General features: G+C 41.0%; 2 protein-coding genes across 3 annotated transcripts; both read left to right on the top strand.

Moving 5' to 3' along the window:
• The first annotated feature begins 36,333 nt into the window (after nucleotides 1-36,333).
• Nucleotides 36,334-39,212, top strand: LOC147463257 (uncharacterized). Its single transcript, XM_086495976.1, has 5 exons — nucleotides 36,334-36,370; nucleotides 36,777-36,868; nucleotides 37,065-37,393; nucleotides 37,530-37,673; nucleotides 38,318-39,212. Exons 1-5 carry the CDS (start codon nucleotides 36,334-36,336, stop codon nucleotides 39,210-39,212), a joined length of 1,497 nt encoding a protein of 498 aa, XP_086352102.1.
• An 8,937-nt stretch (nucleotides 39,213-48,149) lies between these two features.
• Nucleotides 48,150-138,227, top strand: LOC147463256 (cytochrome P450 704B1-like). 2 transcript variants are annotated; one of them, XM_086487830.1, is made up of 6 exons: nucleotides 48,150-48,623; nucleotides 48,742-48,960; nucleotides 79,464-79,760; nucleotides 136,579-136,944; nucleotides 137,531-137,731; nucleotides 137,911-138,227. In XM_086487830.1, the coding sequence occupies exons 1-6, from the start codon at nucleotides 48,264-48,266 to the stop codon at nucleotides 138,088-138,090; spliced, it is 1,623 nt and encodes a 540-aa protein (XP_086343956.1). In that variant the 5' UTR covers nucleotides 48,150-48,263; the 3' UTR covers nucleotides 138,091-138,227. The 2 variants fall into 2 exon arrangements, with proteins under 2 accessions (XP_086343956.1, XP_086343961.1); XM_086487835.1 differs by lacking the exon at nucleotides 79,464-79,760.
• Nucleotides 138,228-144,179: the final 5,952 nt, after the last annotated feature.

The following is a 144,179-nucleotide window of genomic DNA, read 5'->3' as shown; positions in this document are numbered from 1 at the left end:
AAGTGTTTGGAAAGAGAGGCTTTAGCTTAACGAGGCACAGGGAGACTATCTTGGACAGCCCTTTCATATTAAAGCAACTTACAGTGGCCATGGAGCAAACATGGCATATGATGAGTTCAATAATATTTTTATGGACCTGCAGATGTTACAGAAGAGAATGGTGGAGTTTTACAACATCACATTTGAAGAGTCACAAGGGGTATTACATTTTGTGTTAAAACTGGATGAGTGTGAGCTTGTTAAAGAGAAAAAGCTAGAGCGTGTTACGATTACTTTAATGAATAGAGCCCTCTCAAAGTGTCCCAGTGATGATCCTTTGTACTTTAGTGTTCAATCAAAATCTAACATATGGTGGCTTGGTGCGTTTGAGGTAAGCGAGATTCTTAGGTAAGCTCAAATGTTCACATCTACTTAAGTCTCATTTATTTTGTGTTGCAGGTAAATAAAGAAGATCATGATATTCTTTATTGGGTGTTCCATCGAACTAATATTCCAGAGGTGATTGATAGACAGACTAACCAGGGAGAGGTACTACGTCTAGATGGAAGGGGAGACTTTCAAGTTCAGTGGCATCTTGTAGGTGACCTCAAAACATTAAAATGCATGTATAATTGTGGAATGGGTGCAATGGCAAAGTCGCCGTGTTTGTTCTGCATGGAGACTACAAGGTCATGGACCCAAAGTGGTGGAGAAAAGCTCCAACACGTCACATTGAGGACCTTGCTTTTCGACCGGTTTTGAAAATACCACTTGTGAATGTCCACATCTGTACAATGCATGCCCTTTGTAGAATTGTGGAGAAATTGGTCTACTTATATATCGGGTTTGCTTGGAAGATTAATAACTCAGCAGAGCGACAAGTAGCCCTGCAATGCTTAGAATTGGTACTGTCGGATATGGGGCTTCATGGTGGCAATGTGAAAATCCAACGGGATGAAAAGAGATCAACTGCTGAGAAGAATGTCCCATGCAAACCATCCATTGGTGGGGTGAAGGCACGGAGGTTTTTATCTAAACCCCAAGGTACAAGAGATCCGAAGCTAACAAAACATGGAAAAATATATAACACATCTTATGTTAGCAAGGTAGAGTATCAGAGCTGGTAAAAGCTACATATTGCAGTCAAAGACCAAGAACCAACTACTCGTAACGCAAAGGTTGAGGTTTGGCGATCAATAGACATCCTATTTTTGATGTGCAACAAAGATGACTGGTCACAAGGTGATATGAACAAGTTCAAGGAGAATCTCTACCTTCTCAAAAAATCATTCAAGACAGCATGGACAGACACCCAAATTACTCACTACATGGTATTATCGTGTATTTGATTCTATTTTATGTGCAACTATGTGAGTGTAAAACATTCTAACTAATCTGTTTTCATATCCAGCACATCATCTTCAATCATTTACCATATTTTATACAAAAGTATGGGAACCCGGCAATATGGAATACCCAAGGGATGGAAAAGTCTCATTACATGGTGAGAAATGCTTATTTCAGGCACACACGACATGGTGGCTCTCGAATCAAGGCTAACAGTTTGAGAGAACTATTTGAATGGTTCTATCGTAGAATCATTCATCGAATGCAAGCAAAAGAAGTCTTGGCCTCTTCAGCAACAACACAAGCCATCAGACATTTACAACAACAAAAAGTTAAAAGATCAATGGCATACAACAACTCCGGTGCTCGTGAAAGTCAACGAAGGTGGAGAGAGACAATGGTGTATGTGAACCACAAGTGGAGAAAGATACTCTGAGTGGATGACATTGTACAAAATTTATGTAATACATGATCTTATACAATTGCTACTTGAAGTGTATCAAGATTTTGAAGGTTCAATTTTGTTTTTTGGCACATCACCCTTGTAATGAATCATGAGATGTTTGCCATACTCTAAAAGTTCATCTGGGTTTTGTTTACCAAGAGCTAGTGCCATTGCTATGTAAGTGTAGTAATACGCTGCCCGACCACCTGTATAGCCCAGGCAGTAACCAAAACAATCTCTAGCAAAAACTTTGTCCACAAGAATGGCTTTATCTGCACTTTTGGGCAGCACAGGTCCACCCAAGAAGCGTGATAGTGTCTTGAATGTGTAAGTTGCTATTGAACCGTCTTGTGACATGGAATTGTGAAAAACTACTATCGGCGACTCGCAAAGCTTTGAAAGGTACTGCGCTAGGGCCGCATCCCTTCCACGATACTCTTGAGTCCGCCGCCGAAGGAAGTCATCCTTGTCAGCAATCCAAGACTGCACATATCATGGCAGAGTAAGTGACACACACACACACACACAGAGAGAAAGAGAGAGACAGAGAGAGAGAGAGAGAGAGAGAGAGAGAGAGAGAGAGAGAGAGAAAGAGAAGAGAGAGAGAGTTACCATGAATCTCTCATCTTGTAGAAATAGGTTTTCTTGCCACAGGTCTACAGATGTAGTTGGCCCCTGACCTGAATGGTTAAACCAATCCTCCACTTCTTTGTTACTTGTTGATGGTCTTAGGCTTTTTCTTATTGCTTGGAAGGTGGCTTCATCAGGTAGTGTCTCCTTGTATTTTTCAGCTTTCTCAAAGCATCTTTGAAGGCATTCCATTGGATTGCTGGATGTTTCCATTGCCTCATCATCACTACTATGATCTGAAACAAATCCACTCCTCTCCTCTTGGACTCTGGAAATGATATCCAGGGAGAAGTCCTCCCTTAAATAAAAGATGCTTTGCACCTCATGTAAAAAGATATAGGTCCTGTCTCCAATCCTTAAGTCAGACACAACAGGCAGCATCATCTGAGCATGCTTCTTAGTGAAGTTACTGACATCCAAAGGTATTTTGGTTTCTGTGGTTTTCACAGAGAGCATCTTACTTCTTTGTACTTCAATTGCCTCAACCTCAAGGTCGACTGTATCTTCAACCTCCTCGACTTCTTGTATATGTGTTTTCTCCTCGCATTCTTCATCTGGTGCTGCATCCTGCTCCTCTACCACCTCATCAGGCTTCTGCATGAGGAATCCAAACAGGCTGTTCAGGTAAATCATAAAGCCAAAGGATTCCTGAATAAGTTTTCACTCTTTTTGGTGCAAAGGGAAGGATGAATGTCGGCAAGCAGCTGGTAATTCCCTATACTTCTTCAGTCCCTGTCCCTTTCCACCACAGTCATTTAACACTAGATTGGTAACCTAGCAGGACATAAAAGTGTCCTTTCAGGGTTTTGAAAAAAACCTCCAAAACCATAGTAGATCCACTCATTTTGTAAAATCCTTTCATGAGGTTATAGTTCAAGGCCTACTAAACATGGAAAAAATAAAAAACTTGTACAATTTCTCATCTTTTGGTCACACCAAGCCTCCAAAGTTGATGGACCAGAGAATTTTCATCAAAACAGTCATTTCTTACGTTTTGTTGTATAAAAATAAGATTAGGGATTTTTGTAGGACTTGAGATAAATTCCCTAGTTAACTTCAATGGGTTGGTGATCAGAACATATGATTGCTTCTCACTCACTATTTTTTGTTTTGCCAAAATAAATAGGTACAAAAAGTTGAATTTTTACCATTCTGCAAACCTATCATCAAAGTTTCTATTGCCACGCTCAATACAAATAATATATGCATGTTTTCTTAGTTCCCTATGGTCCTTTATGTTCATAAGGAGCCATGGAGCATGTCAAAAGAATAATACATCTCTTACCAAGGGGAATCTTGGGGACAAAGATGAAGTGTTAAATACAGCAAACATGAAAAAACTGGGTTGAACATTATAAGTTGTAGAATCCCATAGAAACTATTCAATATCTAGCCAAATTTGATCCTTATGACTAGATATGATTATTTCCTACAAAATGCATGTAGTTGTCACAAGAAACTAACAATATTGAAAAAGCTATACTTGATATACTAGAATGTTTCGTTTTCTTCCATAATTGAAAAAATCAACCATCGTTGTGTACTATGCAAAATAGGGTATTAGGTGCCCCAAAACTCAAGGAATGTTAGCTTTATGTTACAATATGAGACATAGAAAATCAAAAATGAATTTGGATATCATGAAATCCACCAAAAAAATCATAGAAGAGCTAAAATTGGCTAAAAAACAGGATTTGACAATTTTTGTAATTTGGTGATAACTTACAACTTTAATATTTATTTCTCCCTAGAAGCATCAGGACATGTTGAGGACCACTAAAGATAGTTCTCTAGCATTATAGAACTCACAAACATGAATTCTAGAGTGGTATAGTTGCAAAAAGTTGAAAAAAGCCAAAAACAGGACCCATTTTTTCACACAGTTTAGGTTGTGAAATGTTGTGCAAGGACAATGTTAAAGATGGAATTGATATTTCAAAAAAATGTCGAGTTTTTTTCAGCTCATGAGACAACTTTCTAGATAGATAGCACCTCAAAATCCATTTTGAAACTCTTGACATAATTCAAGGAAAATGGTCACTTCACAGGACATAAAAGTGTCCCAAGACATAAAAGTGTCCCATTACCAACCTAGTGTTAAATGCACAACAGTCATAGTGGGCAGAACAACCCTCCCTACCTGCACCATCACTTCAAATTTATCTCTGTAGGACTGCAAGAATTCACTGTGCTGAGCTAACAGGTCTTCAATGTCAAACTTTGGGTTAAACATAGAATGAGCTAGATCAAATTTGTCCCCAACACCACAAGATGCTGCAAAATCGAACAACCTCTCATCAGTTGCAGCTGGATCTTCCAGAGAAGACACATCCTCTTTGGCTTTACCTTTAGTTGCACATGGACTGCTTTCTGGCACATCTGCATCATCTGAGAAGTCTATATTCCTCTTTCTTGTATTTTTCTTGACAAGTACTGTAGAGGGTGAGGGACCCTTGTAGGGTGATGGATCCTCTTGGCCTGGTGACCTCTCTAATTGATCTTCACCAATTGACTCTTCTTCAGATATGTCCTGACAAAAGTCAACAGTTCTTTTGGCAGAAACATTAAGCAAGTGAGCCTGCAAAGGCTGAAATCCTGGCACAAGCTCTGGGTCTGGTTTCAGCCTCTTCTGCCTATTGGACCTTAATCCTATTTATCAGGAAACATAACAAGTCTCTCTCTCTCTCTCTCTCTCTCTCTCTCTCTCTCTCTCTCTCTCTCTCTCTCTCTCTCTCTCCTCTCTCTCTCCCCTGTGTGTGTGTGTGTGTGTGTGTGTGTGTGTGTGTGTGTGTGTGTGTGTGTGTCTCTTTGTACTAAAGGCACGCATAGACAAAAACATACTTTTTACAACTCTCTACGCGTGCCTTAAGTACAATTGAGAGAGAGAGAGAGAGAGAGAGAGAGAGAGAGAGAGAGAGAGAGAGAGAGAGTCATAAATTTACTATAGGCGCGCGGAGAGAGCTGCAGCCAGTGTTTCGTTGGCTCTGCGCGTCGTTAGTACACGGAGAGAGAGAGAGAGAGAGAGAGAGAGAGAGAGAGAGAGAGAGAGAGAGAGAGAGAGTCTTTGTGTATGTGTTGAGGTGTGTGTGTGTGTGTCTGTGTGTCTGTGTTTGTGTGTGGGTGTGTGTTGAACAACAGTATGGGTTCTTCTTTGTTTACACACACACACACAATTTGCTACCAACTGTTGGAAATACAGAGAGACAGAGTGAGAGATCACCTTTTGTTGGTGGAGTTTGCAGAAACTCCATGGGAGGTGTCTCCTCCATTGCTTTTTGTCTGTCAATCTCTCTCTCTCTCTCTCTCTCTCTCTCTCTATGGTTCTCTCTCTCTCTCTCTCTCACACAAAATCACACTTATAACGGATACACACGGCGGCGCCCAACGTGTTACTATAAAATAGAATATAATTGCATGATGTTGCACGTGCAGTCATTATTGAGCCTGTATACTTTTGTACGTCACATATAAAGGTCATGAGAGAGAAAAACCACACCGCGTCAAAGAGAGTGAGAGAAAGAGAGAGAGAGAGAGAGAGAGAGAGAGAGAGAGAGAGAGAGAGAGAGTTGTCGTCTGCGTATTCGACAGAAAGCCGACCCATCTTCGACATAACGCAGGTCTGCGTCCTTAGAAGGTTTGGCCCTCTCCCTCTCTCTTTCTCTCTCTCCCTCTGCATCTGAAATGTCCCTCTATATGTCCCTCTACCTTTCCCTCTATCTCTCTCTCTGTTTTTGTCAGAGTATATTCCATATCTAGCTTTGTCTTAACAAACAACACACACATACACTCACAAACACACACAAATACAACACACACATACACTCACAAACACACACAAATACAACACACACACACACACACACACACACACACAAACACATAGACACACAAATATAACATACACACACACACATGCAAATATAACATACACACAAACACACACACACACACAGACAAATATAACATACACACAAACACACAGCGACACAAATATACCATACACACACAGAGACAAATATAACATACACACACATACACACAAATACAACACACACACACACACACAGAGCCCCCCCCCCCCTCTCTCTCTCTTTTTCTCTCTCTCTCTCTCTCTCTCTCTCTATCTCTCTCTATACTAAAGGCGCGCGTAGAGAGGCACATCCGGTTTGCATGTCTCTTTGCGCGCCTTTAGTACTGTGCATCCACGAGTGAGAGAGATGGAGTGTATCCACGAGTGTGTGTGTTTGTCTGTGTGTGTGTGTGTGTGTTATAGAGAGAGGAAGAAAGTGTAGAGACTAGGGAAGGAGAGAGAGAGAGTCTTTCTGTACCCTTATACTAACGGCGCATGGAGGTGTTTTTTGGAGTCAAAACATGCTCCACGCGCGCCGTTAGTAATGGGAGTCTCTCACTCTCTCTCTTTAAATATGCTAAGCTATAGAAAGGAGAGAGAGAGAGAGAGAGAGAGAGAGAGAGAGAGAGAGAGAGAGAGAGAGAGAGAGAGAGAGACTCCTCTATTTTTATACAGTGAAATGGCTAGAACAAAAGCAACTGCAAGGAAGGCAGGCAAGGGACCAGGATTAACAGCTAAGGCAAGTAGCAGATCTGCAACCCCAAAGAAGAGACCTGGAAATCTAAATAAAATTTTGAAAGGTCCAAGGGTGAAGAAGTTACAAAGCTGCATGGGACTTTTCAGAGAAATCAGAAAGGCACAGAAATGTGTAGATTTGTGCATACCAAAGCTGCCTTTTCAGAGGATGGTGAGGTCCATATGTGAAGAAGCTACCTGGGGCACTAAAAGGTGGAAGGTGGTGGCTTTGATGGCTCTACAAGAAGCAGCAGAGGACTTCCTACTCGAGTACTTCAGTGACATCACCATTGTAGCAGCCCATGCCCACAGGGTTACTGTAATGGACAAAGATAGTGAGACACTAAAAAGAATAAGGTGGAGGTATGACAAACTACCGGTCCCCAATGTCTGCAAGGATAAGAAAATGAGGGAAATTTTGTTATACCCCCCTGAGCTATTGCCACAACTCACAGTTGTAGATGTCACACATGATGTGAATACAAGGGCAAGGGCAGAGACTATTGCTCGCCAAACAGAGGACATGAGGGAAGCAGAGTTTAAGGAGAAAGAAAAAGTAGCAGTGGAATCCCATAGGCAAACAGAATGCAATGTGACCCTGTCCATAGAGGCAAGCAATCAAGAAACTCTACTTTCAATGAAGGATGGTTTGCTTGCAGAGATACCATTTGTAGATGGAGCCAGCAAGCTAGCTCTGGAAAAAGTGGACATTAATTTATTGCTGAATCCAGATGCTCAGATCTCAGACACAATTATCTATGCTTGTCTTAAGTAAGTGTTACTATCTTCTAACTTTGAAAACTCAGATAATAGGTTTACTAACTCAGGTATACTCTCTGCAGCTTGATCAAAAGTCAACTCCCACCGCACACCCACACGGAGGTGTTTCTTCTTGATCCACAAATGTCAGTGATTATTAGACAGAAGAACATTCCATCTGGGACCTTTGAGAGTTGGTTTCTCCACTGTGATATGCTGGAAGTAACTGTCATCATCTTTCCATATGAGAACAACCATCACTAGAGTCTCATATGCCTTGATGTTGACCAACCAGCAATGTGGGTGTTCACTTCAATAAAAGGAACCCACCCTCAAATTAGGTTGTAGGTCTTATGTATCACAAAGTGTTTCTTATAGATATCCATGTAAATTTGAAGCCTCATGCTTACATCTTGATACTGCTTTGTGCAGTTGTATAAAGAGGTTGTTGCTTGCCTATGGCAAGCTATGTGGAAGGTATGAACTATACAAGGCCCCAATCAAAGATGTACCTGTCCCAAATCAAACCGATGGAAATTCTTGCGGCTGGAGATGTCTTCTCCATGCAGAATATGTCCTGCAAAGCTACTTTGCCTTAAAACCTTTCATGACTAGGGTAACCATTTAGCAATGCATTCAGCCGGTTTTGGTTTAGTTTATACAAGAATTCTCACCATGTGGTCTTTCAATTTTCCAGAGTGCTTTAAAAAACTACACATATGATTATTTGCAAAGATACCAGGTAATTTTAATACAACACCTACTTACTATGTCGAGCCCCAGAGAACCTGAAGATAGCGGCTTGGACGACCACACATTTGATATGACAATACATGACGTGCCACCACGACAAACCCTTGCATCCGATACAGTGGAATCACAACGGGCCGAGGGGGTCATATCAGCTGAAGATGAAAGAGCTGAGGATGAGGAAAGGTCAAATGAGCATATGGAAGGTGCTAGTGTACAACCAGAGGGGCTTATGGAGGAGACAATGAAAGAGCCAAGTCAGCCAGTGGAGGAGCCAAAAGAGCCTATGGATGAAACCCAAGATGAGGGAAGCAGGCCAATGGATGAGCAAAAGGATATGGATGAGGAAAGCAAGCCTAGGGATGAGCAAACTGATATGGGTGAGGTGAGGATGGATGAGGCAAGGATAGATGAGGCAAGGATGGATGATGCAAGCCGGTCAACCAATGCAGAGGAAAATACCTTGGAGGAAACCTTGAATGAGGTAGAAAGAGCCATGGGGGAGACCCTTGATAAAGATGTGAATGATGACTATGAAGATGTGAATGATGAAGCTAAAGCAGAGGAGAGCAACAACGACAACAACACTACAGAGACCTAGTATGGACCCTTGCTACCTGTAGATACGGTTGTTCCGGTAATGTCTATTCAAGTATGGAAAAATATGTTCAGCATCTAACTACTTATATGTACTTGTCAACTTTTACAGAGGTTGATTATCTTGGACCTCAATGGATTGCTGCTGATGCGCGTGCCTCTTGGTGAAACATAACCCTTTGAGGATTTGCAAACATTTCGGATGGGAACATGTCGAGTCGTGGTTTGTCCGGGAACCAAGGAATTTATTCAGCTTCTTCTTCCGCGCTTCAGAGTTGCCATATGGTCTTCAATGCAAAGGCAAAACTTGTCGCCACTAGTTACAATAGTTTGCGGTGTATGCGGCGCTCACACGTCAGATTTTTCCTTTTTGTATGATCAAAGAAAATGTGTTACCGTGGAGGGCCACTACCACCCTAAAAAACCACATTGACCTCTTTTGTACAAACCATTTAGCCGAATCGGTGTACCCTTTGATGCAACTAATACACTACTAATTGATGATACTCCTGAAAAGGGAGAACTAAATCCACCGGGAACAACTATCTCACCACCTTCTTTCGAGGGGCATTCCTTTGATTTTTACCTTGAAGACATTCTGATTCCATACTTACAGAAATTGTATCTCAGTCCATTGTTCACGGACGAGTTTGTACTTTCTAATGAATTAAGATGACTCTTCTATCATGCCTTTGTCTTGACTAACATTGAGAGAGAGAGAGAGAGAGAGAGAGAGAGAGAGAGAGAGAGAGAGAGAGATAGACACACACACACACACAGAGAGAGAGAGAGAGAGAGAGATTTGACATGCTAAAGAAATGTATTTTAAGCACACTTATATTCACAGGGCACAATTGACAAATGAGCTCAAAAAACTTCATGTATTGAAAGTCATTCGTATACACTTGGGTTCACAAGAATCTCTGTTACATTGACACTATTTCAACACGACCATCCAACTCTTTGCACAAAATATCTTTTTCCCTTCGCCGCATCACCTTACGGCCAGCTAGGAAAAAGGAAAAATCTGATAGGTCCCTGTCCATTGACTCTTCAATTATGTCATTCCGCAACTGCAGAAGACTGCATAGCTCCCTTATTGTAACCACCAACATTAGGCCATGCTCTTTATCAATCACTTCCACATCCACAGCAGGATTATCTTCCAAACCTACAGAAACCTGGTCCATAGGAATGTACTTACCATTGAGCATTTGTGATCGCATATACCAAAAGGAGAGTAACAGTGATTGGCTTGCAATCATGTACTTGACAACTAGAGTATCAAGCGCGACCTCGCACCGTAAGCCAATCTCTTCCTTTACATACCATCCTTTGTCAAGAAGTTTGTCACAAGATGACTGCTGAAATGACTTGCACATGAACATAGTTTTTGTGGCACGGATATTGTAGCTATGAAACAACTCTATGAAGAGTGCAACAGGACAAAAGTTTGCAATTCTAACTAGTTTGGTGGGAATAGAGCTACGTAGAGACCTCTATATATCCTTGTAGATCTTACTTCGCATTGCCTCCACCATTGTTTCCTCGGGAACTGGCCAGTCCACAGTGTTCCAATCTGTTGGTAGAGGCAGTTTTACCAACATGCCATTCTTATTCCCTGAGTTGAGTTGGTAGAAGTGGTCATTAAAAAATATTCCTTCATCAGCCAGGCTTTTTCTCCTCCTCCCTGAGTACTGCTGTAGAGAACCAATGTGGTCATGAACAACAAGGAAGAGGCCTATTATGCACTCCACAAGCTCCCATTGCTCATAAGAAGAGGAATAAACATCTCCAATATATATAAGAAGAGTTAAACTAAGAGTATCAATAAGTAAAAATGACAAATCTAATGTAGTTGAGCTGTGAAGAATGGAGACATTGCTCATAAGAAGAGGGATAAACATTGCAAAATAAATAAGAAAAGTTATAATGAGAGTATCAGTAAGTGAAATGACAAATCAAACGAAGTTCAGATGTCAAGAGTACTTACAATTGCAACGTGGTTGATGTATATCTGATACATTTCCACCGTTTGCTATCACGTTTGGATGGGTAAACACATGCTGAACAAGAACTTCCTTTACAGATCTTTTGCCGATTTCAACTTTGAAATCCAACACTCTGGCCTTCCATGCTGAGCGGTAAACATTGATACCACTAGACTTCTTGGGTCTTCTTGGTTGCATGAGGACCTATGAACCTTTGTTTATCCTTTGTCCAACCCATTGGTTCTATGCACTTATTGAAGTTGATATTGTAATTGAGGATATGCTACTACTTGTCCTTCTAGGCAAAGTGCAGTTGTTGGTTGTTGGTGTGAGAGACAGTAAACACCTAGAGCTTCTTGGGCGAGAAGACGTGGAAGCCATAGCTCTCAGAGAAAAGCTTTAGTGGAGGGAGATTCACTTTGAAAGCATTCTAATGGAGGGAAAGTGTTTTAGAATTCCAATATCTTGTGCGGGCTTAATGGTCACCCTCCAGTACGTTAATGACCATAAGAGAATATCAGCAGTGGGACCACTAGCAAGCACCTAATCGCTCGGTAAAAGCAAGGAAATTACGATTCTCTCTCTCCCTCTCTCCCTCTCTCTCTCTCTCTCACACACACACACACACACACACACACACACGCATCCATCTAGCATGGTGCACCTCTCTCTCTCTTTCGCTCTCTCTCTCTCTCTCTCTCTCTCTCTCTCTCTCTCTCTCTCTCTCTCTCTCTTCTCTCTCTCTCTCTCTCTCTCTCTCTCTCTCTCTCATCTTGGCACAAAGTAACATGCAAGAGGACTCCAGAAAAACGCGCGCTCGCTGTCTTTAATGAATGGAAACCTGAGATTGAACACTGTGTGTGTGTGTGTGTGTGTGTGTGTGTGTGTGTGTGTGTAAAAAACACAGGTCCATACTCAAAAAATGAAGGCGCAGTTGGCTACATTGCTAAGGGCTACTAAAAATGCGGGGACCCGGAACCGCACGCTGCACTGCAGGCTACAAGGCTGGAGCAGGGCCGCTCTCTCTCTCTCTCTCTCTCTCTCTCTCTCTCTCTCTCTCTCTCTCTCTCTCTCTCTCTCTCTCTCTCTCTCTCTCTTTGTGAAAAGCACAGGTCCATACTCAGAAAATGGAGGCCCAGCTGGCTGCATTGCTGAGGGCTGCTAAAAAGCAGGGACCCCAAACTGCACGCTACACTGCAGCCTGCAAGGCTAAAGCAGGACCGTGCTCTCTCTCTCTCTCTCTCTCTCTCTCTCTCTCTCTCTCTCTCTCTCTCTCTCTCTCTCTCTCTCTCTCTCTCTCTCTCTCTCTCTCTCTCTCTCTCTCTCTCTCCCTCTTTGTGAAAAGCACAGGTCCATACTTAGAAAACGGAGACCCAACTGGTTGCGTTGCTCAGGGCTGCTAAAAACGCGGGGACCCCGAATTGCACGTTGCATTGCAAGCTGCGCGCGCGAGAGAGAGAGAGAGAGAGAGAGAGAGAGAGAGAGAGAGAGAGAGAGAGAGAGAGAGAGAGAGAGAGAGAGAGAGAGAGAGAGAGAGAGAGAGAGAGAGAGAAGACTGCAATGTCCTACTTCATGCTTGAGGACTGCTAAAAATGTGCGCACTGCGCTCTGACTGCATTAATGAAGTTCTGCACGCCACGTGGGTTGCGCTTCACCACGTCGACTGCCAGCGTCTGTCAGTTCAGCTCACTGCGCCCAGCCCATGCGATAGTTAGCTCCTCGAGCAGCAAGCACTCACGCAGACCACGTCGACTCGACTGTGCCATTGAGCCCCTCGAACAGCGAGCAAAGTTGGAAAACCCAACCAACTTAGTGAACTTTATTTTTGTTATTCACCTCTAGCTGCGGGCAATAAAGACAAATTAAGTGGAAACCTCAATATTTTAAGAGGTGCACCCCTCAATGCCATCCGCAAATCAGTCCTCGCGTGTCGGTAGCAATTCATCTGGAGCAGCACCGACCCTCTTCCTCTCTTTTCTTTATCCAACACTGCCTTTTTTTTTCTGTCGAGTGCTATCAGCCTTGACCTTTCTCTTCTCCTCTTTGCATCCTCCTATTGATATTGGCTCCCCCGTTGACATTAGCGCATTTTCCCAGCGCTGAGAATGGTTATGAATTCATTTCACAACTGTAGGCTGTCGACACATGTTTGGACTATGGACCTTTTTAGTTTATGCTTTTGTTGTGTGCAGACACTGCAACCTCTCTCTCTCTCTCTCTCTAGAATGCCTTAAAAAAAGTATCTATTAGTCGTGTACTTTTAAGGATTGAACCAATAGATGACCATTTTAGTGTACAAATTGCAAAAAAATGAAATTAAACTCGATGCAAAAATAAAGAAAGAATGGGATAAATAGAGAAAAATGATAGTGTAGTATTAGATAGAAAAAGAGGTAGTAAAAAGAAAAAAAAAGTCTATGATATATATAAATGTTCCTTTTTCAAATAACTCATGTTCATATGTCGGTGTAGTGATGGGTAGCCCTTCCAGTGGTTCTCCAATTTCTGCTATAGGAGGACATGGTTTTCATGAGGTTATCATGCCTACACCTACAGATCGTAATAACCTACAAGCTATAAAGCAACTTGCTAGATCAAGAGGTTATGGGAATGATGAAGGTGCTGCGTTTACACATTATTCAAGGATTTTGTGAACGTAATGAAGCTAACCAACAAGAGTCCAATGAATATTTATGTAAAATTTGGAAAGAAGTTCAAGCACCCTGCAAGTGAAAGTGACCAAGAGACTTTTCCAGAAGAGTTCTTCTCAACAATGAGGCGTTTGGAGCTCAATCAACATGAGCTCTATAGGTTTACTGAAGCCTTTCAGTATGAGGTCATGGAGATACTCTCTTTACTGTTAAAGAGCACAAGGAGCAAGTTGAAGACTTGAAAGACAAGTAGCCAAACTAGGGAATGAAGTTCGATCCTTAAAAGTATCTATTAGTCGTTTGAATGCTATTGACAAAAAGATTGGTCATATAGTTATGTTGTAAGATCCCCAATTTTTGGGTCTCTTCTAAAAATAAGAAAAATAACTTTCAATATCTATTTCATAGAATTTTGATTGACAGCACTGGAAATTCATAATTATGTCAGGATGTTAAGGTGTGGCGTAGTTTGGCTACGGTTTTTATTAGGTGGTTAGATACTATTCGGATGGTCAAATTTAATGTAAAAATTTGAATGGTAAGGGGGAGAGTTGACCACCAAAAAAGCAAAGGCTTGTTTTTAGGAAAGAAAGAGTCTTTTAAAAAAGAGAGGAGGAGTTTAGTTTAGAACTCCTTTCTTGGAAGCCAAGCTTCTTCTAAGAATCTCTAAATCGCGCGCCGAAATCCGTGTCCTCACAAAATTAAAAAATTAAAAACATAAAAAAATGAAAAGCTACAAACGTGCGTGAACTTGTCTCTCCTTGCTCATTCTATTCTTAGCTAGTGCTTTTGGCCTTGAGAGCCTATATAAAGACCTCTCTTCTTTCACTTGAGGAAGAGAGAAACACTCTCAGACGCGGAAGCTCTTTTGCCTTGACGTAAGAACTACTTATCTATTATACGGAGTGGTGCAAGCTCTTCATCACCATCTCCATAAACTCTTCTCTCGCGTGAAGAAGAAGAAGAAGAAGGATACTCTCTCTCTATTTGCTTATTATCTTCTCTCTCGTTTCACGGTGTACGCGCTCTCCGGAAGTTTTCGTGGTGGATACCTCTACGTAGCTCTCATCACCGCTCTCTTGCGGCAAATCAAGAAGCCTTTTGACAACCCCTAATCGTTTCTAAAGCACGGTGAGAAACCATAAAGTCCATAGTTATCATCTCTCTCTCTCTATGTCGTTTTTCTACGTAGTCACCCTCTCGGTGACTGTTTTTTCGCATATGAGTGCATGTATGGATTAACTAAGTACATACGAGGTTGTCTCATGATTGTTTCATCATGTTTTACACGTTGTTTTATGCACATGATGCATTATGGTCATGCACGTGCATAAAGAAGCGCTTTTCGTTTCACGTCCTAGAAGCGGTAGGAATACTGTTTTGGTCATAAATCACAAACCGTTATGAATTAGTCCGAACCTTTTACACCATAGATAAAGCACATCATTTAGAACATTTTATCTCTTATGTGTCATGTAAAAAACATGCACGAGCTAAGAGATATGGTCAAAAAAACAGATTGCTGCCCACTACACAACCAAATTTTTTGACTCCAGGCTCCTTGGAGAACTACTATATAGATTCACTGGATGGGCAAACCCACTTAACCAATTGAAAAGCTTGATGAAACTTGATGATAAATGAGATTAGTTCTCATTTGTCACTTCGGGAATGCGAGTTATTAATCACTCTATTATGAGTTTTACCTACACGCGTAGTACTACTATCAAAGGGGGATACAATATGACATCGTGAGTTAACCGAGCTGTTTTGATATGTTTTATGGTTTGTTTTGGTGAGTTAATTTCAATCATTAGATGGCCCTAAAATTACATGAGAGTATAAGGTTAAACATTCCAAACTGCATAAGCAGATATAAATAAAGTGACTTCCTTTTGGGGTTACCCTTTGTTGTGAGTATCATATGGTCAAAGTGACGTGATAGAGTGATAGTCTACATTATATAGCTTAGCTTGATGCATTGGGTTGAGGTTAAACACTTTCATTTGCATCTTTTGCATGCTCCCAAAAATATCAGAAAGTTGTTTTTGCACATGTGTGAAGTTATGGTTATGATTGCTTTCCACCTTTATAGGTTAAGAATAGCTCTATGTGCTAGAGTGGTGGAGTGTAGATGTGATGCATCAACTTTGCATGGTTGGATGTTGTCAAAAATTGGATTTTTTAATCATGATTAGTCGCTGGTCAGACTCTTTTTATGTATGAAAGAATCACATCTTAAGGGTCATATGTGTGTAGACTCCGATTGATTGCAGGGGATATGTCAAACTCCAAGTGTGAGGATCACCTACATCGCTTAGCCTTAGACTAAAGGGTCGCTAACTTGGGGCTTTGCTGGATTGGGGTGTTGCCTAGGTCTTCTTCTTTTTGTTAGGCTCATCTACACGGTTAGTGCGTCGGAGGTTGAATGCCTACACGGATAACGCGTCGGGGATCTTGCCTTGCCTTTGCCTAAACACCCGGTGTTAGGCATCGAAGATGCGGGGCACCTAAATTGGTATGGTTGGTGTTGATACCCTACCACCTGCTGGTATTTGGGATCCTTTAAGAGATCGGGTTCATGGAGGGAGGCAAAGCGGCCTCACCTGTGTCTGGCTCAGGTAGGATGGAGGTGTTCTGGCTCCCTCATGACGAAGTGAAATTATTTTTGTCTTTAGTAGAGCGAAAGTGGATGGGTGGACTGGTCGATCCCTACACAAGGTCTGGTGCTCTGCTAGTTATTTTGTCGTAAACTTTTTTGATGTTATGGTATACCGAGATTTGGTCATTGTATTAATATATAGTTGCCTGTTCCATTTAGATGGGCATTTAGGGATTCTCTGTTGTCATCTTCTCATGTCTATGTGTACTCTATTTCACCTTCCACTATATTATCTCTCTCTCTCTCTCTCTCTCTCTCTCTCTCTCTCTCTCTCTCTCTCTCTCTCTCTCTCTCTCTCTCCGCAACGCGATGTACACATATATTCACCATCCACAATGTTATATTTTTTCTTGAGTACGCTTTCATTCATAACATCCATTTAGGGGAAGCACTAGTCGCTAGGTACCTCTGGATGGAGTCCGGATCATGGCCTAAACTCCATGCTTGGTCGGGTGCTGAGAACTCCTTCCCTATGCAAATGCTTCCGCAACTCTGATGTATATTGAAATTGTATAAAAGTGTAAATTGTATATTTTGTGGATAGACCCTTGGGGAGGAGTATCTCTCACCTGGTATTAGAGCCAATGCTTAAGGTTATAGGGATAGCCTAAAGCTTGATACTAGTCGGGTTAGTTATGCATCATGCACGCATTCATGCATGCTGTTTAAGAAAAAATATTGTATTCCTGATGCATCTATAAGTGACATTGGTTGGTGGCACTTGTTTGAGTTGTCTTCTGGAGTGGGAGTATTTGGTTTGAGTTATGATAAAATTATTGAAGTTTTCAACAACGATGATGTAATTTTATTTGAATGTTTGTTTTGTAGTAACCAATGGCTCCCAGAGTGACGTCTGAATACTTTAGCCAAGGGAATGAGGTTTTAGCTATAGTGTTCAACAACATGGCGTACCTGATGGATTCGTGACCAACCCACAACTTTGGGTGAAGGAAAAGATCCAAGAAGGCGATGTAAAAGTACAAGGATATGTTCTTCACCTTAACTTATGCTCTCTTTTGGACATACCGAGTCGTGAACTCATACTTACTAAAAAGGTCCTTATGCTAAACCAAAGATACAACTTTTGTGAGAAGATCATAATTAGAGTATGGAAGAAGTCCAATGGCGGAATTATGTACCCGAGGATTGGTTCAATAGAGTCTATGGACCCATTCTCAAGTACAACCCTCACAATGTTACCATTACCTTTGATGACTATGAGAAACCAAGGTGCATTAGTGTTAACCCTCAAGCACATTCCTATCACCTAAGATGGACACCGTATTACTTATTTGGTAGAGTCAGGTACCGGGCTTGTCGGTCCAATAGAAAAAGGGTAAGAGTGATCGTCGATGAGAGGCGCACTCTAACTGGAATATTCAAGGGGTTAGTTAGCTAAGTATGGGCGCCCAAGTGTGAATGGGGCGAGCTCATATAAAAGTCACCTAAACCTAAAATTCGTTCTCTCATTTGTGCAATTGAAGAGTGCTCTCGCTCCATCTCCATATTCTTCTTCTTCATCTCCTCTCTGTGTGTGTGTGTGTGTGTGTGTGTGTGTATGCGTGAGAGAGAGAGAGAGAGAGAGAGAGAGTGATCAAGCATTGCGACGACGACGCGGTGATGGCAAAGCAGTTGAGCGCGACGCAGCGGCAGCTCCTTCTTCTTCGTGGCGAGGAATTCTCCACGACAGCAAGCATAGGGCGGTGAGTGACACACCATCGCCATCTTTGTAGGATAGTTGCATGCTTGGAGCCATTGTGTCTCACACACAGTGTATCAGCAAGTCCCTTGCATTGACATGTGCAACAAGACGCGCACATTTTTTGGCGTCGCTATCGGGGAAATTCCATACACTCTGTGCTTGAATGGCACTCTGTGCTTCTTTGTGGTGCAATGTCAATTGTAGGAAAGGTAGAGAAGGAAGGTGTGTGTTTTGAGAAGAAGTTTGTTTTGCTGATGTGTATTGTTTTGTTAATAAGGAATTGAAAGGTACTGTGTTTTTCTGTGATAAGGTGTTAGGATTAAGGTAGTAGATCCATAATACTAGTTATGTGTAAAGTACAGTAAGTAGTAAGTAGATTTGTTAGAGCTAATAAGTTACTGTAGTAGTGTGTTAGTGTGTAGCAGTAGTTGTAAGTAGGTAGGTTAGGTGTGTGTGTGCTCGCGCGCACAGCACGGCTGCGGCAACCTAAGCCCAAAAAAAAAAATAAAAAAAATTTAAAGGTAGGATTGGGATCGGGAATATCGCCCAGACCCAAGCCCAAGCTCACGCTCAGGCTCAGGCCTCAATTGCCCTTTAAAATTACATATTTTAGCCTCACATGTAGCTAAAAATTGACCTTTTTGAGGACCAACGGAGCTTCAAGTGATCGATCGTAGACCCTATGCCCTTAAAGACTGTGCACGTGAATACTCCATTCACTGCACCCCCTGACTCTTTAGAGCTTTTCCCCTCCCAGGTCGTATTACCTGATGGTAGAAGCCTTGCCAAAGTGCAAGAGGTTAAGCAATACATCATCACGGCTAGGGAAAAGGAAATTGAGAGTTTACGCAAGGCGGAGCAACGAAGAGAGTTAAAAGAGAAAGATCCTATGCCAATATCCTTGCTAGGAGAGCAATCGAGTGCGCCTAACTTAGCAACCACTAAGGGCAAACCCATAGAGAGCAACATTGCATCTAGCTCAAAGGACACCCCTAGCACCTCAAGCCTAGATGGAGTCTTCTTAAATGAGAACTGGGAGTACGAACTACAAACGGAAACTCTAACCGACCTATACACAGGTCACACCTATCACGTGGGTTGGTTAGATGTCCTACAATCCACAACGGAAGCTACTAGTGTGGAGGATCAACAACAAAGAGTAATTGTGAGGTCATCCATAGGGTTATTTAACTAGAGAGACAGAACAAGGGGATCCACATGCCTTCAACGGGTCTCACGAGATTCTTGGATATAGGAAAGGCTAAACAACCAACCTTATTGCCAGGGATTTAAAATTCAACGTAATCACTCAAAATGACATTAGAGTGAACATCTAGTTGGTAAGGTGAATCTTTTGTTAACGTTGACAAAGTCATGCATTTATACTATTGGATGAAAGGGGAAGAAACCAATTTTGAAAAACTCCAATTTATATAGTTGTTAATGTTAATTGACACTTTGTGATCACGTAAATATTAAATCCTTGCTTATTGCAAATGGACACTCCCTTGGTAAGTTCAATTGATCCTCCATATGTGGTTTAGTCAGGGGTCTCAGTGAAATCTGAGCCCACAAGCGATAGCTTTACCTTTCCAAGTCTAGCTCATCTTTCCCTTGATGAAACCACGGCTACCATGCCTACCCCAATGATGGGCATGCCAAGAAACACACCATGGACCTCATTTGTTAGTAAAGCACCACTACATGGTAGCTCAATGCCTGCAACAATACCTACAAGTGTGTACCAATCGTATACACCCATGGGTCCTCGTACTCATGTAGTCCCTACCCCTCCCATTGTTTCAACTACCTATGCTCCACAACCACCCAAGCTCTTAATTTCCATGGGACCATAACGGCTAGCATTAACATGTCACATCCGATGTCTGCTATGCCTAGGGCCACACATATGAAGTTTGGACCGGCACAACACCATTCCAAATGTGGAACCCAAGGGCTTTCTATGCGCCAAGCCCAATGCCAATACCTACTCCACATGTAGTCTTTGGAGCATCTCCACCCATAGTTCTTGCTCACTTACGTGACTTGGATACATTTGCTCAAGCTGTCGGTCGATCTATTGTTGAGAATATGTGTAATATGCCTGATAGAGAACCTAGAAGTAAGGCAGTACAAATATAGCCAAGCTCACACAAAAATTTAGTGGAGACAGGGATGTGAGAAAGCATATCGAAGTGTTTGAACAAATATGCGGTTCTCTAGGAGAACACAATGACCTACATAAGAGTAATGCTTTAAGCCTAACCTTAAGTGGGAAGGCTGGGGATTGGTATAGAATCCCGAGGGTGGAAGAAAAAACGAGTTACCCTACTCTTAGGAGATTCTTCTTAAAAGAATACATACAAGAGGGAGTGCTTTGGGGTGTAGCCTCTCAGCTCCAGAAAGCCCAACAAGAGGAAGGAGAGTCGGTGAGAGACTTTATTAGTCACTTAAAGCATTTGAATTCTTGTTGTAATCAAAATGAGCGCTTCAATAATAATCAATTTCTTGATAGATTTATTAGGGGATTATGACATGAGGATATCTACAATGGCCTAGTCATTAGAGGTGTCACCACTTGTGAAGCAGTCACCACCAATGCGATCCAATTGGAGGATAATTTAATGATTCAAGGAGAAAGAGTGTCTGTTGAGCCTAAATCTACTAGCTCGCAAGCATTGGGGCATTAGCCAATGAACCTAAAGCCTATTTCTAAGAAGCCAAAGATATCTGAGATGACTTTAGAAAATCTCACCAAGGCCATTCAAGAGAGTCTTAGAGATAATTGTGCTCCGCAAAACAATCATATTTATCCAAGAAGGGAGCAACAATGGTTCTCAGTATGCTATGGACCGCATAATACCAGTGAATTCCCTACTTTTAGAGTAAAATTCAATGGGAACTGCAATGCTTGTGGGAGGTATGGTCATCAAGCTAAGGATTGCATAGTATTTAAGCATGTGATGGCCAATAGACCAATCTTAGCATGGACAGAAACACCTCGATTGCTTGCATTGATGCCGGCCCCACCTCTTGACCAAACATCACAACACATGGTCCTTAGGACCCAAAATGTTGTTCAAACAACACCCTTACCACCTCCAGTGCTAGGACCACAAACAACACATCCGAGAATCGCTTCAGTGAATCAAGTGGGTTGTGAGTCATCTATTGCTTGTTTGGAAGGCTATAAGGAAGATATAGACCCTAATATTGCCTATGGGATGGATGCGCTTGAAGAAAGTTCACAATACTACATGGAGGACTATTGGGGACAAGTCAAACCTCTCTATCAAGTAGCTGCTCTTGCTGTAAGAGGCCAAAATATCAATTACACTACCAAGAGACCACCTCTTCAATGCTATGAGTGTGGAGGTCCACATCGTGTGGCCGAGTGTCCTATTAGGCTACAAAAGAACGCCACACTAATGCAAACCAATCAAGTGACCATGTCTACAATGCCGATACTCATGTGTAATTGATGTGGCATAGATCATTTGATTGCCCAATGTCCAAATAATTCAAATGCACCGGTGGAGATTACGCCATTAAACTTGATTGAGGTTACGAAGGAGCCATCACAAAGTATACCTCTGGTACCAGTAAACGTACTCACACGATAGATGCTCCAAAAACAAAATTATATTCTTGAGGAAAGAGACACAACATCCATTGCCCAATCTCAGAAAAAGAACAAAACACGAAGGAAGAGATCGCAAAACGCAGTGAAGTCAGACTCCAATTCAAGGATCAACATAGGGACTGGTGACGACCCCATATATATGAATGACACTCAAGAGGATTCTAATTCATGAGAAACCATGGAGACCAAAACAACCACTAAGATAGAAACCAACAAGGAAGATCTTCATGAGACACAATGGTGGCCAAGATCCAAGAAGAAGATAGGAACTTATCCAAACCCTACAGAGGAGATTGAGCAAGTCAAGCAATTAAGGAGTTTGGAAGAAGATACCCAAACGGATCTAGAACGAGCACCTAGGCAGGTCCAGATTACAGGCACAATGTTCCCTATGCAACAACAAGATCACCAAGTCCATAGACCCTTAGCCATACCTAGTTTCATCCAAGAAGAAAGTGAATTAAAGTCATGGGAAAGTGGGCGTACGCACTTCTTGATGGAAAGAATGTTTATAGAGGGACTACCTGATCCTATAGAAGAAATGGAGATCCCATCTTCCCCACGTCAAGGGACTGAAGCCCAAAAGGTGCCGTTAAACATTGCCAAATTGATAGATTCAGAAATTAGAACAACCATCATGTCCAAACTATATAAATACCCTGAGCTAGTCTCAGCTCCTCGAGCTTTCCTCAATGGAGAACTAAAGTTTGGGCCACCACAATTTTCACAGATGGATGGAGCTGGGAGATGCCAATAGAGGAGGAACACTCATATCCACAACCCAACCTAGATGAGAGCCTTGTTATAGAAATACCTGTTAACAAGTTGGGACAATACTTTGAGGGTGATGAATCCAATGCGACCATACCAATCACTACTAAGGGATTAACTGTGAAGGGAATCCTTGATGGTGGCACTGGGGCTAGCATTGTGACTAAAAATAACCGGGAAACTATGGGAAGACCTCACCTTGCAACCACAACCATAGTAGTGAAGATGGCCAATGGGTCTATTGTTAAACCTATTGGGATGCTAGAAGATCTTGAGATGAAGGCCTTTGGACATAAAATAAGATTTGCCTTCATTGTTATGGATTTCTCCAAGCACACTATGGCATCTGAGATTATCTTAGGACGTCCTTTCATGAGGGAAGCAAAAATGGTGCATGACTGTTCTAAAAACCATGTCTACTTGCAGTTCCAAGATTCTGTCACTCGAGTGGATATTGTAATTGGTCGAGCACATCCTATAGGAAACAGGTTTATAATTGATCATAGATCTGACACCACAGTTCAATCGGCCCCATTGTAGTATTGTTACATGTGTAAAGCGGACATTGATGCTGGGAAGATTATCCTTATATGGATGTACTACACCTGGGATGACTGAGTTAGACAATGTGGATTGGGTCCACCAAGCAGCAACCATAGACACTTGGGGAAACAAGGGGACAACCTGGGTAACACCTGAGGGGGATGAAACGCCACCACTCGTACCCTTAAATATGCTAGAAGCAATGCATATAGATTCTTACAAGACCCATCCTAATATAACAAAGAAAACATACAAGTGGGTCCCTAAAGCTTCTTTAGCGACCATAGCTAGTGCTAAAAAATAGAAGCCTTGTAAGAAACGTCCCAGTCACCCCAAAAAATGTAAGGAAACGTGGCAGTGGATTCCTAAATGACTATCGGAAGCCCAAGGCTACTATCAAGACCCATGTGAGCCCAATTATGTAGCTCCAAAACAAATTAACGATCATGGAAAGAAAAAAACACAGAATGCTACACACCCGCTCTAGAGCTAGTTTGGGTACCGAAGAAAGAACAATTTGTTCCACCTAGCTCAGGAAGCGGGGAGTCCCATGAAGCTTCTAGCTCCTCATGTAATGCATCCATAGAGGTAAAATCTTCTCCACAGTCTCCACCTACAATAGTGGACCTCCATGAAGCTACAAAGGAATCAATACCTCCCAATGTTCAAGAATCATCTGATGAACCACTTCAAATTCGATCCTGGGAGAGTACCTTACCACCTTTGCAACTCGACGAGGCACCCAAGGTAATAGAAAACTATTGGCAAAAATCCTCACCTAGTACCAACTGGACAATTGGTTTCAAAGGGTGACGAGGACATTGCAAACGGTATGATCTACCCATGGAAAGTTGGAGTGTTTGCTGACAGTCACCATCATTCACTCACTCCCCTCTCAACCTTCCTCCCTGACCACTCAATCTCCCAATCTTAGGGAATGTATATATAAAGCCTTATACTCACAAAAAAGAGGAAAAGTAAAGAGCAAGAGCAATTAGCAAGTGATTATGCACAATAAAAGTCAAAACATTGACCAGACCTACACATTCACATCCGGTACACTAAAACAGAAACCTATGTCATCAAACACCTTTGATCCTCATCACTCAAGTGATGGAGCGTAGGTAAGATTAGTACGATAGGAGTGTTTCTGTTTTAGAGTTTAGTGATTAGCAAAGTTCTTTCTTCCCACTGATGTGCCTCCTAGAGGTATTCTTTGTGTTTCCTTGTGTATACAGGAACGTATTGCTGTTGTTAGTATTTGGACCTTCATGGGATCTTTCTCTCGTTCACTCTTCAAATCGAGCGCGATCATCAACACAAATAGGTGTTTCTTGTCCATTAGCATTGCCCCTTATCGTTTTTGCATCTATGTTTGTCTGCTTTAATTGTAATTGGTAGTATAATATTCAACGCATTTGCTTAGTATCAAACATTAAATTCAATGTAAATTTTTTGTCAAAGGTCTAAAAATCAAGCAGCCCGGCTAAGCTAGTTTGACCAAGCTAGGCGTTACAAATCTTCTCTTAATACTATGGGGAATGCCTTCCTAATAATCAATGGTTACTTAGGTTCTTAATCCGATTTAGGCAGTATTGTGTGCAATGTACTAGGGCTTTCTAGTGGGCTTACTCCCTATTGACCTTTAGCTGAAGTATGATAAAGGGAGCTTACTAATGTGATGAGCCTGGGGATGGTAACAGTGTTATATGACCCCCCAAAATTACAAAATTAAAAAATAATCAAAGTGCCACAATGTAAAATCTTAAGCTGGAGGAGAAATCTCAGCTTGATTTGGTACTTCACTCACATGTATTACCTATGGTACTAGAGCCCTAGAGGTTCCCAGTGTGGGAGCTTTTCCTTGAAAGAAAAAAACCCAAGGCATACAAAATAAACACACACATCAAAATTGAAACAATGTGAAAAGACTTTGGGGGGGTCAAAGACAAGGAAATAAGTCAGGCAATGATTTCATGAGCAATTCCTTTTATCGTAGCTTAACTACAAGGTCTTCTAGGTACAGCCTCTAGTTAGCCATCGGACATGAAATACTTGGCTCTTGCATTTAAAAAACTTAACTGACCAGAGAAAATTGAGAAGCTTGCCCATGGTATTAATAGTCGATCTTTAGTGCCTTTCGACCGTTAAATTAGCGACCCCAGACTTGTGTAATTTTTTACCTTTACAACTGTTTATGCGTTTGATTATATTGCAACTTAATGTTTATTGCTGATAAATGGTTTAAAATTCTGTTACCAATCAAATTGTCTGCCTACAATTGCATATGCTTTTTAATTGTATATGAGAATGCAATTACTGTGCCAATGTTGTTTGATTTTGCAGTGACTGAAGAAGGCTAAGGACATTCATCTCAAATGCTCTTCCACCTCGACGAACGATCTTCAACTCAATAGCTTTTGAGGATGCAATCTACATAAGGAAGGGGGACATGTTAACCCTCACGCACATTCCTATCACCTAAGACGGACATCATAATATTTATTTGGTAGAGTCAGATACCAGGCTTGTCGGTCCAATAGGAAAAGGGTAAGAGTGATTGCCGATGAGAGGTGCACTCTAACTAGAACATTCAAGGGGTTAGTTGTCTAAGTATGGGCACCCAATTGTGAATGGGGCGAGCTCATATAAAAGTCACCTAAACCTAAAATTCATTCATTCTCTCATTTGTGCAATTGAAGAATGCTCTTGCTCCATCTCCATCTTCTTCTTCTTCATCTCCTTGTGTGTGTGTGTGTGTATGCGTGAGAGAGAGAGAGAGAGTACGATCGAGGATTGCGACGATGGCACGACGGCGGTGAAGCGGTTGAGCGTGGCGTAGCAGCAGCTCCTTCTTCTTCGTGGCAAGGAATCCTCCATGACAGCAAGTGTAGAGCAGTGAGTGGCACACCATCGCCATCTTTAGGCTGTTGCGTGCTTGGAGCCATTTGTGGCTTGCACACAGTGTATCGGCAAGTCCCTTGCATTGACACATGCGATAGACACACACAATTAGTGACTTTGCTCGAGCATAGCCAATAGCTATGAACTCGAGTAGATATTTCTACAGAAATGATGTAAATGAACGACATGCCCATGTAAACTGTTTTAATGGATTACCACGCAAGGATGTGTCACGGGGGGAAGAATGGTATAAAGAGAAAGATACGACTTTTAGTGCACAAGTTGAAGTGCCAAACTTTGACACCCGAGATGTGAACAAATATAGGGGTAGAACCTCAGTTGTAGGAACCAAGAATTGGTTCATTGGACCCTTTTGTATTTATGTATCTCCCAAGAAACACTATATATCCTCTTGATCTTCTACAATTTTCTTTTTTTTTTGGTTTTTATATAACACATATTATTTTGAGGATATAATACTTGAATTTGAATATTGGTTTTCATCCTTCTAACTGACATAAGTGATGGGGTGCGTGTGTAGATGATTGACATCTTACCTTCAGGGATATGGGCAAATATACTCTCTCGCCTTATGGTGGAAGAGCATTTCCAAACTGGAGTGGAAGTACAAAGACTTGTCACTACCACGCATAACTGGGAAGAAAGGAAAAGGTTGATGTCTATGGATTTCATTGTACCAAATACCTTCAAAGCTTGGTATCACTATGCTACAGGGAATCCAGAGTTTAGACCACCTCAACATAAACCTTCGCCTGTTGGGTGTATCAAGTGGATATATTCTAAGTTGGGAAAGAAAATTGTTGTCACAAACCAAATATTGTATATAAATTTCATATGAGCTTACATTAAGACCAACAAAGGAAACGCGGATACCTAGAAACATATTACCCTTGGTAATGGCTACGGGATGTTTCAGCATTGTTATGTTTAATATATGGGGACGACAATGCGAGAACAATGACCAAAATTCCTATAGTCCAGTACCTTGGAAGTTATTCTTTGACTTATTTGGAAAGTCACTTATCTACAACCCTCGCAATGTAAAGATTTTATACAATGCCTACAGCAGACCTCAATGCCTTGTAGATTGTGCAAATGTTCACAACCCAGTTGGATGGGACACATCGGATGTGTTTCCAAAAGGAATCTGCTTTCTTTAATGACTACTTCGGGTATTGGAAGGCGATTATCCACACTGAAATGGGGGTACCTGTAACAAAAAAATCTCTTACTCAAGATTGGTATGACTCAAACGCCAATGAAGAGATGTTCCAGCCAAAGGTTGTAAAGGACTGTTGAAGTCAGCCATCAGACTTACTGAAGGAATGGGACAACTATGCTCCATTGGTGGAAGGATGTCACAATGGATATTACCAAGTACATTATGTTAGAGCCACTAGGATTTATTAGAAACTTCCGAAATACCTTGTAGACTTTTGAAAACCCAAAGTTTTTTGATATCAAAATTCGATTGATTTATTCATTATTCTTTCTCCTAATTGCTTGTCATCTTATCTTAAATGTCTATTCTATTTGATTTGAGGACTTCGAGTGGAATAGAATATTTTGCTAAGTATGACCTTGGTTGATATGGTGCAGTAAGTTGCCATGCCTCCTAGAGGAAATGCGGATGTTACTAACGCAAATACGCCTATTGTTCCTCAACACACAATCATCGATAGAGACATCGATGCTATGCTTCGCAAGTCTCAACCTGGCAATTTTAGCGGGGAAGGCAAATATGTAGGCAAGATTCTTGAAGATTGGATTGAGCGCATGGATGACTACTTTGATTTGGCTCACTCATCGGTAGTGAACAAGTCTATCATCGCTAAGTTCAAACTAGAGAAAATAGCTGAGCGTTGGTGGAGAGAACATTGAACAGAGGACAATGTTGATCCTAATGCTGCAACTTAGGATTATCTTAAGACCCAATTTAAGAAGAACTATCAAAACAAAGTTTATCATTGAGACCATATGAATGACTTTCTTGATTGTACTCAAGGGACCAGAGATCTAAAATCATACTACCAGCATTTCTTAACCCTTGTCAAGTATGCTCCAGCAGGGATGACTCAAGAGGTTAAGGTAGCTCGATCCTATGAAGACTAGACTCCAAAGTCTTCGCCTTGCCAATTTTGCAAATGTCCTTGATGCAAGAAAACCAATTGAAATAGAGTTATCTCCTACCGGAAAGAGGAAACCAAAACCTGTTTCTGTTTGTGAAATCAAAAGACATACCTCGTCCAGAGAAGGAACAAAGATCTGGAGTTTCACAGCAAAGAAGAAAGAACTTATCATGTATGAAAGCTAGACAGGATCATTTATGCTACACTTGTTTTGATCCTGGTCATCAATCCAGGGATTGTCCCTTTAACAACTCAAGCTTCACAGGATTGGTGGACAATTATGAACATAGAAATTTCAATCTGAATTGGAATTATGGAAACTTTAGACCCAAACCATTGGCAGTTCAGAGGAACTTCAATCAGCAGAACTTTAACCAAAACCAGAGACTGCCTCAAAACTAGGGGAATTTTAGACCAGGCAATCCGCCTTTTGTTTGTAACCGACCGCTTATCAACAATAACAACAATGGGAATGTTAATCTTCAACTTCGTCCAGGAAGAGGAGGAAATCAAAGACCTCAGGGAAGACCTCAAGCTAACAGAGATCAAGGGACTAGAGGTGAAGGGAATCAGGCAAACGCATATGTTCATGCTGTAATTAAACATCAAGGAGTGAATAAACAATTTTTAGTTATTCAAACCCCAGTGGAGTATCAAGGTAACCATTTTACCCTATTGGTTGATTCAAGAAGTACACATTCTTTCATATCTCCTAAGTGCATCAGAAACCTTATTCTGACTGAACACCCTGATACAAACCTTACAATAGAATTAGCTACGGGTAGGAAGGTTAGATCTTCTACTTCAGTGGTTGGATAATTTGAATTTTTCTTTGAATGGTCATAATACTTCTGCAAACTTCAGAGTCTTACCCATCGAAATTTACGATGGAATCCTAGGAATGGATTGGCTTAAAGCCAATGATGCTCACATACATTGTAAAGACGCTTCATTGAATTTTGAGAATGATGAGAACGCTAGAGTCATAGTTACTGGGAAATGGGGAAAGCCTAAGCTCAAACTAGTGAACTTTACCAAACTTATGAAGAGTCATAGGAAGAATGAGAGGATTTGCGCAGTAAAGCTTAATCCTAAAGAGAAGAAGATAGATTCACCTGAACTCGAATGGATAACAGAGTTTGATGATGTATATCCCAAAGAATTTTCTCATCTATCACCCAAGCGTGATGTTGATCATGCAATAGAGCTTACTCTAGGAGCTTACAAGATGTCAGTACCCGAACCTGCGGAACTCAAGGAGCAATTAACACAACTTCTTGAGCAAGGCTTCATTCGACCTAGTGTTTCTCCATGGAGTACACATGTTCTCTTTAATAGGAAGAAGGATGGTACTTTACGTCTTTGTATTGACTATCGTGGATTGAACCAGGTAACAATCAAGAATAAGTATGCAATACCAAGGATTGACAAATTGCTTGATCGACTACATGGATCTTCTATCTTCAGAAAGATTGATCTTAGTTTAGGGTATTACCAAATTCAAATCAAGGAGGAGGACATACCAAAGACCGGATCTAATACTCGTTTTGGACATTATGAGTTTACAGTTATGCCTTTTGGACTTACTAACGCTCCTGCAACTTTTAATCGTCTTATGACCGACGTGTTTCAAGAACATCTTGATGATTTTGTTCTTGTCTTCTTTGATTCTATCCTGGTTTACAACATGTGTGGCGAGTACTTGAAATTCTCCGTCAAAATCAACTTTATGCCAAGCGTAACAAATGCACCTTCTTCACTGACAAGGTGGAATATTTGGGATTTACTCTATCCAAAGATGGTGTTTCTACTAACTCAAGTAAGATCAAAGTTGTCAAAGCTTGGCCTACACCGAAATCATTACGAGAAGTACGTGGCTTTCTTGGTTTGACAGGATGGTATCACACATTTATTCAAGGTTACGCTAAGATTGCATCTCCATTGACTAATACGCTTGAGAAATAAAAAATGTTTACTCCATTGACTAATACGATTAAGAAATCCATTGAACATTCTCAAGCTAGTTTTAAGAAACTCAAAGAAGCTTTGGTGAATGCTCCAATACTACAACTTCCAGACTTCTCAAAGGCATTCACTGTTCTCACTGATGCAAGTGGACAAGCAATTAAAGGCGTTCTGTCTCAAGAAGAAAAACTAGTAGCTTATGAATCTCGTAAGTTATGTATACATGAGTTGAATTATCCTACACATGACTTGGAGTTATTGGCCATTGTGCATGCTCTTAAAGTATGGAGACATTATCTTCTTGGAAGGAGATTTGAACTACATACCGACCATAGAAGCCTGAAGTGGATCTACACCCAACCTGACCTTAATATGCGACAGAGAAGGTGGATGGAGTTGTTATGCGAGTATGATTTTGGAATCGAGTATAAACCTGGGAAGGAAAATCTGGTGGCCGATGCCTTGAGCAGGAAGAGTACAGTAGCGGCTGTCACAACCTCTACTACTTCTCTAATTGACCTTATTCGAGAAGGTATGACTAATGACCCGTATTACTTAAGAATCCAATACTTGAAAAACCTAAATAATCGCACAGAGAAGCAAGAAAGGAAAATCAACGGCTTGCATGTTGAAAGTGATGACCTTCATTTTGGTAATCGTCTTTGTATTCCAAATCAAGCTGAAATCAAACTTCAAATATTACAAGAAGCTCATGATATACCTATAGCAGGACATTTAGGATACATTAAGACTTACTCTACTGTAATAAAGAGTTTCTTTTGGCCAGGACTAAAGCACGATGTGTTAAACTATGTTACAAGATGTTTAACATGTCAACATATTAAAGCTGAACGAATTCGATATCCCGGTAATATTCAACCTATTGATGCTCCACAAATGAAGTGGGAATGCACAACACATTCTTGATGATTCTCTATTATCTACATCCACCGACGAAACTTTTGAAGTATACCTCGAAGAAATACTTCAGAGCAGAATCAAGCCTCTACGTAATCAACCATTATTGAACACCTTGTTAAATGGTCAGCGTATCCTCAAGAAGATGCCACTTGGGAACGTGATGATGTAATGAGACTAAATTATCCAGACTTCATGTTGAGGTGAGGACACCTCGAATTTTTCAAGTGTGGGAAGATGTAAGATCTTCAATTTTTGGGTCTCTTCTAAAAATAAGAAAAATAACTTTCAATGTCTATTTCGTCGAATTTTGATTGACAGCATTGGAAAGTCATAATTATGTCGGGACGTTAAGGTATGGCATAGTTTGGCTACGGTTTTTATTAGGTGATTAGATACTGTTTGGATGGTCAAATTTAATGTAAGAAATTGAATGGTAAGGGGGAGAGTTGGCCACCAAAAAAGCAAAGGCTTGTTTTTAGGAAAGAAAGAGTCTTTAATAAAAGAGAGGAGGAGCTTAGTTTATAACTCTTTTCTTGGAAGCCAAGCTTCTTCTTAGAATCTCTAAATCGCACTTCGAAATCCATGTTCTCAAAAAATAAAATAAAAAAATAAATTTTTTTTTGAAAAGCTACGAACGTGCGCGAACTTGTCTCTCCTTGCTCACTCTATTCTTAGCTAGTGCTTTTGGCCTTGAGAGCCTATATAAAGACCTCTCTTCTTTCACTTGAGGAAGATAGAAACACCCTCAGACACAGAAGCTCTCTTGCCTTCACGTCAGAATTACTTATCTATTATACGAAGCGGTGCAATCTCTTCATCACCATCTCCATAAACTCTTCTCTCTCATGAAGAAGAAGCAGAAGGATATTCTCTCTATTTGCTTATTATCTTCTCTTTCGTTTCACGGTGTATGCACTCTCCGGAAGTTTTCGTGGCAGACACCTCTACATAGCTCTCATCACCGCTCTCTTTCCGCAAAGCAAGAAGCCTTTCAACAACCCCTAATCGATTCTAAATCATGGTGACGAACCATAAACTCCATAGTCATCATCTCTCTCTATCTATGTCGTTTTTCTGCGTAGTCACCCTCTCTTGGTGATTGTTTTTCGCATACGAGTACATGTATGGATTAACTAAGTACATACGAGGTTCACTCATGATTGTTTCATCATGTTTTACACGTTTATTTATGCACATGATGCGTTATGGTCACGCATGTGCATAAAGAAGCGCTTTTCGTTTCACGTCATATAAGCAGTAGGAATACTGTTTTAGTCATAAATCACAAACTGTTATGAATCAACCCGAACCCTTTATCCCATAGATAAAACACATCCTTTAGAACATTTTCTCTCTTATTTGTCATGTGAAAAACACGTATGAGCTAAGAGATATGGTCAAAAAACAGATTGCTACCCACTAAACCAAAATTTTTGACTCTAGGCTCCTTGGAGAACTACTATATAGATTCACTGGATGGGCAAACCCACTTAACCAATTGAAAATCTTGATAAAACTTGATGATAAATGAATTTAGGTCTCAGTTATCACTTCGGAAATGCGAGTTATTAATCACTCTATTATCAGTTTTACCTACACGCGTAGGAGTACTATCAAAGGGGGATACCATATGACATCGTGAGTTAACCGAGACGTTATATATGTTTTATGGTTTATTTTGGTGATTTGATTTCAATCATTAGATGGCCCTAAACTTACATGAGAGTATAGGGTTAAACATTCCGAACCGCATAGGCAGATATGAATAAAGTGACTTTCTTTTGGGGTTACCATTTGTTGTGTGAGTATCATATGGTCAAAGTGACGTGATGGAGTGATAGTCTGAACTTGATGCATTGTGTTGAGGTCAAACACTTTCATTTACATATTTTGTATGCTCCCAAAAATATCAGAAAGTTGTTTTTGCACATGTGTGAAGTTATGGTTTATGGTTGACCTAAAGGTCGGAGTGGTTTTTCATCATGTTTATGGTGTTGGAATGTTATCATATGATGTATGGGAACTCATGGATTGATGTGGATGCCTCATATGAAGGGTTATGATTGCTTTTCATCTTTCTAGGTTAAAACTAGCTCTATGTGCTAGAGTGGTGAAATGCAGATGTGATGCATCAACTTTGCATGGTTGGATGTTGTCAAAAGTTGGATTTTTTAATCATGATTAGTCGTTGGTCGGACTCTTTTTATGCATGAAAGAATCACATCTTAAGGGTCACATGTGTGTAGACTCGATCGATTGCAGGGGATATGTCAAACTCCAAGTGTGGGAGTTGGTTCAGTGTGATTATGATTTATGGTTAAGGGCTGAAATTCGCTCATGGATTATGGTTGATATTTTATGGTGGAAGCCGGTGTGGCTTATGGTTTTTTTTTGGATGGGGTTATGCTGCCGAAATTTTCGTAGCCATGTTATGTTCTAAAGTGCTTATGCAGGATTAGTCGTGCCTCACCCAAGTAGGGTGGAGAGCTCACCCGTGTGATGTGATTGGATTATGGTTTATGGCTTTTTGGATTAGATCATGAAGTGATCAAGATGGTTTATGGTAGACGTGTAAGGGTAGAGACCCTGTACAATCTAACTGTTTGGAAAAGGATTGTTTGTGCATCTAGAAAGTGCTATTGTGATTGGACTTATATGTTATGTTTCTCATGGCAACGTCGCTACAAAACTAGGATCACCTACATCGCTTAGCCTTAGACTAAAGGGTCGTTGACCTGGGGCTTTGCTGGATCGAGGGTGTTGCCTAGGTCTTCTTCTTTTTGTTAGGCTCATCTACACGGTTAGTGCGTCAGAGGTTGAATGACCTACATGGCTAACGCGTCCGGGATCTTGCCTTGGCTTTGCCTAAAAACCCGGTGTTGGGGCATCGAAGACGTGGGGCGCCTAAATTGATATGGTTGATGTTGATACCCTACCACCTGCTGGTATTTGGGATCCTTTAAGAGCTCGGGTTCATGGAGGGAGGCGAAGTGGACTCACCTATGTCTGGCTCAGGTAGGATGGAGGTGTTCTGGCTCGCTCCCGACGAAGTGAAATTATCTATGTCTTTAGTAGAGCGGAAGTGGATAGGTGGACTAGTCGATCCCTACACAAGGTCTGGTGCTCTGCTAGTTATTTTGTCCTAATTTTTTTTGATGTGATGGTATACCGATATTTTGTCATTGCATTAATACATGGCTGCATGCTCCATTTAGATGAGCATTTAAGGATTCTTTGTTGTCATCTTCTCATGTCTTTGTGCACTCTATTTCACCCTCCACTATATTTTCTCTCTCTCTCTTCCCGCAACGCGGTGTACACATATATTCACCCTCCACAATGTTATATTTTTTCTTGAGTATGCTTTCATTCATAACACCCATTCAGGGGTAGCACTAATCGCTAGGTACCTCTGGATGCAGTCCGGCTCATGGCCTAAACTCCATGCTTGGTCGGACACTGAGAACTCCTGCCCTATGAAAACGCTTCCGCAACTCTGATGTATATTGAAATTGTTTAAAAGCGTAAATTGTATATTTTGTGCATAGACCTCTGGGGAGGGGTTTCTCTGATATGCCAAGTGGTCCAGATGCACCAAGTAATGCACCCAATATGTAAGCTCTTATTGAGTGATGAGCTATGATACTTATGATGTTTTGATGTTAAGAACAATTGATTTTTTTAAAGATGTTTTTAATCTTTCTATTTCATATCAATCTCCTCCTAAACAATGATGATGATGATGTATGTTATTCATTTGTAATGTAATGCGATCTATATAAAGTATCTATAAGTAGTCCCTTGTAATGAGAATAATTCAGCCTCTATTTGAAACAGAAACAGATGGTGTCTTCTTGACCATGTTTTTTGACTCCTAGACATGCAAGATGTAGCAGATTGTGTGATGCTACTCGAAAACCAAGACGGGAACTTGCACAATCTAGGGCTCGAAGATCTCTACACGGGGTTGATTTTTCAAATGACCCCTCTTCATCATTGGTCTATATCAATTGCCCCTCTTCATCAAGGGTTGATATTTTGAATGACCCCTATTCATTAAGGGTTTATCAATGAGCAAGGACCAACTGCTGCTAACTCCAAAAATAATCTCTACAATACTGAAACTCATAGACCCTTGTAGGATGTCCACACAAATCCTCACAATGCTCTTAGAGAGGGTGACTTCTCCAAAGTTGAGAAATATAGCCTTTCTTTTCGTACAGTGTATCCAGATTTCTTGGTCTTAAAGCATAGCTCCATGCTTTATCTTTACCATGGTAAATGCGTACTACACATCTTGCGCATCTTGGAATCTAGATGTTCTATCTGTGGTGCTTTTTCTTGGAAGGTAGAAGGGAGGTCAATACAAAAAATTGTGGGAAAGTATTGTTGCTCATCGGGTAAAGTGTCTTTTCTTGCTTTACGTGATCCACCAATGGAGCTTAAAGAATTGATGCAGGGGACTACTCCTAGAAGAAAAAGTTTCTCAAAAAACGTAAGGGCATATAATAATGCATTAGCTTTTGCATCATTGGGGGACCATGTAGATGATAAATTTTCTAGAGGGAGAGATATATACACTTTTAAAGTTCATGGATCTGTGTACCATAATATTGGGCCTATGACTCCAGGGGAAACAATAGATCAGATCCCTTGCTTTGCACAATTGTACTTTTTTGACACAAAGAATGAGTTGAATGATCGATCACACCATGTACCAAATGTGGATAGAGATGTTTTGCTAAGTTTGCAAACGATGATGCATCGTGAGAACCCATATGCAAATGCCTTTCGTCATGCCGCTACAATGATGAAAGATTCTATAATACCTGAGGTCCAGATGGTAATTACTGAAGCACGTTCCAATGGTTGGCAGTACCTAGCACCCAGGGTTCAGAAGTTGCAGCAATCATACCTTGGCATGGAGATGAAATAAATGTGGGATCGTGATATTTTATTGCAATATCGTACAGGAGGCCTTAAAATAATTTCTTCCTTGCATCGCTCATATATGCCTTTACTATATGTTTTGTTGTTTCCAAGAGGAGAAGATGGCTGGCACCCGTACATACCTCTTCTCAATATTAATAATAATGCTAACTCCGATGATGATGCCAATGGGAATAATGAAATGAGAACATGCTTTATGACTCAAAAGCAGTATTATACCTTTAGGATACAATTAAGGAGTGACACCACAAAGTGTCTATTATGAGGGGGTAGGTTATTGCAACAATACATTGTTGATGCTTACAGTACAATGGAGGAGTCTAGGCTACTATGGTTGAGAAACCATTAAAAGGAACTTCATGTTGAAGCTTATCAAGTCCTTGCAGACATGGTGGCAGCTAGGGATGTGGTGGGGGGAGTGAGAGGTATTAATGTTGGACAAAGGATTGTTTTGCCTTTGTCTTTTGTGGGTGGCTCACGACATATGTATCAACTCTATCAAGATGCCATGGCAAACGTGCGCAAGCGTGGGAAGCTAGACCTATTTATAACTTTCACATGCAATACGCGCTGGTTAATGATGGCTTATTGCCAGGGCAAAGTGATTCTGATCATCATGATTTGACAGCATGAGTCTTTTATCATAGGTTTAAAGACTTGATGCACTTGCTTATACAGGGTTCTATTTTTGGAGATGTCATTGGGCATGTCAATGTGATAGAATTCCAGAAAAGAGGGCTTCCTCATGCTCATATTTTGTTGATACTTGCATCTTAGTACAAGCCCATTGATGTTTCACACTATGATAAAATGTTTTGTGCTGAGCTACAGACAAAGACAAGTTCCTTGATTTGCACAATGTTATAACACGTTGTAACATTCACGATCCATGTGGTGTCTTGAATCAAAATGCACCATGCAAGGTAGAAGGGAGGTGCAGATTTAAATATCCACGCAAGTTTTGTTCAGAAACTTGCATTGATGGTGATGGATATCCAACATACATGCTTTGAGATGATGGAAATTATGTGCTATCAAAACAAATGAAGCTGGATATTCGATGGGTTGTGCCATAATCCACTTATCTCATTGAGATATAAAGCTCACATCAATGTCAAGATATGCTCGACTGTCACAGCTATAAAATATCTTTACAAAGATGTGAATAAGGGCCATGAGAGAGCCACAGTCTTGCTGCAAGATGGTGAAGGTGTTCTTGATGAAATTAAGAGCTATCTAGAGGCACATTATGTATCAGCATCAGGGGCAATTTGGAGGATATTTGGATTTGACCTACATGATGAGAAGCCGGTTACAATGCGATTACAAATTCATCTTCCTTTACGGAATATGGTAGCTTTTGAAGATGCTGCGGATTTGGCGGAAGTAGTCAATAATGATGCAAATAGAAAGACAACACTAATAGAGTGGTTTGTGGCAAATCAAAGGTATCTGGAAGCAAAGTATTTGCTCTACACAGACTTTCCTACTTAATGTGTTTGAAGTGCACGCAGAAAATTATGGACTCACAAACAAAAGGGCAACACCATCGAAAGAATATACAACATTGTTCCTAACAAACAGGGAGGCTTATTACCTTCGACTATTGCTTAATGAGTGCAAGGATTCATGGAACTTTGAGGACCTTCGAACTTTTAGTGGGAACACTTACCCTACCTTTAAGGAAGCTTGCAATGCTAGGCGCCTACTACAAAATGATGTTGAATGGTCAATGTGTCTACATGAGGCATCCTTGCAACGATTGGGACCACAATTGTGACAATAATTTGTAATCATTTTGGTGTTTTGTGAGCCTTTGTCTCCAGCTACTCTATGGAATAATTTCTCCAAAGATCTTTTTGAGGACTTTTTTTATGTTTTGCGCACATGTACATTTGATGAGCATGTTCTTCATGAAATAGCAAAGAACCAAGAATTATCTACCCTAAATTATATGCTTCAACACTATGAAAAACGACTTGCTAACTTTTTTGGAATGCCTAGCATAGATCAAGCACGTTTATTCCAGCGTAGTGCTGGATTGTTAAGTGAGGAGACAATATTCAATGCACATGAACAAAATAATTTGGCAAATAAAATGGAGAGTTCTTTGAATCAAGGGCAACACATTGCATATAATGAAGTCATGGAGGCAGTTGAAAAGGAAGAAGGAAGTATTATTTTCTAGATGGACCGGGTGGAACTGGAAAAATGTATCTTTATAATGCCTTGCTCTCTAGCATTCGTGGTCAACAAAAGGTTTCTTTGGCATGTGCATCATCTGGCATTGCAGCTTTACTTCTTAGCAATGGAAGGACCGCTCACTCAAGGTTTAAAATACCATTAGAGTTGCATTCGGAATAAACATGTAGTATCAAAGTGAACAGTCAGCTTGCTGAAATTTTGAAGAGAGTTGCCTTGATCATATGGGATGAATCTCCCATGACCCATCAATATGGTTATGAAGCACTAAATCGAACGTTAAGGGACGTGATGCAAAATGATGTATTGTTTGGAGGAAAAGTGCTTTTGCTTGGGGGCGATTTTAGACAAATCTTGCCTATTGTCCGCAAAGGAAGTCGTGCAGATATTGTGAGTGCATCTTTGTGTCACTCACACATATGGAAATATATAAAGGTTTTGCGGCTAACAGACAATATGCGTGTGTTTCAAGGCTCAAATAATGCACTTGCAAGAGAATTTGCAGTTTGGATACTTCGCATTGGTGATGATCATGGAGATTTGAATGACCATGTCCCATTGCCAAATAACATGCTTCTTCCAGGAAATAGTCTTGAAGGGCTCATTGATTGTATATATGGAGATATGCAACACATTCAAAATTACAAGAGGTTTTCTAAGGATAGAGGTATCTTTGCTCCTCGCAATAAGGAGGTTGATGCCATCAATGACTTGGTCATGGGTAAAATGAGAGGAATATTCAAGGAATATGTGAGTGCAAACTCAGTATGTTTATATGATTGCAACAATATTCTTTATACAATTGAATTTTTGAATTCTCTTGAGCTTGAGGGAGGTTTTCCACCACACTCTTTGCAATTGAAAGAGAATGCCCCAATTATGCTTCTTCGCAACTTGGATCCTCAACAACGTCTGTGCAATGGTACAAGGTTGATATGTAAGCCGTTTCACCACATGATTATTGATGCAGAAGTACTCACTGGGTCAGTGGGTCACATGCGAAGAAAGGGTATTCATACCCAGAATAGACTTTATTATAGGGGCTTCTCATGGACTACCTTTTGAAATGAAGCGTAGACAGTTTCCTGTGAGGCTTGCATTTGGAATGACAATCAACAAGGCACAAGGTCAAACATTCAAAGTTTTGGGTTTGTATCTAGCTACACCAGTTTTCACTCATGGTCAACTACATGTTGCAATGTCCCATGTGAGATCTTCATCTGCCATCAAAATAGTTCTTGATGATGCTCAAAGATCGAATATAAGTGAATCCGCAGAGCCACCAATGCTTTACGCTCAAAACATTGTGTGCAAAGAGGTTTTACAACTAACAAATATATAAGGTTTGATAGAAAAAAAAATCATGTTATTTTTTCCTATTGTTTTGATTCTAACCCGATATACTTGGTTGTCTGTGTTTTTCCTCAACAAAAGCTATCAATGATAATGGAAAATCGATCTATAGTTTGATATATATTGGGACGAGCAAACAGGGATAGGACATGTTTCTGAGAGAGAGGTGGGACAAGATATACCTTTAAATGCATTGTCCTCACTTAATTTTGGTTGTGACGAATGGTTACTGAAATTATATACAGTGGATGACACAACATTGGACCTTGGGTATTCCACGTGTAAGCTTGAGTTTTTTTTGGGTCTTTGTCATTCTATTTTTTGTTGTCTCTTATTGAAATACTATAATTGAAATAATTGAGGGAATTGGAAGAATTTATTGTGTTTTAATGATAGCTTTTGGGAAAGTTTTCCTTTTTGTTGCCTTGGTGGCTCCTTTGCCGGAGTCTCACTCAGCATATTATGTACATAGCACCACCGAAGGTACCGCGGTTGCACCAAAATGTGATCACAAATAATCGTCACAAACACACACACTTGATTCAAACCAAATCATGTATGGTGATGTTACTTTTGATGTTTTCTTTCTTTATGCTGCCGTAGTCAACTACTCCGTCGGAGGCGGAGTTAGTCTCACTTGTGGCCACAAAGATTTGCAGGTTACACATTGGTTCACGAGAATAAGCGACCCTAAAAGGATAGGGAAAGTGGCATTGGTATTTCTAAAGCCTATTCAAAATTGAAAAAAGGGATATCTCTTTCTATGGCCCTCTCTTTTGCTGTGGCTCCTAACTCTTCTTTGCTTATGTGTTCTAATCTCACAATTGCTATTAGGATGATGTGGTTACACATGCACTAGTTATCAATAATGTCTTAATGATATAATTATGTAGACATTGGCATCGTCACAACGAGAACTGCATAGCTACATAGAAGAAAAATAATTGGTGCATGTGTGATCATGCACGAGACATAGTTATTTCAAAAAGTAACTAGTAACTCAATATCGTGTGACCATTACCTTAGCTACAAAATTATGTGGGAAATGCATTTCCTAGTTGACAATATTTCCTTCTTGTTAGGACACAAAGTGGAAGTAATAAGAGCCGAGTCCCTCTAGAGGTGTATAATTTTAGTGGTATTTATTTAATATCATTATGTAGTGGGCACATGCTTACCTTTTTGTTTTAGTACATTCAAAGGGACACGTTTAGTAATGCTACGAGTTATTAGATTACTGGGTCTATTTCGCTTGCGTTAATTAATTAGATGGCAAGATTCGTTCTCCCATTTCCCTCAAAAGTGAAGGGTTTCTTGTTTGCCCTTGTTCTTGCGGTGCAGTCAAACTCTGTGTTATCCCTGCCCTGGCTGCTCTCCCCTCCCTAAAATGAGCTTCCATTAAACGCACCCACCATTGGCCTCCGCCCTTTGTCTTCGTCTATGCGCGCTTGCTCCCACCATCCCCTCCCACCTAGATTTCTCACTCCCCACCTTTCTCCTCCAAATCGATCAGGAACAGCACCGTAACACACATACGAGCGGCAATAATTGCAGCGCAAACCCTCTGCAGATGACCCATGCCCCCTCTCTCTCCAGCGCGTCGTTTTTGCGTCTGCATAGCTGCGCCTGGCAAAGTGGATCAGCTACCCTTATCGTGAGAACCTGTAGGCAGAGGGGAGCAAGAGAGAGAGGGAGAGAGGTGCTGGCTCAATGCTCTGCGATGCTCCCTCTGTCCTCCCCATCACCTTAGTCCTCACCTCGCATGATCCGCTCTGATCAAGTAGTTGCACTGCACGGATTCCACATGTAAATGGATACGTCAGAATCGAAACAAAGTCCCCTTTTGTCGCTTCACCATTGTGCTGACACATGACAGCTTCCCCTTCTCTCTCTCTCTCTCTCTCTACTCTTCCCTCTCTCCACGTGCCACCTTCCCTTAGGGCTAAAGCCTTAATAAACCCCCAAAGCAAAATTTTAAGATGATGAGTTTGTTTCGCCTCTATTCCCAAAACACCCCTCAAATTTCAAAATGATAACTTAAGAGATAAGCAAAAGTAAAAGGTATTCACCCTTTTTTTTCCTTTGAACTCAAAGAGTATCTTCCTTTTATTCCTCTTAAAACAAATGCAAAAAAGATTACATGCACATATTTGAGTTATTTTCCTGTAGTTTTTTTAAACTTGCAAAACTCACAATTGTGAGTGGATAGTATTAAGAACAACAGAACTATACACCAACCTCAAGCTTGGACCGAGCCTTCAGAGTCAAAGGATTACAAGTTTTCTGCTTGACAGAGAAACCACAAGTACTCCTAGGCTTTACTTATTACAAGATATCATCATGATACGTATTGTTCTAGACCAGTCCTTTGAGGCTTGTCTGCCTCTGAACCTGTGGATCGTCACTCTGCTCTCTTGTATGATATCACAAAAGCTTGCCACAACCAGATCCCCTCAAACACCCGGCGGTTCCTTGCTTGCCAAATATGGTGAAAGAAGTAGTACCTGATTATTTGATTGCAAGCAAGCAGAGCAGGACTTCCCAACTTGTTACTACCAAAGAACAAATCAATCTTGAAGAGCTTATGTCCTTTGAATCCACTTGCATATTTTCCCTGCCATGCCACTAATTGCCTGGCATCCCATGAAAAGGTGGGCTAGGTCTTCACTAGCTATTATGCACCCCGAGCAACAATCGGACCCGATTCCTCTTTCTTTTATCTTTATGCCAGCACCCCACATCACTTTCCATAGAAATATCTTTATATACTGAGGCCCCTTGGCTTCCAAATGTTCTCCATGACTCCCTCCCACCATTTTTCCGTCCAGTGCCTCTTCCATAATTTGTTGAGGGGGCTACACCAATTAGCCTCGTGCATTAATGCATGGTAAATGCCTTTAGAATGTGGTATCCAAAAGAGGCTACTCCCGGGTCATCTCCAAGCGTCCCATTCGAAGTTGGATTCACAAATTGGCATCACCACTTTATCAAGCTCTTTTAACACCCTATAGACTAGTAAGATCTCAAAGCCATTCAATTGAAATTGGATGGCTAAAGAGTCAGCAGTTTTCCAGCACTTCTTGTTGCCATCCCAGAATTGCTCTAGTCGAGCGAGCCCAATATTTTTCACATTCTGGTCATTTCTATCTAACAGGGGCTTTCAATGGCCCCAATATTCTAGAAAGCCAAGGGGACTAATGCAAAATGGAGTTCTTAAAGTATCTGGTTGCTTCCCCCCATTCCAAAACCTCAGCTGCTCTTTTGCACTTCCTCATTAGCTCCCCTGAGAGTCCACGGGATCTAAGATAAGACCACTTCGAGGCGAGAAGTTTGTCGTGCATCACAACCCCCTTCCACTTTCCCCTTTCAATCCCAGTTTTACTACATCAAGCCTTTGCTTGGTCATGATAGCCCAAGCTTGGTCCTGTTTAGCCAATGAGACCATAAATTTGGCACAAAGGGCCTCAGCATGGGATACAACGTTAAGAATGCCGAGCCCTCCTTGGTCTACCGAGTGAGCAACTACCTCCCATCTAGCCCAGTGCCATGGCCGGGAGGTTTTTGTGTTGTTCTTCCAAATAAACCTTTTCACTGGTTTTAAGAATTCTTTCCAGTTACACTTAGCCATCTTGAGCACGGGGTTGAGGAAAGGAATATACGGGATCATAAAAGCATTAATCACTCTAATCCAGCTTTGGAAGGGGAGGAGAACAAACTCCCATCTTCTCATTTTTGAGCTTATTTTTTTAAGGACCCATTGAAATCTTTGCCTTAGGGTTACGTCCACCCCTACGGGGGCTCCCAGGTGTCTGAATACACCCCCTTTTGAGATAATCTCTCCTGTCCAGACTGCAGGGTCAAAAGAGTCGTTCTCCGACAGGGAGATAAGCATTGACTTCTCTATATTGCACTTGGATCCCGAGGCCACGTCAAATGTTTGCACAATCTCCAGTGCTCTCTTGACAATTTAAGGGCACGCCTTCAAGAATAGGAGCGAATCATTTGCAAACATTTTGGCCAGTAGTAGCTGGTCATTGCCCGGTAATGCCAGACCTTGAATCTTTCCCCATGCAGCACTGGCTTCGAGCATTTTAATGAGAGGATGCGACCCGATGGCAAAAAGAAAGGGGGACATCCTTGCTTTATAGACCTTTTAACCTCAAAAGAGCCCACAATTCTATCATTAAACAGGAGCTCTGATTGGCTGCCAACGCCTAGTGAGGCGACAAAGGCGAGGCCCAAAGCCCAGAGCTCCCATGAATTCTTCTATATAGGAACATTCTATTCTATCATAGGCTTTGTCGAGGTCCAGCTGCTGAAGCAAGATGCACTCTTGCTTGGAGAAGGATGAATACTCTATTCCTACCATTGGTGCCAAGATATTGTCATATATAGATCTCCCTTTGATGAACTCATGTTTATAGGGAGAGATAATCCTACTTAGGAGGGGGGCAAGTCTGAGAGCTATCGCCTTGGAAATAATTTTGTATGCTACTGACATCATCGTAATGGGACACCAATGTTTAAGTTGAGAGCAACAAATCTGTTTGGGGATGGGCTTGATAAGCCCTCTCTTAGCACTGCATCCAATGACTCTTCGAAAACAGCTTGATTGGCCATCCATGTGACAGGGCCCTTGACATCATCCCAAAACTCCCTGAAGAATTCAACCGTTAGTCCATCCCAACCGGGGGACTTTTCATTGCCAAGAGATTTGAGTGCCACTAAACATTCCTCCTCAAAGAAGGCCTTTTCCATGCGGTTAGCTTCCTCCTAGGGAACCTTCTTTTCAACGCTCCCAAGTAAAGACGCTCGGGCTTCTTCCACTTTTTGAGATTAGGTCTCTGGTTGGCCGATAATATAGCTAAGATAATTGAGCATAAGTCTAGCCATCTCATCTTGGTTTTGAATTGTATTTCCTTTCTCATCATGGAGCACTTGCACGCGGCCTCGACTCTTTCTCACTTTCAGAGCCCTAAAAAAGTGAGCTTGGCTAGCAGGATCTGGTTGAAGAAGGTTTCCCTAGAGAGTAATCTCGCCTTCTTGATTTCCTCCAGTTGTTCGTTGGCCAGGTGAGATTTACCTCCAAGACATCGCTTGTGCTCATCCTCAGTAGCTAGTCCAGTAACCTTTCTAAAGGCTAATTGTGCTATGTCCTTTGTGAGATGTTTGATATGTGCCTCATTGGATTTTTTAACCCGAGGACCCGAAGTTTTGATAGCTTTTTGTACACTCTGAACAAATATATTCCAAGCACTAGGTTTATTCATCCCCACATCTTTCTTGAGATTTCTCAACGCTTTCTTGGTGATGCTTCTGAAGAGAGGGTCTTTGAACAGGTGTGTCCCTGTAACCAGAAGCTTTTTCTCCCCTCTCGGGGATTGACCTCCCCCTTTATCTTTCTTGGGTTTTAAGTGTAATGGCATGTGATCGGAGAGGCTTTTTGTTGAGATTACCTTCATCTCTAGCATCGATGAGATCCAGTCGGCTTGATGAGAGCAGTAGCATCTGTCCAGCCGGGAGGTAGTGCAGGCATACTGAAGGCTTGTGTAGGTGAACCCAGGCATGCTGTTCCATGGGTCCACTTCTAACAAGTCAATCATAGCCTACTTCTCACATAAGCTTAGCCATTTAGAATTTTCTGAGCCAGCCAGTATACTGGCAGAGCCTGCTCATTCCTTGCTTTTCTTGACCATATTGAAATCTCCAACCATCAACCACTCCCCTTTGATCGGAGTATCCCTGAGCTGCATCCACAATTTAGCTTTATCCTTTGCATTGCAAGGTCCGTAAACATTCACTGTCGTGATAGGTTGATTGTCCCATTTGATTCTAACCCCAAGGACTCGTCCGGAGGGGTCGTTTAGAACCATCTTTGGCTCCAAATCTCTGTAAGCAATGAACAAGAAACCACTGAAACCGTCACTTCCTTCCCCATAAAAGATAAGTTTTTTTCCTACAGCTTGTTTTCTCTTGCTACGAGCATCCAAATGGTGCTCTTGGATGGCCCAACAATTGACTGCCTTCTCTTTCTTCACTTCTTCCTAGAAGAAAGTGCCCTTCTTCCGGGTTTTAATCCCTTCACGTTCCAAGATTGAGTAGAGAGAGTATCCATCATTGGGAAAGGGGGACAAATTCTTTTGCCTCCAGGAACTCTTCAACAGAGTTCCCATTCACGTTCTCCTCTTCCATTGGCTCCTTGTCTGTTGGAACCTGCATGGTATCCAGCTTCGAAGTGAAAAGGTCCTTTTGATTTGTCTTCCCCAAAACGTCAAATATGTTGTATATAGGAAAGGAGGCTTTGGGAAATCCGGCGGGAGACCTTTGATTTGTCTCAAGGCCCTAGCCTGCACTTTGAATCATTTACATGAAATATGAGATACTTGTTGCCAGCCCTCATCTTTTGACCTAAGAGTCGGAGACATCACGATCTTCTGGATTACTGGGGTGACCGTTCTGTGCTGAGCGGTGGATGAAAAGCGGTAGCTTTGGATGGTCTTGCCCGTACCCCGGTTGCCATGATCTTGTTTCTCCACGTCATTATCCGAGTTGACTTTATTTTGACCACCCTCTGCCTTGCCAAGATTTTTAGTAGGCTTCTTTGTTGGATCTAGTGTATTTGTGCCACCCTATGGGGTAGCGTGTAATTTGCTGCTCCCAAGGCCGAAACCCCTGCTCACCTAGCTCACCATCGCTCTGTCGGGTTGGTGAAGAGCGAGTGCTCTCACTGGGAGAGGAAGGTTCATTTCGTAGGCATCGCCCTCAACTTCACTACCTGGGTTGCGCCTCCGTTCACGCTCCCCTGCTTGAGCTCATCGGCACATGTGTGTCAAACCCCAAAGCTTGAGTAGCAAGCTTGGCGTTAAAGCAAAGGACAATTGCCATCACCATCTTCATGTGCTGCACGCTCACAATTAATAATCGCTTAGAAGAGTTGCTCAGTTAATAATCGTTTAGGTGCAAGATCTAAAGTAAATATTCATTTTTTGCTAGTGCCCTTCTAAAGTAAATAATCGTTTTTTCAGTGCTTCTTCTCAGGCTTCCCATTTTATTTACTTTTTGGCAAAGCAAAGGTGTTGTTTGTGTGAGCAACCTACTTTTTGTAATTTGGGTTAAGTTTTGAATGTCGGTGAGGCCTTTCACCGTGCCATGGCGAGCTCCTCTAAGCCGTCCTACACCGAAGCAGTGGCAGGCAAAGAGTAGTCCAACGCTCTGAAAGCTATCAACTTTGCGAAACCGAGCGCTGATGATAGCGATCAAAGCTCCCTTATTAATCTGAGTAAGGAGGAACTAAAACAAAGAAAGACGCAGGTAGAAAAAGACCTAGCGTCAATCCTCTTTGCACTATCATTGAACAAAAGATAGCGTGAAGATTCGACAACACAAGAGGATGCTGCTGAAGTGTCCAAAGGGGAGAGAGCATTCCAAGCATTCAAGAAGACACTCCTGCAGCATGTTGAGGTGGAAGATGCCGTTACGGTGGTTGTTCCCCTGCCATTGTGAAAAGAAAACTTAGGGAGGTTGCAAACTCCACTCTGGTCTTGGGTTTATGGGGAGAGTTCCCTATAGAATTGAGCTCAGTAATAACTGGCTCTGTAGTCCACTGATTTTGAATCAATACGGCTCGATAATGTTCACCCAATATATAACAAAAGGATTCGTGCCAGTTCAGTTCAACGACAGTGCAATGGTTGAGAGGGTTTTGGCGAAAAGCCCATTGTATGCGTGCTCCCTTGGGACCCTCTGTTTGAATCTAACGAGGCATTCAAGGATCTTTGCCCAGTATGGGTGGAGTTTGTCAACCTCCCTGTATGGCTTCGAAAGAACTTGAAGGACCTTGCAGCATCGCTTGGTGATCCACTTTTTGTCCCATTTGCCAGAGCCTCGGGTTTAGTAGCAAACAAGGTCTGTATCTGGTGGGATCTGCAGAAGCCACAGCCAAAGAACTTGGTGGTGAATGTTGGGGTAGGACTAAAGGTCATTCCTCTGAACTTTAACACCTTCTTCAGGGCATGCTTCAAATGCAACAAATTCGAGCATTATGCGAGGGCGTGTCGATTTTCCTGTAGTTTTTTAATCAATTTTTCTTCCTCCCACCCTCATTTGGAACCCACTAATGTGAATTTTCAACTGGCTCTAGGCTAACCTGCAACAATGAGAATTTTATACTTCTTGCAATATGTACATGATAACTTCTAGTTGGCTTCTTTTTCATCTATTTGCTTGGAGTCTCAATTATTGGAATGCTAGGGCGGTAGAGGTTTTTAAGGTAGCAAAGAAAGAGCTCCACCTTGTGTACAAATTCGATGGTTAATAATTCCTTATGAGGGGGGGCAGTCTCATAAAAATGTGCTCTTAGCACCATGATCTCAAAATCTTCTGTTTTTTATCCCCCGTTCTAATGTTATTACATTGCATGTTTTTTTCCAACACGATGCATCACGTCGGGTACCTTGGACCATCCTTTGCCTTGAGATACCGCCAACGACGCTTAGTGGAGGTTGAACCCACCACCTCCAAGTCCAACCCTCTTCCAACTAAGCATAAAGATTGAAACCACACAATTTTGATGGTGTCACCTACTTTTGATCATGCTTTTGGTTGCAAAATGAACCAAAGACTTAAATTCATTGCATGACTTGAAGGTAGCTTAACGCTATTCCTTCATGACCCTTGCAAACCATGCACACTACTTTCCATTTATCACAAACATTTGAGTGATTTATTTTGCTTAATTCTGGGTTAGCTCTTAGTTTATTGAAAATGAAAAATTTTAAGGATTTTTTTTCTCATGTTATTGGGACTAGAATTCACACATGGTGCTTGGAAATCATGCACCCCCATGGCTTCACAACAGTCTGGGCTCTGTGCTTGGCTACAATCTACTTCTTTCTGTACAGATGGTCTCAAAGAAATACTGTTGGACCAAAATCTTGGCCACTTCTAGGGGCATCCATTGAGCAGCTAAGAAATTATGAAAGATTGCATGATTGGGTGTTGCAATACTTAGAGAAAGCGGACACGATACATGTCCCGATGCCCTTCGGATATAGCTATACTTATACTGCAAACCCCGACAATGTTGAATACATCCTCAAGTCCAACTTTTCTAACTTTCCAAAGGTTAGTGGCATGGTTATATGTTATGAAGAATCGTTGTTTAAGCAATGAATTGATTTATATGTGAAAAATGCAAAAAAATTGTTAGTGTAAGTTTGCTAATAGATTTCTTGCCAACTAGGGCCAAGCATTCCATGAAAACATGGAGGAACTCTTGGGAGATGGAATCTTCAACTCTGATGGGGATGTTTGGAGACAGCAAAGGAAGACCGCAAGCTTTGAATTTGCATCCAAAGTGCTTCGTGACTTTAGCACTGTGGTCTTTCGTGAATATGCTCAAAAGCTTGCCTTCATACTTGCTCATTTTGCTCAAAAGCACTGCTGCCCCATTGACATGCAGGTAAGGGTTTTATAAGAATTATAAGCACTTCACTAAGGAACATGTAAGCTTGGTTGTGTCTTAAGTATGAAGTTCTTCATGACATAAGTATAGAAAAACAATTGCAACAGATCTCTCTCTCTCTCTCTCTCTCTCTCTCTCTCACACACACACACACACACACACACAAAAACAAAGGAAGATTTCAACTAGCGATTCACATGAAAAGGTAGGTTCAATCAGTAATGGAAAAAATAACATTTCAAATGTTCAAAGGTAGACACATGGCGAAAGCACGTTGCTTCGGCGTGTGTGCCTTGCACCTCTCGGTTGCACAATGGAGTTTGGATTGAGCGTCAGAGAGAGAGAGAGAGAGAGAGAGGCGACGGAAGGTCGCCGGCCACACTAGTACTTTGTAATATGCACCCTTGCTCCCTTGTAATCCCCTTCCTTACACTCATTGTCACCATCCAATAACCCTTAGTGAACCCCTCTGACACATACAATGGGCCACATATACATCAATGCGCCACATACGGCCTAAACCGACATACCAAGCATAAAAGGTTCACATTGTGTTAGAATGATTGTGTTGCTTGCTTCACTCCTACACTGCAAAATCTTTGTTAGAACATTTGTACATTGTTTGGAACCTTTGGATCTTTGCGAGAAACTTTTTGCTAGCTCAATTCACGGGCATTTGCGAGCATTTGATTACCGTCATCGCCGTTTGGCTTTGAATTTTTGGGTGATATTGTCAGTGCCATAGGTCTCACCCATAACCGCGAGCTTGATCCGATAGGTTGTGACATAGTAGTGTACATGCGACGCTCATAAGCAGTTATACACACACACACACACACACACACACACACACACACGGACGGAGAGAGAGAGAGACACAAGATGTTTTGGACAAATTCTCACAATATTTCCCACATTGTGACTTACCTCAACATCATGAGCTTCTGTGAGGGAGGCGCGCATACCTAGCTAGGCACAATTGGGGGCAGGGACCGCCGGCCCGTTGGGGGGGCCAGTGGTCCCGTGCCCCCAATCGTACCTAGCTAGGTATATGGTGCCTCTCCATGATGTTATGCATTGTATGAAAAACACTGAGAAAGATTTCGTTTTCCTACATGAGAAAAATTCTAAATCTTCTGGAGAGAGAGAGAGAGAGGAAGAGAGAGAGAGAGAGAGAGAGAGAGAGAGAGAGAGAGAGAGAGAGAGAGAGAGAGAGAGAGAGCAACCCAACTGCTTTTGCTGTGGAGTGCAAGTGTGTGTGTGTGTGTGTTTTTGTGTGTATGTGTGTGTGTGTGTGTGTGTGTGTGTGAGAGAGAGAGAGAGAGAGAGAGTTTCAAAGGGCCACTACACATAAAGACTCTGAGCAAAGTTCGAAAGAAACCAATTTCACAAACATGTACAAAATTTCCCTTGGGGTATCTTAAAAAATCAAAGAGAAATTTTTACAAAACAGATGAATTTTTTACGATTTAACTCCATTTTCTTGGATTTTCGAAGCGGACTTTCTCCTCCTCCCCCTCCTTTCAACCGGTTGTTTTGATTGTTCAACCGGCTCAAGGCTTAGATGATGCACTTTTTTCGAACATTCACATGGAGAGAGAGAGAGAGAGAGAGAGAGAGAGAGAGAGAGAGAGAGAGAGTAAGAGTATATTGAAGGAGACAGATTTTTTACAATTTAATTCCATTTTTCTGAATTTTTCGGCCTAAGGGGTCGCTGAAGAGAGAGGCTCCACCACCACCTGCCCAACCTCGCAGTGCTCCTCTAGCTCACCACCGTGGCAAATTCGGACCCCATGCCTACAACCATACATTGCGTTTACCTTAGAGGAGGTGCTTTTCCATTGTCACTCTTATTAAGGCATCCATTCATACCTGTGCACTTATACTAGTAACCCAATTTGGAGAAGATCAATAACTAGCAAATAATTAACACTTGCGCCTTGAAGGCATGTGGCATTACACAAGATGTTGATATGGGCAAAAGAATTTGCAATCATATTGCTAGACTAGGGTTGTGCTGCTTGGCACTGCCTTGGTCAACATGTATCCCAAATGTGGTGCACTTCATAAAGCACAAAAAGTGCACGAGGAGCTTCCTATTTGGGATGTTGTTTCTTGGAATGCACTATTTGCGGGATATGGCCAACTTGGGCAGGGCCAAGAATCTCTGTGCAATTTTCGGTAGATGTGAAGAAATATTCTCTCCAAATGCAATCACATTCGCTTGCGTCTTGAAGGAAAACATGGCAAGGCGAAGGGTTGCCGATGAGACGTTTGTAGCTCCGGCTCTTGATGGGGGGAACGGAAAGCAAGGGTCAAGGTCACAAAGCTCTGGGCTATTTTCAGCAGATGCAGAGAGAGGGCATCTCTCCAAATGCAATCACGTATACTTGCACCTTGAAGGCATGTGACATTACATAAGATGTTGAAATGGGCAAAAGAATTCACGATGGTATTGTTAGAGTGGGGTTGTTTTAAAAAAACCATCATGCTTGGCATTGCCCCTTTGTCAATATGTATTGAAGGCAAACATGGCAAGGCAAAGGGCTGTGACGTGATGTCTATAGCTCGGGCTCTATATTAGGGGGAAGGGAAGGCAAGGCTAATGGTCCTCCATGAAGCTCTGTGCTATTTTCAGTAAATGTAGAGAGAGAGCATCTCTCCAAACGTAATCACGTATCCTTGCACCTTGAAGTCATGTGACATTACATAAGATGCTGGTATGGGCAAATGAATTCACGATGATATTGTTAGATTGGGGTTGTTGAAAGAAAACGTCATGCTTTGGCACTGCCTTTGTTGAGATGTATCCCAAATGTGGTGCACTTCATAAAGCAGCACAAGGAGCTTCCTAACCGGGATGTCGTCTCTTGGAATGCACTGATTGTGGGATATGTATAACTTGGACAATGCCAAGAAGTTCTATGATGTTTTGAGCAGATGCAAAGCAAGGGTGTCTTTCTAGATGAAATTACATTTTCTTGCATCTTGAAGGCAAACAAGACATTCTTGTCCAGGATGTCATCTCTTAAAATTCACTGATTGTGGGATATGTATAACTTGGACAACACCAAGAAGGTCTGTGATGTTTTGGACAGATGCAAAGTGAGGGTGTCTCTCCAAATGAAATTACATTCACTTGCATTGTCATAATAATCAATATCTAATTCTCCTAAATGATTTTCTCATGTTAAACTAATCATTTAATATGGGGAAGTGCCACGGGAGAAAAAGCTAGAATATTGGTTAAGCTAGCAGACCGGCCACAGCAGGGATCCGAAGGAGGGAAATAGGGATCCAAAGGGGGGCCATCTGTAAAAGAGCCATGTGCAAAAATGGGCTTAAAAGACCCTAAGGTTCACCCCATTAAGACTTCCAAAATGCTAAGGTTCCAAAAGTCAAAGGTTGTGTCCAAAGGTCAAACATTGGGGGAATTGGATGCTTTGTGTGTGTCCCAAAAGTCTTTAGCAATCCCTACATAGGAGGGGGCAAGCCTTGCAAGTAGGGGATGAGAGAGAAACTCACACACACACACACACACACACACACACACACACACACACACACACACATAAGCTCCCTTTACACAAAGGGAATGAGGGACACATGTCAGCTCCCTAGCCGAGATGCCCACAAGGTGTACCCAATTGCTATTGGATGGCCTTGGAGGTGGACCAATGAGAATTAGGCTAGATTAAATCTAGTTTATTTAATTTAAAAACACTTAATAAAAGAACCAATAAGAATTAAGCTCTCTAGAAGACTATTGGACAGTCTCCCAAGGGGACCAATGAGCATTCAGCAGCCCAATGGTTGCCTGATTCTTATTGGCCAGGAGGCAAAGGGGTCCAATGAGATTTTAGTTGAATTAAATAATTACCTAAAGCTCTCACAAAAGGGAAAAGGGAGACACATGTCAGAAGGCTATCACTTATGCTGCTTAATTACCATTGGCTAAGCCTGGGGAGGTCCAATAGGATGCTAGCAAGAGCAAATAGCAAGAGGGGTCAACCAAGAGAGAGAGGGGGATGGTTTTTCAAATGCATTATCACCTACACACTCACACTAGCTCATGGGTGAAGAAAAGAAGACTCTCTCTCTCCTTCTCAAGCTTTAATGGAAAGCTTATCACCTACTCCAAGCTTGTGAGAAGGGAGGCCTACACCAACAACTCTTGGCTTTGTGATGCAAATCCAACCAAGAAGGAGTATTCTTACGAGAAAGATGTACATCTCCTCTACCATGCTAATTACTAAGCTAAGCTATGCTAATATGAGTGATTATGTGAGGAGATGTACATCTTTCTCATAAGAATACTCCTTCTTCCTCTCAATCTACTCTCATACCCCGCTAGCTCTCACCATCTTCGAAGGTGTGTGAGGTCTTGGGTCTGAGATCATGAGGGAATTGATGTTGTGTTTGATAGGTGTTTTGCTTAGTGCATGAAGTTTCCATCTTCATTGCACTAGCTAGTATTGAAGGAACACAATAAATTTTATTGTAAAATGTCTCTCTTGATGGGAGAAACCATAATACGGAGCCTTTTGGAGGGGGGACCGGCTCCATGCAAATCCGGTCCTCAAATGTTGTCAATTGCTTAAGTTCTCTCTATTTTGAAGTATTGTTCATGCTATCTAACTAGCTGTGATGCTTTTTGTTGCTCTCTCCACCCAAGCACTCTTGTTAATCTCATTAGGAATCTATTCTAATGAAATGCTCACTATGTTCATGCTATTTTCTGCTACACACAAGTTACTAGGACATTAAATGTTACATTGGTATCGGAGCACAAGGTTTCTCTTTTCTTGCTCAAGAAGAGAGGTCCTCAAGCTAGCTATAAATGGTTGGTACTATTCATTGCATGTGAGTAAGTAGAATAGGGATTTTTCAGCCTTGCAGTGCGCCTGCCTTTGTGCAATTAACGGGGCATCACCGTCGAGAGCTATGGTCTTAATAGTGGAGTCCTACGGGGCTTGCCTACGGCTTAACCACTATTGAGCTATTAGAAGCTTGACAGGAGCCGGTGCTATTTTGGTGTTGAACGACCCTCTCTTCTATTCCTTGCAATTAATGGTATTTGAGCCACGGGTATAGTAGCTTGAGTGCTTTTTCTAAAAAGGTAAAGAGGAGTAGCAACTAGGACTTGAAGTGCCAAAGTACACCTAAAAGCTGTTAGAATGGCTGACAATAGTAAAGAGAGTGAAATTAATGTTGATAACTTTGATTTTGCTAATAAGCAAGCTATTAATGATGCCCTGATGCTTGTTAACTATCTTGTTTCTAGGCTTCAACAAGCCATGGGCAATCTATCCCTCCAAAGTGAAGTGCAAGGGCAGCTTCGTGCTCATGGGATCCTCCAAGCTCCCCACCATGACGAGAGAACACCTAGGAATCCTCCTTGAGAGACTTCCAAAAGAGGTCTCTCTACGATTCGGGAAGAAGAAGAGGATCCTTATGAAGGGCTAAAAAAATTTCTCCTTGATGACGCATCTCCTTCTAAAAGGAGAATTCAAGAGCCTCCACCAAAGGAATGAGAAAGAAGTGAGTCTCCCGCCACCTCGGCGGAGATGGCTCCACAAAGACGGCGGGCTAAACGCTCTCCAAAACGGAGAAGACCATCGCATACTTCTACACACCATACTTCAAAGAGGGATGACAAAAAGAAAGAGAAGAAAAAGGCGAGAAAGAGGACACCCTCTTCTCCATCTTCTTCATCATCTTCCTGTTATGAAAGTGATGGTCAAGACAACAAAGATCAAGGAAAGCAAAAGCGGAGAAAGAGGTCACCCTCTTCTCCATCTTCCTCAAATTCTTCATCTTCTGAAGAACGAAATGGTGCAACCTTTGAACCATCAAAAAGAAGAGGCCATAGGAAATCCTATGCCACGTGGAAGAGGTCGTCCAAGCTCAAGAAATTCAAAGAGGGAGGGACAAGCATCTCTTTCCTTACCTATGATGGCACTTTTGGTGCTACGGACAAAGTCTTGGCCTTTATCCAACAATTTGATGCGGCGTTCGGAGATGAGGGCTTCACGGAGTCCTCTAATGTCAGGACAAGGGTCCTATGGGGCAAGGCCCAACCTAGGGGTTCAAGGACCTAGGCCAAGGGCCTGGACTCGACTAGTGCGGACTAAGGATCCACTTAGGGCAAGAGCTAGGAGCTAGGCCTATATAAGGGGTGGTAGGGAGGAGGATCCTATGTTCAGTTACCCTAGGTCTTACATTGGTATCAAAGCCCTAGGCTATTCTGGAAAAGGAGGAGGAGGGCGTGGTGCTCATGAGCTTTGGGCATGCTTTTGCATGTTCATGCAAACAGGAAGACCGAAAGCACCTTGCAGGCGGGCATGGCCTGCAAGGTGCTTCTGCTAAGCGGGCATGGCCGCTTAGCAGAAGACATGGTCGAGGTCAAAGTCGAGGATTGCAGCCGTGGGCAAGCACCCTAGGAGGGTAAGACAAGCGTAGTCGACCATGGAGAAAATCGATGAGGCCGGGCTTGTTGGGGTCGTAGAGGACCTCTGACAGTTTTTCGTCACGCGCCCGTGGCCTGCGGAGCAACACCAACGATGTCTTCATCTCCCCATCTCCCTCACGGCACTGCCCTGCAACTTTTTACCATCGCCCTCTTCCATTTCATACAACAGGCGCCCAAGACATTTGGCCTTAGGGCCTTTTTACGGCTAGGGAAGGTACCCACAAACTTTTTCGGACCCACAATGCATGCGGGCAGCCTCTCACCCTGAACGATGCATAGTCTGAAGCACCTTCGCAGAGTGTTGGTACTGTTAATGTGGCCCGGGGCAAGACAAAAATACCTTTTGCAGCCAAAATCTCAGTATTTTTGAGATTGCAGAAACATTTTTCGGGTAAAATTCTTCCAAGTCTTTATCGTCAGCTTGAGGATTTCGACAATTGTTTGAATTTGGTGCCTTTGAACAATATTCAAAGTTGTTATTGGACAACATGATGGATCATAAGCAAGGTGGCTATTGGAAAACATCTGTGATCATCGCCTATAAGTGATTTTGGAGTGCTCAAAGATTGCCAAACCAATACGGCAAGAATGGCAACATTGTCATTATGGGTAAGCCTTTATCAGATGACATTGTTTCCACCTGCATGCATGGATACCCAAGGGATAGAGCAAGTACCGTCGACTTGGCTGTCTTCATGGAATTACCGACAAGATTTCAGGTACTCGTTTTTTTATTATGGTTCCTTGACATGTAACAAGCACGGCTTGATTGTCTTTTACAAGCACGGCTTGTATTGACTCATCAAGTGATAGTGGTAGTCGAGGTATCTCACCACCAAGTAAGGTATGCGCCTAGTATGGTGCTCTTGGCATTCATTGTTGGCATTGTCTCAAGGCTTACATTGCAAAATCAACTCAAGTATGGCTTGGTACCTGTTGCATTGATCTACTGCACGGATCATCAACATTTCATTTGTTTTTGGTGCCAATGGACTCTCAAGGCGATCGACACACCATGTGGCTTGATTTGATGAAGGGTACATAGGAGTTGGCATGGCCAACATCTTGTCACTACTTTCAGAAACCGGCAAAGATGCTAGCCACACAACACTAACCAATTTCCATTGACAAGGTCAATTTTTGTTTACCAGGATATCTGTACGTCGAGAGCAGCATCTGTTGGCTAACTAGTACTTCCTTATGTGAAACAAGGCTTCCATTTCTGCATTTTGCATTGAGCCTTCCCACTTTTGGCATATGCTATGAGCATAGACACTTGGGAAGGATTTGACAATATGCTTACAAGTTGTCTCATTACGTACAAGACAGACGTATATGATACAAAGGGGTGTATGTGTATATACAATAACTCTCTTGCAACAATCTTTCGCAAAGCAAAAATGGCTAAGAGCTAGTTTGGAATGAGTTTTTTCCTTCCCAATCTCTGGACCACATGTTACCGCAACGACCAGGTTCGCCAAGCTTAAGTTTTAATTGTTCCTTCCTGTTTGCACTTTACTTCGCAATTACTGTCATTGTGCAACGCAAAGTGCTTTGGCAATTTCATAGGAAGCACGGCTTCAGGGAAGTGGCAAAATCGGGAATATCAGCTCATAGAATCCCTACCAGTCTAAACTGTACAAGGTACTCATAGTTTTGGTTCTCATGATTGAAGCCATCACTCTCCGCAAGGGCTTACAATTCTTCATGCAAGGCATGCTAGTGAAGTGGATTCAATTCTACCACTTCATGCATTACGCTTCCGCTAGCACACTCGCACCTCTGTCAAGGACAGACTACGGATGGATGGTTTAATACGAATGTTGGTTGCTATCAACTCTCAACAACACTAAAAGAACCTAAAATTTTGACTAGATTAACCGGCAAGGTGCCCTTTTCAAGTCATCCTCATATAGTCACGACCCATACACGGTAGATGGTCAAGATGTGACTTGTGTTTTCTGTTGCCTCTTTCGATGCGAGCGTCATACAGACAGATTGTGGTATGCTTATAGGATAAGCTGAAATTCAGGCATAAGATGTCTAAGAGCACACCTTCTCAGCACACCCTCTAAAAATTTAAGGAAAGTTCCTCCGCTCAGCATACTCTTCTTCTCTCTCTTTTTCTTATTTTTCTCAAGAATAATGCAACCTTTCTAGGAATCTTGTCATACATGTTTTGTTTGGGGATCAGCATGAGCCCTGATGCTCTAGCTCTCAGCTAGAAATGGGCCAAGATGCCATTCACATTCGTTTTCATCTGTTTATCGATTGAACACTAATTTCCATGAGGACTATGAACCACGCACGCTGGCTAAGGGCCATTGCTAAATCTAGGATAAGATCCACTTGTTGGTATTCCTTGGATGATTGTTCTCAAGATCGAACAGCTCTACCCAGTGGAGTACACATTGACGTTAATTGACAAGCAAGTGTCTTGTCATTACGGATGTCATTACGGATGTTTAGGGTGTCATTTTTGCACTACATGTTTTTAGTGCGACGCTCAAGTGAGTTTTTGATAATCTTGAACTCACACCAACTGATCTCTACCACGGAGTATAGACGCAGCAATCAGTTGTGACAGCATGGTTGTCCATAAGAGATCGGTAGTTCACTTGTGTGGGTCTCCTGCTCTCTCTATAGCACTACGGAGTGTCTATGGACATACTGTTTTGGGGTAAGACCCGGTAGGTGATTGCTACATCACCCCATAGGCATTAAGGATCACAGTTTGATCCGCATTGAGGATCACAATTGATCTCTCTCAGTTATACTTTAAAGGAAAGAATTTCGCAATCTACCACACGGTAGCAGACAAACACGCTTTTCAAGTTGATTCCACTCAATCTGTACACGGTTAACTATGTTGGTTACTGTTATCTGCTAGTTGAGCAGTTTCTACAAAGAGTCTTATCAAGGGGTTTGACTACGTAGATTCTAATCCAAGGGCTTGGTTTGCAAGGGCAACACCCGGGTTTTCGGTGCAATGCTGTTTGTTTTTCAGGTAGGGGACGTGCTCCTCTCCATTTGAATACAGGTAAGTGTACATCATGTTCAAATTTCCAGGTACGCATCTACTGATTTGGTGTCATTCCATTTTTAGTACGCTTTGCTTGGTCTAAGTATGCTTGAATGTTACAGAGACATGCCAGGGGCATGTCGGCACAAAGTATTTTGGGCCACGCATCCACTCTATCTTTCTGTCTTATGCCATTACGAGCCTACTTGTAGGGTTCAATTTGGCACATGTTGTCACATGGGATACAACATGGTCTAGGAACTCAAGGAGTTCGGTTTAGCTAGTGTGGAGCAAGATAATGAGGGTCCCTCTCACTCTTGTCGTGGAGTGTTTTGCAGTTCCTCCACACACAAGTACATCTTGTACTTGATGGATGTCGCTTTTTCGGCCATCCTTCTTTGAGACATATTCCACATGTGGTGAATATGAGTCTCTGGGACTGACACTGGCGCCTAATTCTTAATGATGTGTCGCAACAAAGTCCCTACGTGCTGGTCACATCCATTTATTAGACCATTTGGAGCACACCGTATGAGGAACAATTTCAATGGCCAAAAATTGTCGAATACTTAGAATGACTTGTTAAGGTACAAGTACTGCTAACCAACATTACAGATGGTTGTTTACATATAGCAAGGCTATAAGTTGTTAATGAAAAAGTTTCATTTTTTGTACCTAGAAGTGATCAATGTTTCACCTTCTATTGTGATTCAGACGTTTCAGCAAGGTTTGCAAAAGATTGCAACTAAAAATATTTAGTTTCTTTTCAGAACTATTTACATTCCTTTTAATGCGTGCTAGGCGCATCACATTTGCCATAAGTATTGGCAAGGATCATTATGGATATACAGGTTCGGGTTAGTTTTTGCTAAATGCATGCACACGAGGTATTATGGGCCCTAGTGTTTAGCAAAGGCTGATTTGGAACGGCATGCATATTCCTCAGGTTGTTTCTTATGAAGCATTTTGCACTCTATGTGCACTATCTCTATGAGATTACTTTTGGGTCTACTAATCACCAATAGAGGTCATGGCTCGGTTTGGGCGTTTGTGGATTTTTTCAAGTTAACCACGATGGTTATTTTGGACATTGTTGATTCCTCACCAATGTTATACACTACTGTGATTCCTCATTTACCAGTCATCTGGGACGACTGTCTGTAAACCGTGAGGAAAACACACCTCAATACTATCAGTTATCCAAGGGGATAGGCAGATTACAAAGAGTAATCTTGTGCTAAAGGATCTGCTAAGAGCATACATTAGCACAACGCATTTCTGAATAGATGATTTTCTCCCTATTCTAGAATTTGCTTAAGTACGGTTTTCAACTTTGAACACCGGTTGTGGTGGGGTTGGAGATTGTGTCAATAATTTCATACGTCAAGGACTTACCAGGTGTGCTGACAAAGTATGTTGGCAAGTAACCTTCATTAGGGATGAACATGTAGTTCTTTGTGTTCCAAATTATTCAGAATTCTAACACGAGGACACTCCCTATCTATGAACTTTTCAAGATACTCAGGCGAGTAGGAAATCTGGCTCACAACTGCATGGAAAGTTACGCCAAGGTTTCCTTGCATTATTCCAGTACCTTCAAAAGATCTGAAAATTGGTTATGACTTTGGAAAACTCTTAGTTGTGGTTACTCCTTTACAGTACTCAAGTGAGTTATAAATGGAGTTACCATTTAGACCCAAGTGACTCGGCATTGTGGTTACTCCTTTACAGTACTCAAGTGAGTTATAAATGGAGTTACCATTTACACCCAAGTGGTTGCAAACGGACAACAATGTTGAAAATCAAGATGTTGCTCTTGGTTTCATTGAACCTCTTCACTGCACCAATTATCGATCATACAAACAACTGTCTCACTTATGGGACATCAATAAAGAAAACATCAGTATTCTTAACAAGATATTACTACTTGTGTTTTCGAGGACAAAAACTCTTCCTTAAGGGGGGAGTAATGTCAGGACAAGGGTCCTTCGGGGCAAGGCCCAACCTAGGGGGTCAGGGACCTAGGCCAAGGGCCTAGACTGGACCACTGCGGACTAGGGATCCTCTTAGGGAAAGATCTAGGAGCTAGGCCTATATAAGGGGCGGTAGGGAGGAGGATCCTATGTTCAGTTACCCTAGGACTTACATCTAAGCTACGCCATGTTGCTATGCACTTTCAAAAGTCCGCCAGACAATGGTGGTCTAGCCTACGGGCCAACGGTGAAACTCCACAAACATGGAAAGCTTTAAGAGCTTCCGTTATGAAGCAGTTTTTGGCCACCAATGCCAAAGACAAAGTACTCACCGAATGGTGAATCTTAAAGCTCTCTCCCTATGAATCCATCGACAAATATGTAGACAAGTTTTGGGACTTACAACTCAAAGCCATTGTCTTCAAAAAGTTGGATTTTTGGAGAGCAAAAGCAGCAATTTTGCGCGGGCTTAACCGAAGAAATGGTGGAGTATGTCAACTCCCAAAGGCCACGCACCATATCGGCGGTAATACATCATACTATGGTGGCCTCTCAAATCAATTTCCAAACAAGGGCTAAGAGGAATTCTAAGCCCCATGAAAACAAGGGTTCCAATGAGCCTAAGGGGAAGGACAATATCCAAAAGTCTCCTAAGGGCAATTTTAACAAAGCTAAAGAGAAGGGAGTTTACAAAGGCAAAAATAAACTCTCCTGAAGAGCTTGAGCATTATCGCAAGGATAACCGGTGTTTCAAGTGCGGAAAACAAGGACATGCGTACTGCACTTGTCCCCAAAAGAACAACCACCATGATCCTCCTAGAGCTACATTGGTCGAAATCCAAGAGGATGAAACTCACCACAAAGGATATCCTCTATGCCATGCTTGGCGAAAGGTAAGAGAACATGATGCTTTTATTCTCTTTGACCCCGATTCTACTCATAATATTATATTTATAGAGCTGGCCACCAAGCTAGGCATACAAATCTACGAGATGGGAGATGTCCTACCCGCTGACGGTGCTTTTGAGGGGCAAGAAGCTTCAGTCACTCCCTTAATCGGGAAATTGAGGCTCCATGTACAAAGCTATGTGGACAAAGAGGACTTATTTATCTCTCCTCTCAAGCATGAGGATGTAATCCTAGGGGCACCATGGTTTGATCGCATGGCTGCCAATGTTAAATTCCCTGAAAGGAGAATCTCCTTTAACTTCAGGGAAAAAGATATGTATATAGATGCTAAGGAGATGGGTAACACTATACCCATTGTAAATACACAAGCTTTCAACAAGTCAATAAAGAGCTCTATGTTTGTGTACATGATTTTTGTTAAAGATTCTCAAAATGAACCTAATGTTTTAGCAAAATAAAATATACATAATCAAAAGGAATTAGAGTTATCCAATTTTCTCAAGGGGTTTCAAGATGTCTTTATTGACGACATCCCTTGTGAGCTACCTCCTAAACGAGGCAATGATGACCATGCAATTGAACTTCTTCCAAGAATTTCACCACCTAACAAACCTCCTTATAGAGTTTCTCAAGCTCAACAAGAGGAGATTATGCGGCAAGTGCATGAGTTAGTTGAGAAGGGCATGGTTACGCCTAGCTCATCTCCATTTTGTTCTCTTGTGCTACTAGTGCAAAAGAAAGACGGCACATATGTATGTGTGTCGACTATAGAGCACTAAATAGGATCACTATCAAAGATTGGTTTTCCATTCCACGGGTAGAAGACCTATTTGATAAGCTACAAGGGTCCACCTACTTCAATAGGATTGACCTAAAAAGTGGCTATCATCAAATAAAGATAGTTGATCAAGACATTGTAAAGACCGCATTTTGCACTATGTTTGGTCTTTATGAATACATTGTCATGCCTTTTGGCTTGACCAACACACCAGCCACATTCAACCGCCTGATGGAGAAGCTATTCAAGCCTCACCGAACCTGTACTGAAGTGCTCTTTGATGATATCATCATCTACTCTAATTCATTAGACGAACACAAGCGACACCTCCAGGTATTATTTCAAGCTCTAAGAGAGAATAAACTTTCTGTTAATCGAAAGAAAACTGAATTTTTCTTACAAGAGATTCAGTATTTAGGTCACATTATCTCTCAAGATGGCGTCCAAATGGATCCATCAAAGTTAGAGGTAATAAAAGGATGGCCTAAACCAAGGAATCTTCATGAGCTAAGAAGCTTTATAGGTATGTGCGCATACTATAGACGCTTCATAGAAAAGTTCTCACTAATAGCAGGACCATTACATGACCTAACAAAGAAAAATGTTAGGTACACATGGTCTGCCAAGGAGAACAGTGATTTCGAAAAGCTTAACTCTCAACCTGTGCTTACATTACCGGATCTCTCAAAGCCATTTGAGGTCCAATGTGATGCTTGTGGTGATTTCCTTGTAGCTGTTTTGCTTCAAGAAGGGCAGCCATAGGCTATGAAAGTCAAAGGATCAAAACTGTTGAGCAAGATCTAGGCATATATGAAAAGGAACTCCTTGCAGTTCTACATGCCTTAGACTCATGGAAGCACTATTTATTGGGGACTCCTTTCATTCTGCGAATGGATCACCAAAGTCTTAAGTACTTCATGATGCAGAACAAGCTCTCCGACAAACAAATGAGGTGGGAAAATTTCCTCTCTCAATTTCATTTAATATTGCTCACATTGCTGGCAAGCATAATAAGGTAGCCGATGCACTCTCAAGACGGCCGAGAGTGAATGCGGTTTCCATAGCAACTCACAATGATCTATCTTCTATGATAGATGAGTATGCTATTGATCCCGGTTTTAGAGATGTGATTTCAGACCTTGCATTAGGGAAGAAAGAGGAACCATTTACTTTAAAATATGGTTATCTTCTCTATGGTAATAGACTATGCGTTACTAGCTCACTATGTGAGAAAGTAATGTATGAATCTTATGCTCCTCCTTATGCAGGGCATAGAGGGATTCGGTCTACCCTAAACGGGATTGGAACATATTTCTATTGGCCTACCATGAAAGCAAACATACAAGAGTATGTTTCTAAATGTGTGGTATGCCAAAAGACAAAGTTTGATGGTGGGAAGCAACTTGGATTGCTTAAAACTTTGCCAACCCCTAATTCACCATGGGAGAACATATCCATGGATTTTATCTTTGGATTGCCTAAGTCTATCCATGAGAATACGGGAATATGGACGATAGTAGATAGGTTCAGTAAACAAACTCATTTTATACCTATCAAAAAGACTATCAAAGCCCCTCAAATGGCAACCCTCTTCATTTCACAAATCTTCAACTACCATGGCTTGCCAATGTCCATAGTGTCGGATAGAGATCCTAGAATGACTAGTAATTTTTGGAAGGGTCTCTTTGAGAATTTAGGAACAAGGCTAAACTTCTCTTCGGCCTATCACCCACAAACGGATGGCCAAAGTGAAATAGCTAACCTAACAATTCTCGATCTACTAAAAGCCTATGTAACAGAAGTCGATCCAAGATCCCGATCTACAATAACACTGTACATACTTCCACGGGAAAAGCACCTTTTGAGTTAATTGAGGGAAGATCAAAAAGTCCCTTGCTACTTAAGGTACACGGGAAGATCTTCGCTGCAGATGAGTATAGCCGAGACCTACAAGACTCTTTCCAAAAGATTAAGGATGCTATCTCTATCTCACAACAAAGGCAAAAGGCTGCTGTTGACAAGAACAGAAGAGCCCAAGCCTTTAAAGAAAATGATTGGGTATTACTCAAATTTCCCAAGGCTCGATTAAGGCACACGACGGGCAAGAATCCTACGGGACACCAAAAGTTCTATGCTAAGTTAGCAAAAAGGTACTATGGTCCCTTCCAGATTCTTAGGCCAATCAATGAGATGGCCTATCAACTCAAGTTGCCCAACCATTGGCTCATACACAATGCTTTCCATGTGAGCCTACAAGCCTTACAAAGGAGAGCCACCTCAAGAAGAAACTATTGAAGACCCACCAGAGATCAAGGACCAAGAAGAGGTGCTGCAGCTCGAGTCCATTCTCCGACATGAAGACAAGGTACTAAGAGACGGTAAGACTATCCAAGTTTAAGAATTATCCTTTTGAAGATGCTAGATGGATGCAAGGCATACAATTAAAGAATAACCTAAACCTTGTCAATGCTTACAATGCTTCCCAAGAGTAAGCAAATATACGAATATTAAAAATGAACAATTTTTTTGTCTTATAAGACTCTCTTTTTCTTTATTGTGCACAAAAACGAAGTAGTATGCATCCTTGGATCAAGTCTGCGGAGACGACGTCTCCCGAACACCAAGTAGAGCTTGTCACTCTACTATGGAAGATGATAGGACTAATGTGTAGACATGCTTGCGGCAGCCTTAGGCTCTCAAGCGCCAAATGGAATAGTCATCCATTGTGGAATGATGCCGTAGGGTAACATAGGGATCCTCTACCCGCTAAGAAAAGGAGTAATGAATATGCTTTATCTTCTCTGCCCCATAGTCGACGATGACTATGATTTCAAGAGAGAGTTAATGTCATAATAATCAATATCTAATTCTCCTAAATGATTTTCTCATGTTAAACTGATCATTTAATATAAGGAAGTGCCAGGAAAGAAAAAAATAGAATATTGGTTAAGCTAGCAGACCGGCAACAGTAGGGATCCAAAGGAGGGAAAATAGGGATCCAAAGGGGGGGCCATCTGTAAAAGAGCCATGTGCAACAATGGGCCTAAAAGACCCTAAGGTTCACCCCATTAAGACTTCCAAAATTCAAAGGTTGTGTCCAAAGGTCAAACATTGGGGGAATTGGATGCTTTGTTTGTGTCCCAAAAGTCTTTAGCAATCTCTACATAGGAGGGGGCGAGCCTTGCAAGTAGGGGAAGAGAGAGAAACTCTCTCTCTCTCACACACACAAGCTCCCTTTACACAAAGGGAGTGAGGGATACATGTTAGCTCCCTAGCCCAGATGCCCACAAGGTGTACCCAATTGCTATTGGATGGCCTTGGAGGTGGACCAATGAGAATTAAGCTAGAGTAAATCTAGTTTAATTAATTTAAAAACACTTAATAAAAGAACCATTAGGAATTGACCTCTCTAGAAGACTATTGGACAGTTTCCCAAGGGGACGAATGAGCATTCAACAGCCCAATGGCTTGCCTGATTCCTATTGGCTAGGAGGCAAAGGGGTCCAATGAGAGTTTAATAGAATTAAATAATTACCTAAAGCTCTCACAAAAGGGGAAAGGGAGACACATGTCAGAAGGCTATCACTTATGATGCTTAATTCCCATTGGCTAAGCCCGGGGAGGTCCAATAGGATGCTAGCAAGAGCAAATAGCAAGAGGGGTCGACCAAGAGAGAGAGGGGGCTGATTTTTCAAAGGAATTATCACCTACACACTCACACTAGCTCATGGGTGAAGAAAAGAAGACTCTGTCTCCTTCTCAAGCTTTAATGGAAAGCTTATCACCTACTCCAAGCTTGTGAGAAGGGAGGCCTACACCAACAAATCTTGGCTTTGTGATGCAAATCCAACCAAGAAGGAGTATTCTTACGAGAAAGATGTACATCTCCTCTACCATGCTAATTACTAAGCTAAGCTATGCTAATATGAGTGATTATGTGAGGAGATGTACATCTTTCTTGTAAGAATACTCCTTCTTCCTCTCAATCTACTCTCATACCTAGCTAGCTCTCACCATCTTGGAAGGTGTGTGAGGTCTTGGGTCTGAGACCGTGAGGGAATTGATGTTGTGTTTGATAGGTGTTTTGCTTAGTGCATGAAGTTTCCATCTTCATTGCACTGGCTAGTATTGAAGGAACACAAGAAATTGTATTGTAAAATGTCTCTCTTGATGGGAGAAACCATAATACAAAGCCTTTTGGAGGGGGGACCAGCTCCATGCAAATCCGATCCTCAAATGTTGTCAATTGATTAAGTTCTCTCTCTTTTGAAGTATTGTTCATGCTATCTAACTAGGTGTTATGCTTTTTGTTGCTCTCTCCACCCAAGCACTTTTGTTAATCTCATTAGGAATCTATTCTAATGAAATACTCACTATGTTCATGCTATTTTCCGCTACACACAAGTTACTAGGCCATTAAATGTTACATGCATCTTGAAGGAAAACATGACAAGGCGAAGGGGTATGACGAGATGTCCGTAGTTTGGGCTCTACAATGGGGGGGAGGGAAGGCAATGGTCATGGTCACGAAGCTCCATGCTGTTTTCAAAAGCTACAGAGAGCAGACATCTCTCCAAATGAAATCATGTATACTTGCTCCTTGAAGGCTTGTGACATTACACAAGATGCTGATATGGGCAAAAGAAGTCACGATGATATTGTTGAAAGAAAACTTTGTGCTTGGCACTGCCTTGGTCGACATGGATCCCAAATGTGGTGCGCTTCATAAAGCACAAAACATGCATGAGGAGTTTCCTATATGGGATATCATCTCTTGGAATGCATTGATTGTGGAATATGTCCAACTTGGGCAGGACCAAGAAGCTTTGTGTTGTTTTTCGGCAGATGCAAAGCGAGGGTGTCTCTTTAGATGCAATTACATTCTCTTGCATCTTGACATGGCAAAGCACATGGGGAGATCTGCGGTGAAACATCTATAGCTTGGGCTCCAAGGCACGACACGAAAATGAGGGGAACACATGTTAAGAAGAAGGATTTGTACCAATAAAATAGGATACATGTTGATTTTCGTGATAATGGGTTGCTTGAAAAGAGCACGCTATACGTACTATATATAGGAAGGGACAAATTTTGGCCCCTCCCCCAACCATGTATCACAAGCAGCTTCATCCGTTTGTGTTCCCTACAACCTCGATGACACAACAAATAACGCACACACGCGTGCGCGCGCACGCACGCACACACACACACACACACACACACACACACACACACACACACACACACACACACACACACACACACACACACACACACACACAGAGAGAGAGAGAGAGAGAGAGAGAGAGAGAGAGAGAGAGAGAGAGAGAGAGAGAGAGAGAGAGAGAGAGAGAGACCGCTGAAGGCGGCCGTCCATATTAGTATATACAATAGGGTCAAGAGTAGGGTCAACTACACAAGCCAAAGAATGGAAACATGCACTAAGTTGCCTTGGTTGCTTGGGTAGTGACCAAACATGGGTTGTTATGAAAAAGGCCATGATGGACAATGCCAAACTGTACTCGCAAGGTGGCTAGTGGAAAGGGCTAGATCTACACAACAAGTTGCTTGCACCTCAGTGGTCTAACTTGAAGCTTGGTGGCTTAACTGGCGAGCTGGCATGAAAGTGAAAAAGAGCAACGGAGGCCTTGGAATGGGGAGAGGTAACTAGATACTTCCACAACTTGATGTCTCATTGGTTCCCTTGGCTTTCTAAGGCGGGAAGCATCTTGTTGAACCCTGCTTGGAAGGAGGTGGCCAAAAATATGAACAACAAAGGACTCCATCGAGACTGGGTTAGTTTTGGGAGTTCAGTAACAGTGACTAGAAAGGATCGGGCCAACTAGCCTCCCCATTCAATCTCAATGAGACTGAAAGGTTGCTGGTAAATAGAGTCTTAGAAAAACTTGACGGTTGCTGCCTACAGACCTGCGAGTCTAGGTTTGATTGGAAAGCATGGCGGTGGCCTATATACAAACACTTCCGTAAACCACACACCAAGGAATTGTATAGCATCCTCATGGCCTTGCTGGATTGGTTCTCTCCCCTAAACAAGCAATGACCGGAGGCAAGATGGGTGACAATTGTTAAGAACATTGGTGCCCACGATGTCCGTTTAGGATGAAGGTCTTTGTATAGAAGGTACTTTGGGGGGCCTTGCCAATTGGGGTGAAGGTCCTAGCTAGAGGTATTGGTCCATATGGATGCCTGTAATGTAGACCGGCAAGAGAGAGCATCCCCCACCTTTTCAAGGACTGTTCGGGGATCTGTGACCTGGTAGGAAAGATATGCAAGTGGGTATAAAAGAGATCGAAGATTGGGTTCTACAAGAACAATCTTTTCTTGGGTAGCAAGGTGTTCATGAGCCAACCAATTCTAATCAGTACACAAATTGTTAGGTTTTGTCACTTTAAACACGTCTGGAAGGCCAAGAATTGTCGACTTTTTGACAACATCATTGAAACAACAAGGTTCACGATGGAGATCATTCAAGAAAGCAAGGAAACGATTATTGCCATTGGAAAACGGAGGAACTCTGAAGACTGGAACAAAGTTGTGTCTGCAACAATATCGAAACTGCATGGGTAAGAGTCTAATCCTTAGCCAGCCAAGTGTTTTGCCTTTGCCGTGGGGTGGCCCCTATTAGCCGATGTACTAATGTTTGCCGGAAGACATCATGGCTTGTCACGAGCATGACTAGTAATTGCATTGCTAATATAATGTACTCACGATTGTGAGTTTCACAAAAAAAAGAGGTGATGGTATTTGTATACCTCTCTCTTAAAAGAGGGACATTGAATATCGGGTTATTTTGGAATATATTATAATATAAATAGTTCATAGATACATTTATTTTCAAAAAGAAAAATATTTTAATATTATAATAAATGTTTAAAAATATCAGTATCACTTTCTCATTTTCTATCACACAAAGAAGCCTCTTATTATTAGCAAATATCCTTTTGTAGGCAATAGTGAACTTTCCCCTTGTTTGATGTTCACTCATCTTTTTATCTTTGATGGGATGATGTCAAGTGCGGTTGGTCTTTGCAAAATAGGACACATTGGCCTTTTGCGAACGTTGATATTCCTTTCTTTCCTTTTCCTCTTTGCTCATTTGAGTATTCTGCAAGCATGAAACAAGAATGTATCGTGCTATAGCTAGATCTAGATAAGGCCCGAAACGGATGTAATTAGGACAATGGTTCGACATGAGCATGGTAAGAAATTGTAAATTGTTTGGTAATGATATTAGAAAAAAAGATTTTGAGATGCTTTGTAAGATTTTTGTTGTTTTGGGCTTGCCCAAAGGGGTGAGGCCTAAGTGATGCTCCCTTTTTGCTAATGAAAAAAGGAGGTTTTTTTTTAAAAAAAATGTAAAATTTTATAAGATACTCATTAGCAAAATCAAACATAAGTCTTCACACCAGCATTGAATTTGAATAATGAAAGGAGTTTCATGATTCCTAGATCGTGCTACCCCCATTCCAATGCAGAGAGAGAGAGAGAGAGAGAGAGGGAGCTCTGAGTCATCCAAAGGCTATCCTTGGGACTAAATAACACCCATATTAAATGCACGATGGAGTAATGGGATCGACGATCGGGATTGTGGGGCGGGATCTTAAGGCGCACTAAACCCGGCCAGTAGGAAAAACAAGGCGCGCCGTCAAAACGGCAAGGCGCATTAAACATGGCTAGCTGGAAAAACAAGGCGCGACGGGGCGATTTGAATCCCAGACCTAGTCGTCCGAGTTTAGAGTCACATAAGCTAACCACTTCACCCGTGCATGCATTGTGTACTCACAACCCTTTTTACAACATTATATTATAAAATAAAATGCATTTCGCACGCTGTCCAGGTTTAGTGCGTGTTCAGGTTTAGTTTTTTATTTGATTTTTGGACCTACGATCTTCACGACTTTCGTGCGTGGGTTTCTCCGCCTTTGATCCCATTGCCTCCCCGTCTTAAATATAGGTGTTACTTAGTCGTGAGGGTTTGGCTCCCTCTAGGCTTCAAACATGTGGTCCTTGTTGTCTTTAAGGTCCGATGCTAAAAATCTTTTTTTCTTCTTCTTCTCCTCCTCGAGATACGTATCTGGACGGGACTCTCATAAGTCTTTGTTTGGGACTTGCAAGACAAGCATCCAACTTTGCAAGATTTTGGGGATGCCTGCTTCTGAAGAGCATCTGATATTTGTGGAACCAAATCCGTGTACGATACTGTGCGCCAGCTCAAAAAATCACTTGCCTCCAAAGGAAGTGTAAAATTGAGGTCCATCTTCTTTGCTAATGAGCGCCAAGTCACAAGTTCCAGCCCATGTACGCATTGAGGATTTGAAAACCCCCTGTAATGCTTTCTCTGCATCCAATGAGAACAACTGAAACCCTTTTCAATGCTAAAAAAAAATTGGGACCAATATCCATGGCAATCTTTACATATTTTTGCATAAACAAAGCAGTCACAGCAAGGATGAGCAGAGGGTGCCAAAACTGCTGCGCAGGTGGGTAGGGGAGAGAGGATTCTTTTATTGTGTGCAATTGTCGGTGATGACTCTCTCTCTCTCTCTCTCTCTCTCTCTCTCTCTCTCTCTCTCCATACCTACAGGCTTTTGATGAGCGAAGATGATTCTTTTATGGGAAAATTACCAAAATACCCCTCTAATTTGAGGAAATTCCCAAAATACCCTTGTATCTATTTTGGTTGGATTGTTCAAGATTTTCTACTCTTCATTCATTTTTGACAATTGAGATCCGTTTTTGAGTGCTTAGCATGTAGTTTGTCACCAGTTACCATCGCAAAAAAGGCAATTATGTTTCAAAATAATGAAGCAATTCATCTCCAAAGCCTACGTAACCAACTCAAATTGTAGTTTTAGCATCTTGTACGGTAGACAATCACTCTTCTTATGAAGACCTACAAAAAAAAATATTTTTCGAGAAATTTACTCTCACAACCAGGGGTATTTCGGGAATTTTGGAAAATTTGAAGGGCATTTTGGGAATTTATGACAAAATATCGGGGGTATTTTGGGAATTTTTGAAATTTGAGGGGTATTTTGGGAATTTCCTGAAATTAGAGGGGTATTTTGGTAATTTTTCCTTCTTTTATTGTGTGCGGTCATCCGGTCTTCGCAGGTGACGACACACTCTCTCTCTCTCACACACACACACACACTCTCTCATAACAGGTCTTGAGTTCAACTCTCCTCGTCTGCTAGATCTTTAAGGTCTCTTGGGATAGTTTCCTACTACGTTAAAACTCTCTCTCTCTCTCTCTCTCTCTCTCTATATATATATATATATATATATATATATATATATATATATATATATATATATATATATATATATATATACACACACACACACACACACACACACACACACACACAAGCTTTTGATAAGCCAAGACTCATGCCTCTTCATTTTCTTCTTCTTTCTACTCCTATATTTTCCTCTCTCACTCTGGCCATAGCATCCGATGACACAGTTGTGCAATAAGAAGAGGTTGGAGGTAGGCTTATTCACATACGAAAGAGCTTTTGATGGATGCACTCAAGCCGCCTCAGACACGAGGAAGGATGAGGTGACTTAGATAACACAACGCAAAAAATTCAACTTGTTCATGGTGAGTGAAAATTTGTTGTTGAAGTAGACCTAGATGGATTGCTTTTTCTATATATTGGTCTTCTTGATAATTGTACACATTGGTCTTTTTATTCCTATTCCTAGAGCAATAATCCATAAAAACAAAATGTGAATTTTCGCTCTATCCAAGAAGGGAGATATGAGAGCTAGAGAGCACTTTTGATCTCTTCCTTGCTGAACTCTCGAGCTCCCGCTTCAGCCTTTCCAGCTCCCACAATCCAACAACTTGATGGCAGCCGCTGTTGTTTTGCACTGGTGGTGCCACGTGGCCGTTACCTGCTTGCAATTACCACCCAAATGTAATGGTTTCAGTCCCCATGTTTGGGTCAGGAAACCCATCACTAAATCCTAACCCTATTCTTTTGGATATAGTGAACAATAAGCAATGGTGAGAGGTCTCACCAATAGCTTCGACACCACATCATGTGTGTCTCTTGTTGCACAACACCACACCCACACACTTGTGCATGGAGGTGCTTCCGTAGCGCCATCAACTAGTATCAAAGCAATCAAAGCTCCATTGGAGCTTAGGAGATCATGGGCAACAAGAGCAAGCCTTGAAGCAACAAATTGAAGCATCTATAGGAAATTCAACAACAATGATGTACAATTGTGAGCAAAGCGGTTCACATATCCTCTCCTCTCTCTCTCTCTCTCTCCAAGACGTGGTGCCTCTTTGCCTTTCTTATTTTCTTCACACGTGCTATCTTACATATTTTCTTGTGGACGGCCCGGATGCAAACCTTGGGTAAGAAAGTGAGTCTTAAGAAGTACCTTCATGTTGTGTCATGAAACCAATACCATGATACCATGAAGAGAAATAAAAAAATAATAATGCTAAACATCTCTTTCCTTGTAGATAGGCCTAAACTTAAAACCTTACAAATTAAAGGACCCTAGCAATTTCTCTTAGAAAAGAGATATTTACACATACCAAGAGATGAGATGAATGTGTGAGAGAGATAGATAGATAGATAGATAGATTTTATTATCGTCCTCGTAGGTCAAATATGACCTATGGGACCAAAGTTAGAGAGAGAGAGAGAGAGAGAGAGAGAGAGAGAGAGAAAGATAGAGAGATTACTTGGATAGTAACTACAAATTGCATCATACAAAGCTAAAGCAATCTATACTACTCTATTATGGAGAAGAAGATTCATGCATGCCTGTGGCCCAAAAAGAGATTGGCTCTATCTAGCATGGGATGGGAGGCCGGTTTGGGGAATGTGAGAAGTTGAGGAGCTTCTTGGTAGAAGGCCAAGGAGTAATAAGGGATTTATAATTAGATACATATATAGAAAAATGTACTTACATAAAGGGTTTTTCAATTGAAAAAGTGAAAAATTATATATATAAGGACTACTTTTTTTACAAAATTGCATACATAAGGGGTACATATAATACTTGAAAATATACACGTAAGAGATTATTCAAATACCTCTTGTTCACAAGTGCTATATGCAATTTTTACATAGTGGACTCCCCGGGGGTTTGCACTAGGCTCCCCTGTGTTGTGGCTTGCTGGTGCCCATCCTCCACCTCGCACCCTCCTCATGAGTGGGGAGGTTTATAGGAGGATAGATCAATGGGGGTAGTTGCTTGTGGTGGCGGATACAAGAGTTGATTCGACTACAAGCGACATTGGCACATGGAGTAGGGTTCCGACCTGGGTGGGGCTCTTGATTTCTTGTTGTGGTGTGGGTTCCATCCCGATCCCCTACTTTATGGAGACAGTGTAGGCTGCCCCTACATGATTGTCTTAGAGTTCAAATTGGCCATCATATCCTATTTGATTTGGTGCAAGGATGGCCAGAGTGAGTGGCCTACACATGTGGTAGATGATCGGCCCACTCATGGCGCCCTCCTCCATGCCTTGATAGGTGATGTATGTGGTGCCCTTCCTTGCCATGTGGAGATGATTGAGACACCTGAAAATACTTTTGTAACTTTGGGAGAATAGTGTTGCAAAGCATGGTATGTGTACTTTTTACTTTTTGCTGGGACAATAAAAGTGATTAAATATATATCTATGTGTGTGTGTGTGTGTGTGTGTGTGTGAGAGAGAGAGAGAGAGAGAGAGAGAGAGAGAGAGAGAGATGTTAAAGGAATGAGTGCAAAGATTCATTAGCATTGGTTTTCTCAGTTCATGATTCAACTCGAGAAACCAACAATGGTTTAGAGCATCACCACTTCAAACCATCCTTACCTTATCTCCAACTAGTCCCGTTGACTGCCTTCAACCACCCCCCCCCTCCGGCCCGCCCGCCCGCCTGCCCATGTGTTGACCATCTACGTTGCTGGGTTGCAGACCACACTTGTATAACTCAAGAACATACAACATGTGTCCGAGGGGAGGGGCCATAATTCCTTCCATTATACATAGTATAGAAGCTTAAAAAACATACCCAAACATTAAGACCTTTGCCATAGGAAGATGCCAAAAAGGGGATGCCTAAAGAATAGTTGCTTGGGTGCCATTTCTTCATGCATTGTTCTGTTCTTGGGTGAGGTCTCATACAATAATTCACATACACCACACTTCTTCCCAAGTTCCCAAGCTCCTCAATCTTCAAGGTTGAGCATTTTAGTGTATTTGTTTGGAAGGTAGCTCATATTTTAAAAATGTATTTTTTGAAAGGTAGCTCACATTTTAAAAATGAGCAAAATACCCCAAAACCGGTAAAATGGTTGATATAAGCAAACCTGAAACTTTGAACTATCACTCAATGATGATTGCACAATATTTTTTTAGAGGGGGAGGGTGTGGATCTCCGAAAAGATAAGTTCACTAGGTGAGTTCAAAAGCAGGGTGTTTTTTTTTTTCCAAACTCACAATTTGTGGCACATCATAAATTAGGGTAAGTTCACTAGGTGAGTTCAAAAGTAGGGTGTTCTATCTAGTCAAAATTAAGATAAATTTAAAAATATTTACAAAATGTAAGAACATTTTACAAAAGGGGTTTTTATAAATGAAAGGAATTTACAAAGGGGGGTTTTAATAGCATTTTGGAGAAGAACATGTAAGCTTTGATGATCATTTTGTAGAGTTGAATTTGTCATCTTGCCACCCACTGAAAACTTATTGTTATGAAAATCACTTATGAATATCGTCTCGGACATCGTCATCGTCATGCCATTATTGTTATGCCCATTGTCAAGAAAAATGCATCATTTTATTATCTCATAATATGTACTAGTATGTGACCCGCGCATTGCCGCGGCTACATGTTCGTCAATAGAAGCAACCATTGTTCTCCTTCCCTTCACACGGAGGCCCGCAATGTGGGCAAATGCCTATGAGTCTCCTGTGAGCTTTTATAGCTCTTTAATACACTTGTGCATCAACAACCACTATATTTACTTTCTAGATGACAATGTATGACACCACAGAAGGTCTAACTGCCCTCCACATTCACATCAACCAAGCATAAATCTATCTTTTGGATCAACACTATGTCTACCTTTTTGAGTGTAAGATCGAACAACTAATGAAGTGTAGTTACTCTCCACATTCTTGTGGATTGACCAAGGAAAAATCTCCTTCTAGTTGGTCATACCAAGATCCAACATACTCCTCTTAATCATGGCAAGTTTGTCCCCCCCCTCCCCCCCTCTCCCCCCAACCCTTTCTCTCTATCTATGTGTGTGTGTGTGTGTGTGTGTGTGTGTGTGTTGAGCTCAACAATTATCAGGTCTCTTGGGAATGAATTAAGTAATGGGCTCCCTTCACATAATTTCTTGTCTTAACATCCTATGTTTCTCTCTAAGGAGGCAACGAATTTGTGATTACTCTAGAGACGTCCCCCTACACAATTGATACGGGACTGTTGAGTGGTAGTGGCCCTCTAAATAGACTATTAGAGAGCTAGTATCCTTATTTGGATATATTGTTTTCATTGAACGACGAATTCTTTAAATGCATTAGCATCCCCTCTCACCATCCTTACCAATCAAGGCATTGGTCATGATAGCAACTCTCCCATGCTTCTCTCGTGTAGTTTTGGTACATGCATTTGGGGCATCACAGTCAACTAAGTCATCAATTGCTACTTGTTGGCACTTAGGATGCATGTACCAGCCATGAACTAACATGCCAACATTACACCGCACATAGTAGTAGAAGAAAATTTTCCATTAGTATGCACAACTGATTTGGTGAGTAGTGTGTTGTTTGCTTCTCAAAGCCAGTATTCATGATGGGTGTGTGACCTGGGGGTGATTGCATGGCTATAGCAACTTTGTCTCTATATGTGGGTAAATTTCAAAATTTACAGGTTGGATTGCACTCAATCTACCTAGCATGTTACTCTTGCATCTACCAAGACTCGTCGCTTGGATGCTGAGGTCTCATGCACTCGACCATAAGCATGTTAGTAATATAAGGTGCATATTGTTTTTTTGTGTACATTTGGGCACCATTGGCACCTTAAACTATGAGGGCAATGAAAGCAAAAAAGTTAACTCAATCGTTTCTCTTTGCAAGAGTTTTTGGCATCATGCTACAAGAAAGGGCGTGCTACAAAATACACACACACACACATACACACATGCATGTTCTTCTTTGAGAGAGAAGATTGTATTCAACCATTCACATGCTTGCCCTTACCCATATCTTATACCATAGCAACCATTTGGCTTAGCTCCCACTCCCTTCAATGTGAGATAGAGCATTGAGACACTACATGGAGGAGAGTCTCTTTTTGTACGTAAACTATATCCCTTAACAATTTGAGAGTGCGATCATCATACCCTACATGAGTGCTCAGCTTTTGATCACATCAAACTTGCTTTACCCACATTTTAGCCCATACCATGGCCTACATACCTTTCTCTCCTAGCCACCTCATGGATTCAACTTGTTAGTGGCCACCCTTATATCCATAGTCTTCAAGCAATTTACCTGTTGTACTCAGTCCCTGAGGTCAATATGATCTTTAAGGATGATCTCTCTCTCTCTCTCTCTCTCTCTCTCTCTCTCTCTCTCTCTCTCTCTCTCTCTCTCTCTCTCTCTCTCTCTCGTTCTTGTTAACCTTTGAGGTCATCATGTCCCCCTCTCCTTGTATAAGTATGTGAGAATGCAAGCCCTTGAGTTCAAGAATCAACATTCATCGACTAAATTTTTTAGATCTCTTGTGATCTTCTTCTTCTTCTTCTTCTTCTTCTTCTTCTTCTTCTCTCTCTCTCTCTCTCTCTCTCTCTCTCTCTCTCTCTCTCGTAACTTGTTATGCAACATGACGACTTGTTGCCAACAATTTTTGGATTGGATAAGGTTTGCCTAAACTTAATAGCTAAGAGTCGAGATTAGTCGGTCTCAAAATTAATGGGTCTCAAACCACGTCAGTAGGAAGAAATCTCTCTCTCTCTCTCTCTCTCTCTCTCTCTCTCTCTCTCTCTCTCCCTCCTAGACTGCATGTCTAGTTTGTAGTATTAAAATGAAGCATGTGAGAGGTGAAGAGTCTAGTCGTGTGTACCAGGGAGCCTGCTTTCTGCCTGGTCACGAGCCGGATCTTCTCTCTCTACATAGTTAAGAGCCTCGAAATGGACGTAGCCTTTCACATGGTTAGCAAGAACCTGCTCAAGATCTATCTTATCACTCAATCAAATCAAGCATTTATCTTCAAAAAGCCACCGGTTTTCTTGACTTGCAAACAAAGCTAGAAGGCTATTTAGCTATTCCAAAGTGACCAGGCTCTAAATGTAAGAAAAATGACATGGAGGTAGTCCTACAATGAGGCACATGCATGGAGGCAACCCTACAATAAGAGACTGGAGTCATCATTTCTAGGGGGAGGCAAAGGGTCCACATTAGGTATGCAACACTAAGGAGGTCCAAATGAGCAAAGGATTGCTAACTCCAAGACCAAGGCCAATACCCTCGACTGGAAATGATCATCCTCCAATGCAATCACATCAGTGTTCTGGAAAAATCACTTTTTCAAACATACAAAATTGATTTCCCTTAATTTTCAAAGAGGAAATTTAGAGAATTAGGTTTATTTTGCAGGTGTTTACACTATATTTTCTGTATTTGGGGCGGGATTTGTCTTTTTCCCCTTGCCCTCAACTGGCATCTTTGAAATTGAAAATGGCATGATATTAAGTTGAGACACATTTTTCCTAAACACTGAATGGAATACCCGCCTTGCACGACCGTTTCTGTGAGCACTGTAGTAGTAGACAATGCCACATGTCCCCTTGCAGAACCCCTTTTTTCTTGCCTATGTCAGGAGTTCGAGATGTGAAAACTTGGGAAAGCTAAAAAGCCCAGACGATCACATTGGAGCTCTCAACATTGTAGCATTCGCTAACTGGCCAAAAAAGACGAAGAAAGTGTGGAGACTGATGTGGAACTCTCTCTCTCTCTCTCTCTCTCATGGTGTGGAGGGCCACATCTAAGCAAAAATGGAGCTCGTCAGGATCAAGGGTGGCGAACAGGCAGCGGTAGAGGAGTAGGTGGCTCAGCAAGTGCTTGTGGCCAATGGGACATGTATTGGATGTGGGGCTCGTGGAGGGTTAGCTATTGGCAGCCAGGGGTGTTGATAGAGGAGACTACATCAGTCCTGTTGCGGCAACATTTGAGAAGCTGTACCTGAAGTAAGTGGTGGGTTGTGTTCATGATCAAGTTTAGGGTGCGGGGGGGGGAGAGGGAGAAGCATTCTCTGTCAAGCACCAAGGACAATCAATGGCTCTCTCTCTCTCTCTCTCTCTCTCTCTCTCTCTCTCTCTCTCTCTCTCTCTCTCTCTCTCTCTCTCAGCTCGTTCAAACAAAAATAGACATATACACTCCTCAACAGGATTAAAAGGGATTTGCCCCCCCCCCCCCTCTCTCTCTCTCTCACACACACACACACACACACACATGCACACAAAGATGCAACAAATAACAAAGATGTCTCTCTCTCTCTCTCTCTCTCTCTCTCTCTCTCTCTCTCTCTCTCTCAAACCTGTGACACACATGACGATGCCGTAAGAAATGAAACATGATCTCTCTCTCTCTCAGACTTGCGATGTGCCGCATATATTATATATATATATATATATATATATATATATATATATATATATATATATATATATATATATATATATATATATATATATATATATATATATATATATATATATATATATCACACACACGTGTACACACACGCTCGAGAAGGACCAACTTATCCATGTATAGCACAACTTGTTGCTCGTTATTTTCTCAAAATGCGAAGTAGAGCCACCCTTTACAAAAACAAAAGTGATACCCTTCAAAATTGAAAGTTGGAGTGAAACTCCATGGTCTCAGTTTAAATAATATAAATATATATATATATATATATAGTACTAAGTATTGTGACTTTTTGATAGAACCAGAATAGAGAAGTTCAAACTAAGTCTTTTCATTTTCTACCATCAGTGTACGTGTACTTGCTACTTACCTCTCACTTTTACATTTTAAACCAAATGATTTCTGACTTATCCTTCAACTTTTTATTTCAAACCAAATGTTTCTTAAGTTCTTGAAATGAAGGAGAGAGTGACACATGGATGCCCTCTCCTTCCTTGAAAATTTTAAGCTCAGTTATATATAGTATAGATAGAAGTCTAGGGTTGTTTGTTTAATACCTTTGAATGCATGCGATAGAAATGATTTTCCTTTTAGCAATGCACAAGTAAGGGCAAAAGCTAATACTGTGTGTTTTAATGTAGGATATCTACATGCGGTTAACATTGGATTCAATCTGTAAGATAGGATTTGGAGTTGACATGGGGACATTGTCTCCACTTCTTCCAGAGGTTCCCTTTGCAACATCCTTTGATCAAGCCAACTACATTGTAACACTAAGATTCATCGATCCATTGTGGAAGTTGAAGCGCTTTTTTAATATAGGACCTGAAGCACTTCTCAAAAAAAGCCTCCAAGTCATTGATGAATTCACGTACCGTGTGATAAGAACAAGAAGAGAAGAGATAAACTCAACACAACCTTTAAAGCACCGTGAGAATGTAAGTTCTAAGCTCATGTATTTGAAGTCTTTTTGAGACATATATTAAAATGTAGAAAAATAAAGAAAATGATAAGAAGAGTATAAACTTGGAATTAAAGAAAAAAGAAATATAATCACATGTCTTTTTGAGACACATAATCACATGTAGAAATATAAAGAAAATGATAAGAAGAGTATATCGTGGAATTAAATAAAAATAAGATAGTTTTTTAATATGTAAGATATTAAATCAGAAAAGAAGAATTTAATTCTAGAATTGAAACAAAATGACACCTTTCTTGTGTAATTCAAATATAAATAGAAAATCCATTGTGAATGCAACTTAATCACTTTGCCTTTCTTGTGCAATTCGATGAAAAATAGAAAATCCATTGTGAAAATCTCTCTACCTTGGCTGCGATAAACTGCTCCAAGTCACCATATGATCAAAAGTCAGGAAAATCTCTCTACCTTGGCTGCGATAAACTGCTCCAAGTCACCATATGATCAAAAGTCAGGAAAACAAATTTGCATCCAATGTGCTTCTTCTTTTCATTTTCAAATCAATACTAGAGGATGAATAATAAAAAAGATACAAGTCGGTTATTATCCTCATTACATCTAACATAGATGCCAAAAAAGAACTGAGCAACATGATGTTTTCTCAAGAAAGGGATGATTTCCTATTGCAATTCTTTAAGACAAATTTTTGAAGGCAGATGAAAGTGAAAAGAGAAACGCCAAGCAAATGATGTGGGCATGCAAAGGGGGCAGCTGGCTGGTGAAAGGCAGATGGCAAGATAGGGAGAGAGTGCAAAGTGCATGTGGAGGGGCAAGCTAGAGACGATAGGTCATAGAGGAGTAGGACTTGCCCTACATTGCACGACAGGCAGGGAATAAATCAACACCTTTTTCTTAAACATAAAGTGCTAAGAGTGCTGGGCCACCGGCTAGTTCAAGGTGACAACATGCATGTGCTAGTCAAGTGCCGAGATTGACCACCACAAAGGTGCTCCAAGTGTTTTGACTGACATGCCAAGGGACAAAGAATCTTATAATGTTCCCATAAATGAAGAATCTTCATTTTTTGGAAAAGGAAACATGAGAGCCTTCATAAGTGGAGTAGCAGATGAGCCGTATTTGATGGAATTGGATAGGAAACGTTAGGAATGCATCGATTTAAGAAAAGCTCCTAGATTGGAAGGGGAGGAAGTCTTAGAGCAAAGTATTGTAGGTAGTCACGATCAACACAGATTCTGGTAAGGAGGGAAAGGAAGGGAGAAGGGTGTATTGGAAGGGTTCTCGTGCTAAATATGGAAGCATGCATAAGTAGAAGAAGAACAAGAGTTTGGCGGTCGACATGCAAACTGCCTGAATATTGGGGGGCGAGAGAGAGAGAGAGAGAGAGAGAGAGAGAGAGAGAGAGAGGAGGTGACAAGGCCATGTGGGTAGAATTACACTTCGAGAGGTCGAGATGCAAATTGTCTTTCTTGCAAGAAATCTAACCGATTTCCAAGTCGGATTATCGAAAATATAACCATATTTTGATTGCATAGTTTGCAAGCAATAAGATGATTTAGATCTTGTTGAAAATGCTCAAGTGGATTTGAGGCTCGTGTAGAGCATCTCAATATCTAACTACTACTCTCTAGTGGAAAGCTCCTCATTAGATTTTTGAGTTTTGATTAAATTTAAGGCAACATCTCCCAATGTGTCTCTCTTGTACTCTACTTCTTATGCATCTTGGACTCGTTGAATATGACATCCAAACTTCGAATAATCTCACAAGATTTTAGGTGCTAGAGACGATAGCCCATATCGCCATCTACACCATAACCAATGAAGATACATTTGTGTGACTTTGGTTCAAGCTTCCGTCTTAGCTCTTTTGGCACATGTGCATATGTTTTGACGCAGCCAAAGATGCATAAATGATCATAGTGTGGTTTCTTTCCTGAGCACAACTCCTTTGCAATCTGGTAATTTAATGGTATACTAGGTGATTTGTTTACAATGTGAACTACTGTTAAAATTACCTTGGCCCAAAAACATTGAGTCAAGTTTTCCATAGAAAGCATAACTATGACCCTTTTCTGAATAGTGCGATTCATTCTTTTAGCTACTCCATTTTGGGTAGGTGTGTAGGGTGCAAAAAATTGCCGCTAGATTCCTTGTTTAGTACATAAGTTTGCAAACTTTTTAGAAACATATTCTCCCTCATTTGTTAGTCCTTAAGCTCTTGAGTTTCTTGCTTGACTGATTTTTGGCTAATGCACCAAACTTTTGAAATATAAAGAAGACCTTATCCTTATGTTTCAAAGGATATGCCCACAACTTCTTTGTAGAGTCATCCATGGATGTCACAAAATAGCTAGCCCCCTAAAGACTTGGTCTGCATAGGGCTGAATAGTTTACTATGTACAAGCTCTTATGGCTCAAGACACTTTCTATCCAATGGCAAGTATACAAACTTAGTTTGCTTGCCATAAATGTAATGTTCATAAACATAAAAGTCATTGAAACTCAACATAGGTAAGTAACCAAAATGTGCAAGAGTCTCCACTCCCTTATGGCTCATATACCCTAGCCAGTTGTGCCACAACTCAGTAGACAACAACTCAACTACAGAGGTAAAATCATGTTTTACATAAACCACATGCTCGGAGTATAGATTACCATGCTTGTGATCTTTGAAAAACATAATATCACCCTTCTTGATCATCCAACATTTATTCCCAAAGACTGTAGCGTACCCCAAATCATCTAGTTGTCTAGCCAATGTCAAGCTCTTTGCTTGCTTGGGTACATGTCAAACATTGTGTAGCATAAACTCTGTGCCATTGTTCCACACCAACTTGATGTTCACAACACCAATTATATCAAGCGCATAAGAGTCTCCAAAATTCACTATGGCTTGAGTCTTCACGTAACACCAACTTGATGTTCCCAACACCAACTATATCGAGTGCATAAGAGTCTCCAAGCTTCACTCTGCCTTGAGTCTTCATGTAACACCAACTTGATGTTCCCAGCACCAATTATATCAAGCACATATGAGTCTCCAAAATTCATTTTGCCTTGATTCCTCAAATAAGTAGGGAACCAATCTTTATGTAGTGTAACATGGAATCTTGCACTATAATAAATGACCCAATTCTGTGCAAAAGTCGCACCCTTTGCGACAAGAGTATCCATGGTAAGATCTGCTACTATGAATATCAAAACATAAAAAACGTTGATCTTGGGGACTCAACCACATTGATCTCCTCAAGCTTAGTTTTTCTCTTTGTGCCATTGATAACCTTGTTCTCATCCCCAAACTTCTTCTTGTCTCTTTGCCATGATTTACAATCCTTCTTCACATGCCCTTTCTTATGAAATAATAGCATTCTATATTGTGCATGGAAACATGACATTTACTGTTGTAATTCTTATGATCCTTAGACTTGGCATGATCTTAAGTGAAACCTTTCTCCTTTTGTGAGCTAGAAACATATGCATCACTACCTTTTGTAGGCTCAATGTATTTCCTACAAATCTCTTTAATGAGTAGACTACCGACTACCGACTACCAACTACATCATTGTAGACCAACTTGCCCTTCAGCATAGAGTTACTTATGGATGTGTAGAAAGTGGTTCCATGAGGAAGGTAAAGAACATTAAAAAAAAAAGAGTGCACCTCTTGTCAACATCAAGTCCTTGTGGTGTCAATTGATTGCAACTACGTTGACTCATCTAGCTGTCTAAAAACTGTGCCACCTTCTTTTATACAAAGCTCAAATAGCTTCTTCGTAAAGTAAAATTCATTACTTGTGCTCTCTTGGCACTAAAATAGTGGCTCCAACTATTTTTTTTTGGATCAAACGTCCTGAATCTACTATTTCCATATCAAAAAGTTCATGTCATTGAACTTCTTGATGTTATAGATGTCTTTCTCAAAAGAAAAGTCCATAATTTCAAGAGATAAACATTTTTTTGCTAAGACCAAATTTATGGGGATAATTCTAGGAATTGATTTGCCATGTGCATAAACTGATCCACTACACAAATAGACCAGCGACAAAGCATTACAAGCACCTAGTCCTCTCTATACATAAGTATATTGAGACCTAGGAGGGTGCTCCAACAAATTTATATCACTAAAAGATCATTGGAGCCCCCCACTCAATAAAACTTGAACATGACCCAGTCCCCAGCTCAATAAAACCACACCATTACCCTCCAAATTCTCAACAAGGTAAACTATGGACAAGCTCAACCACGATTATCTTCTAGATCAAGTCTCAAAAATGGTTTGGATTTATGTAATTTCCAAAGAATGACTCCACAAAATCATACTATGGTAGTAATTAAAACACAACAAAATCAAAGTCTAATCATTACTAATAATAGCAATAAATTGCACACAAAAATTGCCAAATAATGCAAACAATAATTTTCAATCCTTGTGGGGATGTGAGTGTTGGAATTAGGGTTGCAGGAAAACACACACAGATTGGAGAAGACAAAGGAATCTCAAGGCACACAACAAAGAGTATATTACTTAGTGTGCAATGACTTTAGATGGGTAGCCCTAGAATGATGGGAGTATGTACAATGCACAGGGGAAAAAACCTCCTAGTGAGGGAAAAAATGCACCGGCGGTCCTAAGTGTGTTCACACACATCACTACCACATGTGTATGGTAACAAACCCCCCTGGAATGATGCGGTGAATGAGAGCTGGCACATAGAGTAAAGGAAAGTGCCATTCCCTAAGGACATGATCAAAACACAAAGGGGAGTAAGCCCAAAGATTTGCGAAAAGCTTCACACTTCTCACAAGACAATGCTTTTGTGAAAAGATCTCCAAGGTTGTCCTGTGTTGGCACATAAGCCAAGCTGATCTCTCCTACTGAGAGTCTCTCCTTGACATAGTGGTAATGCACCTCAATGTGCTTTCTGCAAGCATGAAAAAATGGGTTCCTCACAACTGCCAATGCGCTCTGACTGTTAGTGTAGATAGTCTTGGCAATGTCCTATCCAACACCCAAATTAGCCATAAGGCATCTGAGCTATACACACTCAACCATAGATGTGAAGACTGCCTTGTACTCAGCCTCACAACTAGAAGTGTCCACAATAGGTTGTTTCTTGCTCAACCATGATATACATGAACTGCCAAGCATGAAACAAAAACCACTTGTGGACACTCGCATGTCAAAACAACCAGCCCAATAATCTGAGTCCAAAAAAGCATGTAAGTGTGGTGGCAATGATCACCCCTTGGGATAAAACAAGGAAAAATGTAAAGTGCCACTCAAGTAGCGGAAAATACTCTTGACAGCCTACCAATGCTTAGACTCTGGGCTATGCATAAATTTGCTAAACGATGAGATTGTATCCGGCCTCATGTTGCATACATAAATGAGGCATCCAACAACAGTTTGATAAAGCGTGACATGTGTAGGATCACCAACATAATGAAGACTCAAGCTCAAACATGTTTCCATGGGAGTGGCAATAGGTTTGCAATCCTCAAGTCCATACTTACATAGCACTGTCTCTATGAAACTTTTCTGACACAAGGCAATACCACCATAACACTTCTAAAATTGCATACCCGAGTAATGATGCAATAACCCCAAAGTTGTTTTCATCTTGAAAGTAGCATTCAAATCAACCTTAAATTCAGTAATATGTCTCTCATTTGGTCCAATGATCTGCAAATCATCCACATAAAGAACCACAATGAGAAGTACATCATCCTCACACTTTACATACAATGTGCTTTCTGTTGGACTGGTATGAAAGTCTTGTTTGACCAAATGAGTGTCAGCCTTCACATACCAAGCACGAGGAGATTTCCTCGACCCATACAAAGATTTCTTACATCTACACACTTTATCCTTTTGTCCTTTCTTGACAAAATTGCGAGGCTGCGTTACATTAACTTCCTCAAATATGTCACCATTCAAGAAAGCTATAACAATGTCGGATCGATGTACATCCCAACCAAAATGAGCTGCCAATGCACATAAAAAACATATAGTAGTCATATGACAAGTGGAAGAAAAAGTCTCTTCATAATCTATGCCTTTTTGTTGTGCATAACTCTTTGCAATAAGTCGAGCCTTATAGCGATCAATCTCACCATGCGGCTTGCGTTTTAACTTGTAAACCCACTTCGTACCAATGGCCTTTTTGCTAGGAGGAAAATCATATAAAGTCCATGTGTCATTTTCTAGAGGTGCATCATATTCTGATTGCATGGCAATCATCCACCAGTTTTTTGAATTTTGTTCTTCATCAAAATCTAGAGGTTCCTCAACATCATGTAAGCTAGACACAACCAAAGCATAACAATCTCATGCATAAGATGCATGGTGAGAACCTGAATGTTACGATAAGACAAAGGTGCTTCCAATTTACTGTCACGCAAAGTATGCACCAGCCATTTTTGGCATACCTCTAGCCTGCTCATTTTTAGCCCTTTCCTCATCAAGTGCATCATGTACATCTGCATCAGCAATAGGCTAATCTATAATATTTTCAAAAATCCCCATAGGCTGTACATTTGCCTCATTGGAATTTACATTCGTATTTTCACCATTGAAAAGAGGCAACAAAGTGTCATAAATGTCTTGTGAGCTTACATTACTGTCTCTAGTACATGACAGCAAGGGCTGAATAGAATCTTCCACAAACACAACATCCCGTGAAACCAGAATACACTTTTTTTGTAGATGATACAACGTGTAACCTTTTCTTTCAACACTATAACCAACAAAAATTCATTTGACAACTTTATCATCCAATATTTTGCTATGTGTTTGTGGAACCAAAGCATATGCCAAACATCCAAAAACACGCATGTGCTCAATAGAAGGCTTTCTATCATGCCATGCTTCATATGTCGTAATAGGCTGCAAAGATTTCATAGGACACCTATTAAGTACATAAGTGGCACACATGATGGCCTCAAGAAAAAATGAATGCGACAAAGCTTGACTTTTAACCATACATCGTGCCATTTTTGTAAGTGAAATGTTTTTCCTCTTAGCAACACCATTTTGTTGAGGTATATAAGGCATTGTACATTGGTGTTTTATCCTACGACCAGCCAAAAATGCATTCAATTCATGAGACATATACCCCCCCCCCGATTGGAACGGAGGGTGCCCATAGTATATTTTGAGACATTTTCAGCCATAGCCAGAAATTGGTTTGAAGCACATAAATACTTTGGACTTTGCTTTAAGCAGAAATACCCATGCATGCCTGGAGAAATCATCAACGAAAGTCACGAAGGAGAGGTAATTGCCCAAGGACGGAGTTTGCATGGGCCCACAAACATCACTATGCACAAGCTGCAACTTGCATGTGGCCCTAACTGAACCATCCTTTGGATGTTTCAAATGCTGCATCTTATCCAAAATACACCCTTCACAAACATGTTTGACAAGTGCTTCAAGAGGAGTCAAAGAAGCAACCATATCATATTTTTGCAAACGCAGCAAACTGGCAAAATTCAGATGTCCAAAACGTGCATGCCAAAGTTTTGCATCTAAAATAGTCTTAGAATCCAAAACTTTATTTGCAAAATTTTGTCCACACTTGTCATACAAAGTGATCTTATACAAACCATGACATAAAATGCCAGATACAACAATTTCATCACCGAAACTGAGATCATGTACTGTACATCTGTCATCCACAAATTTGACTACAAGACCAAGTCTAGCAAGTGTAGATACAGAAAAAATATTTTTCTTGATCCCAGGTACATAAAGTGCATAAACAAGTGTGAAAGATTTGCTATTTGTAGCAGTAAGCACAATCTTTACAACTCCTTGAACCAGATAAGAGGCATTGTTGGCACAAGGAACTGAATTCCCATGAGGGAAAGACTTAAGAGAGGTGAACAAATCACGATGTGAGGTAATGTGATTTGTAGCACCACTACCACACATGTGAATCTACATCAACTAACATGCATGCTTAATAGACAATAGGATTATAGGTACAATCCGCACTAAAATCCCATTCTGCATCAACATCAACATCACAATATCCTTTCACAGAAGGCTCAACAATAGATACATTTGTAATGGAACCAACATTTGCAGTGGAACGACCCTCTTTCTTCTCAGCCTCTTTGGCCTTCAACTTAGGAAACTTCTTGATCAAGTGATCATTAGCTTACAATAATGGCAACGCATCTTCTTTTTTCCTTATCACCATAATTTCCGGATGAATTTTTTCCAACAAAAACATTATGAATACACTTGTAGAAGAACCATAAGACGTGGCTGTGTTGTTGTTACCACCTTTTCTTTGAGCAACAATAAAAGCCTATTCAATTGCACGCTGTCTAGTCCTATTTTTTTTTAATAAAGAAACTCTTGCACTAGCAATGTGCATAATGTATCAAACTTGACAACTTTAGGATTTCCTTAGGTCATTAGTCTCCAAGTACTAGAAAAAGTCTGGTAAGAATCCGGCAAGGCTTCAAGAACAATTTGCACAAGGGAAATTTTTAAAATGACTTCACCTGTAGAAATACGTTGCTCATTGATATCCTTGACAGTAGCAAGGAAAGTGTCCATATCATCTTCCTCATGCATAAGCTTTGACTCCAGCTCTTTACATAGCAATGCAATGTTTGCCTCATTGCGACTTGCATAAAGACCAGCCAGAATATCCCAAGCTTGTTTTGCAGATTTTGCTGAATGAATTTGAGGAGTAATAGTGCTCTTCATAGAAAACACAATCAATGCATGAGCCTGTGCATCTTTTACATCCCAACGAGCTTGTTCTGCCTTAGGCAAAACAACTCTAACAACAACAGTTCTTGCAGCAAGACCTGCAACATCCTCAACATTGCTTGTATCCTCAAAATTGGGATGTACATCAATGCCCTGCAAAATGTTCCAAACGCCCTTCGATACAAGAACATGTTGCAAGCCCACATAGGGTAATTGTCCCTATTCAATCTATCCTCAATAGCAAACATCTTGAACACATTTGTGTTGTTGTCAACCATAGTAAATGATGCACCTGATGTGAAAATTGCTCGAAAATAGGAGAAAGAAATCGGGAACAACATGTGCTATATAGAAAAAACCGTAGAATACCATAAGGGACCTATTATGTAGAAACCGGCATTGACAAAATTTCTACACAATGATGAAATAGCATGTGCAGTACTGCTTGTAGTGGAAACGGAGGTCGAAATGAGCCCAAATCAAATTCTAAGTCAAAATCATTTGGCAAGCGTTCGCAGGTCGACAAAAATGATTTCCAGAGCGCACAAAAATTGGAGAAAGTGAGCATGCGTGTGTTGGAGCTGCTCGTGACTATAAGCTCGGGAGGATGCAACCTGCTCTGATACCAGTTGTTGGAATTTGGGTTGCAAGAAAACACACACATCTTGGGGAAGATGAAGGAAGATCAATTCACACAACAGAGAATATATTACTTAGTGTGCAATGGAAAGATGGATAGCCCTAGAATGATGGACGCATATACAACGCACTGGGGAAAAAACCTTCTAGTGAGGGAAAAAATTCCCCGACGGTCCTAAGTGTGTTCACACACATCACTACCACATGTATATGGTAACAGCGAGATCTCTTGCAAGAGAACTCACATCATTCAGAAGTGTCGGCTATATGCATAAACCAATACACATACTCACACAAAAAACATAAACTAATGCAAAACCCTACCAGAGTGGATATAGAAATATGTACTTGTATCCAACAATACCAGTAAGCCAATAACAGGAAGCAAATTGTGGTTGTAACCAACTAGAGACTCAACCTCTCAGAGATAACCACAGATGGAATATGGAAAATCAAAGTATCTTTGAAAAAATTGCAAAGAATCCACTAGATGCATGTGACAATGAAGAAATTTTTAATGGAGCAAAAATGATACTTCCAACCTGTAAACCACGAATCCGGATCCGATCCTTTGACAAGAACAACCTGTATCTGTGTGTCAAAAAGGGTTGACTCCACTTGTATATCAATGCCAAAAGACTCCTCCTTGGCCGGGTTCGAATGCTCTAACCAAGACTCACTCTTTGTGTGTGTGTGAGATCCACACACACTCTCTTCACTCTCTCACAGTGTGTATAGTGATAAATAGGCTTGTTTGAGCTCCAAAATAGCTATCAAAAGGCTATCTTTTGATGTGATACTCAAATGCAAAATTTGAGGGCAGTGAGCTGACGTTAGCCTTGAGCATAGGGGTACGTTGCAACGGTGAGATACTTGCTGTATGTGTGTGGCTTTGGTGAGGAGTATGGTGTCAATTGCTCTATAATTACTCTACAATTAGAGCTAGATACACACAGATTCAATGGGCCAGTGGGTGTTAGCTGAGGTCATACTTGTGATGGCCTTGTACAGGTTTTGTACGGTTTTATTTTCTCTCTCATGGCCACATTGTTCTTCACGTGGGAGGTTGTTGGGGTAAAGCTCCATGTGGCCTGTTAGGCCAGGTGCCTGCCCACTATACTCATTCATGATGTACATAATAGAGTAAAGGGCCTCACAGGTTGAGAGTGAGTTTTAGCCCCTACAAACACAAGGTCTCCTCTTCTCCTCTCTTCTCCATTGCTGCAGACACTCACACACGCTATTTTAGCGGATGCATTCAAAAATTATTAGCTCTCAGACTCACTTGTTCTCTCCTCCCTATTCCACCCTATTGCCTAATGTTTTAGCTCTTCACCTGACACACTCTCTGCACAATCCAGAGGATACACACACACACACACACACACACACACACACACACACACACACACACACACACACACACACACACACACACACACACACACACACACACACACACACACACACACACACACACACACACACACACACACACACACACACACACACACATATTTCAGTCATTTTTGTGTGTACTTCACCTAAGGCTATAAACCTTATATTTTGATTGGAGAGGGAGGTCACCCTAGAAAGAATAGCACCTCCATAGCCAAGATCTAATACCAATTGAAAGGAGTGTGGGTGCGAATACATGCTTGCAGTGAGGAAGTGGAGTAGAAAGTGTATGGTGGAGTCTGCAATGAGATAACTCTCTTTGATCCTTTTTCATATTTGATCTAAGAATAAGGATATTTGTGATTTAGCATGGATGTGTCTGGTTGGCCATAATGGCCGTTACCCCAACACATCTCTTGTGATACCATGTCTATAACATTTATGGCTAGGACCATAGAGAAGGATATACTAGTTTGTTAGGAGCTATCTTATACTTTCATCTCAATCTTTTAGGAGCCAATGTTTATGTTACAGAAAACCAAATCAGGGCGATAAAGATAGGAGAGGGAGACCATGTTTTTTTTTTCATAAGTGCTACTAGAAGACAAAGGTGATCACTTGATTAAGTATTATAAAGGCACTATCTTTCTCAAGACTCACATCTAAGAAGCCATGGACTCTTGGGGAAACTTTTCCCAAAAGTATAGTCCTACCAAAAGCTATCCTATTATCTCAATCATGTGATGCGCTGCACCAAAATCCACATACTAGAAATTTTCATGGGATTTTTCCACATTTGCAAACATAGTATTTAACATGTGCTACATCACAAATAGCCTCTCAGGCTCATCTAAATTCTTGCTAGTGGTTGCATAATTATTTTGTCGCCTCTTGTTTGGACAGTCACCTAACATGCTACATTTCCATGTTGACCTGCATTGTGACGCTTCTAATTTCCATGACCTCTTGGACTCCCTTGCCTCAAAGTGTTCTTGACCACCTGCATTCTATCTATGATTGTTATTCTGTTGTTGTGCTTGGTGGTTACCTCTTCCTCAACCTCCTCCATGACCTGCACTACGTCCTCTTCCTCTTCCTCTATTGTTGAAAAGGACTGTGCAGAGTTCTCTACCTTGCGTAGAGGAGTCTTCCTCAAGTTCCTTCTCTTCCACAATAAGTAAGGACACCAAATCTGTAAATGATGGAATGTTCTCTCAAAGATGGATACCAATTTTAAACTGTTTGTATTCAAACCTCACCGACATGCTTCCACTTTATCATCATCATAGACTGTAACACCAATCAATGCAAGTGACTCACATATATTCTTTATCTTCAATCAATATCCATTGATAGACATGTTTTTCTTCTACACTATATTCAACTTAGTCTTTAACTGTAACTTCCTTGCCTTTGTGCTGGTAACATCCAACAACAATAAGGTGTCCTAGGATTCCTTACGAGTGTGAGCATCTTGTATGTGCCTAATTATAGTGTCTTGCACACTCACAAAAAGCCAATACGTGACTTTTTGAGATCCCTAGTTCCAATCTTTAAACATCTATATATGTGCAGCATTTGCAGGTCTTCCTTTGGTAAGAGCGGAGTTGTCTCATTCTCTCCATCAATGTACTCCCGATAATCTTTACCTATAAGGAAATTAGTCATTGTGGAGTTCCAAGCAAGAAGTTATTCTTGTCCCAACTTCTCATTGACAATCTGGTTGAGTCCATCATTGTTGGAAAACATGTTTCCAAACCTCACAGAGTCTCTGAGCACCGTAATTAAAATAGCCAATTACCACCTATAACCACAATATGCATACATACACATGTTTTACAATACCAAACAGCATCTGTGAACACTATAGAGGAACCAAATCTTTCTGCACCACCAAAATGTAGACCTATAGAATCTTGAATCTTAACGTTTCTGCATGCAAACACACTCTGACTCCAAAAAAATGGTCCAAACGTGCCCAAGATGGAAATTTGAGTGCACACTTTCAGTCCAATGGATAGTTCCTGAGATGCACAATCTCCAAAAGGAAGCACCTCAATCTGAGATTGTTTGATGATGGCTCTTGAGAATCTTGACATAGATTTCTCTACCGCTTTTTCTTGCTACTCCAAGATCCTCATAAATAACCAGGCTATAATACCATGAAGAGAGAGCGAGAGAGAGAGAGAGAGAGAGAGAGAGAGAGAGAGAGAGAGAGAGAGAGAGAGAGAGAGAGAGAGAGAGAGAGAGAGAGAGAGAGAGAGAGAGAGAGATCTGGAGCTCTTCAAAGCGCATGCGTGCACACACACACACACACAAAGATGGAGGAAAAAAAATTGTACTTCTTCTTCTTCACTAACTCAAGATAAGAGGTCTATATAATATAAGGATAAAAATAACAACATAAACGGGAACTAATACAATGGTCTAGTATTGACTGCTAGTGAGTGAGGTGAGTAGACAATTATGCCATCACTCCGGTAGGTAGACCAACTCGGTGTAGTACAACTTTAGCATCACTAGCAAAGATATGCATATCCACCAAGCTGCACCGGTGATGATGACTATCCGTGATAGTCATCTAGGAGTCTTACATGTTGAGTTTGACATCTCAATAGGGGAGAGTGTTTGGCCATTTCAGCATCATATAGACACCCACCTATCCGCACATCACATTTTTAACATATTTGTGATCAATTATTTTTTGGAGCTATTGTTTGTTGTCCCATGTGTATATTTTGATTCCATAGTAGTAAGTCGATTTCATGAGTTGCATTCTTTCATGATAATTGTAAAGGCCCATGCAAGCTAGCCACTGGTTAAAAAGACAATAACTTTAGTGTGAAAAAAGGGCTTATCTTTTGGAAAGAAATAAGCTTTGTGTACATACGCTCAAGTGGTCAAGCAGCTCAAATTGTAATTGTAACATTTAATGGTCAAGTAACGTGTGTGTAGTGGAAAATAACATAGACATAATGAGCATTTCATTAGAATAGTTTCCTAATGAGCATAGCAAGATTTCTTGGATGGAGAGAGTAACAAAAGAATAACACCTAGTTAGATAGGCATGACAATACTTCAAAAAGAGAGAGAAATTAAGCTATTGATAACAATTGAGGACGATATTTACATGGAGCCAGTCCCCCCTCCAAAAGGATTTGTATTATATATTTTCCCAATCAAGGGAGACATTTTACAATACAATACTTTGTGCTCCTTCAATAACTTGCTGGTGCAATGAAGATGGAAGCTTCAAGCACCAAGCTCACACTTGTAAAACACAACATCAATTCCCTCACGGTCTCAGATCCAAGACCTCACACACCTTCGAAGATGGTGAGAACTAGCGGGGTATGAGAGTAGATGGAGAGGGAAAAGGAGTATTCTTACAAGAAAGAAGTATGTCTCCTCACATAATCACTCATAATAGTTTAGCATAGCTTAGTAATTACCATGGTAGAGGAGATGAGAATGCATTGGAGCTTGGCGCTTGGTTGGATTTACATCACAAAGCCAAGAGTTGTTGGTGTGGGCCAGCTCCCTTCTCACAAGCTTGGAGTAGATGATGAGATTTCCATTAAAGCTTGAGAAGGAGATAGTCTTCTTTACTCCACACATGAGATTGTGTGAGTGTGTGTGTGATAATACTTGCAAAAATACGCCCCCTCTCTCTCTTGGTTGACCCCTCTTGCTAATTGCACATGTTGGAATCCTATTGGACCCTGCAAAGCTTAGCCAATGACAATTAAGAAGCATAAGTGATAGCCTTGTGACATGTGTCTCCCTTTCCCCTTTTGTGAGAGATTTAGGTGTTTAAATAATTCAATTAATCTCTCATTGGACCCCTTAGTCTTTTGGCCAATAGGAATCAGGCAAGCCATTGGGCTGCTAAATGCTCATTGGACCCCTTGGGAGACTGTCCAATAGTCTTCTAGAGAGATTAATTTCTATTGGTTCTTTTATCAATTGTTTTTAAATGAATTAAACTAAATTTAATCTAGCCTAATTCTCATTGGTCCACCTCTATGGCCATCCAATAGGATTTGAATGCAACTCGGGGGCAAGTGGGCTAGGGAGCTGACATGTGTCCACTATGCCCTTTGTGTAAAGGGACCTTGCAAGAGTGTGTGTGTGCGTTTCTCTCTCATCCCCTACTAAAAGTGATGTCCCCCTCAAGGATACGGACGTGGGAAGACTTTTGAGTCTTCCGTGACAAGCATCCAATTTACCCTAAGGCTGAACCATTGGACATAACCTTTGAATTTTGGAACCTTAGCATTTTGGAAGTCTTAATGGGATGAACCTTAGGGTCTTTGAAGCCCATTGATGCACATTGCTCTTTTGCAGATGGCCCCCCCTTTGGATCCCTATTTTCCATCCTTTGGATCCCTACTCTGACCGGTCTGTCAGCCTAACCAATATTCTAGCTTTTTCTCCCTTGGTACTTGTCCATATTCAATGATGAATTCAACATGAGAAAATCATTTAGGAGAATTAGATATAATTAGTTATTATTACATTACCTCTCTCTTGAAATCATAGTTATCTTGGACTATGGGGTAGAGAAGATAAAGCCTATTCATTAGTCCTTTTTCTAGTGGGTAGAGGATATCTATCTTACCCTACGACATCATTCAAGAATGGATGACTAATCCATTTGACACTTGAGAGCCTAAGCTACCACAAGCATGTCTGCGCATTAGTCCTATCAATCTTCTACAGTAGAGTGACAAACTCTACTTGGTGTTTGGAATACGTCGTCTCCGCAAACTTGATCCTAAGCATGCATACTTCTTAAAATTTGTGCACAATAAAGACAAAGAGAGTCTTATAAGACAATTTTTTTTTAAAAAAAAAACATTTTTACATTTTCTTACTCTAGGGAAGCATTGACAAGGTTTAGGTTCTCCTTTGATTGTATGCCTTGCATCCATCTAGCATCTTCAAAAGGATAGTTCTTAAACCTAATACGATACCATCGGATAATCTTACCGCCTCTCAATACCTTGTCTTCATGTTGGAGAATGGACTCGGGCTGCAACACCTCTTCTTGGTCCTCGATCTTCGATGGGTCTTCAATAGTTGGTTCTTGAGGTGGCTCTCCTTTGTAAGGCTTTAGTAGGCTCACATGAAAAGGATTGTGTATGAGCCAATGACTGGGCAACTTGAGTTGATAGGCCATCTCATCGATTGGTCTAAGAATCTGGAAGGGACCATAGTACCTTTTTGCGAACTTAGCATAGTACTTTTGGTGTCCCATAGGATTCTTGCCCGTCGTGTGCCTTAATCGAGCCTTGGGAAATTTAAGCAAGACCCAATCAAGGATAGTTCTTAAACCTAATACGATACCATCGTATAATCTTACCGCCTCTCAATACCTTATCTTCATGTTGGAGAATGGACTCGGGCTGCAGCACCTCTTCTTGGTCCTCGATCTTCGATGGGTCTTCAATAGTTGGTTCTTGAGGTGGCTCTCCTTTGTAAGGCTTTAGTAGGCTCACATGAAAAGGATTGTGTATGAGCCAATGATTGGGCAACTTGAGTTGATAGGCCATCTCATTGATTGTTCTAAGAATCTAGAAGGGATCATAGTACCTTTTTGCGAACTTAGCATAGTACTTTTGGTGTCCCATAGGATTCTTGCCCGTCGTGTGCCTTAATCGAGCCTTGGGAAATTTAAGCAAGACCCAATCATTTTCTTTAAAGGCTTGGGCTCTTTTGTGCTTATGAGCAACATCCTTTTGCCTTTGCTATGAGATAGAGATAGCATCCTTAATCTTTTTGGAAATATTCTTGTAGATCTTGGCTATACTCATCTGCAGAGCGAAGATCTTCCCATTTACTTTAAGTAGCAGGGGACTTTTGGATCTTCCCTCAATTACCTCAAAAGGTGCTTTTTTTGTGGAGGTATGTACAGTATTATTGTAGGCATACTCCACTAAGGGTAAGTACTTCTCCCATTGGGACCTTTGATCTACTACCGTTACGTAGGCTTTTAGTAGATCAAGAATTGTTAGGTTAGCTATTTCACTTTGGCCATCCGTTTGCGGGCGATAGGTCGAAGAGAAATTTAGCCTTGTCCCTAAATTCTCAAAGAGACCCTTCCAAAAATTACTGGTCATTCTAGGATCTCTATCCGACACTCTGGACATTGGAAAGCCATGGTACTTGAAGATTTGTGATATGAAGAGGGTTTCCATTTGATGGGCTTTGATAGTCTTTGTGACAGGTTTAAAATGAGCTTGTTTGCTAAACCTGTTTACTATCATCCATATTCCCATATTCCATGGATAGACTTAGGCAATCCAGAGTAAAATCCATGGATATGCTCTCCATGGTGAATTAGGGATTGGAAAATGTTGAAGCAATCCAGGTTGCTTCCCTCTATCAAACTTCATCTTTTGGCATACCACACATTTAGAAACATACTCTTGTATGTTTGCTTTCATGGAACGCCAATAGAAATATTTTTATATCCTTTTAGGGTAGAGTGGATCCCTCTATGCCCCGCATAAGGAGGAGCATGAGATTCATACATTACTTTCTCACGTAGTAAGTTAGTAATGCCCAGTCTATTGTCGTAGAGAAGATAACTATCTTGTGAGGTAGATGGTTTCTCTTTCTTCCCTAGTGCAAGGGTTGAAATCACATATCTAAAATTGGGATCAATAGCGTACTCATCTATCATAGAAGATAGATCATTGTGAGTTGCTATGGAAACCACATTCACTGGTGGTCGTCTTGAGAGTGCATTGGCTATTTGATTATGCTTGCCAGCAATGTGAGCAATATGAAAATGAAATTGTGAAAGGAAATTTTCCCACCTCATTTGTTTGAGAGCTTCGTTTGCGTCATGAAGTACTTAAGGCTTTGTTGATCCATCCGCAAAGTGAAAGGAATTCCCAATAAATACTACTTCCACGAGTCTAAGGCATGTACAACTGCGAGGAGTTCCTTTTCATATATGCCTAGAGCTTGCTCAATAGGGTTGAGCCTTTGACTTTCATAGGCTATGGCGTGCCCTTCTTGGAGCAAAACAACTCCAAGGCAATCACCACAAGCGTCACATTGGATCCGACAGTGTAAGCACAAGTTGAGAGATAAGCTTTTCTTTCAGCTTCTCAAAAGCATTGTTCTCCTTGGTGGTAGAACATTTATACCTAACGTGTTTCTTTGTTAGGTCATGTAATGGTCCCGCGATTTGTGAGAACTTTTCTATGAAGCGTCTATAGTATGCACAAGTACCTATAAAGCTTATTAGTTCATGTAGATTCCTTCAATTAGGCCATCCTTTTATTACCTCTAGCTTTGATGGATCCATTTGGTTGCCATCTTGAGAGATAATGTGACCTAAATATTGAATCCCGTAAGGAAAACTCACTTTTCTTTCGATTAATACAAATTATATGCTCTCGTGAGACTTGAAATATTACCTAGAGGTGTTTCTTGTGTTCGTCTAGTGAATTAGAAATTTAGATGATTATATCATCAAAGAACCTTTTAGTAAAGGTTCGGTGAGGCCTGAATAACTTCTCCATCAAGCGGTTAAATGTGACTGGTGCATTGGTCGAGCCAAAAGGCATAACAATGTATTCGTAGAGACCAAATGTAGTGTGATATGCGGTCTTTACAATGTCTTGATCAACTATCCTTATTTGATGGTAGCCACTTTTTAGGTCAATCCTACTGAAGTAGGTCGACCCTTGTAGTCTTCTACCCGTGGAACGGGAAACCTATTCTTGATAATGATCCTAATTAGTGCTCTATAATTGACACAAATACAATATGTGGCATCTTTCTTTTGCACTAATAACATGGGTGAGCAAAATGGAAATGAGCTAGGCCTAACCATGTCCTTCTCAACTAACTCATGCACTTGCCGCATAATCTCCTCTTGTTGAGCTTGAGAAACTCTATAAGGAGGTTTATTAGGCGGTGAACTTCCTGGAAGAAGTTCAATTGCATGGTCATCATTGCTCGTGTAGGAGGTAGTTCACAAGGGATGTCGTCAATAAAAACATCTTGAAATCCCTTGAGAAAATTGGATAACTCTAAATCCTTGTGATTGTTTATATTTTCTTTTTCTAAAGCATTAGGTTCATTTTGAGAATCTTTAACAAAAATCATGTATACGGAAATAGAGCTCTTTGTTGACTTATTGAAAGCTTGCGTATGTACAATGGGTATGGTGTTACCCAACTCCTTAGCATCCATGTACATATCTTTTTCCTTGAACCTAAAGTAGATTTTCCTTTCAAGAAATTTAACATTGGCAGCCATGTGATCAAACCATGGTGCACCTAGGATTACATCTTCATGCTTGAGAGGAGAGATAAAGAAGTCCTCCTTGTCCACATAGATTTGGACATGGAGCCTCAATTTCCCAATTAATAAGGGAGTGACTAAGGCTTCTTGCCCCTTGAAAGCACCATCAACGGCAGGTAGGACATCTCCCATCTCATAGGCTTGGATGCCTAGCTTGGTGGCCAACTCTGTGGATATAAAATTGTGAGTAGAACCAGGGTCAAAGAGAATAAAAGCATCATGTTCTCTTACCTTTCCCCAAGTATGGCATAGAGGAGATCCTTTGTGGTGAGCATCCTCTTTTGGATTTTGACCAAGGTAGCTCTAGGAGGCCCATTTCGTGTATTCTTGTGGGGGCAAGCACGATAGGCATGCCCTTGCTCCCCGCACTTGAAACAATGATTATCTTTACAATAACACTCAAGCTCTTTAGAAGAGAGTTTATTTTTGCCTTTATAAACTCCCTTTTCCTTAGCTTTGTTGTTGTTGGCATTGCCTTTAGTAGACTTTTGGACAGTGTCCTTCCCCTTAGGCTCGTTATTATGGTCCTTGTTCTCCATGGGCTTAAGATTTCTCTTAGCCCCTTGTTGCAAATTGATTCGTGAAGTCACCATGGTATGGTGTATGACCGCAAATATGGTGTGTGGCCTTTGGGAGTTAACATACTCCGGCATATCTTCAGTTAGACCCGCACAAAATTGTTATTTTTGCTCTCCGAAATGCATCGTTTTGAAGACAGTGGCTTTGATATATAAGTCCCAAACTTGTCTACATATTTGTGGATAGATTCGTCGGGAGAGAGCTTCAAGCTTCGCCATTCGGTGAGTACTTTGTCTTTGGCATGTGTAGCCAAAAACTACTTCATGCTGGAAGCTCTTAAAGCATTCCATGTTCGAGGAGCTTCACCATTTGCCTGTAGGCTAGACCACCATTGCCTGGCGGACTTTTGAAAATGCATAGCTACATGGTGTAGCTTAGAAGACTCCGTGAAGCCCTCATCTCCAAACACCGCATCGAATTGTTGGATGAAGGCCAAGACTTTGTTCGTAGCACCAAAGGTGCCATCGTAGGTAAGGAAAGAGATGTTCTTTCCTCCCTCTTTCAACTTTTTGAGCTTTGACGAACTCTTCCATGAGGCATACGATTTCATATGGGCTCTTATTTTTGGTGGTTCAAAAACTGCACCATCACTTTCTTCAAAAGAGGAAGACATCAAGGAGGATGGAGAAGAGGGTGACCTCTTTCTCGCATTTTTCTTCCCTTGTTCCTCCTTGTCCGCACCATCACTTTCTTCATAAGAGGAAGAGGGTAAAGAAGATGGAGAAGAGGGTGACCTCTTGCTTGCTTTTTTCTTCTCTTGTTTTCTCTCGTCCCTCTTTGAATTATGGTGTAGAGAAGTGTGCAATGGTGCTCTCCATTTAGGGGGTGATGGAGAGCATTTTTCCTGCCGTCTTCATGGAGCCATCTCCACTGAGGTGGCAGGTGTTACCATATACATGTGGTAGTGATGTGTGTGAACACACTAGGACCGCCGGGGCATTTTTTCCCTCTTTAGGACGTTTTTCCCCCCGAGAATTGTATATATGCCCATCACTCTAGGACTATCTATCTTTCCATTACACACTAAGTAACACACTCTCTATTGTGTGCCTTGAGCTTCCTTCGTCTTCTCCAAGCTGTGTGTGTTTCTCTACAACCCTAATTCCAACAATTGGTATCAGAGAAGGTTGCATACTCTCGGGCTCCAGTACACGCCTGCTAACCTTCTCTGATTTCAGTGAGCTTTGGCGAGTGTTTGCAGGTCAACAAATACTTCGGGCAGAATTGTAGAGCTCGGTCTGCTCAGATTTTTGATTTGGGGTCATTTCGGCCTCCGTTTCCACTACAGGCAGTACTACACAGGCTATTTCGTCATTTTGTGCAGAATTTCTGTTAGTGCGGTTTTTTGCATAACAGGTGCCTTATAGTCTTCTACGGTTTGTGCTATATAGCACAGGCTGTTTCCGCTCCGGTTCTCCTATTTTCGGGCAGTTTTCACATCAGGTGTAGCATTTACCATGGCTGACAACAACATCACAGATGTGTTCAAGATGTTTGCTACTGAGGACATGTTGGATGGGGACAACTACCCTATGTGGGCTTATATGATGCAACATGTTCTTGTGTCAAAGGGTGTCTGGAACATTGTGCAGGGCATTGATGTACGTCGTGGTTCTGAGGATGTAGGCGATGTTGAGGATGTTGCAGGTCTTGCTACAAGGATTGCTGCTATTAGAGTTGTTTTGCCTACGGCAGAACAAGCTCGTTGGGATGTTAAGGATGCGCAGGATCATGCATTGATTGCATTATCTGTGAAGCGCACCATTGTTCGTCACATCCGTTCAGCAAAATCTGCAAAACAGGCTTGGGATATTTTGGCTGGTCTTTATGCAAGTTGCAATGAGGCTAAAATTGCTTTGCTGCGTAAAGAGTTGGAGTCGAAGATTATGCATGAGGAAGATGATATGGACAGTACTTTCCTTGCTAGTGTGAAGGATATCAATGAGCAACTTATTTCTGCAAGAGAAGTCATTTCAGACACTTCCTTTGTGCAGACTGTTCTTGATGCCTTACCAGATTCTTACCAGACTTTTGCTAGTACTTGGAGACTTATGACCCAAGGAAATCCAGAAGTTGTCAAGTTTGATGCATTATGCACATTGCTGTTGCAAGAGTCACTTTCTAGAAAAAGCAGGACTAGGCAGCGTGCACTTGAACAGGCTTTTATTGCTTCTCAAAGAAAGGGTGGTAACAGTAATGCAGCCACTTCTTATGGTTCTGCTGCGAATGGCAAAAATTATGTTCCTAATGCTTCTGCTAGCAGCAATTTGTCTGGAAATTCCAGTGACAAGGGCAAAAAGAAGATGCGTTGCCATTATTGTAAAGCTAATGATCACTTGATCAAGTCGTGTCCTAAGTTGAAGGCCAAAGAGGCTAAGAAGAAAGAGGGTGGTTCCACTACAAATGCAACCATTGTTGAGTCTTCTGTGAAAGGAGACTGTAATGCTGATGTTGATGCAGAATGGGCTTTTAGCACAGAGTGCACTTACAATCCTGTTGTCCATGATGCATGCTTTTCAGTTTTTGCTGCAGATTCACATGCGTGGTATTTCGACAGTGGTGCTACAAAGCACATTACCTCACATCGTGAATTGTTTACCTCTCTCGAGTCTGTCCCTCATGGGAATTCAGTCACTTGTGCCAACAACGCCTCTTATCTAGTTCAAGGAGTTGGAAAGATTGTGCTCACTGCTGCTAATGGTAGCTCCTTCACACTTGTTGATGCACTTTATGTACCTGGGATCATGAAGAATCTCTTGTCTGTATCCGCACTTGCTAGACTTGGACTTGTAGTCAAATTTGTGGATGACAGATGTACAGTTCATGATCTCAATTTTGGTGATGAAATTGTTGCATCTGGGCTTTTGTGCCGTGGGCTGTATAAGCTCACTTTGTATGACAAGTGTGGAAATTGTTTTGCAAATGCTATTGCAGATTCAAGGGCTATTTGAGATGCAAAACTTTGGCATGCTTGTTTTGGTCATCTGAATTTTGCCAGTTTGCTGCGTTTGAAGAAATCTGATATGGTTGCTTCTTTGCCGCCTCTTGAAGCACCTGTCAAAAATGTTCGTGAACGCTGTATTTTGGGTAAGATGCAACGTTCTAAATTTCCAAAGGATGGTTCAGTTCGGGCCACATGCAGGTTGCAGCTTGTGCATAGTGATGTTTGTGGGACCATGCAAACTCCGTCCTTGGGCAATTACCTCTACTTTGTGACTTTCATTGATGATTACTCCAGGCATGCATGGGTATTTTCGCTTGAAGCGAAGTCCGAAGTTTTTATGTGCTTCAAACAATTTCTGGCTATGGCTGAAAATGTCTCGAAATGTACTATGGGCACCCTCCGTTCCGATCGAGGGAGGGGGGGGGGAGTATATGTCTCATGAATTTAATGCATTTCTGGCTAGTCGTGGGATAAAACACCAATGTACAGTGCCTTATACACCTCAGCAAAATGGTGTTGCTGAGAGGAAAAACAGGTCACTGACGGAAATGGCACGATGTATGGTCAAAAGTCAAGCTTTACCACATTCTTTTTGGATTGAGGCCATCATGTGTGCCACTTATGTACTAAACAGGTGTCCTACGAAAGCTTTGTAGTCTGTTACTCCATATGAAGCATGGCATGGTAGAAAGCCTTGTATTGAGCACATGCGTGTTTTTGGCTGTTTGGCATATGCTTTGGTGCCACAAGTGCAACACAGAAAATTGGATGATAAGGCTCTCAAATGTATTTTTGTTGGTTATAGTGCTGAAAACAAAGGTTACAATTTGTATCATCCGCAAACAAAACTTATTCTGGTTTCTCAAGATGTAGTGTTTGTGGAAGATTCTGTTCAGCCCCTGTTGTCATGTACTAGAGACAATAATGTAAGCTCACAAGACATTTATGACACTTTGTTGCCTCTTTTCAGTGGTGGAAATACGAATGTAAGTTCCAATGAGGTAAATGTACAACCTATGGGGGTTTCTGAAAATGTTCTAGATCAGCCTATTACTGATGCAGATGTGCATGATGTACTTGACGAGGAAAGGGATGAAAATGAGCAGGCTAGAGATATGCCAAAATGGCTGGTGCACACTTTGTGTGACAGTAAATTGGATGCACCAAGTCTAGTCATACTCGTTCAGGCTCTCGCCATGCATCTTATGCATCAAATCGTTATGATTTGGATGTGTCTAGCTTACATGATGTTGAGGAGCCTCTGTCTTTTGATGAAGCACATAATTCAAAAAATTGGATGGATGCCATGCAATGAGAATATGATGCACTCATAGAAAATGACACATGGAATTTATGTGATTTGCCTCCTGGCAAAAAATCCATTGGTACGAAGTGGGTTTACAAGTTAAAATGCAAGCCGGATGGTGAGATTGATTGCCATAAGGCTCGACTTGTTGCAAAGGGTTATGCACAACAAAAAGGCATAGATTATGAAGAGAATTTTTCTCCCACTTGTCATATGACTACTGTGTGTTTTCTATGTGCATTGGCAACTCATTTTGGTTGGGATGTACATCAATCAGACATTGTTACTGCTTTCTTGAATGGTGACATATTTGAGGAAGTTTATGTAATGCAGCCTGGCGGTTTTGTCATAAAAGGACAAGAGGACAAAGTGTGCAAATGTAAGAAGGATTTGTATGGGTTGAAGAAATCTCCTTGTACTTGGTATGAGAAAGCTGACACTCATTTGGTCAAACAAGGCTTTCGTAACAGTCCAATAGAAAGCACATTGTATGTAAAGCGTGAGGGTGATGTACTTCTCATTGTGGTTCTTTATGTTGATGATTTGTTGATCACTAGAACAAATGAGAGACATATTGTTGAATTTAAGGCTGATTTGAATGCTACTTTCAAGATGAAAGATTTGGGGCTGTTGCATCATTACTTGGGTATACAGTTAAGCATTGTGATTGTGGTATTGCCTTGTGTCAGAAAAGTTACATAGAGACATTGCTATGTAAGTTTGGACTTGAGGATTGCAAACCTATTGCCACTCCCATGGAAACAGGTTTGAAGTTGAGTCTACATGATGCTGGTGATACTGCTGATGTCACTCTTTATCAAACTATTGTTGGTTGCCTCATTTATGTATGCAACACGAGGCTAGATATTCAGTTTGCAGTCTCACAGGTCAGCAAATTTATGCATAGCCTAGGGTCTAAGCATTGGTAGGCTGTCAAGAGGATTTTCCGCTACCTTAGTGGCACTTTACATCTTGGCTTGTTTTATCCGAAGGGGGGATCATTGCCTTCAGACTTACATGCTTTTTCGGACTCAGATTGGGTTGGTTGTTTTGACACGAGAGTGTCCACAAGTGGTTTTTGTTTCATGCTTGGCAGTTCATGTATATCATGGTTGAGCAAGAAGCAACCTACTGTGGCCACTTCAAGTTGTGAGACTGAGTACAGGGCAGTTTTCACAGCTACGGTTGAGTGTGTATGGCTCAGACGCCTTATGGCTGATTTGGGTGTTGGACAGGACACTACCAACACTATCTACACTGACAGTCAAAGCGCATTGGCAGTTGCAAGGAAGCCAGTTTTTCATGCTCGCACAAAGCACATTGAGGTGCATTACCACTATGTCAGGGAGAGGCTCTTAGCAGGAGAGATCAGCTTGGCTTATGTGCCAACACAAGACAACCTTGCAGATCTTTTCACAAAGGCATTGTCTCGTCAGAAGCTTGAAGCTTTCCGCAAAGATTTGGGCTTACTGCCCTTTGAGCATGGCACTTCCCTTTACTCATGTGCCAGCTCTCGTTCACCGCATCACTCCAGGGGGTATTTGTTACCATATACATGTGGTAGTGATCTGTGTGAACACACTTGGACCGCTGGGGCATTTTTTCCCTCTTTAGGAGGTTCTTTCCCCCGAGCATTGTATATATGCCCATCACTCTAGGGCTATCTATCTTTCCATTACACACTCTATTGTGTGCCTTGAATTTCCTTCGTCTTCTCCAAGTTGTGTGTGTTTCTCTGCAACCCTAATTCCAACAGCAGAAGACTCACTTCTTTCTCGTTCTTTCGGTAGGGACTCTACCATTGAAACTTGAGTTCTCCTTGGGGAAGGAGATGCATCGTCAACAAGCAGTAGATTTTTGAGCCCTTCGTACGGATCCTCTTCTTCTTCCCTTATTGGAGAGAGGCCTCTTTTGGAATTCTCACAAGGAGGCTTCCTAGGTACTTTCTCTTCTTGGTGAGGAGTTTGAAGAATCCCATGAGCATGTAGCTACCATTGCACTTCACTTTGGAGGTATGGATTGCCAATGGCTTGTTGAAGCCTAGAAACAAGGTAATTAGCAAGCATAGGGGAATGATTAGTAGCCTGTTCGTTAGCAAAATCAAATCTATCAACATTAATTTCACTCTCGTTACTATTGTCTGTCATTCTAAGAACTTTTAGGTATTAAATTTTTAAGTGTACTTTGGCACTTCAAGCCCTAGTTGCTACTCCTCTTAACCCCTTTAGAAAAGCACTCAAGCTCCTGTACCCATGGCTTGAATATCATTAACTGCAAGCAATAGAAGAGAGGGTATTTCACCACCAAAACAATACTGGCTCCTGTCAAGCTTCTAATAGCTCAATAGGGGTTAAGCCCTGGGCAAGCCCCGTAGGAGTCCACTATTAAGACCATAGCACTCAACGATGATGCCCCGTTATGTGCATGAAGTAGGCGCACTGCAAGGCTAGAAAATCCCTATTCTACTTACTCAATTGCAATTAATAATATAAAGCATTTGTAGCTAGCTTGAGGACCTCTCTTCTTGAGAAAGAAAAGAGAAAACCTGTGCTCTGATACCAATGTAACATTTAATGGTCTAGTAACTTGTGTGTAGCGGAAAATAACAAAGACATAGTGTCATAAAATCTAATATCTAATATCTAACCAACCCAAATGATTCTCTCATATTAAACTGATCACTTAATGTGGGAGAATAAACAGGAACAAGGGTTAGGATATAGAGATGTGCTTATAGATCTATCTCAACATGGGGCAAATGGTAAAGGGGCCCAAATGAGAGATGGTCTATCAAAGAGCAGGACTAATCAATGGAGCCTAAGAACTTAGGGTTAGCTTCATTGAAGACCTCCAATAATGTGTGTAAAAGTCCTTTGACCTTAGGTAATCTAGGGCTGACCTTGAGGCGCGAGAACCCCACCCAGCTCGAGGTGCTTGTCCTGCTTGTCATGCTTGATGACTAAGGTGCTTGAGGTGCTTGATGATTTAGGTGCTTGAGATGCTTGAGGTGCTTGACATGCTTGAGATGCTAGGGTTGCACTTAAGGTGAGAATCTAGCCCAAGATTAAAGTGCTTAACGGCCAAGCTTGTGGTGGGAACTGGGCCTATGTATGAGGAGCTTGAGGTGTCAAAAAGTCAAATATTCAATACCTACAAGGAGGGGGCGAGCCCTACATGAGGGGGGATGAGAGAGAACACCCACACACTCACACAAGGCATGCATGGTACAAAGAAAGCAAGAGGGACACTTGTCAAGTTCCTCCTCAAGTTGCCCTCATGGGTGCCTGAAGCCTATTGGTTGGCCACCCAAGGTGTCCAATAATAATTTAGGAGATTTAATTAATTGATTTAGCATTTATCTAGCCCTCTCTCTCAAAGGGGAAAGGGGGAAACTTGTCTCAAGGCTACCCTTGCTGCTTGTAATGCCTCCTGCTTGTGATTGGCTAGGCTGGAGGGGTCCAATGAGCTTCAAGCATGAGCTACAAGGGGGGGTCGACCCAAGCAAGCTAGGGGGTTGCTTAGGGGGTATACTCACCCACAAACACTCAAAAACACTCTCATTGTGTGCTATGAAAAGTGCAAGAGCTCCCTCTCCTTCTCAAAGCAAGTAGAGGTTGAGAGCTTACACTAACACTCTTGGATATGGAGTGCAAATCCAACCATGATCCATGCTTCAATGCTTAAGCTTGCCATCTCCTTCTTCTTCATTACTATGCTATTATATATGCTAGCAACAAGAGTTATGATAAGTGAGGAACTAATTCTTTCTCCTACGAAATGTTTCTTCTTCCTCTTCCCTACCCTCATTCCATGCTAGCTCTCTCCACCTTCGAAGGTGTTTGAGGTCTTGGGACTGAGGCTTGGGATAGTTAAAGATTTCTTCAAGTTTATGTTCTGTTTGTGATGCATGAAGCTTTCCATCTTCATTGCATCACCTAGGTCAGAGGGAACACAAAGATTGTATTGTAACAAGTCTCTCTTAATGGGAGAAATCATAATACAAATGCCTATTGAAGGGGGGACCGGCTCCACATAAATCCGGTCCTCAACTGTTGTCATGTTCTCTAAATTCTCTCTTTTGCAAAAATTATTGTTCATGCCAAGTTAACTAATTGCTATGATTATGTTGCTATATTCAATTATGTTCACCCGCTATGCTCACAGTCATTTCTCAAAAGTATTCTCATTAATTTCCGCTACTCTCAAATTAAATAGACCAATTCCATTACACATAGTGAGCAATTCATTGGAAGAGTTTCCTAATGTGTAATGGAATCAGCCTTTTAACTTGAGTTGGAGCGGAAAGTGAATAATATATCGAGCATTTCTTCGTGTGTAGATGTAGAGTGAGAAGGGAAGTGCTTGGATGGAGAGAGAAACACTAACACATTACTTCATTAACATGGCATGAACAATACTTGTAAAAGAGAGTGAGAGTTTAGATAAATTGACACCAATAGAGGACCGGACTAGTAGGAGCCCGTCCCCTCTCCAATAGGCATTTTGTATTATAGAGAGAGCTGGCAGGGAGTGAGGAAGAAGAGAGAAGTAGAAGTATCTCTACGAGAAAGCAATAACCCCTTGCACATAATCACTCATAGCTCTTTTAGCATAGCTTAGCACATTGTTAATGAAGATAAGAGAGATTGATAAGCAAGCATAAGCATTCTCCTGTGTGGATTTGCACCTATGCTTGCTAAGTATAAGTAGCCCAGAAACAAGGTAATTAGCAAGCATAGGGGCATGATTAGTAGCCTCTTCGTTAGCAAAATCAAAGCTATCAACATTAATTTCACTCTCTTTACTATTGTTTGTCATTCTAAGAACTTTTAGGTATTAAATTTTTAAGTGTACTTTGGCACTTCAAGCCCTAGTTGCTACTCCTCTTAACCCCTTTAGAGAAGGTCTCAAGCTCCTTTACCCATGGCTCGAATATCATTAACTGCAAGGAATAGAAGAGAGGTATCACCACCAAAACAATGCTGGCTCCTGTCAAGCTTCTAATAGCTCAATAGTGGTTAAGCCCTAAGCAAGGCTGAGTAATCCCTATTCTACAACCTCAATTGTAATTAATAATACAAAGCATTTATAGTTAGCTTGAGGACCTCTCTTCTTGAGAAAGAAAAGAGAAACCTTGTGCTCTGATACCAATGTAACATTTAATGGTCTAGTAACTTGTGTGTAGCGGAAAATAACAAAGACATAGTGAGCATTTCATTAGAATAGTTTCCTAATGTGTAATGGAATTAGCCTTTTAACTTGAGTTGGAGAAGAAAGTGAATAACATATTGAGCATTTCTTCGTGTGTAGATGTAGAGTGAGAAGGGAAGTGCTTGGATGGAGAGAGCAACACTAACACATTACTTCATTAACATGGCATGAACAATACTTGTAAAAGAGAGTGCGGGTTTAGAGAAATTGACACCAATAGAGGACCGGACTAGTTGGAGCCCATCCCCCCTCCAATAGGCATTTGTATTATAGATTCTTCCATGACGGCGGAAGACTTGTTTACAATACAACTTATTGTGTTTCCTTGAAATTTTATTGATGAGGTGAAGATGGTAATCTTCACTCACCAAGAAGTAGCATGGTAACAATAGTAAAAATGATTAGCATGAACTTGAAGAATGCCCAGCCTCAATCCCAAGACCTCAAACACCATGAAAGGTGAGGAGAGCTAGCAGCGAGTGAGGAAGAAGAGAGAAGTAGAAGTAGCTCTACAAGAAAGCAATAACCCCTTGCACCTTATCACTCATAGATCTTTTAGCATAGCTTAGCATAGTGTTAATGGAGATTAGAGAGATTGATAAGCAAGCATAAGCATTCTCTTGTGTGGATTTGCACCCATAGCCAAGAGCTTGTTGTAGTAGGCACTCCACTTCCCAAGCTTGGAGAAGGAGATGGAGTTCTTGCTTCACAAGAGTGTGTGAAGAGAAGAATGAGAGAAGGAGAGAGCTTGTGGGATGCTCCAATGAGAGAGAGAGAAAGGTAGCTTGGTCGACCCCTTTCCCTAGGCTTTCCTTGAAGCTCATTGGGCCATGTAGCCCTCTAGCCAATGAGAGCTTGGCTCCCTTGAGGGAAAGGTGTGTAGCCTCTTGACAAGTGTTCTTATTTTCCTTTTGTGAGGTTAAGCTAGCACCCCCCTTGCTTAAGCACAACCCTAGCTTAAGAACAACCCTTGCCTGCTTGAGCAGTGTGCCTCTACACTTGACATGTGGCCCCTTTCCCCTCATGAGAGCATGGGCCCTCGGTGAGGTGCATACATGCTACTCATATCCCTCTTTGTAGGGCTCGCCCCCCTATTTGTTGCAAGATATTTTGGTAAGCAGGCAGGCTCCCTGCTTAAGCATAGCTCTTGCTTAAGCATGCTGCCCCCTTGCCTGCTTGGACCTTAATTGCTTAAAGTTTAAAAATTAAAGACTATGTCCTAAGGCTTTTAACACTTACCTTTGGAGGCTTTAATGAACACAACCCTAAGTTCTTTTGCTACATTGGTTAGCCTTGCTCTTTGATAGACTATTTCTCATTTGGGCCCATTTACCATTGGCCCCATGTTGAAATAGATCTATAAGCGCTTCTGTGTCTTAACCCTTGTTCCCGCTTATTCTCCCACATTAAGTGATCAGTTTAATATGAGAAAATCATTTGAGTTGGTTAGATATTAGATTTTATGACATTCCCTCTTTCTTGAAATCATAGTCGTCCTCAAATATGAGGTAGAAGAGATAAAGTTGTAGTCATTAGTCAATTTTATGTAGCGGGTAGAGGATCCCTTTGTACCCTACGACATCTTTCCATGATGGATGAAAAATCCATTTGGTGCTTGGGAGATGCAAGCATGTTTGCTCTTTATTCCATTTCATTCTCCCAAAGTAGAGTGACAAATTCTACTTGGTGTTTGAGAGACGTCGTCATCACAAACATGATTGTAAGCATGCATACTAGTTAAATTTTATGCACAATAAAAAAACTAGCCTGTTAAGACAAAAACATGGATTATTTAAAAGAAATTTGTACATTTGGTTACTCTAATGTAGCATTGTAAGCATTGACAGGATGCATACTATCCTTAAGTTGTATCCCTTGCATCCATCTAGGATCTTCAAAAGGATAAAATAAGATATGGGTGGATAGTCTTACCATGTCGTAGTACCTTGTCTTCATGCCCAAGGATAGCTTCGGGTTGTAGCACCTCTTCTTGGTCTTCAATTTCGGGAGGGTCTTCAATAGTTGGTTCACTTGGTGGCTTTCCCTTGTAGGGCTTAAGTAGGCTCACATGAAAAGCATTGTGTATGAGCCAGTGGTTGGGCAACTTGCGTCTCATTGATGGGCTTCAAAATTTGGAAAGGACTATAGTATCTTTTTTCTAGCTTAGCATAATACTTTTGATGGCCCATAGTATTTTTGCCTATAGTTTGCCTTAATCAAGCCTTAGGAAACTTAAGCAAGACCCAATCATTTGCTTTGAACGTTAAGGCCCTTCTGTGCTTGTCAGTAGTAGATTTTTGCCGTTGTTGAGAGATGAATATAGACTCCTTAATCTTTTGAAAAGATTCTTGTAGGTCACGGCGGCTACACTTATCTGCAACGAAGATCTTCCCATGTACTTTGAGTAGCAAGGGACTTTTAGGTCTTCCGTCAATAATCTCAAAAGGTGCTTTTCCTGTAGAAGTATGTACAATATTATTGTAGGCATACTCTACAAGAGGTAAGTAGTTTTCCCATTGTGAGCGTTGATCTACTTTGGTAACATAAGTTTTGAGTAGATCGAGTACCGTAAGATTGGCTATCTCACTTTGGCCATCCGTTTGTGGGTGATAGGCCGAAGAGAAATTCAATCTTGTTCCTAGATTTTCAAAGAGACCTTTCCAGAAATTACTGTTCATTCTACTATCTCTATTTGACACAAGGATGTTGGTAATCCATGGTGTTTGAAAATATGAGATATGAAGAGGGTTGCCATTTGGTGTACCTTAATAGTCTTTTTGACAGGAATAAAGTGTGCTTGTTTGTTAAACCTGTCGACTATTGTCCATATTCTCGTATTCCCATGGATAGACTTTGGTAACCCAAAGATGAAATCCATGGATATACTCTCCCATGGTGAATTTGGGATAGGCAATGGCTGGAGTAATCCAGGTTGATTCCCTCTACCATATTTGGTCTTTTGGCATACTACGAATTTTGAAACATACTCTTGTATGTCCAGGCTTTCATGGTAGGCCAATAGAAATATGTTTCTACTCCTCAAAGAGTAGGTTGAATAACTCTATGCTCCGCATGTGGAGGAGCATAGGAATCATACATAACTTTCTCACGAAGGGAATGGGTAACACATAGCCTATTTCCGTGGAGAAGATAACCATCCTACAAGGTGAATGGTTCCTCTTTCTTCCCAAAGCAAGGGCTGACATTATGTCTCTAAAATAAGGGTCAGTAGCATACTCATCTATCATAGAAGATAGATCATTGTGATTAGCATCAGCCACTTGATTATTCTTACTAGCAATTTGAGCAATATGAAAATTAAATTACGAAAGAAAATTTTCCCACCTCATTTGTTTGCTGGACAGCTTGGTTTGCATCCTGAAATACTTGAGACTTTGGTGGTCGGTTTGTAGAATAAATGGAGTCCCCAATAGGTAGTGCTTCCACGTGTCTAGGGTATGTAGAACAGCTAAAAGCTCTTTCTCATAAATGCCCAGGATTCTTTTCATCCGTATTGAGTATTCGGCTCTCATATGCTATGGCATGCCCTTATTGAAGCAAAACTACTCCAAGGCAATCACCACAAGCATCACAATGAACCTCAAATGGTTTTGAGAGATCGGGAAGCATGAGGATTGGTTGAGAGGTAAGCTTCTCCTTAAGCTTATCAAAAGCATTTTGCTCGTGAGCAGTCCATACATACTTAACGTTCTTCTTAGTTAGTTCATGTAGTGGTCCTGCTACTTGAGAGAATTTTGCTATGAAGCGTCTATAGTATGCGCACATACCAATAAAGCTTCTTAGCTCATGTAGATTCCTTGGATTAGGTCATGCTTTTATTACCTCTAACTTTGATGGATCCATATGGATACCATCTTGAGAGATAATATGACCTAGGTATTGAATCTCTTGAAGGAAAAATTTGCTTTTCTTTTGGTTGAGTAAAAGCTTGTTCTCTCTCAATGCTTGAAAAATCATTTGGAGATGTTGCTTATGTTCCTCCAAAGATTTGAAGTAGATGATGATATCATCAAAGAACACTCCAGTAAATTTACGATAAGGTCTTAAAATTTTCTCCATTGAACGTAGCTGGTGCATTAGTCAAGCCAAAAGGCATGACTAGATATTCATAAAGACCAAAAATTGTGTGAAACACGGTCTTTAGGATATCTTCATTGACTATCCTTATTTGATGATAGCCACTCTTAAGGTCAATCCTACTAAAGTAGGTACAGCCTTGTAGCTTATCAAACAGATATTCTACCCGAGGCACAAGAAATGTATTTTTGATAGTGGTATGGTTTAATGCTCGATAGTCCACATACATACGGTATGTACCATCTTTCTTTTGCACTAAAAGGATTGGAAAACAAAAGGGAGAGGAACTAGGCTTATTGAGCTTGAGAGACTCGATAAGGAGGCTTATTAGGCAGTGAGCTTCCTGGAAGGAACTCAATACGATGGTCATCATCCCCTCGTTTTGGAGGTAAGTCCATACGGATATCATCGATGAACACATCCTAGAATCCTTTTATAAAATTAGACAAGTCTAACTCTTCTTGATTCCTACCATCTACATTTAATGAAACATTAGGATCTTTTAGAGACTCTTTGACAAAAATCATATACGTAGAAACTGATCTCTTTATTGATTTATCAAAAGTAGGATAATTTACAAGTGGAATAGTGCAACCACGCTCACTAGAATCTATATACATATTCTTTTCCCTATAGGTGAAGTAGATTCTCCTTTCAGGGAACGTCATATTGGCAGCCATGCGATTAAACCATGGCGTGCCTAGGATAGCATCCTCATGTTGGAGAGGAGAGATGAAGAAGTCTTCTTTATCGACATAGATTTGGACATAACGCCTCAACTTCCCAATCAAGGGAGTAACGGAGGCTTGCTGTCCTTGAAAGCTGCATTAGCCATTACCATATCTCCCATTTTGAAAGCTTGAATGCCCAACTTGGTGGCCAACTCCGTTGATATGAAGTTGAGAGTAGAGCCAGGGTCAAACAATATGAAGGCATCATGCTCTCTTACCTTTCCCCAAGCATAGGAAAGTGATGATCATTTGCAATGAGCACCCTCTTTTGGAGCTTCGATGATGGAAGCCCTAGGAGTCTCATTGCGGGTATTCTTCTTGGGGCAAGAACGATAGCCATGTCCTTGCTCCCCACACTTGAAACACTTATGGTCCTTGTGAAAAGCTTCAAGCTCTTCAGGAGAGAGTTTGTTTTTACCTTTGTAAACTCCCTTCTCCTTGGACCGATATTTGTTGTTGTTGGAATCGACTTGGGAAGTATTTTGAACATTGGTTTTCCCCTTTGCATCATTTTTGTCTTTGTTTTCCATGGGCTTGACATTACGTCTAGCCCCTTGATGGAAATTGATGCGTGAAGCAACCATGGTGTGATGGATTACTTTGCTAATAGTACCAGGCCATTGAGAGTTGATGTATTTGGCCATCTCTTCAGGTAATCCCGCACAGAATTGCTACCTTTGCTCGACAAAGTCTATCTTTTGAAAGACAGTAGCCTTGAGATGAAAATCCCAAAACTTTTCTACATATTTGTGGATAGACTCATGGGAGAGGAGCTTCAAGCTGCGCCATTCGGTAAGCACTTTGTCCTTTGCATCGCTTGCAAGGAATTGCTTCATGATGGAAACTCGTAGAGTTTTCCATGTCTTTGGGGCTTCGCCGTTGCCACGAAGGCTAGCCCACCATTGACGAGCTGATTTTTGAAAGTGCATAGCTACATGGTGTAGCTTGGAGGAATCCGTAAATCCCTCATCTCCAAAAGCCGCATCAAATTGCTAGATGAAAGCCAGCACTGTGTCGGTAGCACCAAAGGTACCATCATAGGTGAGAAAAGAGATACTCTTTCCTCCCTCCTTGAACTTCTTTAGCTTTTGGGACCTTTTCCATGCAGGGAATTATTTGTGATGTCCTCCCCTCTTGTATTCTCTAGGATAATAGCGAGTTTTCATCAGAAGAGGAGGAAGGTGAAGAAGAAGGAGAAGAGGGTGACCTCCTCCTAGCCCTTTTCTTCCTTTATTTCCTCTCTTCTCTTTCGGCATGACTAGGAGAAGGACTATGTGTTAACCTTTTCCTCTTGGGAGGAGTGGGCGATCGTCTAGACCGCTGTCTTCATGGACCCACATCTTCAGAGGAACTTAAATTTTCATTGCTTTATTGCTATTTGGATTCCTCCTCTCGTATGGGAGAGAGTCTTCTTTTGGGGGTCTCGTCTCTTCAAGAGACCTCCTAAGCTCTCTCTCCTCTTGGAGGGGAAGGGAAATTTCATAAGCACGAAGTTGTTGAGTAACTTCGTCTTGCAAAGCAGGGTTTCCCATAGCTTGCTACAACCTAGTGATGAGATAATTCACAAACATGGGAGAATCATCATTAGCACCTTCATGTGCAAAATCAAAGCTATCAATGTTCATTCTACTCTCTTGATTATTGTTAGCCATGTTAACAAAATTTATGTATGTATTTAGTGTATGCTTTGGTAATTCAAAACTGTAGCTGCCACTCCTCTTAGATTTTGAAAATTGGCTCTTACGTATCTACACCCACGGCTCAAAGCGGTCAATTATAGAGAGTAGAGGAGTAGGTCTAACATAGGAAAGTTGCCAAGGGCTAGCTCCTTTTGTACCTCTTATGACTCAATAAAAGTAGAGGAGTAGGTCTAACATAGCAGAGTTGCTGAGGGCTAGCTCCTTCGTACTTCTTATGACTCAATAATGGTAAAGCCATAGGCAAGTCTAAAAAGACTCCATTATTAAGTCCAAAGCTCGTGCACCATACCCCACATAGTGGGCTCAACAAAACCAATATATCCCAATTCCACTTCTCCTATTATAATTAACAACATCAACCATTTATAGGCTACTTAAGGACCTCTCTTCTTAAGCAAGAAAAGAGAAACCAAATGCTCTGATACCAACATAATGGAATTAGCCTTTTAACTTGAGTTGGAGAGGAAAGTAAATAACATATTAAGCATTTCCTTGAGCATTTCTTTGTGTGTAGATGTAGAGTGAGAAGGGAACTGCTTGGATGGAGAGAGCAACACTAACACATTACTTCATTAACATGGCATGAACAATACTTGTAAAAGAGAGTGAGAGTTTAGAGAAATTGACACCAATAGAGGACCGGACTAGTTGGAGCCCGTCCCCCCTCCAATAGGCATTTGTATTATAGATTCTTCCATGACGGCAGAAGACTTGTTTACAATAAAACTTATTGTGTTTCCTTGAAATTTTCTTGATGAGGTAATCTTCACTCACCAAGAATTAGTATGGTAGAAATAGTAAAAATGATTAGCATGAACTTGAAGAATGCCCATCCTCAATCCCAAGACCTCAAACACCATGAAAGGTGAGGAGAGCTGGCAGGGAGTGAGGAAGAAGAGAGAAGTAGAAGTAGCTCTACGAGAAAGCAATAACCCCTTGCACATAATCACTCATAGCTCTTGTAGCATAGCCTAGCATTGTGTTAATGGAGATTAGAGAGATTGATAAGCAAGCATAAGTATTATCTTGTGTGGATTTGCATCCATAGCCAAGAGCTTGTTGTAGTAGGCAGTCAACTTCCCAAGCTTGGAGAAGGAGATGGAGTTCTTACTTCACAAGAGTGTGTGAAGAGAAGAATGAGAGGGAGAGAGCTCATGGGATGCTCCAATGAAAGAGAGAGAGAAAAGTAGCTTGGTCGACCCCCTTCCCTAGGCTTTCCTTGAAGCTCATTGGGCCATGTAGCCCTCTAGCCAATGAGAGCTTGGCTCCCTTTGGGGCAAGGTGTGTAGCCTCTTGACAAGTGTTCTTCTTTAACTTTGGTGAGGTTAAGCTAGCACCTCCCTTGCTTAATCACACCCCTAGATTAAGCACAGCCCTTGCCTGCTTGAGCAGTGTGCCTCTACACTTGACATGTGGCCCCTTTCCTTTCATGAGAGCATGGGCCCATGGTGAGGTGCATACATGCTACTCATATCCCTCTTTGTAGGGCTCGCCCCCCTCTTTGTAGCAAGATATTTTGGTAAGCAGGTAGGCCCCCTGCTAAAGCAAACCCTTGCTTAAGCAAGCTGCCCCCTTGCCTGCTGGGACCTTAATTGCCTAAAGTTTAAAACTTAAAGACTATGTCCTAAGGCTTTTAACACTTACCTTTGGAGGCTTTAATGAAGCCAACCCTAGGGTTTTTTTCTCCATTGGTTAGCCTTGCTCTTTGATAGATCATTTCTCATTTGGGTCCATTTCCCGTTGGCCCCGCGTTGAAATAGATCTATAAGCACTTTTGTATCTTAGCCCTTGTTTTGGTTTATTCTCCCACATTAAGTGATTAGTTTAATATGAGAAAATCATTTGAGTTGGTTAGATATTAGATTCTATGACATAATGAGCATAGAAAGAGTTCTTGGGTGGAGAGAGCAACAAAAGCATAACACCTAGTTAGATAGGCATGAACAATACTTGAAAGAGAGAGAGAAATTAAGCTATTGATAACAATTGAGGATGAGATTTACATGGAGCCAGTCTCCCCTCCAGAAGGCTTTGTATTATATATTTTCCCAATCAAGGGAGACATTTTACAATACAATACTTTGTGCTCCTTCAATAACTTGTTGGTGCAATGAAGATGGAAGTTTCAAGCACCAAGCTCACACTTGTAAAACACAACATCAATTCCCTCACGGTCTCAGATCCAAGACCTCACACACCTTCGAAGATGGTGAGAACTAGCGGGGTATGAGAGTAGATGGAGAGGGAAAAGGAGTATGTCTCCTCACATAATCACTCATAATAGTTTAGCATAGCTTAGTAATTACCATGGTAGAGGAGATGAGCATACATTGGAGCTTGGAGCTTGGTTGGATTTACATCACAAAGCCAGGAGTTGTTGGTGTGGGCCTCCCTTCTCACAAGCTTGGAGTAGATGATGAGCTTTCCATTAAAGCTTGAGAAGGAGATAGTCTTCTTTACTCCACACATGAGATTGTGTGAGTGTGTGTGTGATAATCTTGCAAAAATACGCCCCCTCTCTCTCTGGGTCGACCCCTCTTGCTAATTGCACATGCTGGAATCCTATTGGATCCTGCAAAGCTTAGCCAATGACAATTAAGAAGCATAAGTGATAGCCTTGTGACACGTGTCCCCCTTTCCCCTTTTGTGAGAGCTCTAGGTGTTTATATAGTTCAATTAATCTCTCATTGGACCCCTTAGTCTTCTGGCCAATAGGAATCAGGCAAGCCATTGGGCTGCTAAATGCTCATTGGACCCCTTGGGAGACTGTCCAATAGTCTTTTAGAGAGCTTAATTTCTATTGGTTCTTTTATCAAGTGTTTTTAAATGAATTAAACTAAATTTACTCTAGCCTAATTCTCATTGGTCCACCTCTATGTCCATCCAATAGGATTTGAATGCACCTTGAGGGCAACTGGGCTAGGGAGCTGACACGTGTCCACTATGCCCTTTGTGTAAAGGGACCTCGCAAGAGTGTGTGTGTGTGTGTGTGTGTGTGTGTGTGTGTTTCTCTCTCATCCCCCTATTAAAGGGGCTCATCCCCTCAAGGATAGGGTTGTGGGAAGACTTTTGAGTCTTCCCACAAGCATCCAATTTACCCTAAGGCTGGACCATTGGACATAACCTTTGAATTTTGAAACCTTAGCATTTTGGAAGTCTTAATGGGCTGAGCCTTAGGATCTTTGAAGACCATTGATGCACATTGCTCTTTTGCAGATGGCCCCCCCTTTGGATCCATATTTTCCCTCCTTTGGATCCCTATTGTGACTGGTGTGCCAGTGTAACCAATATTCTAGCTTTTTCTCTCCTGGTACTTCCCCATATTAAATGATCAGTTAAACATGAGAAAATAATTTAGGAGAACTAGATATTAGTTATTATGACAATAGTCATCATATATAATGATTGAGTAATCCTATTTCAATTCCAAAAGCTCCATTGTGCTCCTATTATTGTGCTCTTTCAATCAAGTGTAAGCATTTATAGATCGATCAAGGTTTGTGACTACACGTTTGCAATCCTAATCTTCAGTTTTGAATGCTTAAATCACTAATTTTTTGACATTTTGACCATAGGAGAGTGTTATTTGGCCTTAGGGTGACCTGTTTTGGTTGTTTTGTTGTAGTTTTTGTGACCTAGTACTTGATGGACCACAATCTTATTAAATTGAAACCATACTTTGTAGACTTGTCCCCTTAGACCTAATATAACTTCCTTTGAAGTTTGTGACAATCCAAGTCCATTTAGTCACCAAAATGGCGTGATGACTGAGAGCGATGAGAAAAAACATACGCAGATTTTTTGATCTGGAAGTGGTGATTTACTTGTTGAGTTGATGTGTTTGCTTGTTAGGTTCACCTCTTGAGGACTGACAACCTCAAAAAGTCTCTGTGCCCCATCCGAGTCACTTCCGTGTGAGTATTGACATTATTATGTTACTGCCAGATAGCTATGCTATAGACGTCCATCAAGTAAGAGCCTACATTCAAGTAGCTTGTTTCAAAATGTGACAAACCATAAATCCCAAAGCTTAAAGATATTTAACTAATAATATTCTCCTTGATTCTTCTAGATAATGCACATGTTTTTTTGTTTGCTTCATTTGTTTGGTTGGATGAGCATGTTCTACATGTCAGATCGGTGAGTTTACTAGGCAAACCGATGGAAGATAAGCCACTAGGTTCAAACCTCGCCTTCAAGAGTAAAAATCTCTTTCTACTTACTTCTTTCCTTGCCTTCAAGAGTAAAAAGCTCCTTCTACTTACTTCTTTCATGGTTTACATCCCTCAAAAAAATTATATCTACAGTTTTTCTTGCACCATTAAGAATTAAATTAGGCACTCTTTTGGCTTCTCTGTCATGCAATACCTATTGATGGTGTCGAGACTACAACTAGGCTTAGCATGGGGGAGAAATATAGGAAAACAGAAGTACTACGGATGAGGGAAAAAATATTAAAAGGCCAAGAAGTCAAGTTGAAAAAGATGAAGATTGGGAGGTATAAAGATTAAGGCCATAAATGGACCAAAGGCAAAAAAAAGTTGGAAACAACAAGTTGACAATTTCCAACTATGAGGCCACAAACAAAATAATTAAATAACTTGGGCTAGGAAATTTCAATTCAAGAGCTAAAAGGACTAATAAAAAACTCAAAGATAGTAAAGTTCCAATCCTAGACACTCAAAGAACCCGTAAAGTGACATAAATAGATATAAGAGATAGTGGAGGTTTTAAGAGCCTACACTTGAATCCAAGCTGCTCAATATAGAGCTTATTTTTGGGGGCAACATTTTGGGTGGAGATCTTGCTATGTGTCCAAAAAAAAAAGTTCCAGCATGTAGGGAGTCATAGAGGGAAAAATTGAAAATTTTGACCACACCAACAAACTTAGGAGGGATATTTTACCCTAGGGGATGTTGAGATAAGTGCCACTATGGCTAGGTAGCCACACATGGTTGACTGCTCATCCTCAAACTAATAGCCATCATAAGCATATTATTGTATACTCTATGGATAATAAAAAATAAAGAGCTCCACGAATGATGTATTTGTGCTCCACCGAATTTTTATGTACTCTCTCTCTCTCTCTCTCTCTCTCTCTCTCTCTCCATCCCAGCATAATTGTTCCTTTCAACATGTATTAGAGCATGTTTACCGTGGTGTTAGCGAAGAGGCACAGTGCCAAGAAGATCGATTGAGATGTTCAAGAGAGAAGGTTCTTTTTTGGCAATAGGTGTGCACATGTTGCACATGAAATGTGGATTCAGCTTGAGTATGAATCTTGAGCTTGTGTAGAGCTTAAGGAGTAAGCTCTTGACTAATTTTCTCAGAGAAGAAGTAAGAAAAATAAATCTCCACAAGCCATTTTTTTGTTTTTGACCTTCAAAAATATATATTTTTTTGCATATCTCTCTCTCGGACTCGGATTTATGTGATTCAAGGACCTATCCCAAGGTTTTGGAATGTTCCAAACACATTGGTGCAACCACGTACATTCTAAAATGCTACGCACACCATTTTCTATCAATCGATCAATTTTTGGTTTTTGGGTCCCAAAATGCAATTTTTGGCAAATCTCTCTCATAGGGACTTAGATAGACATGATCCGAGAGACTGCTTTGGGATTCTAACATGTTCTAGATGATTTGGTGCTAAAAAATTGTAAAAAAAATCTCAAAATTTTTTCTGGAGCAATGTGTAAGAAATATAACACGTGAAACCTGCACTATAGATAAATGCATATTGTAAGTGTTTGGACATGCATGCCACTTGGGAGGAGTGCTCATTGTTGGAAGCTATTTTTTCTTACATTTGTGGATGCAAGTGTCGATTTTGATTCGAATTTTTTGTCGACACAAATAAGAGCTACATTAGAGTGACATGTTTATGCTTACAATTGTTATGCACACTTGATGCATATGCCTTGTACATGCTTCGGTTGGAGGCTCTAGTGACTTCAGCATTATGGTTGCTCATGTGTACACATTGGTTTATGCGTTTTGGATGCTTTGTTATTGCTTTGAAAATTGAACATGCTCTTCTAAACTTATGGACACATAGATTAGGCGTATGCACATTGGTTAATGTAGTTCATTGTTGATGTAGTCTTTGGCATTGGATTCCATATAGTTTTCTCTCTCTCATGCGTGATTGAGGCCACTAGCATCACTCATGTTTTCTTGACAAGCTATGATATATTGCACTTACATATCTCTTTTGTACACATAGATTGAGGATATGCACATTGGTTGATGTAGTTCATTGTAGTATATGTAGTTTATGGTATTTTTGGTGCAAACATAACATTGGATTCCATACGGTTAGATTTCTCTTATGTGTGATTGAGGCCACTATCATCACTCATGTTTTTTTTGACAAGTTATGATATATTGCACTGACATATCTTTTGGTGATTCTTTATGCACATATCCTAGATACACTTATTAATTCATACTGAACATTGTATGCCATATAGTTTGACTTCTCTTATGTGTGATTGAGGCCATTATCATCACTCATTTTATTTTTGACAAGTAACAATATATTGTACTTGCATATCTTTTAGCACTTATTTATGCATATATCTTGCTCATGTTAATAGTGATTACTTTATGATGTATGTATGGTCTTGAAGGATACTGTCAACTACGCCTGTAGTGGTGCCAATTTAGCATTTCTATGGTAGTTTGAGTATTTGTAGCCTTTTGTGAGGTGAGTTTTTTTAACGCTAAGAATTGTGGGGCCAAGTTACCCGGTGTGATGTGGATTACATATGCCACGGATCTCCTTTGTGACCCCACATAGGTTATATATAAAGAGGAGTAGGTGCATCAAGCCGTGTTATTGATGAGTAAATTTTGATCAACGATTTGGTCAGTAATAGTGCAGTTAGTCTTGGTCAGATAGACACTCTCTATGTGCATGATCATTGTATGATAATGCTTTTGCCTTTCTATTGCTTGAGATTTTATTACATTTATAGAGGATACTTTGTCCAAATTATGCCAGTTTTCTCGCGCGCACAATTTTCTCTTGGTTGTAGGTATGTCATAGTCTTCTAAGAAGGATATTTACACTATCCACAAGTTTGTTGGTACAAAATTTTTCATCTAGAAGGAACAAATCTAGAACGGTTTGCTTTAGAAGAACCAATTAGCACAATTTTTTGAATGCCAAGAGGGTGATGGCATGTGTAGAAGGCGAAGACGGCTCCGGCAGGCGAAAACTATCTCCTGGAAGACGGCCAATGGATTGGTCACATAGTAGTAATTACCACGGTAGTTACTATAGTAACTTCTAGAGGCTATAAATAGGACCCATTACATTGTAATTGGGCTGCTTGTCTTTTGGATTCTTACTTCTTAGTTCTCTTTGTTTTAGCCTCCTAAGCAGTTCCTGAGCTACAATCTCCTCACCTGTAACTCCACTTTGTAATCATAAGTACTGTAGTCAATTGACCTTTAGTCTGTCATACCTTGTACTGGTTATTCATAAACTATGAGTTTGAATCTAAAACTGTAAACACTTTTCCAATCATCCAGTCTATTTCTCATTACAGTAATACTATTGCAGTTCAATTAACTATTTTAGTCCAATTTTCACCTTCTATTCCAGTTACTCTGACTGAACTGACGACTTACCAGTAGCTGTAAATTCTAACACTCCATGGAATCAACTATCTGAAGAGATCAGCTCCAATTCCATTTTGGCGATCACGGTGGTTAGAGCTATTTTCTCATGACCAGAAAACTCTTCTACCAGTTAGAATTTTCAAATGAAGTGATGGCACCCACAACCAGTCGTGGTCGTAAACCATCCTACCACGTTGACCCTATCCCTGAGAAATCAGAAAGAGATTCTGATCCTAAGAATGAACCGGTGACTAATAGTGAGGCTCAGAGGAGCACAATCATGCTGATGAGGCCAAGGATTCTCAGCACTCCAGTCAGTCCATAAGAAGAAGGGCTGAGAGGGAATAATGCAAGGCCAGAAGTTCTTGGACCACATAGAGGGATGAAGGAGCCAAACACAGTAAAGGTAGTCGCCACAGTTCCAGCAGAAAAGCCAGGGAGGAGACAAAAACTGTGATTGATGAAGAAATTGATTGGGATGCCGATACAAACCACTACAAGAAATCTTCAAGAAAGAGTTAGGTTCCTAAGGTCAGAAGAGGCAGAAACAATGCCGATCAACATGATTATACCTCTTCATTAAAAGTTTCTTTTCCAATGTTCAAAGGTGGGAAGAAAGATGATCCGGATGTTCATATCCAAGCCTTTGAACAATATGCTGAGTTGAAGAATATTGATGAAGATGATTGGGGAGAATACTTTCCTCAAACGTTGAAGGATGCAGCAAGGACATGGTACTACCATTACCCAGCTTGCCAACTTAGATCATACAACAAACTGCTCAAAGATTTTTGACTGGAATATTCAGACAACAGAGGAGATGAGGATATCCTTTGTGATCTGGATAAGATAAAGCAAGGAAAATTATCAGTCAAAAGTTATGTTGAGAAAATCAAGGAGCTGACCAGGCAGCTGCAGGAACCACCATCAGAAAAGAGGTTTCCAGCATGGTTTTTAAATGGGTTTTGCAGTAAGAAGCTTAGGTAATAGGAGATACCTACACCAACAAAGAAGTTTAATGATTTGGTGCAGTGCACTCTAAAGCTTGAACAACAGGCAAGGAGAAGAATCACAAAAAGAGGAGGTCCAGTGGTAGTAGCTCTTCCACTGAGAATTTTGATTCTAGTAACACCTCTAGTAGCTTTGAAAGTAGCTCAGATGAAAAGAGCAAAGACAAGGCCAAGAAAGGGTCTTGATCTAGAAAAATTGATGAGATGGCCTGGCCGATTGGTGAAATCAGCTAGACCAGACAAACAATAAGAAGAATGAGAACTTGGTGTTCAAAGTGTAATTCTAAAGATCATGTTTCCAATGAATGTCCTCAATGTACTTACTGTAAAGCGTATGGCCATTTATGGAATAGCTATGGCATTCACATTCATCATTTCAAGAAGGGAAAAGATCTATCGGTAGTGGCATTTATTCAAGCTAAACCAGTCAGAGCGGAGACTACCACTATACCCCAAGAAGAGAAATCGGGTATAAGTGGCACTGGTGCTTGGTTCGGTAGATACCAAGGAGGTACTGGCCAGGGTTGGGGTCGTGGTACTTTCCAGAACAGAAGTCTGAACTGTTATACTTGTGGCAAGTATGGGAATTTTGCGGCTTAGTGTCTAGAAACACCTACTACTGCGGCTACTGAGGCGAAGACCCCAGAGCCAGTTCCTGTACGGGCAGTTACATGCAGTAAAGGGGTGGTCATTGAGGAAATTCCAAATGAGATGGTAAAACCAGTCATTCCTGAAGGTAGCAAATGGACTCAGCAAAGAGAGGTGTGGAAGGCAAAGGGTAAAGAAAAGGTTGTTGATGAATGGTAGGAGCAGAGAGAATTGGCAGCGAAAATCACAGAGGATTTAGCCAAGAAGCTTCCAAAGCAGCCAAAGAGTCCTGACGCTTGGGTCATTCAGAAGATACCAACCCAGTCTTCTAAAAAAGCACAACCAGATCAGTCAGGATCTGGGAATCCTGAGACCATGTTGGCTGCAGTTCAGGGACTAATGGAAGAATAAGGGACTGATAGAGGAGCTGAAGGCACGGCACAAAGGAATGGTACTGTGCGGAAATGTTCGATTCTTCAAATTCTGATAACAACTTTGATAATGAGAGGGAGGAAATTCATGTCAAGATTTGTGACAGAATTTAGAAACTCACAGTTAAGCTAGATGACATTAGAAAAATTTTTCCTGAAGCAGCGAAATTCATCAAACAGCGAAGGAAGGATGAGGCGAAAGCCAGAGCAATTGACTTGGCCATTGTCAGAGATGATGAAGTTTCGGTGATCCAGGCCACTGTCAGAGATGATGAATTGTCGGTGATCCAAGTAGATCACAAGGTTAGAAAACAATGGGAGCCACTATCTGGTGTCATACTGGATGGAGGAGCATGAGTAAATATGCTTGGGACACACCTTCAACAAAGAATGGGTATCACAAACCTGAAACCAACACCTTTCAAAGTTTGAATGGTGGATCATCAAGTGGTGCAGGCAACGGGAATGATAGAGAGTCTACAGATAAGAGTATGTAAAGAAAAGTTCAAAACTATCTTTCTAGTACTGTACGTGCAGGTGCATATGGAATGTTATTAGGATGCCCGTGGTTGCGAGCAGCACAAGCTGTTCACGCTATGCCAATCAGACTCTAACAATACAAGGTGTCAATAGGCAGAATTCATATCCAGACAAACAACACTAGGAGCTGGAGAAAGGAGCTGAGACCAGAAGAGCTTTGCTAGAAGTATAAGGTGAGGAAAATTGAGAGGATGCTAGCGGCAATGATTATTTTTCCACTAGCTGAAATAGATCTCAACACAGTCTTATTGGACAAAGATCAAGCAGAAAAGAAAAAGAGGTGACTTCCAGATCAATTCGCTGAGCTGAATTCTGGGGAACGACCATTTCAGCTAACTGGAAGACCATAAGACCCACTTGATCCCAGTATACCATCTTCTTCTAAACAAGAATATTCTGTAGATGTCACCAAATTTAGAATAGTGGTTCAGAGCTCAGAGGACCTTCTTGGAATTATGCTGAGGAGTCAACCAAACAAAAAGGTGGTGGGCCTAATCTGGGTTCGGAGGAAAATCCTAAAATGATCAAAGTCAACAAGCATCTGAATCCAGTAATGAAAGAAAAGGCCCGACACATGTTTCATCACTACAAAGATGTGTTCGCATGGGAACATATTGATCTCAAGGGAGTAGATCCAGAGGTATGTAAACATCGAATACCATTGAAACCAGATGCTAGACCAGTACGGTTGCAAAGGTACAGAATGAATCCCAATTATGCTAAGAAGGTCAAGGAACCTTCTGAAGGTTGGATTCATTACTGAAGTGGCCAGTAGTGAATGGTTATTTCCCATTGTGGTGGTACCTAAAAAGAATGTAAAGCTTTGATTCTGTGTGGATTATTAGAATCTGAATGCTCAGACCATCAAGGATCCATTTCCCTTACCCTTTACGGACATGCTGCTTGATGAAATTGTAGGTTATGAGATGTATAACTTCATGGATGGGTATAATGTTTATAACCAGTTACAGATTTCTCCTGAGGAACGGAGTAAAACGATCTGCATTACAGAGTGGGGAGCATTCATGTATCTGGTGATGCCGTTTGGTCTTTGCAATGCTCCAGCGACTTTTCAACAATGTATGATGGAAATCTTCAGTGAATTTCTCCACCAATTCCTTGCTATCTTCATGGATGACTTCACTGTATATTCAATAGAGGAGAAGCATTTACTTTTTCTGGAAATGGTTTTCCAGCGTTGTCAAAAAAAGCGAATCTGTTTCAACCCATTCAAATCTGTTTTCTTGGTCTAGAAAGGACAACTACTGGGATATGTAGTGTCCAGGAATGGTATAGCAATTGCCAATGATAAGATTTAGTGTGTCCAACAAGCCAAGGCACCTCACAATGTATCTGAGTTAAGTTCTTTCTTGGGATATATCAATTTTTATAGAAGATTTGTGCACAAGTTTGCTTCCCAGGCATTACCTTTGTATGAGCTCACAAAGAAGACCAAAAAGTTCAGTTGGACTGCTGAATGTGAGGAAAGTTTAAAGAGTTTAAAGAATGCTATTATCAGTAAGCCAGTACTTCGACAATCGAATTGGGATGTCATTTTTCATGTACATGTCAATGCTTCAGGATTGGTGATGGGAGCAATATTGGCTCATCCAGAAGGAAGAATTGATTATCCAGTATTTTTTTCCAGTCGAAGATTCAATCAGGCTGAACAAGGTATACCACTATTGAAAGAGAAGCCTTAGGAATGGTTTTCAGCGCTACAAATTTAGACACAATTTGTTGGGCAAGCTATTTCATTTTTATGTGGATCATCAGGCATTATTATATTTGACCAACAAAGTCATTATTCAAGGCAGATTGATAAGATGGATGATGTTTCTGATGGAATTTGAGTTTTGCATTTTTCATAAGCTTGATAAAACCCATTGTGGTGTTGATTTCCCGTCCAGAAGTACGGATGTCTACTCTGAAGCATCTTTAAGAGATGAGCAGTGGATGCATAACTATTTCAGATAACAACCGAAGAAACAACTGATCTAGAGTCGTATGATGTATACCGGTTTCTTTCTAAGGGAGGATTTCCAGACAACCGGATGCAAAATCAGAAGAAGGCGTTGATTATTAAGAGTCTGAAGTTCACCATCATTGGCGGATTACTTTACAGACTGGGAGTAGATGGAGTTCTTCGAAGATGTGTACGTATGGAAGGCAGAATGCAAGTAATTTCAGAGGCGCACAATGGGGATTCTGGAGGACATTTCTGTACTGATACCATTTACAAGAAAATTTTGCAGGCTAGTTTGTGGTGGAAAACTTTAATAGCTGATGTTAGAAGCTTTTGTAAAACATGTGATATATGTCAAAGGATGGGCAAACCAACAGCAGAAGACATGACTCCTCTAACTCCAGTTCAGCCACTAGGAGTGTTTATGAAATGGGGTCTAGATTTTATGGGTCCATTCAAGAAAATTACTCCAAGGAAGAATAGGTATATATTGATGGCTACTTGCTAGGTCACCAAATGGCTGGAAGATAAATCTCTTCCTGACAACACTGCGAAGTCCACTGCTATGTTCTTATTTGAAAATATCATATGCCGTTAATGGATGCCGTGTAGAGATTGTATCTGGTCAAGGAACACACTTTATAAATGATACTATGGACATTTTAATGCAAATGCTCTCAGTAAAGCATAAAAAATACACACAATATTATCCTCGATGCAATGGGCAAGCAGAGAGTAGTAACAAAACTATCAAGACCATTCTCACTAAGATTGTGCAGAAGGAGCCACACCAGTGGGATCTAAAACTCCAGACTGCTCTCTAGGCATATAGAATAGCCTATAAGGTCACCACTAGACTAACACCATTTAGAATGGTATATGGCACTGGAGTTGTTGTGCCTATGGAGTTTGTAATTCCCAATCTAAGGATGGACGCGGAGTATAGATTGGATTTTAATTACAATCTGGAACAGAGACTATAGGAGTTAACACAGCTGGATGAGTTGAGACAGCACGCTATGCTGGAACAGGAAATTGTTCAACAAAGAAGGAAACACTGGCACGATCAAAGAATTAAAGTTAGGGAATTTCAGAAAGGAGATTTGGTTCTGCTCTATCAATCTAAATTGGGTCCTAAAAAACCAAACTTAACAATAGCTTGGGTTGGTCCATATGAAGTCGATTGGGTGTTTTCCAATGGCACAGTAAGGCTGAAAGATTTATCTGGATTACTGTGTCAGGAGTGTATAATGGGGCCAAAATCAAGTTATATTATTCAGATGGCAAACAAACTTCTAAGAATAGTGAAACTGGTATTCTCCGAGCTGAAGACCAGGAAAATTCATAATCAGTTATTTTGAGTCTGTTTCATGTACAGCCAGTACCAGAGCCAGTCAAAGAGGTAGCTCAAGGGTCAGAACAGTCCCACTACAACAAAACTATGTTAGTAACAGAATCTGTAAAGTGTTAGAGCCAGTATTAATTTTTATGGAAAAAAGGGTCAGTTGGACCACAAGTAGTAATCATTTCACAGAACATGGAGAGTATTAGCCAATGCATGTATGCCACATCATTTGCGATGCACACGACTCTAGGAACGGTAAGTAGTGGAGCTTTTATGGCGTGATCATGTATAAAAGTAAGGCGAGTAAGCATTTTTCCTCATAAATCTCCTGCACAACATTTTCTTGCTGTCACACATTCGCCATCGCCCAGCTCCGAAGCCTCATCCCGGCAACCACAAACTTCTTCATCAGACGCAATAGTCGATTGTTGTTTGTCTCTACCCGACACACCTCGATACGGATTTGAATATTCGGGTAAGTCTTCTTCTTCTTCCACAGTAGCATCGTCTTCACCTTGTATGGGCCAAAGAAAAATGTCAGAGAAGATGTAGGACACTATAGAACAAACTCAATCACTTATCACCTCTATCAAAGCCTCCCTACCACTCATTTCCCATAGCAAGACACAACGGTATGTGTTTACTGAGCAAGCATAAGCGTTGTCACGATTGTGGGATTTACATGTAGTAGTGCAAGCCACAAGAATAGAGTTTGACACAACCATCATTAGGCAGGTTCTTGATTCCTTCAATGACAGCAGTGCTATGGTGTATGGAATGAAAGTGTCAGCAACTCCGCACAATATTTCTTATGCTTTCAAGATGCCAAATGAGCCGAAGCCGGCTGTGGCAGCTACAAAGCAAATAAGTGCAGATCTGAAGGAAGATGATGCAGCTAAGAAAAAACGTAAGGCTAGTGCACAAGGGGTTCCAATAGCAGGTCTGGACATCCCGTTGCTTACCGGTTTGTGATTGAAGTTGTGACTCTGAAGAATATATGTTTCAGAAAAATTGTTGCTATGTTATTGGCAAAAAGATTGGATGCCAAGGCTTGAATCAACCTATGTAAGATTCTGTCTCATAATGTGCTTCAGTAGACCTCCAAGCTAAAGTCTCAGACTGTTTTTAAAGCCCGGTATGTCTGGCAGTTTCTCTACTGGGCAACTTCCCCAGATGCTCATCATCAAGTAAGGATGGCGTGGAGTCAGAAACCCATCCCAACGACTAACAATGTTGACTTATCCTCTGATGAAGAAGACCCAGGAACTCTGTTGTCTCTTCCTGGTTAGAAGAGAAAGGTCACGCAGGAGGAAGCTGGCAGCTCTAACAGACCAAAAACTACATTGGCTAAGAGCAGTGCTCTCTTAAAGCAGCTAGAAAGTTAGGTCAAAATTGTGTCTACTGAAAAATCTCCAGCAGACCAGACTCTAGCCGGCCAGATAGACCAACCTCCAATGAAGACTGCTGTTGGGATTAGCCAACAAGCTGAGCAGAGTTCAGCAGCCACCAGTACTGGAAAAAACCAGCTTGACAAGACCAATGCTCAGCAGTTGGCAGCCCACACTAATAAGAGAAAAGTTTCGATGCCTGCTAGCCCACTCGGTAATTCTTCAGTAAAATGGCTTTGGCCTTAACCAAAAAGGACAAATTACAATAGCTATAGACTCATCCTCTAAAAGGACGATTAATCCTGCACAAACCTGATTATACCACACTACCATATATGCCTCTTGTTATCGTTTATGAGCCAATTGCCTCTGACCCAGCAACGGTCAATGATGGTTGCTCAATGCTAATCCAGTCATCCTGGAAAACGATTACCCATGCCTTCGGACAAATGATGGATGCCTCAGCATCCACTGCTGAAGTGACCAAGTTACAACTTGAATTGAGGAACAGTGAGCAACACGTTGAAAAGTTACAACAGGATATAGGGGCACAATCCTTGAGGCATAGTGTTCTTGAAAATCATTCAGCCAGGACAATTCAGACGCTGGAAGGTAAGCTGACAAAGATTGAGTTTGAGATGATTCAGTTGAGAGAAGAAAAGGCAGAGGCTGAGAGAGTTGCTGATAGATTTGAAACAACTCGTTACTAACCAGCCACACTGCATTGAAAGCCTCTTTAATAGAAATATATATATAAAATAATTTGGCTGATATTTTGAATCCAGAAGGAAACGCCGTCTTCAATATGATAATCTCATGGTGCTCATGGAAACCATGCAAAGCCACATTGCAGGACAAACTTTCTGAGTATAACAGTGCTTTGGCAAATCAATCTATTCTGGACTATATTGAGAAGCAGAATGACCTCGATGAGGATTCTAAGAAAGCAAAAGAGAAGGACGAAGAGGAGGAGGATGAACCACCAGATAGGCATAATGATGATAATGACTCTCCAGGATCTGGTGCTGGTGGATCAGCTGCCACAAGGGGCAGTCAACCCAACACAGACCAGCCAGACCAGTATAAGGATCAACAGTCGAGAGATCAAGGGGCTGAAAATCAGCAAATAGGAAACACTAAAGACTCCCTAATACACCAGTCACAGTAGTGTGCAGATGTGAAAGGGAAAGCTAAAGTTGTGACTGAAACTCTGAAAGGTGATGAGCAACATTCATGACAACTCATCATCACACTGAACAAAAGGCTAAGACATCAACAAGCTCCTATAACTAGGATGTATTTGGAGGATGATGTTCTTCTTTCTGATTTGGAACATTTTTAGAGGCTATATGTTGGTGCCAGAGAAATGGTCCAACATTGGAAATCAGCCACTTTCCATGATCACCAACTGCCTGAGCATCCTAGCAAAATTCAGTTTCTAGAGAGAGTACCTGAATGGGCACTAACCTCTGATGATAAGCTGGTCAATGCACACTGGCAGCGGTAGTCTACTGCACATTGTCATTCCTTAGCCGTTGAATTAGAGCTCCTGCTTGGGAATAGGCCCACATATAAATGTATGAAAGAGGTCAGAAATCGACTGAAAGAAGTTCTACTGCAAATGCAAATTGCCAGAGGAGTTCTGGACCAAAGGGTACAATCTATTATTGAAGATCAAGCTTCCAGCAGTAAGGGACCACAAACTCAAATGACAGTAGGGGCATAGGCAACTGCTCTCCAAAGATTGTTCCAGTTGGTTAGAGTCACTAGGAAGATGATGCAGCAAGAGAACCAGACTGTTCTAAATTTTTAAGAATTTGTACCTGATTCCCTAGTTCTCATGTATGCCTTGCCTACTAAGGAGACTGCGCTGCCTAGGTTTGTCCCAGCATTGTATCCTCAACATCTAGAACCAGTGGACTGGCTCACATACTATAACATCGCTGATGATCTTCAAGATTGGTATGAGTGGGCCACTATAGAATGGATAACCTGGCAAACACTGATCAATGATGCTCTCCAATTAAATGATGTCTCAGAGATGCAAGAAGAAATGCAGAGGGTGTATGGGACAATGGAAACTCCAGCTCAAAGGTCTTACCAAGATAAAAAAATCAGCTGCTTCAACTCACTGTGGAGTCCTCTAAAATTCCTGAAAAGGATATTACCACTAAACCAGGTTTCGGGCCACTGTACAGAGAAATGGTTGAGATACTCTTTGAATCTAGGATTAAAACAAATCAGCCTCTCCCAGAAGGATGGATCCACACAGCTTCGCATTGTCATAAATTGGCCCTATGCCATCTGACAAAGGGTAGATGTACGCTATATGATCCCGACACCAAACACCTTGTGAATTGGAAATGTCCACAGCAAGGTGGGATCATCTTGAGTTGGAGGCCATTTATCGACTTATCTAAAAGGAAAATGCTGCCACTAGAACTTCTGAAGCACCAGCACAGAAGAAGGGCAAGAGGAAGCGGGTTCAGTGGAAGGATACTGGGTAGTTCCATCTCAAAATCAGACTGTGGATTTTCCCAGTGAGGCACTGTAATTTTTTTGGCTGACACCCTTGGAATTACAATTATAGGGGTGTCAAGCACTCAGCAAGCATGAAATATGGCATAAAGCTAGCAATACCAGTAGGGCTAGTAGCTTGAGAGTGGTACTATCATGAGAAACATCGGCCAACTCAGGAGAAACATTGGCCAACTCAGGAGAAACATTGGCCAGCTCACCAACCAGACAAATGGGTCTAGGGCTTAGGGTTTGGCACTCAATCAGAAACCCAAACGGGCTCCTCAACACCATTTCGAAATCAGGCGGTGGATTTTTCAAAAAATTTGGAGTTATTCCAAAATTCAAGAAAGGAGGGAAGGGAAGGATGTAGAAGGCGAAGACGGCTCCAGCAGGCGAAAACTATCTCCTGGAAGACGGCCAGTGGATTGGTCACACAACAGTAATTACCACGGTAGTTACTATAGTAACTTCTAGAGAGTGTTTGTGCCATATTTATGAGAAGGAGACTTCTATCAATAAGGTTGACCATATGAAGAATCTATAGATGAAGGAAGGTGGCAACGTGTTAGTACATTTGAATGAGTTTAATATACTCTTTAGTCATCTAACTTCATAGGGACTTAAGTTTGATGGAAGAATCTAGTCTATTTTTTTCTACATTCCTTGCCTTCCTTATGGGATACTTTTGTACAACCATAAGTAATTCAACACCAAAAGGCACATTGGTATTTAATGATGTCATTGGTGGGTTTCTCTTAGAGGAAATTTGAGCAAATCAAACCTAGTGATGCTCAAGTTGTTCATTCTCACAAGCAGAGAGATTTTACTCATGCTCAAGGGAAGTCCAAATATCGTAGAAACACTTGCAGTGAATCTCATGATTCTATGCATGATGTTCATTGCTACTATTTACATAAGATGGGCATATGAAGAGAAATTTCTATGCAGCAAAGAGGGACAATAAGAAAAAGGGCATATGAAGAGGGGTTGCTATGTAACAAAGAGGGACAATAAGAAAAAGCCCAATTATGACAAGAAGTCTAACACTTCAAACTCTACAAGCTGGTTGAGTCTCACATGGTTTGTCAAGGTGATAGTGCATATGGTGTTGATGCACATATTCTGGATATCCTACTTCATATCTTAATGCATATGATTTTGTTACGCATGAGGCCAGCCATGCATAGAATTGGATGATAGATTTTGGTGCAAGCTTTCAAGTTATGGCACATAGAGATTAGTTCTCTACTTATGAAAAAGGCTATTAGGTATTGTCAAGTTGGGTGACTCTTACGCACTTGACATAGTTGGAATTGGAGACATCCAATTAGTACTCTCAAATGGTATGAAATTTGTACTACACATGTCAGACATGTTCTTGAGTGAGCAAAGAGTTTGGTTTTTATGGGATAACCTAATGACTTGAGCTACACAACCATATTTGAGAATCTGTCTTGGACTATCAAGAAGGGAAATTTGGTTATTCTCAAGGATTAGAAGCATGGTTCACTATATTCCATGGACGTATCATGTGTAAAGACAATGTTATTGATTTAGCCAGGAACTATAATCTGTTGAGTTGTGGCATTGCCAACTATATTTTATGGACGTATTGTGTGTAAAAGACAATGTCATTGATTTAGCCAAGAGATATAATCTATTGAGTTGTGGCATTTCCGACTATGCCATATGGGCCAAAACGGAATAAAAACTCTTGATCATTTTGGTTACTTGTCTGTCTTGTGTTTTAGTGACTTTTTAATTTGTGAACATTGTAGTATCTATGGCAAGCAGACATAGAGTGCTCATTTGCCCATGATTAGAAAGCAATTGGTGCCTCTTCCAATTTGTTCAAGATTTTTGAAATCCATTGATGAATTAAGTGTGGGTTTTTCCTCTAAAAATTAAGGATGAGGTCTACTCTACTTTCCAAAAGTTCTTGATCTAGTTGAGAATCAATTGAGCAAAAGTGTTAAACACTTAAGGACTGATAACGGTGGAGAGTATCTATGTGCACATTGTCAATAAGTCTCTTTGCACATCATTGGATTACAAGGTTCATAAGAGAGATGTGATCTGGCAAGAAGCCTTGTCCATTAGAGGTCCCTACTAGTAAAGGGAAAGATGTCCACAGAATTATGATAAGTTCTCAATGAGTTATGTCTATGACACAAGCACGCTAATGCCACCGTGAATGTATGACACCTCAAGGGAAGTAGATTCTTCCATTCATGAGAGAATGAGCATATTTTGTCTATGAATAATTTATTGACCATAGTTAATGGATGCAATATCACTATATAGTGCAAGTTTTTTAATCTTGATTTGATTGGTTTTACATTAAAAGACATGGCCACTTAGTTCTACACCATCCTAAGGTAGATAAGATGTTACTAAAAAAGAAATTTTGAAGTATGATTAAAGAAATGTGGAATCTTAGTGTTCTCGATCGAAAAGAAAAATTTCAACTTTGTTTTCAAGGATTTTTTTTTTTCTCATTATTGAGGGAGTAAGGTGAAGATACTAGTGCTATGGCTAAGAGCCTATGGGGATATAGTATAGGGATATTTCTATTGGAAGAGATTCACACATTGCAAAGGGACACTTTCTGTGACTAGGAGCCCCTAGGAGGCTAGGAGCTGATGGGAATAGGGACATATGGGTATCTCTATTGCAAACAGATGGAGAGGGATCATCTTATTGAAGAAGGGTTATTCTGTAAAAGGAGTTGGTTGGGTGGGGATTTACTGTACTTGCTAGATGTCTTCTCACAATTGTAGAGCTCGATTTTTTAACAATTCAATTATATAGATGGGGACAAAAATTACCTTCTTGAATCCTATACAATATTGATTGGCTTCCTTTTGCTTCATATGTCCTCAACTCTAGTAGCAACCCCATCAATCTTGACAAGCTCCTGTAGATGAGGACCGATAAGAATTGGGGATTAAAGGTCTTATATATTGTCTTTGGAAACTAATACATATTTGAAAGTGGTATTACAAGGGCACTTCAAGCTTTATGAAGGATAGCTTTTTTTTGGGCAATCTTACTATAATTTTGTAAAGGATAACGTAAATTGTCTTATTTTGAAAGTAGAATTGTGACAAGTCATCTCCTAGGGTAAAATCATATAACTGTAGTCTTAGTGTTGCTTGATCGAAGTTGAGTGTGATGCAGCATATGGAGGTTCAAAGATGCTCATGCTATAGCTAATGAGAGCAAATTTGTCACACTTCAAAAGCATGTTGAGTAGTATTAGAAATTCTCATGCCAATAGCTAATGAGAGAAAATTGTCACAGTTTAAAAGAATGTTGAGTAGTATTTTGGAGGATGCAAAAAAAAATGAAGCTATGGTGATATAATGTAATGTGATTTTCCTCTAAAGATGGTTGTACTAATGATGTATTTTTGGAATAAAATCCAGCTGGTACACCCTACTGGTAGCTCTTTTCTGCATTGTAGATGCAAAAAGGCTTATGATGCATATGTTTCAAAATGAAAACAATTAATTTAGTGCTGCTCATGCATATGCATATAGCCACTCCGCGTGCATGCATACATACATATAGGTACAAGCTATATGTATGTATACATATGCATATATACATACATATAGGTATGTATACATATGCATACATACATATAGGTACAAGCTACATGAAACATACCGCCACAATACAAAACATATATGTGCATAGCAACACGCAGACCTATAAATCATTAGTGGAATTGCAGGCAAGGCCAGACATATTGTCAAGGTTTATAATGCTAAGCGAGGAGCCAGGCAACAAGCTGAATGACAAATCATTGAGGGACATAGTTCTCAACTTTGTGATAGCAGGCAGGGATACTACCGCGGTGACTCTCTCTTGGTTCACCTTCCTCCTCACGCAGCACCCGCATGTCGCCGACCTCATCTACAACGAGCTCTGTCTCTTCGAGCAACACCACACGCAGCAGGCCTCTACCCAATGCTCAACCAGCTTGCATGACCACATTCTCTCCTTTGCCAACCTCCTCTCCTACGACTCTGTTGCCAGCTTGCCCTACCTCCATGCCTCTCTCTGTGAAACACTCCGCCTTTACCCTGCCGTTCCTGAGGTGCATTCTTCCCCTTTTCCCTTATGTGTGTGTGTGTGTGTGTGTGTGAGAGAGAGAGAGAGAGAGAGAGAGAGAGAGAGAGAGAGATCTGAACAATTCCAATCACAAGAAGTTTTGGACAAATTCTCACAATATTTCCCACATTGTGACTTACCTCAACATCATGAGCGTCTCTGAGGGAGGTGCCGCATACCTAGCTAGGTATGCGGTGCCTCTCGAGCAGAAGCTCATGATGTTATGCATTGTATGAAAAACACTGGAAAAAGACTCCATTTTCCCACATGAGAAAATTTCTAAATCTTCTTGTGAATGGACCTCAAAGATCTAGGACTCACTTGGTTCGAGAGAATGTCGGAGCATAGTACAACAACAGACTACATCTAGATAGAGTGAATTAAATTTCTAACTTCTCTAAGAGATTGATGTGGGCATAAGCCCATTTGCATGAATAATTGTGTGTATAAAACTATAGTAATATTGTTTAGGGGCTCATTGTGTAAAGTGAAAGCATGTAGTGGTGGTTACATAGCTTGACACTTGCTTTTATTTCATATTATTGAAATTGAGATAATAATTTGCACGGCAGGATCCTAAGGGAATTCTTGCAGACGATGTTCTGCCAACTGGAGTCAGACTGAAGAAAGGGTGTATGGTAACCTATAGCCCGTATTGCATGGGACGAATGAAGGCATTATGGGGTGATGATGCATGCTCCTTCAATCCTGATAGATGGATTAAAAACAATGCACTTCAATCTGTCTCCCCCTTCAAATTTACAACCTTTCAGGTATGCTCAACCCTCAGGGATTCACCAATGAAATTCCAAATTGTGTAAGGGATATTAGGCTCTAGATAATTTCCTAAATATCCTAATGTAATCATATTACTTGGCTGTGTGTGTGTCTTTTGCTTGCAAACCCATTTACATGCTTAGTCTAATCAACATTATTTTCTTATTTTGAATAGGCTGGACCGCGAATTTGCATTGGAAAGGATTCCGCTTTTTTGCAACTAAAAATTACAACCGCAATATTATGTAGATTTTTCACATTCAAGCTTGTTCAAGATTGCCCTGTGAAGTACAAGACCATGGCTATACTTGCAATGGCACACGGCCTTAAGGTGTTCGCTGTTGCAAGATCCTAGACAATCCGTTTTTGGCATATATTTTATTCATCAGACTATGGAACGCCTTGCCTTGGTATTTTACTGTAATGTTTGGTTGTGGTACCAAACTAGTGTTAAGAGTATGAAGTGGACTTAAAAGGGGAGTCCTTTCTATTGATGCAAGTATAATTTTTGTGTCATGAAAGAAGTTAAGGTGTTACTAAACTCATAACATTGCTAGTACGACCAGTCATCGAAGACCGCCTCTCTCTCTCTCTCTCTCTCTCTCTCTCTCTCTCTCTCTATCTATCTAGAGGTGTAGCCACATGTTGGGGGGGTGGAATCCCTCCCCTTTTATATAGTATAGATTCCTACCCTATCTACCATGACGAAAGGAGAGCCTCATGGTAAGCCGTCAAATTGGATGTAGTACTGCATTTTTCTCAAAACAAAATTTTTGGTGGTGGCAATTGGTTGCAGACTAAGAAGGTTACGCATTTTTCTAAACCATGAGACAATTTTTTTCGCAAACTTTAGTGGGTTGGTGATCACACCATATTGTTCTCTGATTCTCATAATTTTATTTTTTGGACATAGAATAAGGTATAGAAAAGTCGTGTGTTTGACATTCTCTTGGTTTATATATAGCCATGCTCATTATTGCCACTAAATACATGTCTCTTAGGTCCCTTTGGGCCCTTACATTCATAAGTAGCCATGGAACATGTAAAAATAAAAAAAACCTCCCACCTAGGAGAATGTTGGGCACAATAATGAAGTACTAAAATAATATACATGAAAAAATTGGATTCTGCATCATGACATTTAGATTCCCTTAAAAAAAACTTATATATAGATATATTTAGAGGTTATAAATAGATATTAATATAACCTACAAAGTTTATACACTTAGCCTTTGAAATTAGCAATCTTGAGAAGACTATACTTGTTAACTTAAATGGCTTCGATTTTTGTTGAACTGAAAAACTCCATCGTTATTCTTTAGTTAGCTATATGGGGAATTAGGTGCCCCAGAACTTAAGGAAGAATAGTTCCATGTTATGAAATCTACCTACTTACGCAACCAAAAGAATTTTAAAAAGTGCAAAATTTTAAAAATGAAATTATTACATTTGGTGCTTTCAATTCTCCTTAGAAGCATGAAAACATGTTGACAAAAACTAAAGCTAATCCTCTAGCCATCTAGATCTCACAAAGATGCTTTTTTTTTTGCTAACACACCATAGGGCCCACAAGGGGAGGTGCTTATCCCTTCCAAATATTAGCCATGTTACATGGTCGGGCAAGGGCCGCATACCATCAGGCAAGAGCCACGCGTAGGCATCACCATGGCCACCTAATTGATGCACCACATGCTGGGAATGACGGAGAGAACTCGTAGCAACCAGCTAGAAACCTCCTCCTCGGGTGACCCACCCCAAGAGGAGGATGCACTCGAGTGTCCAAGGCCAAGAGCCCTAGCAACGTGAACACCAGGTGAGCACAAGGTGTCCCTCTAGAGTGTGACCCAACGGGGGATTTGAACCCACAACCCATAGGTTGAGAGGCCAAAGCCTTACCGTTAGACCAACAAAGATGCATTTTAGTGTGTGTAGTTGCAAAACTTTGAAAAATCGCCAAACGCAACACACATTTTTTGACACGGTTTAGGTTGAGAAATTATTTGCAAGAATAATGTTAGAGGTAAAATTCAAAAGCCAAAAAATACCCTTTTTCTAATATCATAAGCCAAATTTGTGGATATCTAGCACTAGAGAGTTCATTTGAAACTCCGCAAATAATTCAAGGAAATGGGTCACTAAACAAAACACGTAAGTCTCCCTTTACCAACCTAGTGTTAAAGACTCAATAGCCTTTAAAGGAAGGAATATAGAGAGTGTTAAAAAGTTAACATTCTCCCAATGTATTACAAAGTGTATTTGAAGCAGGCAAATTAAAAGCAACACTATAGTATAATTGAAGAATTGGCAATGCCTTCTTTGGTTTTATGTATATTATAGAGGCTACCGATAATTTTCATAAGTGTAATAATGATTGTTTTATTACAAGTGAATGACGCCTACATAATCATGGTTGCTACTGTGGATTAATTGGCAACTACCACGTAAATATATGATTTGTATGAGGGTTGTTATGACATGTTCCTTAAATAACTAAGCCCAAAAAAGGTGTAGACAATTGTGGAAATGTTACCATGAATCTAATCAAGGAAAAATGTAATTGTTACACCTCTGCATGTGGGGGGTACCTAACTAGTAAGTAAAGTGTGGATTGCAAACTGAATCCACGACGGTCATGTATTGGCTACGCTATGGTAGTAATCGTATGACTGGCTATAAGACTTAGTGGTTCACTCTCTCTTTGCTTTGGGTGTTCTACTGAGGGCTAGATTTTTTGAGTCTATTCCCTCCTCAAAAAGGACTGCTTAATTGCCTTACAATTCATGACCTCAACCACACAAAAAATAAAGTAACTATAGAGACTTTCAAAGATCAACTACAACATATGAAGGCACACATAAGAAGCCCAGCTTTTTCCTTGATTATTTGACAAATTCAATGTGACAAGCTAACTAGAGCGGGCTAAGTGAGGTTTGGAAGTTGTGTACATGAATTAATGAGTATTTGGCTATAATGAGAAAATTGTTTGGCTTCTCGCTAACTTTCCTTGCCGTTGTTGCGAAGCTACAGATACGTACTCAAAACGATAGATGAAAGAGAAAGACAAAGCCCTTCAAGTGCTTCAGAATGTCTATAAGCATACCTTGTGAGTAAGAGAGAGGAGATAGCACTACCTTCATACAAAACAAGCTAAAAGTAGGAAATAAATGTAGAAAAAAGTCTCTTTCATAGCCTAATTTGACATACATAGAAATTGATACCTCACTTGTGGAATTGAATTTGAACTCAGGGGACAACAACCCATAGGAATATGAAAAGTGAAAAGTGAAAAATGTGGCATCTTGGAATATTGCTTATGTAACTTCAACTTTGTTAAACTCGGGAGACAACAACCCATAGGAATGTGAAAAGTGAAAAAATGTGACATCTGGAAATATTGCTTATGTAACTTCAACTCTTTTAAGAAGATTGTTCAAGTACCGGAAGCGATGGGGGATGGCATCTTGGGACTAAGTAAAGAGGAGTAAGGCTCATATCGAAAAAGAATTGGCCAAGATTATGAACACTCTCTACTTGAAAGAAGCTACGTTGGAAGAAGATGAGATGCCTTCATGGTCTCAGGATACCGCCAAGGGCGACAAGGCCTACCAAGCTTTAAGAAGAACGCTTCCGCAAAGTGTGGAAGTGGAGGAAATGTTGACGTTGATGTTCCTCTACCCTGATTAAGAAATAGTTTGTCGAGCTAACTAAATCCACACTAATATTTGGTTTCATGGACATGGTACTTGTTGAAGCTGAGCTTGTCAATTGGCTCCATAGTCCCAACGTCCTAAATCAGGGAGGATATGTATTTAGTGTCCAATACCTGGCTAAAGGGTGAAATTGAGTGATGAGTCGTGCAATTAATGTTCAATACTTGGCTAAAGGCTGCTTCTCTATACAATTGAGCGATGAGTCCTGGCCAATGTCTTGTCTAAAAGCACTTTATTTCTAAACTGATCACTGGTTTGTGGTCTCCCTTGGGAACCTTCCTTTGAATCCCCCGATGCTTTCCAAGAATTGTCTCCAGTATTGGTAGAATTTGTCATCCTCTTGGTATGGCTGAGAAGAAATTTAAAAGACCTACCAATAGCCCTTGATACCCCTCTATTTATATCAGATGTTATAGTAGTGGGCACTATTGTCAATAAGGTTTGTATTCGGTGGGGTATCAGGAAACTCCAGCCTAAGAATCTTGTAGTGAACATAGTGGCTAGTCTCAAGGTTATTCCCCTTAATTGTGGCACTTTCTTTGGGGCATGTTTCAAATGTAGCAAATTTGGGTATTTTGCTAGATCATGTTGAGCTATTATTGTAGCAACCCCAACCCCAATTATTAGTGAAAGAGTCATGTCAGCAACGGGACATATGGATACAAAAGAGGAGACTTCACAGAAGGGTAGTGAAAAGGCATAGGAAGATGAATGGCCTTACTCTGACAAGGTGACCATTAAGAAAAATGGAGAAACCCATCAAAGCCCATCTTAGCAACGACAAGGTCACCCCCCCAATTATCACTTCACTTCCACTGTCCAGAGAAAACCAGCATCCCCTCTAGTTCAAAAGATTGTTATGACTTCAATATTTGGAAAGAGGAAGAAGGGTGGCACCAAGTATTGAACATTTCATGCAAGCATTTTGAATCCCAGGAATGGGCAATAGGGTAGCTAAAAGAAGCCCTGCAAGATGTTCCCATATCTCTCATAATCTCTATGATAATATCTTTGAGGTTCTTCGGGATGTTAACCTGAAAAACCTCAAGGTTACCGAGGGGAATGGGATCGATCGAATGAAGGAAAGTAGCAGGAAGAGGGCACGAAAGAAGAATTTCTAGAGGTGGAAGAGTTAGTATCCCTTTTGCAATAATGGAAGAGCTAGCCACTTCTTCCTCTAAAGGAATACTCTGGGAATCTTGGCATACTTCCTCATCGTTTTTGCTAAGGTCTCTTATGGAGATCTCATCCATAACTATGCATCTGCAATCTGTAACTTCCTCCATGTTTGGTTTTTTTAATCTTGATTCCAAATTCTAGATAACACTCGTCATCTAGAATGGATTTACATCACATCCTTCCTCGTCACAGAACATGGTTAGTGTCACCTCATTCACACACACATCAAGGGTGGCCAATATTTGCTGCCATCCAAATGGTTCGAACATTTATTGCGAAAAAGGATTTGGTACATACTCCTTATCCCGTACTGGTCGATCGAGAATGCAATCTTATTTCTCAGACTTCCACACTCTGAGGCTCCGCACATCCAAATATGTGCTTTGTTTTGCACCCAAGCAAGTATCTCCACTTCTTGTTTAGTTGTGGAGTTTAACTCTCCCGCAGGGGTTTGCTCAACATCTCTATAGCTATGCTGGCTGAGTATGTCAACTCTCAACGGCCTGGTTCTATCACCGAAGTAATCCACCACACCATGGTTGCTTTGTGCATCAATTTCCAACAAGGGGCTAGATTGAATGTCAAGACCGTGGACAATAAAGACAAAAGTGATGCCAAGAGGAAAACCAATGCCCAAAATTCTTACCAAGGCTATTCCAACAACAATCATCGGTCCAAGGAGAAGGGAATTTACAAAGGTAAATATAAACTCTCTACTAAAGAGCTAGAAGCTTTTTGTAAGGACCACAAATGGTTTAAGTCTGGGAAGAAAAGCCATGGTTATCGTGCTTGCCCCAAGAGAATTGGCCACAATGAGACTCCTAGAGCCTCTATGTTTGAAGCTCCAAAAGAGGATGCTCATTGCCAAGGATTTCTCCTTTCCTATGCTTGGGGAAAGATGGAAGAGCATGATGCCTTTATTTTGTTTGACCCTGGTTCAACTCACAACTTCATATCCACGGAGTTGACCACTAAGCTAGGCATACAAGCCCACAAGATGGGAGATGCATTGAAAGCCAATGGAGCTATCAAGGCACAAGATGTCTCTGTTACTTTCTTAATTGCAAAATTAAGGCTTTATGTCCAAAGCTATGTGGACAATAATGATTTATTTATCTCCCCTCTCAAACATGAGAATGTTATCATTGGGTCACCATGGTTTAACCGCATGGCTTCCAACATGAAGCTCCCAAAAAGGAGAATCTACTTCACCTACAGGGAAGAGAGCATGTATATAGATGCTAATGAGTTGGGGAGCACCATATCCCTGCAATAAAGGGAATCAAGAGGAATTATAGTTGTCTAATTTCCTAAATGGATTCCAAGATGTTTTCATTGATGATATCCCTAGTGAGCTACCTCTAAAATGAGGGATCATGACCATGCAATTGAGATCCTACCAAGAAGCTCACCGCCCAACAAGCTTCCTTATCAAGTTTCACAAGCTCAACAAGAGGAGATCATGAGGAAAGTGCATGAATTGGTGAAAAAAGGGATGGTGAGGTCTAGCTCCTCTCCATTTTGTTCACCATTTCTTTTAGTGCAAAAGAAAGAT

Source organism: Adiantum capillus-veneris, chromosome 2, assembly GCF_014529385.1.
Source record: "Adiantum capillus-veneris isolate H3 chromosome 2, ASM1452938v2, whole genome shotgun sequence".
In the NCBI taxonomy this organism is placed as follows: Eukaryota; Viridiplantae; Streptophyta; class Polypodiopsida; order Polypodiales; family Pteridaceae; genus Adiantum; species Adiantum capillus-veneris.
Note: the sequence above shows the minus strand (reverse complement) of the source record. Positions and strands in the feature narration are given on the sequence as shown.

What these genes read in the sequence shown, in the direction of transcription:
- LOC147463256 (XM_086487830.1), top strand. Translation starts at nt 48,264, where the DNA reads ATGAAAAATTTTAAGGATTTTTTTTCTCATGTTATTGGGACTAGAATT. An exon ending in CTTTAAAGCACCGTGAGAAT is followed by an intron (nt 79,761 to 136,578) that starts GTAAGTTCTAAG and finishes GTGGAATTGCAG; the next exon opens with GCAAGGCCAGACATATTGTC. An exon ending in TCAAATTTACAACCTTTCAG is followed by an intron (nt 137,732 to 137,910) that starts GTATGCTCAACC and finishes TATTTTGAATAG; the next exon opens with GCTGGACCGCGAATTTGCAT.
- LOC147463257 (XM_086495976.1), top strand. Translation starts at nt 36,334, where the DNA reads ATGGTGGCAGCTAGGGATGTGGTGGGGGGAGTGAGAG. An exon ending in TGTGGTGGGGGGAGTGAGAG is followed by an intron (nt 36,371 to 36,776) that starts GTATTAATGTTG and finishes GCTGAGCTACAG; the next exon opens with ACAAAGACAAGTTCCTTGAT. An exon ending in TGGTTTGTGGCAAATCAAAG is followed by an intron (nt 37,394 to 37,529) that starts GTATCTGGAAGC and finishes CCTAACAAACAG; the next exon opens with GGAGGCTTATTACCTTCGAC.